This window comes from Anthonomus grandis, chromosome 2 (genome assembly GCF_022605725.1).
Source record: "Anthonomus grandis grandis chromosome 2, icAntGran1.3, whole genome shotgun sequence".
In the NCBI taxonomy this organism is placed as follows: Eukaryota; Metazoa; Arthropoda; class Insecta; order Coleoptera; family Curculionidae; genus Anthonomus; species Anthonomus grandis.
In genome coordinates, this window is record NC_065547.1 from 7,879,129 (window position 1) to 7,982,979 (window position 103,851).

The 103,851-nt window shown below is 30.4% G+C and overlaps 3 protein-coding genes across 7 annotated transcripts; 2 read left to right on the forward strand and 1 right to left on the reverse strand.

Moving 5' to 3' along the window:
- Positions 1–1,372: 1,372 nt before the first annotated feature.
- LOC126748836 (uncharacterized protein CG3556) lies at positions 1,373–30,359 on the forward strand. 4 transcript variants are annotated; one of them, XM_050458357.1, is made up of 11 exons: positions 1,392–1,799; positions 9,558–9,713; positions 19,134–19,257; positions 19,311–19,472; positions 19,578–19,717; positions 19,777–19,884; positions 19,995–20,149; positions 26,876–27,077; positions 27,132–27,295; positions 27,356–27,539; positions 27,599–30,359. In XM_050458357.1, the coding sequence occupies exons 2-11, from the start codon at positions 9,608–9,610 to the stop codon at positions 27,658–27,660; spliced, it is 1,407 nt and encodes a 468-aa protein (XP_050314314.1). In that variant the 5' UTR covers positions 1,392–1,799; positions 9,558–9,607; the 3' UTR covers positions 27,661–30,359. The 4 variants fall into 4 exon arrangements, with proteins under 4 accessions (XP_050314289.1, XP_050314314.1, XP_050314307.1 ...); XM_050458350.1 differs by having other exon boundaries at positions 1,397–1,799; positions 19,989–20,149; XM_050458332.1 differs by having other exon boundaries at positions 1,373–1,799; positions 19,989–20,149; positions 26,876–27,295.
- Positions 30,360–36,242: 5,883 nt separating this feature from the next.
- Positions 36,243–74,695, forward strand: LOC126748829 (nose resistant to fluoxetine protein 6-like). The gene is made up of 13 exons (XM_050458319.1): positions 36,243–36,656; positions 42,543–42,724; positions 42,780–42,952; positions 43,004–43,173; positions 50,121–50,382; positions 50,438–50,617; positions 50,671–50,853; positions 51,927–52,117; positions 52,175–52,320; positions 64,522–64,737; positions 64,792–65,290; positions 65,346–65,535; positions 74,459–74,695. The coding sequence occupies exons 1-11, from the start codon at positions 36,419–36,421 to the stop codon at positions 64,900–64,902; spliced, it is 2,052 nt and encodes a 683-aa protein (XP_050314276.1). The 5' UTR covers positions 36,243–36,418; the 3' UTR covers positions 64,903–65,290; positions 65,346–65,535; positions 74,459–74,695.
- Positions 74,630–95,845, reverse strand: LOC126748857 (WSCD family member CG9164). Of its 2 annotated transcripts, none has more exons than XM_050458370.1 (6): positions 95,583–95,845; positions 95,354–95,522; positions 83,949–84,198; positions 83,641–83,892; positions 75,026–75,239; positions 74,630–74,968 (listed from the first exon to the last, which is right to left on the reverse strand). In XM_050458370.1, exons 2-6 carry the CDS (start codon positions 95,468–95,470, stop codon positions 74,848–74,850), a joined length of 954 nt encoding a protein of 317 aa, XP_050314327.1. In that variant the 5' UTR covers positions 95,471–95,522; positions 95,583–95,845; the 3' UTR covers positions 74,630–74,847. The 2 variants fall into 2 exon arrangements, with proteins under 2 accessions (XP_050314327.1, XP_050314335.1); XM_050458378.1 differs by having other exon boundaries at positions 83,949–84,189; positions 95,583–95,836.
- Between the last annotated feature and the right edge of the window lie 8,006 nt (positions 95,846–103,851).

Genomic DNA, 103,851 nt, shown 5'->3' on the forward strand with positions numbered 1-103,851 from the left:
TGGGAGGTAATCAGCTAAGTATGGTTAAATGTGCAAAAAATCTTGGATTGCTTTTGGATAATGAATTGCGCTTTAAGTTACACGTTTCTAATGTCATTAAGAAGTCATACAATTCTTTAAAGCCATTGTATGCAAACAGAGATATAATTAATTTTAAAGTAAGAAAAAAACTGTGTGAGTCTTTAGTACTACCTATTATGAATTACTGCAATATTGTTTATTTTCCATGTTTAGACAAAATCACTGCGGACCGTTTGCAAAAGCTGCAAAATCAATGCTGCAGATTTGTTTATGGACTGAGAAAGTATGATAGAGTCTCTGCAAGGCTATGTGAACATGGTTGGCTGCGCGTGGAAAATCTATTTTCTTTGGAATTGGCGGTTTTTGTCCATAGACTGTTAGCATCTTCTACTCCTTCCTACCTACGCAAAAAACTTACTTTTCGGAAAAATATACATGAAGCAAATCTTATATACTAGATATCTTAGATAGCAAGATTTATAAACAAGTTGTTAATTTTTAGATATCAAACAGCCTTCTTTCGTCATAGTTTTCTGTATAATGCTGTGGCAATTTACAATCACCTTGTTCCGAATCCTATAAAAGAAATGTCAGTAGCGGGTTTCATGAAAAAACTAAAGCTGCATTTTTTAACAAAACAGAATAGCTAAATTGTCAGTAGGTATTTCTTATTTTATAATTTTTGACTTTTATGGACCAGTATATCTGTTTATTTTTATATTGTGCTATCTAAAATAATTTTGCTTACATTTTTTAAATAGGTTAAGTAGATTAGCCTTTAGCTAGACTTCGCCTATGTACACTATTGAAAAGTACAAATAAAGCCATTATTTATTTATTTATTTATAACATCTAATACTCGATTTCCAACCACTGCAAAAGCACCTTTAAAAATCCGTGCTGAAATACCAGATTCACCGCCACCAACACTTTTCATTCCACTCACAATTCTTCTTAGGTCAACCATTGAAACGTTTTCAAATCTAGTGAACTCTGTAAAGCTGTGATTCTCTGCGCTTTCATTAACATTGAAGTACGTCAAATTAGCAGTTATATTGTTCACAATGCTTTTCACAAAATACTTATTGAATTTTTTGGCTATATCCTTATCAGTGCTCAGTGGTCCCTGTTCAAAGATAATTTCCTTCGGTGTAAATACACTTTTTTTTGGGAGTAATGTCTTTAAGTATTTCTAGAGTTCTCTTGAAAGTTGCTTACTTTCATCTATTGCCTCTCTGAAATATTTGTCCTTTTCATGCTTTATTCTATTAACAGTATCATTTCGCAATCTTTTATATGCATTCCAGTCCTCAACATTTCTGTGATGAACAGCCCTAACATAAATTTTATCTCTTTTTTTAAAGAATATATTATTAATATTCTAGAAAAAATACTTCAAATATTCCTGCTGTTTCCTGTATTATTTTTTCTCAAGAATCCCCCATTCAGACATTAGAAAACGAGAAAAAGGGCCAAATCGAAGAGCTGAATGAACAACACACCAGGAGGCAACGAGGCTGGCTCGGGATCGATTCCTGCTGGCAGGTCAGCAACGGAGAATAGCGACGTCGGCAGCAGGGGCAGCAGCAGGCAGCAGGCGAGCTGGCGTCGTCACTATTTCAGTTTTTAGAAGCCCGCGAGTCAGACCGAGTCGCTCTTTAACTTTAAGGTTCTCCTTCCGGGATAAATCGGGAATAAAGATTTTTTTCCACCCTCTGAGGGGAAGAAGAAATACGTGGTTTTCGTCTTGTTGGTCGTTCGGGTTCAGTGGAAATAGGGTGAGTCTTGATATTGATGTTTTATTAGCGATAAGGGATGGCGTGGAACAAAGGGTTTCTAGGTTTTTAGATTGATTGGAGGGTGAATATGGTTGTTAAGAATTTTTTTTTGTATTGAGTTAATTAAGATAATTAAAATTTTGAAAATATCCGCATAAAGGGGGCTAATTTAAGATGATCTATTATTGGAAAAATGTAAAAAAACTGTTTAGGAAAAAAAGTCCTTTTTTTAACCTGTCCATAACACAAAAACGTGTAAGATGGAACCTTGAAATATTGTCTGAAAATTACTCAACTAAAATGACTAAACAAGTATTCCAAGGTTTTTTGAAAAATTCGCAGAAAATCGAAAAATAAGGTTTTTTTGGAGTGAAATATTAATTTTTTCAAAAAAAAACACATTAAATCCTCATAAGTCAAAAACCAATTAAGTTAGAATATTGAAATTTTGTACAAAAATTACTCAATTAAAATAATCATAATTATTATAGACACGTATTATCGGGTTTTTTCAAATAATTACAAAAAGACAAATAAAACCGGTTTTTCAGTAAAATATATTTTTTCAAAAAATTTCATTATCATCACCAAAACCAGAAACCAAAAATGTTATAGCTTTGCCATTTTTTGTTTACTCAATTAAAATGATAAAACACGTATTTCAGGATTTTTTAAAATATTTACAAAAAGTAAAAAAATAACGGTTTTTGAGTAAAATATATTTTTTCAAAAAGCTTCATTACTATCACCATAACTCAAAAACCAAGAAAGTTGCAGCCGTGAATTTTTTAATAAAAATTACTCCATTAAAATTATTAGACAATATTTCAAGGATTTTTGAAATAATAATAATATCGTTTATTTAGCATAGTAATAGCTACATACAAAAACTGATACTAAAGAAGATTATAAAATATACAAAGTATAAAATATATAGGATTGGAAGGAAAAAATACACGAACTTTGAAAAGCACGTAATACGAAACTTTAAGTAATAAAACAAAATTAGATTAAAAATCGTAAAAAAAAGACACAAAAGGTTAATAATTTAAAATTTTGTTTATAATTAAATGGCCTAACATTCATCAATGATGCGCTGGCATAATTCATTTGATGACTCTCGCTTACTTTTATAACTTTTGCTTTATAAATGAACCCATGAAGAGATGTCTCAGGGGATCATGTCAGGTGATCTTGCGGGCCTTCTTCGTCTTTTACGAACGATCAATAAGGATACATCTGATTTAAATATTCTCGAACAACAAGGTTATAATGAGAAGGTCTTGTTAAATTCTTAACTCTTCGCCAACATAATTTTGTTATTATTTTCTAGCGTTTCAGCCAATGTGCGTTTTCTAATAATTGTAGATACCGATCTCTATCTTTAAAATATGCTATAATAAACAATTGCTATAAATGCCAACCCAGATGTTTAATTTCCCAGGATGTCAAAACAGTATCGACAATTGTGAAGGTTAACACTCCGAACACTCATCAAGATAATTTTAAAGTTAAAATTTAAAAAATTAGACACGTGCTTTAAGATTTTTTGAAATTTTTACAAAAATTAACAAAAATGTTTTTTTTTTTAATGATTCTTTTTTCTGAAAAACCCCATTAGCATCACCATAACTCAAAAACCAAAAAAAGTAAAGCCTTGACATTTTTAGAAACTAATTACTCAATTAAAATGATGAAACACATATTTCAGAGCAATTTTTTTTAAGTATTTAGAAAAGGTGAAAAGAAACGTTTTTTAGAAAAAAATAAACAATTAAACACGTATTTTAGGGATTTTTGAAAAAAATTGAAAAACTAGGAAAGTTAAAACGTTAAAATTTTTCATAAAATTAACTCAATTAAAATGATTAGAAACGTATTGCAGAGTTTTTTGCAATATTTACAAAAACTCAAAAAAAAAAGTATTTTGAATAAACTCATTTTTTTTTCAAAACACTCAGACCATAAATTAAAAAACCAAAAATGTTACAATCTTTAAATTATTTAATTAAAATAATTAGACGCGTATTTCAGGGTTTTTCGAAAAAAATGTTTTTTGAGTCATATATATTTTTTTTCGACGAAAACCCCATTAGCATCGCCATAATTCAAAAAGCATGAAAGTTACAACCTTAAAATTTTTTGTAATAGCTCCTCAATTAAAATTATTAAATACGTATTTCAGGGTTTTTAAAAAAACTTTCTTTAAGTAAAACATTTTTTTTTCAAATAAAACTTATTAGCAATACATAAGTAAAAAACTAAGACATCCTTGAAATCTTTTTTCAATATTACTCAATTAATATTACTCAATTAAAATTATAACCTGTATTTGGTTTTTTTTTTGAAAACATTTACAAAAATTCAAAAAAGAGATTTTTTGAGATAAATATAAAAAAAAATTGGCATCATCATAGTGACAAAACTAAGAAAGTTACAGCCTTAATTCTTTTATAAAAATTAATTAATTAAAATGATTAGACACATTTTTCAGGGTTTTTTAAAATGTTTACAAAAAGTAAGTAAAACTTTTTTTGAGTAAAATATCTTTTTTTCTTTCTTATCTTTTTTTCAAAAAACCCCATAAGCATTAGCATAACTCAAAAACTAAGAACGTTACAACCTTGTAATTTTTTGTGAAAGTTATTTAATTAAAATAAATATACACGATTTTAGAGTTTTTTGAAATATTTACAAATGTTTAAAATAACGTTTTTTATGTAAAATATTTTTTTATTAAAAAAAATTGTTTTTAAGAAATCTTAAAATTTCTTGTAAAAATTACTCCATTAAAATGCAGGGTTTTTTGAAATAGTTAAAAAGAGCAAAATATTTTTTTTCTCAAAAAATCCTGAATTAAAATTGTTAGAAACCTACATATCTGTATTTCAGCATTAATGAAATATAGAAATATAGAATGACACAAAACTCTTATACTTTAAAGAATTACGGTATATTCTAAGGCAACATGTGCCCAGAAAAAGTAATCATTATTTAGAAAAAAAATCGCAGACTGAAATGTCTCATAAATCTAAAAATAAAATAATAAAAACATCACACGTCAATCTCTGGAAAGTACTTAAAGTATTATTCCAGGCAATTAAACTGATTCAAATGCCTGGAATAAAAGCCTAGAACTTCTTTAGCACACCAGAATTTTACTGCTTATTCGACCTTTGTCCCGAATAAATATTTTTTCAATCTTTTGAGCCTCAATGACTAATCCGATGCGTCATATTTTCTTTTTTAATAAATATATAGGGGTTCGTATTTTTCTTCACATTCAAAAGTCGCATAAAATATTTTCAGATATTGCTGCTTATTCGACCGCTATCCCGAATTAATATTTTTCGAAGATTATAGGATTATCAGTTAATTTAGGATAAATTTTTTACAGATTGAGTAATCAAGATCACTCTATATTTCTCGAGGAAAAGTAATAGCCATTTTAATAATTTTCACGAAAAACTTCATCGAGTTGGCAAAAATATGGCAAAAATGACTAAGCAATCAAAACCTCAAGCTTCGTTAAATTACCTTCAATTGTGCAGAAGTGTATTAAGAGAAATAACAGTCACTTAAATGCCTGAAATAAGATTCTAGAACTGCTTTAACGCATTAGAACGTTGCTGCCTATTCGACCGCTGTCCTGAAGCAATATTTTTTGAAACATTTGAATATCAATGACAGATCTATTGCGACAAATTTCCTTTTTTTTAAGAAATATGTAGGGGTTCGTACTTAGAAAACTAGAGGCTCGTACTTTTCAACATTTAAACTCGCATTTTTTTCGTATTTTAATGAATTCCATGAAAACGCAACATATTTTCTTTTTTAATAAATATGCAGGGGTTCGTACTTAGAAAACTAGAGGCTCGTACTTTTTAACATTTAAACTCGCAATTTTTTCGCATTTTAATGAATTCCATGAAACGGGACTCGAACAATCTATGCTGAGGGTTCTGAAAACCTTTAGTCTATGACAACATAAGACTATATCTCGCTATTATCAGTGCTACATGAGGATTTCACCACAAAAGCAATAGATATACAAAACAGTAAATTTGTGCAAACTGCGCAGAAAGTCACCTAACGCAGTATTATGATGGGCAAGCAAAAATTGTCGGAAAAAAATTATTTGAATTATAGAAATATAAAATGACACAAAACTCTTATAGACATACTTTGAAGATTTCCGGTATATTCTAAGGCTACATGTACCCAGAAAAAGTAATCATTATTTAGACAAAAAAACCGCAGACTAAAAGGTCTCATAAATCTAAAAATAAAATAATAAAAACATCATACGTCAATCTCTGGAAAGTACTTAATGTATTATTCCAGGCAAGTAAACTGATTCAAATGCCTGGAATAAAAGCCTAGAACTTCTTTAACGAACTAGAATTATTATTGCTTATTCGACTTTTATCCCGAATAAATATTTTTACCATCTTTTGAGCCTCAATGACTAATCCGATGCGTCATATTTTCTTTTTTATTAAATATATAGGGGTTCGTATTTTTCCACATTTAAAAATCCCATAAAATATTTTCAGATATTGCTGCTTATTCGACCGCTATCCTGAATAAATATTTTTTGAATTATTTAGGCATTAATGACTGATCCGTTGCGTCATATGTTCTTTTTTAATTAATATGTTCGGACTTTTACACAATTAGAACTCGCGTAATATATTTCGAAGATTTCCAGGATTATCAGTTAATTTAGGATATTTTTTTACGGATTGAGTAATCAAGATCACTCTATATTTCTCGAGGAAAAGCAATCGCCATTTTCATAATTTTCACGAAAAACTTAATCGAGTTGGCAAAAATGGCAAAAATGACTAAGCAATCAAAACCTCAAGCTTCGTTAAATTACCTTCAAGTATGCAGAAGTGTATTAAGAGAACTAACAGTCACCCAAATGCCTGGAATAAGATCCTAGAACTGCTTTAACACATTAGCATGTTGCTGCTTATTCGACCGCTGTCCTGAAACAATATTTTTTAAGCATTTGAGCATCAATGACAGATCTGTTTCGACAAATTTCCTTTTTAATAAATATGTAGGGGTTCGTACTTCATTTAAACTTGCATTTATTTCGCATTTTAATGAATTCCATGAAACGGGACTCGAACAATCTATGCTGAGGGTTCTGGAAACCTTTAGATAAAAATGATAAAGCAAGGAAAAGTATGCATGGACTGGAAACGTTTATCAGTCTATAACAAATTTTGTATTGTAGTTTATTAATCATTATTAAAACACTAGGCGTTTTGGTAAAAATATTGATAATCTTATTTCTTTTTAGAAATAAACTCTCTAAATTTTGTGGTTACAAAGTAAGTCTTTTCAATTTGATTTTATAAAAAAAAAATATATTCCTGGATTTCATCTCATCCTAAGACTCATTTTCGATGCATTTAGTAATCAACACCAACTTCACATTTTTTCGAGCAAAAGCAATCGCCATTGCCATAATTTTCACGAAAAATGTCACACAGTTAGACAGAAATACGCAAACGACCCCAAATTATGCAAAATTGTAGTGCCTTCAAGTGCCTAAAAAGGTATTAAGAGTACTTACAGGCACTTAAACTGACTTAAATGCTTAAAGTAAGAACTTGGAACTACTTAAGCGCCTCAGACTTATTCGACCGCTATCCCAAATAAGCATTTTTTTGATTCATTTGAGCATCCTATTTTCTTTTTTAATAAATATCTAGGGGTTCGTACTTAAAAAACTAGAGGCTCGTAATTTTTAACACCTAAACTTGCATTTTTTCGCATTTTAATGAATTCCGTGAAACGGGACTAGAACAATCTATGCTGAAGGTTCTGGAAACCTTTAGATAAAAATTATAAAGCAAGGAAAAGTTAACATGGACTGGAAACGTTTACCAGTCTATGACAACATAAGAATATCTCGCTGTTATCAGTGCCACATGGGAATTTCACCACAAAAGCAATAGATGTACAAAACAACAAATTTGTGCAAACTGCGCAGAAAGTCAACTAACGAAGGATTGTGATAGCCAAGTAAAAAATGCATTAATTGCATTGATGCCAATAAAATTGTAATTCAATACTAAGCAGGCAGCTTTAGATCCAGACTCAATTTTTACTCGGAACAACTCACAAACAAAACAGACTCAGGGCCAAAATGGTTATTAATTCTGAAGATATGTTACTGAAATGACTGTGTGAAAGGAACTGTCTCCAAAACGCAGCAGAAGTCCACATGAAAATAATGCTATTAAAAAATAAAAATAGTAGTTTATTAAGCAACAGTTTTTTGGAAAAAATATTGATAACTGTATTTCTTTTTAGAAATATACTCTTTAAATTTTGTGGATATAATTATACTGAGTAAGACAGTTGTTAACAGATACAGAGTTAGACAGAAATAAGCAAACGACCACAATTATGTAGGATTGTCTTCTAGTACACAAAAAGGTATTAAAAGTACTTCTAGCCTCTCAAACTGACTTAAATGCTTAGAAGTACTTAAGCGCTTCAGTATTGGTGCTTATCTGACCGCTATCCCGAATAAGCATTTTTTTTATTCATTTGAGCATCAATGACTAATCAGTTGCTTGACATTTTCTTTTTAATTAAAAATGTAGAGGCTCGTACTTAGAAAGCTACAGGCTCGTACGTTTGAATATTTAAAACTCGCATATACGAGTATTTTGAAGATATTCAATTCATTCTAAGGCACATTTTCTATGCCACTTCACATTGTTAGACAAAAATAAATTAAGTGCCAAAGTTCCAAACTCTAAAGCTAAATTACCTTCAAATATCCAGAAGTGTATTAAGAGCCCTTACAGGCACTTAAACCGAGTGAAATGCCTGGAATAAGATTCTAGAATTACTTTTACGGATTAGAATGTTGCTGCTTATTCGACCGTGGGGATAAGCATTTTTTTAAATAATTTGTGCCTTATATATTATTTTATAATGAATATACAGGTTGTAAATAAATAGATGCGAAAAAATTCAGGAGTTGATTTTTGGGTAAATTTTAAGAAAAAAACTCTATATGAACCTCTGTCCTAAAAGGTGTAACTTTTGAGATACCGGGTGGTAAAGATTAAAGAAAAATATATGTTTGAGGGCTGATATAGCTCCTAAATTTTTTCGCATCTATTTATTTACACCCTATATAGGGAATCGTCGGTTCAAAATAAGAGTTTCGTACTTCCAGGATATTCAGTTCATTAACTAAGACTCGGGAAAATTCAACAATTAAGCGATGCCCATTAAAACGAAGTTTTTCCACTATTTCCATAAAAAACCAGCATCGCCGAGTCAGACAAAAATAAAACGACCCGTCGAACGGGGGTTGAATCATAATAAAATCAGGTGACGAGCAACCTGATGGTCCCTCCCCCACCCTCGATCCAGATCGATAAGGAAACGGCTGACGCCACTGATGACTCATTTTAAATTGCCAGTGAGGACGAAAGGACGAATTGATGCTCGCGACTTGATTACAACAGTTTTATCTGATGTATGACTAATCCACATAAAACTATATGCCTTCTTCTTCTGAAAGTTTTATCTGAAAAGTTTTTTCGGGAATGAAAACGGGATCATGTGCGGAAGTAGGATAACTATTTGGGTTAACCGGGATTTATGTGGGGAATATTTCGGTTCGTACTTGGATTCTGGATTTGGCAACGATTTATGACGAGGGTATATGGTGCGTTAAAGCAGCATGACATAAATCTTTTTTTTCTTCTGTTTCAGATTGACAAAAGATAGTTGGCACAAGACCCTTAAGATTACTGTACGTTAATATGAGTTATTTACCACTCCTTATTGGGATTTCATTGATAACCTTTGGAAGTTCAGAGTATCAGGATTTGCAAACTTCGTTAGTCCACAATGATTATACCATCAAAGGTAAGTAATATGAACAATTCCCTTTATTACTTGGTAAAACTTTTAAAAAAATCAAAGAGACTTACTAGATTTTCAGAAATTACAGATTGTTGCTACTTATTCGACCACCTTACACTAATTACCACATAATGTCCCTACAACTTCTTCTATTTTAAAAACACTTTGTTAATTTTTTTTTTAGGTTTTCAAATTTTTTTTTTGAAAACTCTAAACTCATTAATAATTCCAGGCATTCAGAAAAAATCGACAGAATATATTACAAAAAAAAAATTAGAAATTAAAAAAAAAAATTCTTCCAGGCGGTTTTTACAAATTTTGGGCAATGTCTTGGCTTTTTCTAGGCAGTTGAGTGTTTCTTTCAAGGAATTTCAGGCAATTACAGATATTTCGTATTTGTTACAGTCATTTGAATTGTCTCTTTAAAGCAGCTGAAAATATTCAAAAATTCACCCAATTTCTTAGAAAATATGAGGAAAGTTCTCCAAAAATTAAGAAATTCTTCCAGGCAGTTAAGTTAACTTCCAGTTCACTAGAGCTACCTGAAAAAAAAACGAAAAAATTTATGTTGTTGATTATTCGACCACCATTCACATTCCAAACAAAATTAGCATTTTGCCTCTAATAAGGTAAAACTAGAAAAACAATCGCCTGCCAAATTATAAACTTAAGGACGCGAATTTTGATTTTCCGCTTACACTGTGAAACCCCGGGGTACGTTTTTTAGTCAATAAAACAAATGGATGATTTTGTCAAAGATAATAATGTGAATTTTCCGGCTAAAGCTACACGATTATTCCAAGGAAAATGCACATTTAAGCACTAACTGAAAGCCTGGAAAATAATTAGGAGTAAGTGATGAAAGAATATTTTTGGCACTTAATCTGATTTAAACGCCTGACATAGGATCTTAAAAAATCCGAAGCCAATCACATTTCGTTTAAATGCCTGGAAGTTCCTTAAGAGAATTTTAGTGTGTTATTACAGGCAGTTAATCTTACTTAAATGCCGAGAATAAGATTCTAAATTAATCAGAGTGTTTAGAATTGATGAGATCTTAAACTTTGTTAAATTTCGTTTAAATGTTCGAAAAGTACTTTTTTATAAAAGATTATTCTAGGCACTTAAAGTAGTTTATTATATTAAAGGCGAATTCTAGTACATTAAGTGACTAAAATACTAAGCCAAGACTACCTTTGAATTGTCACAAAATCTTAATTTAATTTAATTTTTAGATCTCACTGCACAAGTTTAGGAGGATTTTAGCACAGAAAGACACTTTTTTTGGGTTAATTTAGGTCGAATTTAGCTTTGAAACCTTAAATATTTTTGGGCTTATTGATTATAATACTTAGAATACTTAATAAGTCCAGGCACGTAAACTGACTGAAATATATACTTAGGAATACGTGAGGGCTTATTCAGGCACTTAATTTGAGTCAAATATCCAAAATACGATCCTAAAATTTGCTCAACCTTTCCTTCAAATGCCTGGAAGATGCCAAAGAGTACTTAAAGGATTATTTAAGACCCTTAAACTGGCTGTAGTGCCTGGAATAATATATACTTACTTAGATTTCCTTCAAATGCTTCGGAAGGGTTCAAAGTGTCCTTGCGAAATATCCATTATTTCATCAGTTATAAACAATTGAAATTTTAAACAAAAACAACATTAATTTACGAATATGTTGGTTAATACTTAAGGAAAGTGAACAATCTTACATGTTATAAGTTCTTGATATAGACATGTTATAGACTTTGTAAATTCAAATGTATATTTACCACAAAATTTAATTTTAGAATAAACAAATGCAAATTTTTGCATGTTCTCATATACACAGCAGACATAGAATTAAGGTCTTAAATTCATTTAGATTCCATTTAGTTATCTAAATAGTACTTTAGAGTACTTAAAGGATTAATCCAGGCACTTAGGTAGTTTAAGTTCAAGACAAATTCCAGGCACTTAAAGTAGGTACCTTAAGTGTCTAAAATAAGATTACGTTTTGATTGTCTAAATTTTAACACAGTCTTGATTTATTTAAATTTTTAGATTTCTCTGGGTAAGTTCAAAAGGATTTTAGACCAGAAAGACTCATTAGAATTTTTTTTTCAGTTATTTTAGGTCGATTTCAGCCTAAGAAGATTCAGAACCTTCAATCTTTTTGGGTTAGGTCAGGCTTATTGATTATAATACTTAGTTCTTTATTCCTTTATTCCATATTTCTAGGTGCGTAAGCTGATTGAAGTACCTGCAAGGTATTTTCCAGATACTTGATTTGATTAAAATGCCCAAAATAAGAACCTAATCCGAGCCTTTCCTTCAAATGCCTGGAACATATCAAAGAGTAGTTAAAGGATTATTTAAGGCGCTTAAACTGGCTTTAGTGCCTTAAAAAAAATCCAAAAAAACTTTAATTTTAACCAAAGTACTTGAAAGTAAATTTAGGCACTTAAACTACGTCAAACGTCTAGAAAAGACTTAAAGGTACTTAAACAATTATTCTACATATTTTAATGCCTGGAATAAGTCCCTAGAACTATAATGGATAAAAACGTTGCTGCTTATTCGACCACCACGCGTCATGTTGCGTTTTTTTGCATAATTTAATTCGTATCGATTAATTAATGCGTAATTAATCGACCCAGTGCAGGATAATTTAGCAAAAAAATATAAATGTAGGGGTTCGTAACTGGAAAACTAGAGGCTCGTATTTTTTGAAATGTTAAATTGCCGAATAAATGGCGTTTGTTCTGCGTATAAAAATAGATAAAACGTACCGCAATGTTGCTGTTTATTCGATCACTGATTCCTATATGCACTTTTCTTGGACCTTTAGCGTTAAAATCTTTAATTAATTACGAATATTTCGGGTTTAAAAAAAATATAGGGGTTCGTGGTGAGATAACTAGAGGCACGTATTTTTTAACGTATTAAATTAACGCAGAAATGGCGTTTGTTTCGCATAAAAAAACATATGGCCACTATAATGCTGTTGTTTATTCGACCGCTGTGCCCAAAATGCAGTTTTTTTGCACCATTGACGTTTAAATCATTTCGGCCTTAAAAATATGTAGGGTTTTGAAGTACGAAAGCTAGAGGCCCGTATTTTTAAAAAAGGTTAAGTTAACGAAAAAATTACGGCTAAAATAACCTACAACCAAACACATAGCGCACCGCAATGTTGCTACTTATTCGACCGCTCTGCCCAATATGCAGTTTTTTGTACCGTTTAAGCGCCAATAGTTGAACCGGTGTGGAATATTAATAAATATGTAGGGATTTGTAATTAAAAATCTTGGAGCTTCTACTTTTAAAATTAAAACCGAAGAAAATTTAGTTCAGCCCTAGAGGTCTTAATTTTAAAATCTAAAGAGATAAGTGGACTGTATTTGAGAAGGGAGGCTGATTTAAGTAATTTAGCTTTCTTTGTACCCTCACCCAGTTCTCAGTTCTTATATCTAATCACATTCCAAAGAGGATTAGAATTTTCCATGTAATAACCTAAAACCAGAAAAAAAATCAAATCTCTCGCCAAAATACGAACTTAAAAGACTAAAGTTTTTAAGGGAAATGCACAATTTGGGCACTTAAACTGTCTCAAATGATTGGAAGGTACTCAAGAGCACTTAAATGATTATTCTAGATACTTAAGTTGACTTAAATTCCTAAAAGTACCTTAGAGTACATGAATTAATATTTTAGACATGAAGTCTTATTTATATGCCTGGAATAGGATCTTATAAAGTTGTAAGCCTAGTAATATTTTCTTCAAATACCTGGAACTTCCTTATGAGAACTTAAAGGAATATTCCAGACATTTAGTCTCACTCAAATGATACTAAAATTAATTTAGAGTGTATAGAATCAAAGTGAATTAAGTTTTGTTTAGATGTGTGAAAAGTACTTAATAGTTGTGTTCACGCATTTAAGGCAGTTTAGGTTCAAGACAAATTCGAAGCCATTAAACTATCTAGAATAAAATCCCAAGATTACTTCAGATTGTCTAGAGTTTTAACTCAACATATGAAAATCTCTTCAAATCTGAAAGTAGCTTATGTTCAAGGAAAATTCCAAGTAGTTAAGGTACCTTAAGTGTCTAAAATAAGATTTAATGATTACCTTTTTCTCTAGGATTCTCTAGAATTGTGACACAAAGTCTTAACTTATTCAGATTTTAGATCTCTCTGTGTAAATTAAAAATGATTTTAGTCCAGAAAGACTTAGAATTTGTGATCTTTTTTTGAGTTAACTTAAGTCGATTTTAGCCTAAGAAGATTCGGAACCTTAGAGAAAAATTCCAGGCACGTAAGCTAATGAAAGTGCCTCCAAGGTACTTAGAAGTACGTGGTGAATAATTCCTGATACTTAATTTAAAGCATTTAAAAGTAAAATGCCAAAATTGAAAACCTAAAATGTTCTCAGCCCTTCCTTCGAATGCCTGGAAAATACCAAAGAGTACTTAAGCGAGAATAGAATATTTCCTTCAAATGTATCGGAAAGGCTCAAAACTGTACTTGAAAGTAGATTAAGGCACTTAAAGAACCTCAAACATCTAGAAAAGACTTAAAAGTACTTAGACAATTATTCTAGGAATTGAAATGCCTAGAAAAAGTCCCTAGAACAATAATGTCTCAAAACATTGCTGCTTATTCGACCACCTATTGCGTTTTTTTGCTTAATTTAAGTGTAATTAATCGAGCCATGGCAGAATATTTTAGCAAAAAAAAATATGTGTAGGGGTTCGTTAACTGGAAAAGTAGAGGCTCATTTTTTTTGAAAGGTTAAATTAACGAATTATTTTGTTTCGCGTGTAAAAATATACAAAACGTACCGCAATGTTACTGTTTATTCGACCATTGATCACTATATGTATTTTTTTTGTACCATCGACGTTTAAATCATTAATAAACGACTTAAAATATAAGCACTAGAGGCATGTATTTTAAAAAATATTAATTTATTTATATATAAAAAAAAATTAAATTATTGAAGAAATGACGTTTGTTTCGCGTAAAAAAAACATATATAACTTACGTCTCACTGCAGTTATGCTGCATATTCGACCGCTGTGCTCAAAATGCAATTTTTTTGCACCATTGACTTTTAAATCTGTAATATATTACGAATATTTCGGTCTTAAAAAATATATAGGGTTTCATAATACTGAAACCAGAGGATTTTTTTTTAATGTAAAATAAGCGAAGAAACGACTGCTTGAAATAATATGCATTAATACGTAGCGCACCTCAATGTTGCTGCTTATTTGACCGCTCTGGTCAATATGCAGTTTCGTGTACCGTTTAAGCGTCAACAGTTGAACCGACATGGAATATTTATTTTTTTAATAAAGATGCAGGGATTTGTAACCGAAAATCTTGGAACTCTACTTTTAAAGTTAGCTATCCACATTCCAAACCGGATTAGAATTTTCCATGCAATAAGATTAAACCAGAAAAAAATCAAATCTTTTACGCTTAACTTATCAAGCCCCTGGGCACATTTCTTATATTTTTTAAGAGAAATGCACATTCAGGCATTTAACTTTCTCAAATAATTGGAAGATACTTAAGGATACTTAAAGGTTTATTTTTATTATTATTCCAGGTACTTAAGTAAAATTAAATTCCTAAAAAGTACCTAAGAGTACATTAATTAATATTTTAAGCATTAAGTTTCATTCAAATGCCTGGAATAAGATCCTAAGAAATCCTAATCCTAGTCACATTTCCTTCAAATACCTGAAAGCTCCTTATGAGAACTCAAAGAATTATTATCGGCATTTAATATGACTCAAGTGCCTGAAGTAAAAACATAAAATTAATGAAGATTGCATAGAATTATAGTATAGAAGTCATAGGTTTAGTCCAATTTCATTAAGACGTCTGAAAAGTACTTCTCATTGGAATTTTTAAATCTGGGCTAGTTTAGGAAGATTTTAGCCCAAAAGGACTGAGAAGTTTGAAACCTTTAATCCAGTTCGTTTTTAGCCTAGAAAGATTCCAAATATTAAATCTTTTTCGTCTAGGCCTGGCTTATTGACTACATGCCTAGAAGGTGCTAGAGAGTACTTAGAGAACAATTCCAGGCAGGTAAACTGATTGAAATACCTGCAAGCTACTTAAGAGTACTTGAGGGATTATTCCAGACACTTAAACTGAATCAAATGCCTGAAATAAGATCTTCAAAAGTCTTAATAAACCTAAATTAAATTTTCTTCAAATTCCTGGAAGATGTCAAATAATCAAGGATTATTAAAGGCACTTCAACCTAATATTTACTTAGAAAATCTAAAATAGACTTAAACTTACACAGATTTCCTTTAAATGCTTTGCAAAGGCTTGAGAATAGTTAAACAATTATTCTAGCAACTTGAACTGACTTGAATGTCTGGAATCAGTTCCTGAAACACATGATAAACCGAGACGTTGCTGCTTATTCGACTACCACTCTTGAACAAGCCCATTTTTGCATAATTTAAGGGTAATTACCCGAGTTGTTGCTGTTTATTTGACCGCTATTCCCACAGTGCAGTTTTTTAACCATTTCCCAATGACGATTAAATCTCAAACTAATTACGAATATTTTGGGCTTAAAAAATATATAGGGGTTCGTTATCCGAAAAGTAGAGGCTCGTATTGTTTAAAATGTTAAATTAAGAAAAAATAATGTAAAAAATATATGTGTAGGGGTTCGTTAACTGGAAAAGTAGAGGCTCGTTTTTTTTGAAATGTTAAATTAATGAAGAAATGACGTTTGTTTCGCGTAAAAAAACATATATAACTTCGTATATAACTTAAGGCTCACTGCAGTGATGCTGCATATTCGACCGCTTTGCCCAAAATGCACTTTTTTTGCACCATTGACGTTTAAATCTGTAATATATTATGAATATTTCGCTCTTCAAAAATATATAGGGTTTCAAAATATGAAAACCAGAGGATTATATTTTTTAAAATGTAAAATTAGCGAAGAAATGACTGCTTGAAATAACATGCATTAATACATACCGCACCGCAATGTTGCTGTTTATTTGACCGCTCTGGCCAATATACAGTTTCTTTGTAGCCTTTAAGCATCAAAAGTTTAACCGACGTGGAATATTAATTTTTTTAATAAAGATATAATATAAAGAGCTTCTACTTTTTAAAGTTAGCTATTTACATTCCAAACAGGATTAGAATTTTCCATGCAATAGGATTAAACCAGAAAAAATCAAATCTTTCACGCTTAACTATCAAGCCCCTGGGCACATTTCTTATATTTTTTAGGAGAAATGCACATTCAGGCATTTAAATTTCTCAAATAATTGGAAGATACTTAAGGGTACTTAAACGATTATTCCAGGCACTTAAGTTGAATTAAATTCCTAAAAAGTACCTAAGAGTACATTAATTAATATTTTAGGCATTAAGTCTCATTCAAATGCCTGGAATTAAACCCAAAGAAATCCTAATCCTAGTCACATTTCCTTCAAATACCTGGAAGCTCCTTATGAGAACTCAAAGAATTATTATCGGCATTTAATATGACTCAAATGCCTGAAATAAAAACATAAAATTAATGAAGATTGCATAGAATTAAAGTCATAGGTTTAGTCCAATTTCATTAAGATGTCTGAAAAGTACCTCTCATTGGAATTTTTAAATCTGGGCTAGTTTAGGAGGATTTTAGCCCGAAAGGACTCAGAATTTTGGAACCTTTAATCCAGGTCGTTTTTAGCCTAGAAAGACTTCAAATCTTAAATCTTTTTCGTCTAGGCCAGGCTTATTGACTACATACTAGAAGGTGCTAGAGATTACTTAGAGAATAATTCCAGGAAGGTAAAATGACTGAAATACCTGCAAGCTACTTAAGAGTACTTGAGGCATTATTCCAGACACTTAATCTAAATCAAATGCCTGAAATAAGATATTCAAATGTCTTAATAAAACTAAATTAAATTTCATTCAAATTCCTGGAAGATGTCAAATAATCAAGGATTATTAAAGGCACTTTAACCTAAAATTTGCTTAGAAAATCTAAAATAGACTTAAACTTACACAGATTTCCTTTAAATGCTTTGCAAAGGCTTAAGAATAGTTAAACAATTATTGTAGCAACTTAAACTGACTTGAATGCCTGGAATCAGTTCCTGAAACATATGATACACCGGGACGTTGCTGCTAACAGATTTGTTGCTGCTTATTTGACCATTGTTCCCACAGTGCAGTTTTTTTAACCATTTCCCAATGACGTTTAAATCTCAAATAAATTACGAATATTTTGGGCTTAAAAAATATATAGGGGTTCGTTATCCGAAAACTAGAAACTCGTATTGTTTAAAATGTTAAATTAACGAAGAAATGACGTTTGTTTTACGTGAAAAAACCTATATATACCTATATTAACATAAGGCGCACCACAGTGTTGCTGCTTATTCGACCACTGTTCCCAATATGCACTTCTTTGTACCATTGAAAAACTTCTCTGGAGCTCCTACTTTTAAAGTAATAAATTAATAAAATATGGCGTAATTTTTAGTAAAAAATCGGCTGTTCTGCCCATTGCAGTCGAAACGTTGCTGTTTATTCGACCGCAGACGAGACATCGCAGAATATTTTGGCGTTAATAAATATATAGGGTTTCATAATACGAATACTAGAGGTTCGTATTTTTAAAAATGCTTAATTAACGAACAAATAGCATTCGTTCCGCGCTAAATCGTGAAAAAATCAACGTAAATACATGGCACACCGGAATGTTGCTGCTTATTCGACCGTTTTTCCCAATATGCGCTTTTTATCATTTAGAAATCATCGTGGAATATTTTGGTTGTTAATAAATATGTAGGGGTTCATAACAGAAAGACTAGGAGCTCCTAAGTTCTAACAGATAAATATGCTAGAGCTTTTACTTAAAAGTCGTGTGTTCTTCATACGGTCCTTTGAAATATTGCTGCTTATTCGACCGCAGCATCCTAATTTGTATTTTTTGCATCATTTGAGAGGCAATTTAGCATGGGTCATTTAAGCACCTAGATCTTTAACTTGACATCTAATACCTTTGTGTGCTATTTAAATCAAATATTTCCGTGTAATCCCAGTATTTAACCTTTAAAACTTCAAAAAAATAACAAGCCGAAATCCCAAGTGGCCACAGCTACTCTACCTGCTGACATTCTTGCTCAACTTCGCCATTTAACGTTCCAGATCCTTTGGTATTTAAAGGTCCGTTCATAGTTTAAATTCTGTCGCTTGACGCTGACCCAGTTTCATCCCGTTAAAACGGTTTAATGACCTTTGGAATTGCTTAATTTTCTCGAGACGCAGAGATTGGCTATTAGGGTTGGTTTATTGGAAATTGTTTTACGACTGTAGCCTTAATAATGTAGCTGCCCTTAAACAATTAACAACTTTATATTACCATCTCTTATTTTATAGATACAACAGAGAGTCCAAGCGTAACAACCCCCGTGACCACAGAACCAGTTCTAGAAAAGAACAACAAAAAGCACAACATAGAAAAGAGCGTGAAAAGCGCCTTAAGATTTCTGATTTCCCAAAGGTACAGTGCCTCACCTCTCACTCGCACTCCCCTAAATCCCTTTTTATTTCCAGAGAAACCGACTGGGGTTGGAGGAACGACACCCCAAAAGTCCTGACGGCCCTAAAACTACTGCAGGCCTACGAGGATGTCCTGGATGGTCTCCTGCCTAACTCCTATGAGCTTCAGCTTTCCAGTAAACAAATGGAAATTGAGATTGTTATAATGCTTTGGAGGTAATTCGGACAAACATTCTAAGTGCAGGGAGAGCATCAGCAATTAGAACATTTCTTATCAGACTATCAGGGTCATATTACTAATTAAATTACTTCGTTTTGCAGACATCACGAAATCCCTATAGCTCCATCTCAACTGGCCCAATACTGTTTGTCTCTGAGTGCGCTATGTTATGACCCCAGACAGTTCCACGGCCATGACCTAATCGGTACTCTACAGCACCACGAGGCTCCACATGATTTAGGTAAAAAAAAATCTCCTCTACAGCTCGAAATAACATTCTCCCATATCTGTCTATACTAGATTTTGCGTATACAACACTAGCAGCCTGTACAGCCAGAGCCCACGTAAGAAAGAAGCAAATACGTAGACTACTGGACATCGCCAACACCGCCAAGGACCATAATATTGGTAAGGGTTCATCACATTCGGAATCATCCCTCCTCACCTTCGACATCATCTTTCATCCCCTGAGCCTCCTTGTAGCCACAAATATTGTTGTTCACGAATTTCAGATACAGTCGCGATGACCATTTTGGCCTTAAGGTGTATCGTTATGGATCACAGGCATAGAAATATGCAGCACTCGTTGAGGAGGCCCAGCATTAGTCTGGCCAGGCAGCAACAGCCCAACGGTGGATTTGGGAATTTGTATAATACAGCTTTGGTTGTACAGGTAAGTAGGGCATCTTGACTGTGTATGTCTAGGATTATTCCAGGCTTTTTAACCGATTTCAAATCAGTCAGGTTATACTCAAATGCCTGGAAGTAGTTAAAGGATGATTCCAGGCACCTAAACTGACTTGAATCATGATACTTTTAAATGCCTGAAATTTGTCTATCTTTTACAAATTCCGAAATTCCTCTTCGACAACCTATAGAGCAAAAAAAGTGACACGACCGGACTATACGAATATGCCGGACACATCAAACACAATAGATTATTGTTAGCGACAGAGGCATATAATAGTGTTAAGATACTTAAGGGATTATTCCAGGCACTTAAACTGACTCAAAAGTACCAGAATTACTTTAGAGTTCGTCAAATTAAAAGAAAACAAAGTCCTAAACCCAGTCAGAATGTTTTCAGATCCCTGGAAGAGGCTTAAGAGTACTCTAGGAATTATTTAAGGCACTTAACTCGATTTTAACCAACAATTTCGGATCTTCAAAAGCCTGGAATATTAAGGAATTGGTCCAGGTATTTGAACCAACCTAAACATTAAATTTGATGCGTTCAAGTGCCTGGAATTGGTCTATCTCTTAGGATTTATGAAATCGAAATGCGTCAACTTATACAGCAAAAAAAATTTAAAACGACCGGACTATATGCCGGTCACATCAAAGACAAGAGATTATCGTTTGCGGCAGGGGTATATAATAGTGGTAACGATACTTTAGGCTCCTAAACTGACTGAAATGTACTGTAATTACTTTAGAATGTGGGATTAAAAGGAAACAAAGCCTTAAACGCAGTAAGTTTATTTTCAAATGCCTGGAAAAGACTTAAGAAATGTTTAGGGATTATTCCAGGCACTTAAACCCACTTTAATCAGCAATTTGGCCTCACCAAATGCCTGGAAGAGTGTTAAGGGTAGTTAAGAGATTGTTCTAGGTACTTCAGCCGACTTAAAAAAAATTGATACCTTCCAATGCCTGGAATTGGTACTATATGCCGGTCACATCAAAAGCCAGAGATTATCGTTAGCTACAGGGGTATAAAATAGTGTAAAGGTACTTAAGGAATTATTCCAGGCACTTAAACTGAATCAAATGTACCAGAATTAGTAATAAGTCCGATTATGTAAATGACTGGACGTACTTACAGGATTATTCCAGGAATCTAAACCGATTTGATTGACCAAAAGTTAGACGCCATCAAATGCCTAGCATTTGTCTATCTTTAACGATTTATGAAATCCTAATCCGTCAACTGATACAGCAAAAAAAATCTGAAACGACCGGACTATAAGCCGGTTACTTCAAAGACTAGAGATTATCGTTGGTGGCAGGGGTATATAATAGTGTTAAAGGTACTTAAGGCACTTAAACTGACTGAAATGTACCAGAATTACTTTAAAATCCATAGGATTAAAAGAAAATAAAGTTCTTAACCCAGTCAGGTTATTTTCAAATGCCTGGAAGATGCTTAAGAGCACTCTGGGGAAGAGCACTAAGGGTTATTCCACCACTAAACCCACTTAAACCATTAATTTGGGACTTTCAAATGCTTGGAAAGGTGTTAAGAATACTTATGGTATTTGAACCGATTTAAGCATTAAATTTGGTACCTTGAAGTGCCTGAAATATCTAACTTTTACAGTTTCCGAAATCAAAATCCGTGAATATATACAGCAGATAAAAATTCTGAAACTACCGAACTATAAACCGGTCAAATCAAAAAACATAAATTTTTGTTAACAGCAAGTATATGTAACAGTGTTAAAGATTCATAAGGGATTATTCCAAGCTCTGAAGCTGAGTCAAATGCTCGAAATAGGATTAGGCAATTACTTTAGAATCCCTAGAATTAAAAAATAGATAGTCCTAAGCCAGATTATATTCAAATGTCAGGGCGCACTTAAAGAATTATTCCAGGCACTTAAACCGACTTGAATCAGAAACTAGACACCTTCAAATGCCTGGAATTTATCTCTCTTTTACGATTTATGAAATCTCAATTTGTCAACTCATACAGCAAAAAAAAATTAAACGACCGGACTATATGTCGGTCACATTAAAGGCAAGAGATTACCGTTCGTGGTAGAGGTATATATTAGTATTAAAGGTACTCAAAGGATTATTCTAGGCACTTAAACTAATTCAAATGTACCAGAATTACTTTAAAATCCATAGGATTAAGAGTCTGAAACCCAGAAAGATTATTTTCAAATGCCGGGAAGAGACTTTCAAATACTCTAGGAATTATTCCAGGTAATTGAACCGACTTGAATCAGTAATATGGGACCTTCAAATGCCTAGAAGAGTGTTAAGGTTACTTAAGAGATTATTTTAAGCACTTTAACCAATTTAAACATTACATTTCATACCTTCAAGTCCCGAATCGTGAACCCATACACAAGATAACAATTCTAAAACGAGCGAAGTATCTACTGGTAAAATCAAAGAAAATAAAGTATGATTACCAGCAAGTATAATTCTAGGAGGGACTATTCCAGACCCTTAAGCTGACTCAAACGCTTAAAAGAAAATTCGGTAATTACTTTAGAATAACTAAAAAATAGGTTCTAAACTAAGTCAGATTATATTTAAATACCTGGAAGTACTTAAAGGGTTATTCCAGGAACCTAAACCGATTTGAACCAGAATTTTGACACCTACAAATTTTACAATTTTCGAAATCTCTATCCGACAACTTATAGACGGGACTATATGCAAGTCACATCAAAGGCAAGAGATTATCGTTAGCGGCAGAGGTATAAAATAGTGTTAACGGTACTTAAGGGATTATTCCAAACATTTTAATTGACTTAAATGTACCAGAATTACTTTAGAATCTATAGGATAAAAAGAAAACAAAGTCCTAAACTGAGTTATATTATTTTGAAATGACTGGAAGAGGCTTAAGATTCATCGAGGGATTATTCCAGGCATCGAACTTTAACCGACCTTAATCAGCAATTTGGGAGCCTCAAATGCCTGGAAGAATATTAATTATTACTTAAGGGATTCTTGAACCGACTAAGATTTAATATCTTCAAGTGCTTGGAATGGAACTTATACAGTCGATACAAATTCTAAAACGAGCGGACTATATGCCGATCAAATCAAAGAAAATAAATTATTGTTACCAACAAGTATTAATAATTACAAGTAATTAATAATACAATAATTTCAGGAGGGACTATTCCAGGTCCTTAAGATGATTTAAATGCTTGGAATATGATTCGGTAAATACAAAAAATAAACACAGTCCTGAACTAAGTCGTAGAAGTATTTAAAGGTTTATTGAAGGCACCTAAACCGACCTAAACTAGGAATTTGACGCCTTCAAATGCCTGGAATCTGTGTATGTTTTACGATGTTCAAAATGCCTTTCCATCAATTCATACAGTAAAAGAAAATCTGGAATGACCGGACTATATACCGGTCACATCAAAGACAAGAGATTATCGTTGGCGGCAGGGGTATATAATAGCGTGAAGAGTAGTTTAGGAATTTCTAGGCACTTAAAACTGACTGAAATATACCAGAATTATTGTAGAATCCATAGGATTAAAAGAAGACAAAGTCCTAAGCTCAGTTAGATTATTTTTAAATGCCTGGAAGAGGCTTAATAGTGCTCTAGGACCAGGCACTTCAACTGACTTAAAGCAGCAATTTCTGACCTTCAAATACCTGGAATGCCTAACTATTACATTTTCCGAAATCCTAATCTGTGAACCTATAAAGCAAATAAAAAACCTGAAACAACTGAAATATATATCCATAAAATCAAAAAAAAAATGTTACTAACACGTAAATATAACAGGGTCCAGGTTACATAAGGGATTATTCCAGGCACTTAAGCTGACTCAAATGCTGGGAATAGGATTCGGAAATTTAGGATCACTAGAATTAAAAAATAAAATATATTCAAATGCCTGGAAGTAATTAGATGATTCCAGGCACCTAAACCGACTTAAACCATGAATTTGACACCTTCAATTGCCTGGAATTTGTCTATCTTTTACGATTTTCGAAGTACCTCTGCGACAACCTATAGAAAAAAAAAGTGAAACGACCGAACTAGATGCCGGTCACATCAAAGATAAGAAATTATCGTTGGAGGCAGGGGTATATAGTAGTGTTAAGGGTACTTAAGGCACTTAAGCTGATCGATATATACCAAAATTACTTTAGAATCCATAGGATTAAAAGAAAACAAAATTCTAAACCTAGTCAGAATATTTTCAAATGCCTGGAAGAGGCGTGAGAGTACTTGAACCGCGACTTAAACCAGCAATTTGGGAACTTTTAGTGCTTTGAAGGGTTTCAAAGGTAAGCACCTTGGATTGTTCCAAATACTTGAATCGATTTAAACATTAAATTTGATACCTTTAAGTGCCTGGAACGCCTACCTTTTACAGTTTCTGCAATTCCAATTCCTGAACCTATTTAGCAGATAAAAATTCTGAAACGACTGACTAGATGCCGGTGAAATCAAAGAACATAAATAATTATTATAAATAAATATAAGGAATTATTCCAGGCCAGTATCTTGATTCAAATGCTTGGAATAGGATTCGGTAATTACTTTAGAATCCCTAGAATTAAAAAATAAACACAGTCGTTAACAAATTCAGATTATATTCAAATACCTGGAAGTACTTAAAGGATTATTCCAGGCATCTAAGCCGACTTGAACTAGGAATTTGACAATTTCAAATGTCTGGAACTATGCCAATTTCTTACGACTTCCTAAACCCCAATCAGACAACCAACAGAGCCCAAAAAAAAATTGAACGACCGTACTATATGCCGCTAGTCACATCAAAGACAAGAGATTGTATTGCGTGTGTCTTTGTGAATAGTGTTAGGGTACTTAGGAGTACCCAGATACGTACAAATGTATCAGAATGACTTTAGAATCCATAGTATTAAAAGGAAACAAAGTCTTAAGACTAGATGCCAGACACATCAAAGGCAAGAGATTATCGTTGGCAACAGGGGTATATAATAGTGTTAAGGGTACTTAAGAAATTATTCCAAACACTTTATTTGACTCAAATGTACCAGAATTACTTTAGAATCCTTAGGATTAAAATAAAACCTATGGAACAAAAAAAAAGTGAAACGACTGGACTAAATGCGGGTCACATCAAAGATAAGAAATTATCGTTGGAGGCAGGGGTATATAGTAGTGTTAAGGGTACTTAAGGCACTTAAACTGATCGATATATACCAAAATTACTTTAGAATCCATAGGATTAAAAGAAAACAAAGTTCTAAACGTAGTCAGAATATTTTCAAATGCCTGGAAGAGGCGTGAGAGTACTTCAACCGCGACTTAAACCAGCAATTTGGGAACTTTAAGTGCCTTGAAGGGTTTCAAAGGTAAGCACCTTTGGATTGGACCAAAGGATTGTTTCAGATACTTGAATCGATTTAAACATTAAATTTGATACCTTCAAGTGCCTGGAACGCCTACCTTTTACAGTTTCTGCAATCCCAATTCCTGAACCTATATAGCAGATAAAAATTCTAAAACGACTAGACTAGATGCCGGTGAAATCAAAGAACATAAATAATTATTATAAATAAATATAAGGGATTATTCCAGGCCATTAAGTTGATTCAAATGCTTGGAATAGGATTCGGTAATTACTTTAGAATCCCTAGAATTAAAAAATAAACACAGTCGTTAACAAATTCAGATTATATTCAAATTATTGGAAGTACTTAAAGGATTATTCCAGGTATCTAAACCGACTTGAACCAGGAATTTGACAATTTCAAATGTCTGGAACTATGCCAATTTCTTACGACTTCCTAAATCCCTATCCGACAACCTTTATGCCGCCAGTCACATCAAAGACAAGAAATTGTGTTGTGTGTGTGATTGTGAATAGTGTTAGGGTACTTAAGAGTACCAAGATGTGTACAAATGTATCAGAATTACTTAAGAATCCATAGTATTAAAAGGAAACAAAGTCTTAAAACCCAGTAAGATTATTTTCAAATGCCTGGGAGAGGCTTAAAAGTACTCTAGGAATTATTCCAGGCACTTTGTAACGTTCAAATGCCTGGAACAGTGTTAAAGTTACTTAACGGATTTATTTAGCCACCTAAACAGCTGGCGAAATCTCGATTCGTGGACCTATACAGCAGGTAAAAATGTTAAAACGACGGGACTATATGCCGGTGAAATCAAAGAAAATAAACTATTATTGCCAACAAGTATATACCTAAACTTAAACTGTATTTAAGACAGTGTTAAAATTACATAAGGGAAGGCCCTTAAGGTGACTCAAATGCTTGCAATAAGATTCTGTAATTACTTTAGAATCCCTAGAATTAAGAAGTAAACATAGTCCTTAATTCAGTCAGATTATATTTAAATGCCTGGAAGTATTAAAAGAATTTTTCCAGGCACCTAAACTGACTTAAACTAGAAATTTGAAATTCCTAGAATTCAAATGTCTAGAATTTGTATATCTTTTACGATTTCCAGAATCCCTCTCCGTCAATTCATACAGTAAAAAAAATCTGAAATGATCGGACTATATGACGGTTGTGTCAAAGACGAAAGATTACCACCATTGACTGCAAGTATATATACAGACAGAACCTTAATACCTTTTTTGCTTTTTTTAACTTTGGCATATTTCTGAAAGAACTTTATAAAGCCTTATACTTTAGAACTACTGCTATTCTCTTCTATATTGAATTCTTCTTGCAGGCTTTGGATGACTTAACGGAACTGAAGAGCTACTGGAATAAAACAGCTGCCAGAGCTTACCTAGAGTCGCGTCAAGATCCTGATGGTGCCTACACGGATGCAGGATTGACCTCTGACGTTCTCTTGGCTCTGATCGATAAAGGGCTTGGATCGGTACGACTCTTAGAATGCGGAAGACACGACGCTGATTATGAAAATAATGGTAAGTCTTTGATGGTTAGGCATTCAGGTGGTACCGAAGAATTTGGTTTTTCAGTTGAAATTGAAGGCCTAACGAAATCTCTCTCCTCGCATGGAAACGATAGTGAAATTAGGAATGTTACTATCACCTACACTTTGTGGATCGGTTCGAATGTTACGGAGAACTGCACTATTTCCATTACAGCTCCAAGGAATACCTCGTTTTATACCATAATGCAGGTAATGTTTGGATTAATAGAATGTGATTCGATTCGACTTATCTTTCTTATTCTTTTCCAGATGGCTATGGATATGGACTCGCACTTCTCATTTGAGGCTTCTGAATGGCCCAATGGCCATTATGTTCATACATTAGCTGGCTACAAAGAAGAACCAATGGGTTATAACTATTGGTTGTTGTATAGGTTGCCTGAACTCCCCGATCCTACCGCTCCTCCAGCCAATCAGCTTGTAGCACCAGTGGGTAAGAAATATATTTTTTTTTTGGCATAAATAGGGCTTAATGTTTTTTTTTATTTGTAGGGGTGGATGACTTATTGATCGAAGAAGGGGATCACTATTTGTTCTGGTATAAGAAGTTGTAAAGCACAAATACGCTATTGGTTGTTGGTTGTTCTGTCTAGTTTGCTTCGTGAACTACGGTTTTCTTTTTCTTTAACATGCTTTAATTGAAAAAGGGAAAATTCTGTGTTACAGTTTGTGATGTTAAAAACATATTGGAGGCGCTTATTTATTGCGAAATATGCTAAAGAAATGATGATTTTTTATTGGAATATACGGTGAGCATGTAAAAAAAACATAATTTTTAACCTATTTATTTAGGCCTGTAGTGATACCTACTACAGGCAAAAGTGTACTTTCGAAATAGCGGAATTGGGAACAGTGGTGACACTGAAAAGTGTGTATTTTAAAGAACATTATACGGTTTTCCGTTTAAAAATTAAAAAAAAAGGCATCTTTTTCTCTTGGTAATTTTTCAAAATAATTATTATTAAAAGAGTTATTGGACTTAACTTCACTTTTTTGTTCTCCGTGTATCTCGCTTAATATCGTTAATTATGAAAAAAAGAAAAAAAAACAAAAAAGATTATTTTTTTTAGTTTTATGCACGATGAGTTTTTTGTCGATTTTTTATTTAAACTTATAGTGGACAAGATGCTTAGGAATAAATTCAAAATTTTCTAAAAAAAATACCAATTCATCATTTAAGTATACTTAAAGGTTATTAAAGGCACTTAAAGGAGTATTCTAGGCACTACTCAGATTACATTCAAAGGCCTGGACGAATCTTAATAGCCATTAAAAGAGTATTCCTGGAACTTAAAGGATTATTATTCCAGGCACTTAGGCCAGCTCAATTGCCTCGAATAAGATTCTGGAATTAATTTACAATGTGTGAAATTAAAAAATATATTTAAAAGGCTCAATAAGCATAAGTGGTTTCTATTATACTGGATACTTCTTCTCTTCCCCTCCAAAAATTTGTATTTTTCAAAAATAATGCGATTTTCTATTTAAAAATTCAAAAATGGGCACTGGAATTTTTTAAATTGAATAATTTTAAAGAAGTTGTCGTAAAAAATCCGTTCCCCCTGTATCTCGTTTAATATGGATTATTTCTCGAAAAAAGCAAACAGACTTTATTTTTTAATTTTCTATAAGAACAGCTTTTTTTTCTTTAAACCTATATAGAGCAAAATTTTTTGAAATAAATTAATAATTTTTCAAAAAAATCAATAACTACTTATTTAAATATACCTAAAGGTATATTACAGGCAGTTAACATTTTTGTTGCTTAAACTTATAGTGGGCAAGATATATATTCATAATTTTCCTAACCAATATTACTTACACATTTAAATATAATTAAAAGGGACATATTAAGGTATGTATTAAAGGACCTTAAATTTTCCAGGCACTACCTAAATTACCCTCAAATGTCTGGAAGAGCACCTAAACAATTATTCTAGGTACTTATACCAACTTAAATGCCTGGAACAAAATTCTGAAATCACCTGAGGATGTCTAGAATTTAAAACGTAGTTCCAAACGCAATAAGATTTTCTTCAAATGCTTGAAAGATACGTACTTAAATCATTATTCCAGGCACTTAAATTGACCCCAAGTACCTGTAATAAAATTCGAAATAACTTTGGGATATGTAGAATTTAAAAAGAAAAACGTTTAACTCAGCCAGAGTCCCTTAAAATACCTGGAAAATACTGAAATGCGAAATGCCTGGAATAATATACATAAATAACTTTATAATGCCTAGAATTAAGAACGAAATTTTCAACACTTCAAATGTCTGAAAAGTATATAGAAAATCAGTTCATGTTCAAAAAATAACGAGCTTAAGCAATTTTAAACAGTAAATAAGTAAATTAAAAAAGTATTTGTATCTCTTTCAAGCAGTACCAATTTCTGTTGTTTTAGGTAAATTTGAATTAATCATACATACAAAATAAATAAATATATAAATATTCTATGAGAAATTTAAAAAACAAATCGTAAAAATAATAAAATTGCAAAATAAAAATAAATAGTAATATAACATTTAAAAAAATATATAAATATTTAAGGCGTGGTCCATTGTGTTCCTCCGCCATTTTGCACATTTTTAACCTAAAACTATGAGTATTTTTTATGTGCTCTCCTTATATACAAGTGTTTTACTACTTTATAGTGATTTTGTTGTTTAAATTAAATATTTAAAAAAAATTGTAAATAGCTTTATCGACTCTTTGGGTTCCCACGTGCTATCGCTTAATTTGTTACATGCGCATTACATGGTTTTTATTAAATAAATATCCCAATCTTGTGTAAAATTATTATATAATTGATATTGCATTACGTAAGGGTGCCAAATATATATATTAGGTAAAAAAGGTGTTTATTACTTTAAAAAAAAAATCTACCTAATTGATTCTCCTTCTGTATAATAAGCACCTTTTAAGGTAATTTGTGTAACGTATGAATAAATCATAATAATAATAATAATAATATTAAATGTTGTGTTGTATAAATTTTGGCGGACAATATTTATAAAGTATTAATGATTAAATCCAAATTAAGAATAATAATAATATATATTTCGTATATAATAATAATAATAATGTAGCATTGAAAGAGACAATTGTTAAACGTGGGGCAAGAATTAGGGAATTATTTTTTCAAATGTAACAATGATAGCTGCGACTTTATCTTTTGCTTCTGGATGATCTTGATATTGACTATTTATTAGTTATATGTGCGGTATAATAAATATTAAGGCTATTTGTATTATGGGTGCTTTATTTTACTTCTCCTTTAATCCTGTCACAACTTACTTAAAAAATGTGTTTTTTTATGAAATTTCTAAGTTACTGTAGACTTTTAGGAAATTTTTCGTAATTCGTTTTTCGAAAAACATTTATGGTGTCACCTGTTTGAATTTTTATTGAATTAAATTAGTCTTACGAAAAACACCAATACAAAGATAATTACACTATAATACTATACGTAAAGAGTAAAGAAGATACAACAAATAAATTTGGTTATATAGTAACATTCCTATCAATTTACCTATCACAGTTACAATTGCAGACTAATAATTTTAAGTAGACACCGATATTAAAATAATTAATAGCTTAAAATATGTAAGTTTATCTGGCAATTTACAAGTTACACTAAGATATTATTAAAGTTCACTCACGTTCTGTGCACATTCAATATACCCTGAATAATAATGAGACTTAGGTGACCATGTTATTGGTGCATATTTTAGGTGAGGTCTATTTATAACAGTGCTTAGATGTTTGAAATTTTTATAATTACGAATAATAAAACTCGATTTTTTATATGCCTTATTGACTACAAATTCATAATGAGATGAAATTTAAAATTGCTCTTTATGTATATATCTAGATATTTTACTTCTTTTTTCTCTAAAACTAAGTTGCTGATAGAGTAGTCAACGTTTATAGGGTTGAGATATTTGATGTAGGTTACTGTAACACAATTACCAGTATTAAGACGATAAAGAGTAAAGAAACATTGCTTCTCTGAGAAACTCCAGAGGTTCCAATGTATGGTTTTGATAATGGATATACTTGATAATGGATTTACCAATTTTAACTTAATGTGTACGGTCTGTAAGGTATGAGACAAAAACATACATGTCTTTTTGGAAAAACTTATCTTTGCCAGAAGTCATGGTCTACAAGAAACGAATGCTTTGGCACAGTCTGTATAATATACATATTACGTCAAGTTGTGTTTCATTTTTTATGAAATCAAAAGCTTGTGCGGTAAAAATTCAAATTCATTCCTAAATTAGCAGTCGTACGAGACGGTCGTGTTTTTCGTTCGTTGGCTCTGCTAGTATTGAATATTTGTTTTGTTGTGATTATAAATTTTCAGTTACCCGCGTGTTAGTTCTCCGCTTAACGTATGTGTCCGAATATATATTCTAGTCCTGTTTTACTGTTTATATTCCAATCGTACAAACTGTTCCTGTTTAGATAAACCTTGTATAGCTACACCATTGACTTTTTGTTTTTCTCCGCACTCTATTGAACTTTTAGTATTAAACATTATTTGCTGTGCATGTGATTCTCAGTTAATAAACAGTTCCCATATATCAACATCCGTCTACCTTATAATGGCTGAGTTTAGATGCGATTCCTGCCAAAAAACTGTTTTAGAAAAGGACAAATATAAACTTCGTTGCAGTGGGGAATGCCGTCGAAATTTTCGTATGACCTGCACTGGATTGGATAAGGCAACGACAAAGGTGATACAACAACAAAAATACCATAATATTAGATTTTTCTGCAACTCACCAACTTTAAAATATCTTCATGACAAAGTTTCGCAACTCCAAAACTCTAAGATATCCCTAGAAAATGCCAATGCTCTGGGAACCTGTCTAAAGAAGAATAATGACCTTCTTCCAATGATTTCAGAAATTTATAACATGTTAAGTTTCCATGACACAAAATGGAAACATCGCCTCGTATCCACTGTTTCTGAAAATGGACAAGAATCTCTGCTCCATTCAATTAGAGATATGAAAGAGGAAATATTTAATCTGTCATCTATTCTTATGGACAATCATGATGATACTGTTAAGATCCAGGTCCATGACTCATCCAAACTAGAGTTAATACAGGAAATTGAAAGCTTGCGGAAAAATGTAAACCAATTGACGCGCACCTTAGATCATTTGGCTAAAGAAAAATCTAAAGTAAAAATTAGCCAACCTGTTGCTAAAAAAACGATTGCTTGCCAGACTGATCAGACAGAAAACCGAGGCTCAGAGGTTCTCACAACACCTAATATCAACTCGTTGAATAAAGATGAATGGCATTATGTAGTTGTGTCAAATATCCTACCTCAGTTCACCGGAAATCAGCTTGCGCACTTTGTCAAGGAAAAACTGGGAACCACGGACTTTATCAGATGCTTCCCAATGCTAAAAAACAAAGAAAATGCACATTCCGACTTAAAAATTGGTGTGCAAAATATCAATTACTTAAAGCGGTTGAAGGATATTGGCATGTGGCCTCCAGGCACTTTCATCTCCAGTTCATGTTTATCATCCTTAAAAACACCAGCAAAGGTAATTAATACATCTTCAGGCTTACCGCCATTAGTGAGACTGTCAAGAGACTCGGATGCGGCAGATGGTCGTTATTTACTGGCTAGGCTAAGGGATCCCTCAATTTTAAAACCCCTCAGGCTATTTCTTTCATATCTGCATGATCAGCCCTCCAGTGTATGTTTCGAAGAACACACCAATACCAGCATCCGATTGGCACTTGCCTCAGAGGGACTTCCTGGTTACGTGGACGCCTTGCGGAAGCTCTACTTTCGTTACCATGACGCCTATGGTATTGGTCCAGCTGAAGTAGAAGCAGATCTATCAGCCTTTGTATCCTTTTTCTCATCAGAGAAATTGCTACACCTCCAAAGGATTAGAGAAAGCCAGAGCAATTACTATTCTAGTGGGTCTCCCACTTAGAATAAAAAATTTTAGGTAGTTTGACGCAAGAAGAGGATCAAGCACCCTCTAAAGTACTGGACAATGGCAAGCTTAGTATTTTCTCTCTATATATTCAGTCTCTAAGACACAAAACTGACGATCTATTTCTTTTGTTAGAAGAGCTTCATTTTCCTGATATCGTTGCCATATCTGAACATTGGTTAAATATCGATGAGCCGTTTTTATTAACAATTACTCTACAGTGGCCAGATTTAATAGAACAAATATATCTCATGGAGGTACTTTGATAATGTCTAAAAGCAACGACTTTTCAGTAGTAACCAAGTTCGATATATTAATAACTAAAAAGTATAGTAATAAATATGATCTTCATGTAATTTGTATATATAAAACACCTGACGCGGATGTAAATATATTCTTCAAAAATTACTAAGCTTGCTTGAGTCTCTGCCTTTAGACAGCAAAATCTTTTTATGTGGCGACCTAAATATTGATTTTTCCAATGGATGTGCAGCTCAAGAATCTCTCCAGTTCATTTTCGATTCTTTTGGCTTAATCATGCACATTAAATCACCAACCAGAATAACTAAAATCAGCTCGAGTACATTAGACTATGTCGTATCTTCGTTTGATCCGGATTTCGTTGACTGTACAGTCCTAAACTCATGCTTTTCAGATCATGAAGCAGTGTTAACAAAGTTTTCCATAATATCAAAAACTAAAAATGTTCCCCGCAAATTAGGCCGTATTTTCTCAGATCGAAATTTTCTAAATTTTAAGCACCTATGTCTAACAACTGACTGGAATGTCCACTCTTCTGATGTTGATTCAGAATTCTCTAGATTTATAAAAACGCTATCCGAATCTGTCTCACAAATCCTTTCCTTTAAGGCCTCTCAAACTCAAAAACATAAACCTTGGTCTACCCAAGGCTTACGTAGATCTGCTAAGAACATGCGTTCATTATTCAATCTTGGAAAATTCTCGGACAGCGCTTTCTTTCATGATTATGTAAGACTATATAAAAAAGTTTATCAAAGGACTCTAAAAACGGCAAAAGACATTTACTATAACAGGAGACTGGCAAAGTCTGGTAATGTCGCTAAAGAATCATGGTCGATTATTAATAATCTGAGAAATAAACCCTCTAAGTCCAATACTATCTCTACCTCTCCTAAGAACCTCAACAATTATTTTGTAAATGTAGCGAAGAATCTAATGAGTACCATAGCTCCTACCCACGATCCACTTTCTTATCTTTCTAGTGCAGATGAGAATTTACACAGTTTTTTCTTTACGCCAATAGTTTTACCTGAGCTTCGCAGTACGATTAGGGAAATCAAAAATAAGAGCTCTTCTGGAACCGATGGACTCACGTTGAACATGTTTCTAAACCTGCCAAAGTGTAATAGGTAGTAATTTAGAATTATTATTAGGAATATTTTTCCTAATTTCCTAAAAAAAACATTTTTTTATAATAAAGTAAATATAATTAACATAATAAAGTAAATCGAATTAAAATTAAAAAAACACCATTCTTGGAAGCTAAAAAATTAATTTTATTAATTAGAAAAAAATCTTAACACCTTGTACAATTTCTTTCTTATAAACGCCAATTTTACGAAACTATACAGTCTATCTAACAAATTACGTAACAATAGAAAGCGGTTTATAAGAGCCGGTATGGGACACAGTCACTAGTGGGAAAAATGCAGGTTTTCTGCACCACTTTACACTTAAACGTATGAACACGGAGATCAAGGTTTTGCTTACGTAATTAACCCATAAATGGTCGTTATTATGGTCATTATGGTGTAATAGTAAAGATTATAGGAAAGAGGAAGAGAACTTATAAGTAAATTTCATCCGCGTGTTAATTGGTGCACTATGTATAATTATAGGAAATTGATCAAGAAATTGAGCCAATAAGGGTTTAAGTTTTCAGGAATTTCTTTAAATAAACTATACATATATAAACTAAAATATACTATATATAGCTAAAAATTTAAAAAAAACAAATAACATCAAAAACAAATAAAAAACATTATAATATAAATAATATTTGGGCAACAAATACAATTAACCAGTGATGTAGACCATCTATTTATTACTTAAAACAACAGACAAGAATGAAGGTTTTTGGTTGAAGTTTTAAAAAAGCAGTCTTATAGATGACTTCTTAAAAATTTCCGCTAAATTCTATAAATATATTTTCTGCTAATTACCATCAAATCAATATTAACTAAGGATTTCTAAGGAATCACTAACGAAAAATGGGGAATTGATTGTTGTCAAGAGTGTTAATTAGCTGTAAAAACTAATTTTTCTGTAAAGTTGAATTTTCTATTGATTGTCGTTAAACTAATATATTAATTTCCAGGTAAATTGGAATATTTTATTGACTGTTGACTATTTATAGAGTCGAATTTTTCATTGATTATCGTTAAATCAATACATTAATTTCCAGATTAATTGGAATATTTTATTGATTATCATAAAGCCTTTAAAAAAATAATCTTGTAGAGAGTTGATTTTTCAAGGAATTTTAATTTTATATTTATTGATCAGAAATTTGGATCAATATTCCAAAATTAGAATCATATAAAAATATTTTAAAAGGAATTTCTTATTTAAACTACTGATAATTTTTATGATTCTGATGATTTTTAACTTCTGATAACACCCGGTATAAAAAATTACTCAAAAACTTAAGTATATCCATCTTATAGCAAATTTAATTCTCTTTCAGATGGTATATCTAAATTTTATGTGGTGGTAAGAATAACGGAGATATTCTTGTTAATATAAAAAAAAACAAAGAAATTTGATAAAATCAAAAAATGTTAAATACCAGAAGAACTAACAACTTTTCAAAAAAATGTTATACGACTTTTTTGTTGCAAATGACTTGTTTAATCACCTCTTAAAGTTTGACGGTTTTTATAGTAGACACCTTGTATATTTTTTAAAATCTTCATTCGATATTCAAGTTGGCACAAAACAGACAAAAATTATTAAATTTTAATACCCTAAAATACAAATAATACAAGGCACATCTAACAGAAATGTTTCTTAATATTCAATCTTAAATTTACGATTTTAATCATAATTCTCCTGGTCTATCGTTCCAAGTAACATTGCAGTTGTGCATACCGTCTATATACGTAATTTGAAAGTTTCTTCAGTAAAAAGAAATGATAACACCGACGTCTAGGTGCACCACCGCATGCATACCTTCTATAGGTTGCAATGCTAGCATTAATTATTGCTCAAAATAATTGCGATATCTCTTAAACCGACGATGAAATTTGCGAAATTTTCAAATTAATTTGCGGCGAATCGTCGGACGAGGTACCATGTTCGATTTCCTCATATTTTTCTTCGTATTATTTGCAGTAGGCCCTAATGTGTTTAGTGCGAACCTGAATAAGACGTTTCACGAAGTTCCATCTGAGACAAAAGTGTTTTTTGGGCTGTTTGATCAATTTAAATGGTTCAAGTTCTTACCGGTAGTGTCTGATAATGAAAAGTGTAAATCTGATTTGGAAGTTTATCTGGGAAGCTTGGAAAATGGGACTTCTTGGGCTGCAAAGAGTAAGTATCTGCTGGAAAGGAATAGATTAATATAAATCTTTTTTAAGTATATTTAATATACCAATTCAGAAATCCCCACGCTTCTATTCACGCTAATACTAAATATTAATATACTAATAGTTATTGGTCTAAGTTGTTTTGAAAAGATGTGAAATATGGATGATTATTAGAGAAAAGGACTAAAAACACGTCTTTAGGTTGAATGCAAAAAGCAACTGCCCGGGATCAAAAAAGACAATATACTTACGCTATAGTATACAATATTTATTCTTATTTGTACATTGACCGATATTCTGTTAGATGTAAATGAACATTGAATTTTTCTAAAAATTAGGTTTTTATCGTGGTTTTATATACCACACTTTATGATCTAAAATAATTTCAGAATCGCGACGTTATAATGTCTATAAAAACGTTAGCAACATTGTTTTTTTAAATAGAATGCCCTGTGTATCACTTTTTTAATAAGTTTTTTTTTTAATTAAGGCCTTGTATATATAGCCGTTTTCGAGAAAAAATTATTTGTTATTTTTCTCTTAGTAACTTAGGTGAAATATCATCGATCAAATATCATAGATTTAAAAACACTTAACGACGAACAGTATTTAAAAATAGGGCACGTTAGTGTTCTTTGTGTTTTATTTACATTTTTGCTTTTTTACTGATATCCTTCTTAATCCGCTATAATAAATATTAATATGCTTTTTATAAACACGACTAAGATGATCAGCCGTCTATCGTATGTGTTGACTCCGCTACGACACGAGTAATGAAGGGATCATCTTTACCCGGTATTTCAAGCGGTTATTACGTAAAATACTTTTACACTCTATTAAAGAGAAGCTATGAAAGATTTGATCTGTATTTCTGATATGTTCCAAGTTTTTTTTCTTATTTTTAGGGTCACTTAAGTAAAATTTAAAAATTGAATCCTACCAGTAAATTTTGAAATTCTTCCAGGCTTTTAAAATCCTAAAAATTATTTTTATACATTTTTTTTCTAATAACTTTCAAGTATGTATCTATTTTTCACACAAACATTTTTTTTAGTAAAAAATATAGTATTTTTCTTCTTCAACGTTCAAGGGAGTAGAAAGTTTTCTCTGTTATTATACAGTGCTTTCAATTCAAAACAAACCACTAAGAAAAAAAAACACTGAATTTAGATATACAGAAGGACGTCCTTTTGATGTTGTTCACTCTGAACATTTTCAGTGTTGCCAACAAAAAATATATTAAATAACGGTAATGTAGTTGACGACGCTGATATTATTATGAAGTCTGTCTATGTTTATGATAGAATAATATATAGACTTGTTTATTTTTGCTATATAAATTCTTGCTAATTACAAGCCCTCATAAAATCATCTATATTTTGATTTTTATAGACGGTTGAACCTATTAATATGGAAACACTGTACATAGAAGAAAAGTAAAATTCGTAATAGTAAAAATAGAAAAAAAAAGTACTGAACTTTTTAACTGAATTAGTTAAGTAAATACAAGCCAAAATTTCAATAAGATTCAAGTTTAAGTTTAGATTTATAAGATTCAAGATTATCAGAATAATAAAACAAATATTTTAAAGTGCATGCATCTATCCCAAGTTAATTGAAACTTTGTCTCATTTTGGGTTAGTATTACTTTCTTTCATAAATCTTAACGAAATTCTTAAGTAAGAAGTGCAAGAAAAATCACAGATCTAACGCAACAACAATCTTGAATTCTTAACTAAATGTAACTTTCTATTTTGTATTTTTGTGAACATAACCTCTCAAAAAATCGGGCTGGCAATTGCCTTGCAGCAGAGCCATCAAGTCAACAAGACAAGACAAGACATAACCTCTCAAAAACTTTAATTGTTTTGTTTCCCTACAATTGGCACAACTGAAATTTGTCAGAGTGACCAACATCGAAAGGACACAATCACACAAAATGACGGCCCCCTAGTAGTGGTCATTTACTTTTCGTTGAATTGGCAGTCCAGGTATATTTATTAAGTTCGTGATGTGTGGTAACAAAAGACATTTTATCAGCTTAAACTTTGGTCGGCCAAGTGGTTGCCTCATAGCATCACACATTATTTTAAATGGCATTTCCATCTTACTTCCCCAAAAAAATAGATGCAAGTTAATCCAATTTACCGGTAAAAATGCATGGTTATAAACATGAATAAACTTCATAGTGTTCATAAACTTAACAGTTTCCAGGGATGTGGATCTGCAGGCGTGGTGCAATTGGCCTGCATACTCGCCAAACTTAACTCCTCTAGATTTTTTTCCTTTAGAAGTATAAGAAGTAAGATATAACACCTTTTTACACCCTTACTGTATATACGTTTATAAACTTGCTTTTTTTTGGGTGGTAGATTTTATGCTTTTTAAAATCATGTATCACACTATAGGAGTGCCATTTGACAATATATATATATATATATATATATATATATATATATATATATGTATATATATATATATATATATATATATTTATAACTATATAATTACAACATACATGTCAGTAGGGGAGAGGTAGGAACACAGACGCAAAACTTTTAATATTAATAACTTTTTTATTTTATTAAACGCTATTTTAAGCTCATATTTTATCTCTACATTTGGCATATAAATAGGAACTAGAAAACGATATTGTTTTTTGACGAAAACTAAAGGTAACATCTCAAAAAAATTAAAACTAAAAAATATCAGATGTCTCACGGTACCTATCCATGTTGGAACACTAAGACGCAACACTTATTATTATTATTTTAGGTTAAGACTGTCAACGTTTATCTCAAATTTCAAAAGCGACTTCTGGCGCTTGGTTAACCCTTGCGTTAAAGGAGCCGGCAAAATCATTTTAATATCTTTTTTTAATACATGTGAGATATCTGGTACCATTGGAAATAAGAACCTGTTTCCACATTTAATGCTTTTCCTTAAAAACGATATTTCAAAAACATTTTCTTTTATTTGAGATGGGACTTTGCCAACATAGTATGTTTTTTGCTTAGAGTTAAATTCAACAAGCACATATTCCCCGATATTAGAACAGCGATTAAGATATTCGAAACTTGGGATCTTCACTAATATAATCTTCTCCTCCGCTAGAATCCTGTAGTTCCATTTCATTTTCATCTTGTTCGTCAGAATCACTATCTAATACGCGCTTTTTTACTTTTTTTTCTTTTGGTGTTTTTTCTCTAGATTTAATAAGTTCCATTATCTCCGGGGTATCGGTAGCAATCATCGTCTTTCCTTTGCGTTTTTTGTTGCTCTCGCCTGATTTTCTTGGCGAAGCTTTAGGATAAGCTTTGAAAACACTTGGGCTAACAAAAATTTTCGTGGCGGTATCACTGTTATTTGGACCTGCATTTTCTACAACTGGAGGTTCATCTGTATTTTCAGGAGTAGCTTCATCTGCAATAAACGGCCTATCTGTCACAGAACTCGACAAAAAATCTTCTTTCGTAAAAATATGCCGATCGAATGGAAATATTCTGGTTTGCCGAAAAGCACTTGTGATGTTAATGGGCGTCATTGCTCGTGGATATGCCCACACACGCAGCTACGTTATAAATTGTAAATGTCTGACCGGGATGGTTCATCACCCATACATCTACTGCCGCATTATAGATAGTTTGAAATGGTTTTAGTAAGCCTACGTCCAATGGCTGTAACTTATTAGTGCAGTGTGGTAGTATAGTTAGGATCGTGACACCATTGTTTTTACACAAATCGATAAATGACTTTGGTGATTATCCATTAACAACAAAGAAGGGTTTTCCTTGGTGTTACCAGTGTCCTTAATGAAATGTTTAACAACATGTGCAAAGCACTCCCTATTCATCCAACCTGTTTTCGAAGCCAGACCTAAAGTTCCGTTGGGCGCCCCATTTATCATAAAGTCTTTAAAGTGCACTCTCGGGAATACCATAGCAGGAGGAATAGCTGCTCCCGATGCTCGAACAATGCAACAGGTTGTAACGAGCATTCCACGTTCACTTGTGGTCTTACTAACCTGTCGTATACCCCTTTGTGCAAACACTTTTTGGGACTTTTGAACGGTAACGGTTTCTGTCTCATATAAATTATAGATACGACTACCATCTCCAAACACCGAGAAACGCGTTAAAAATGTCAACGTTAAATCTATTGAAACTGGTTGCCCTTGAAAGACTACAACCTTCTGGGGTCCGAAGAGACAAGTCGGAATGATGCTTCTGAAATCCTTTTATCCAGGCAAGTGAAGCACTTTTTGATGCATGCCCTTTTGCTGGAACGACTATATTATTATACACTGCAGCTTCATATGACAATCTTCGGGTATCGTCTCTTGACAGACCATAAAACATTTTGAAACAGTTAGATTATATATTCGCTCAAGGAGTTCTTCTGTTCGACAGTAAAAATTTGTTTCACCTTGTAATTAGGACATAAACAAATGTTTTCGTCTTGGTGAATTTATTTTACATATCTATGGATTGTTTGGAAAGATAGTCCTTTCATTCATGCAGCTTAACGTAAGTGCCGCCTTAAACTAATTCGATAGCCTGCCTCATCTGGTCATCAGAGAATCGGCCTGTTTGTCGATTGGTTTTGTTTTTTCGTGGCATTTTCTATCTGTAAGATAGAAAATGCACACTTTTCTATCGGTAAGATATTTTGCAAAGGACCTGTTTTATAAAATCAGTAAAGGAATAGTGAGACATTAAATTTAAATTTTGAGTAGGTTTTTGTGTTTTTAAATTACAACAATTATACAATAATAAATTAATTATTTTTATTTTAATTTTACTATCATCTATCCATTCTTACGGTTCTGAGACACTGTATGTACAGACTGTATTGGAATAAATTGTTGGTACAGTTAATAATTTTAGTTTACAAAAATATTTTTTGAAAGATTTTTGTAACCTTTTAATATAGATAAAATACTGTGTATTTTTCTATATAGAAGGCTACTGTGTATCCAAAATTAAGTGAAAGTTTACGAGGTTTGTATATACTCAAAATTTAAATTTAATGATTTTATCATTTTGTCAAGCAAATATCTAATATACTTAGTACGAACAGTGAGACAGTAAAGGTACAGTGAGACGTGTCTCACTGTTCCATCTGTTGTGCTGTCTCACTGTTACATAATAATTATTTAATAAAAGACGACTAAAAAACTAATAATACTTTTGCAATAATCAAGTATTTTAATGTAATTGTTTTGTAAAATATTTTTCCTTTTACATAAAATAATTTACCTTGTTTAAAAAAAATTCGTTTCTGGAAAACACCGGCCACGTGGATACAGTAAAATTACTCCGACGCGCTTTCTTCGACTGATCAGCGATAACTGAAAATGTTCTTGTTGAATCTTAACAGTTTCTTGTTTGCTTTATTTTAAGGTGACAATAGGCAAAGTTTACTGAATAATAGTATTTTATTCAATAAACTTTGCAATAGGTATGTTCTTTTAGTTTGACCGGAAAATACCGAACGTACGAAGCTCTACCGAGTTTGTCTCAATGTTCCGACCGTCTCACTGTACCTACCTATCCCCTATATAGATATCTCTGTTTCTGTTTTTTTTTAAATTTTTCCTGGCAGTTGAATTTATATTTTTTCAAGTCTATTTGTTATCCAAGAAAAATGTTTTTCTTTTCATAATTTTAGAGGCAATTAAAATAATTTTCGTTAATTATTCCAAGACTTATATCATTTTTCCAAAATGTTTTCAAAAATCTATAATCTTCAAAAATCATTAGGCTGTTAACAGTTTTTCCTGATATTTAATTTTCTAGCAGCCCAACTATTTTTAATTTTTAGGCTTAGTTTAAATGATTTTTAATAGTTTTTTTATTGACCACACCTTTAGCAAAAATATTTTTTTTAGTGTACGATGCCACTGGTAGGTACAACGGAGAATTCTACTTTGGAAACAACTACTGGACCGGCTCCTGGACCTCGTGCCACGAATTACAAACCAAAGAACCCCACAAGAAAACCCCACCATTTCCAACCTACTTCTACGTGGCAAAAGTTACTGTCTTTGGCCAATCAAAAATAACCTCCACGGCAAGTAACCTCAAAATTCAATTTACTAAATTATTTAATTAAAAAAACATTTTAGGACCGCCAAATACATTTGGGGTTATGTTTGCCATTAAGTTGCGGTACTAAGGACATAAAAAACTTACTTTTCAAGGAAATAGAGGGAGCTAAGGTGCGTTTGGAAGTCACAGACGTCAGGGCAGTGCCAGGCAACTATTCTTTAATAAAAGACGTCAAATTTCAAATTTTAGGGTAAGGATATATGTTATGCACTAACATTTTTGGATAAACGAATAATTTTAGGGCCTTTGCTATATCTTTGGCGTCACTTATATTAATAGCATCCCTAGTGGACCTGTATATCCGTAAAAAGAGAAACTGTATTTATCCAGAGAATAGGAATGAGAACAATAATATCGCAAGTACTTCTAAAGAGAGTGGGGAAGGAGTTAAAAGGTCAAAAAGTATTCTTAGTAAGTTTTCAATGGTATATTTATACAAGGGGTTCCAGTAATGAATTTTGAGGAAGAGTGGGGAGGGTTAAAGTAGCCTCGAAAAGGATTTTTTTGAGGTATGTGATTTATGAGATTGAGTTTTTTTTTGAGGTTTATAAGGACTTCTGACAGATGAGACCTAGTAGTAATAGTTAAGATATGAATTATCTTATTTAATTGAAACTTATAGGAAAAAAATGCTCATATTTGTAATACCAAGAAAGTTAGAGGCTTGAAATTAGAACACAAGAAGATTATTGAATACTTATTTAAGCATTTTTTTAAGAAATTTTAAGACTTAAGAAATAGCGTCAAAAAAAAGTAGGAATTTCTAGGGACAAAATGATCATATCTCTAAAACTAATAGAGTTAGAGGTCTAAAAATTGGAACAAATGCCTTCAAAAAATTTATCCAGCAGTTGTTTCAGCGTTTAAAAAATAAAAATAAAAGAAAACCTTGGAATTAAAAAAGAAAAATATCTTAAAAAAGTTCAAGATTCCAAGGACTAAGTGCTCATATCTCTAAAACCAATAGAATTAGTGATGTAAAAATTAGAGCACAAATTCCTCTAAAAAAGTCATTAAGCACCTATTTCAGTGTTTTAAAAAAAATAAAAATAACAAAATAACCATGGAATTAAAAAAGAAAGAATTCTAAAAAAGTTGAAAATTTTAAGGAGAAAATGCTCATATCTCTAAAACCAAAAGTGTTAAAGATGTGAAAAATAGAACCAAAATGCCTTTAGAAAAATATTTGGCACCTAAATCAGCGTTTTTACAAAAAAATTTAAATATAAAAATTAATTCGGAATTCAAAAAGAATAAATTCTCAAAAAAGTTAAAAACTTCAAAGACAAAATGCTCATGTCTCTAAAACCAATAGAGTTAGGGAGGTAAAAATTGGAACATAAATTCATCTACAAAATTCATTCAGCACCTAAATCAGCGTTTTTAAAAAAATATGGAAATAGAGAAATTTATTTGAAATTAAATAACAATAAATTCTCAAAAAAGTTAAAAACTTTAAGGACAAAATGCTCATATCTCTAAAGTCAATAGAGTTAGAGAGGTGAATATTGGAACATAAATTCCTCTACAAAATTTATTAAGCACCTAAGTCATGATTTTTAAAAAAATATAGAAATGGAGAAATAAATTTGAAATTAAAAAAGAATTAATTTTCAAAAAAGTTAAAAACTTTAAGGACAAAATGCTCATATCTCTAAAAGCAATAGAGTTAGAGAGGTGAAAATTAGAACACCAATTCCTCTATAAAATTCACTGAGCTAAATTTTTAAAAGCGAAATTATTCAGCTTTTTTTTTATTTAAAAATGAAGAAATAACCTTGGAATTAAAAAAGAAATCACTCTCAAAAAAGTTGAAAATTTGAAGGACAAAATGCTCATATCTGTAAAACCAATAGAGTTAGAGATGTGAAAATTGAAACACAAATTCCTCTAAAAAAATCATTGAGCACTTGATTAAGTGGTTTAAAAAAAAGTAGAAATATCCTTGGAATCAAAAAAGAAAAAATTCTCAAAAAAGTTAAAAATTTTAAAGACCAAATGCTCATATCTATAAAACCAATACATTTAGGGATGTAAAAATTGAAACACAAATTCCTTTAAAAAAATCAGTAAGCCTTGACTTACGTTTTTTAAAAAAAATTAAAAAGGAGTAATAAGATTGGAATTTAAATAAGAAAAAGTCTCAAAAAAGTTGAATATTTCAAGTACAAAATTCTCATATCCCTAAGAGGATGTGCAAATTAAAACACAGATTTACCATTTTTTTAAAATTAAAAATGAAGGAATAGCCTTAGAATTAAAAAAGAAAAAATTCTCAAAAAAGTTGAACATTTTAAGGACAAAATGCGCTTACGTCTAAAACCAATAGAGTAATAGTTGTGAAAATTGGAACACAAATTCCTCTAAAAAATTCACTTAGCACCTGACTCACCGGTTTTAAAAAAATAATAATAAAGAAATAACCTTGAAATTAAATAAATAAATAATATCTTTATTTAGCAAGAAACTACATTCAATAAAAACATAAATGAAAAATTAACTAAAAGTGTAAGTTGGCTTTAACTGTATCAGGACACTCCGGTTTGTCCATGGATAGTCTCGGTAATCCAGAAACAGCATCCCGGTTCCAGAAATATCCTGTCAGAGGTAGACCATAAATTAAAACTAGACTTAACCAAAATATTATTTCCTTGCCCCACTTATTAAAAGCACAGTTAATTGTTGTTTGCCTTATAATAATAAAAATAATGTCGACTCAGGTTGATCGAGTCGGTTCGGTTGCAAGCAGCCGATGACACACTTTTGGAACTTGGTTGACCTTGCTGACCAGACACATTGGTCTCCCCGTGTAACACTTAGAAATGCTTCGGTAGTTCCAAGAAGCTGTAACCAGTATCCCGGTTGGCCCAAAAATACCCAGTCAACAGATAAACCCAGAATCAATGATGATTAGAGCGGAAACAATGCATACTATAGTAAAACTTAATAAACTACATAATTAAAATAACATAATAAAATAACAAACACAATTTTACTTATTCATAATAAATTTTCTTAAGAGCCCTCTGAATTGATTTAAAGTAATACAATTTTTAATGTTAGCAGGCAAGTTGTTAAATAGAATTAAACCTTTGTATAGAACTGAATTATGCATTTGGGTTGTGTTACATCTGTCGACTAGTATGAAGTCTATACGATTTCTCGTATTATAGTTATGTATATCTCCAAAAACTCTTAATATATTACAAATATAATCGGGGAGCATCTGATGTTTTAATTAAAAAATAAACAAATAAATGTTATACAAAATTCTTTGATGTACAGACAACATATCTAGGACACCCAACATAGAGACAACAGGCTTGTAACGATTACAATTTAGAATCAGTATCATAGCCCTATTTTGAATTCTTTCTAGTTGGTCAATTCTATACTGTGGCAAGTTAAACAATAATGTTGAACAGAACTGTAAACGAGGAAGAGTAATGGCGTTGTAAAGTTTTAATTTGATGTACATTGACAAATTTTTTCCAATTCTTGTGATAAATCCAACTTTTCTTAAAAAATTTCTCATTACATAATCTGCATGAGCATGGAAATTCAGATTAGCATCGAAAATTGTTCCCAAATATTTAATTTCTTTGGCATACAAAATACTTTCCCCATTCACAGAAATCTGTATATTGCCCATGTCTATAGAACTTAATCTAGATTTCTTGCCAAATATACAAAACTTGGATTTACTTGCATTTAAACTTAGTTTATTTCTACAAAGCCAGATGAATAAGTTATTGAGTTCAACGTTAATGACCTGTTGCAGTTTATGAATGTCTTTACCCACCACATATAACATTGTATCGTCCGCAAGCAACTCCACATTACGCCCCCGCACTACCTCCACCATATCGTTGACATACAATAAAAATAGCAAGGGGCCCAAGACCGTTCCCTGCGACACACCATGCTTTACATTAACACTTTCATATGAACTATTTTTGTACATGATTCGCTGAACTATACCACTTAGATAACATTGAAATCACTTCAATACATTATGTTTAAGGCCTAACCGTTCTAATTTCCTAATTAACATTTCTCTACTCACGGTTTCAAACGCTCTCTTAAAATCCAAAAACACAGCAAGTAGTAGATTATCAGAGTCAAGGGCCCTGAGAAAATTATCAACTTTATTAATAATGACAGACTCACATGAATGATTCTCACGGAACCCCGATTGGTTAGGCACAACTATTTTATTTATATTACAATGTTCGAGTAGCTGTTCCTTAACACATACTTCAAGGAGCTTCTCATAAATAGGTACGGTGTTAATTGGCCGAAATTTATTACACAATTTAGTGTTTTGCACTTTTGGAACAGTAGAAAGTTTCCAGGCTTGCGGAAAAACCCCAGTACTTAAGGATATATTGATAATATCCAAAAGACGATTACCCACAACATAAGCAACATCGCAAAGAACCTGCTTAGAGATGCCACTCTCCCCACCACCAACGTTTTTTAGATTTTTAAGTATTTTTTTCATTTTAGTCATCAAAACTTTATTAAATTGTGTCAAGGTTTTCTGGACTGAAGGTGGTTCAATGAAATATGTTTGACCATTTGCTGCTGGTGGAATATCTGCAAGAATAAGATCAATACTATTCACGAAATAATTATTAAATCTATGTGCAATATCATCCTCCTGTGTAATGATTTCATTTTCAAACTTTATTGCATTAGGCATGTTTTGGTTTTTTCCTGGCAAAAGCGTCTTCAGATTTTTCCAGAGTTCTTTTTGATTATTTTTATTTAGATCTATGGTATTCGCAAAAAATATATCCTTTTCTACTCTTATCTTGCTTACTATGTTATTTCTTATAGCTTTATATTCATTCCAAATGTTGTTGTTATTTTCTATAGCAGCCCTTTTATATAATCGATGCCTTTTCTGCATTTGCTTCCTTGTATTTTGAGTTATTCATTTTTTATCGGCATATTTCTGTTTTTGCACAATTTCAATCCTTGGGCACATACTGTCAAGAATTGTTCTAATATCTGTGACAAAAGTATTAGCTAGTAAGTCAACATCTGAACTATTTCTATTCCAATTGCATGTAAGCAGTTCTTCCTGAAGTTTATGGCATTTGTAGGTTTTAAAAGACCTAGTATAACTTACTATATCCATTGGCTGTTCCTTCGATTGATCCATAGAAATTGATATGATAGAATGGTCACTAATTTTAGGAGTTTGATGGACTTTATGCGAAAGAGATTTGTCATTTGAAATTAAATAATCCATCAGAGTCTGACTTCTTTGGACTATTCTAGTTGGAGTCTTAATTATTTGACTAAACCCATTGGTATAAATGATACTTAATAATTTGTTACTATAAAAACTGTTTTTTAATAAATCAAAATTAAAATCCCCAAGGATAATGTTGGTGCCATTAAATCCACTAACTTGCTCTAAATATCCCCCAAAAAACTCTATAAATTTGGCATCTTGTTTCTGAGGCGAATGGTACAAAACAGAGCACAAATATTTACCTCCACTCATAGATAGCTCAAAAGACAACAACCAGACATAATCACCAATAGATAATACAGACCCCACCAATATCGTTTCTAATAAGGGCCAAGACCCCACCTGTTCTACTGTTGTTACTACTACTGTTGTTTCTACTGCATTGCTCCAAATTGTACTTATCAATAATCAACTCACATGGTTCAATAACCGGGGTTACGTGAAAACAAGAACTCACTCAAAAACAAGATCTTAGGCCTCCAGTCATTTACGAGTAAAATAATGTTATCTTTGTTGTTTAGATAACCTTGGCAATTAAAATAAACAATTAAAAAAACAAAACTCACAAAAAAGTTGAAAATTTTAAGGACAAAATGCTCATATCTCTAAAGCCAATACAGTAAGGAATGTGGAAATTGAAACACAAATTCCTTTAAAAATTTCAGTGAGCCTTGATTTACGTTTAAAAAAAAATTAAAAAAGAGTAATAACCTCGGAATTAAAAAAAAAATCTTCAAAACTTTGAACACTTCAAGTACAAAATGCTCATATCTCTAAAACCAATAGAGTTAGAGATGTGCAAATTAGAACAAACATTCCTCTAAAAAATGCACTTGATTTAGCGTTTTTTTTTTTTAAATTAAAAATTAAGGAATAGCCTTGGAATTAAAAAAGAAAAAACTCTCAAAAAAGTTAAAAATTTTAAGGACAAAATGCTCATATCTTCAAAACTAACAGCATTAGAGACTTGACAATTGGAACATAAATTCCTTTAAAAAAAATCACTGAGCACCCGATTCAGCGTTTTTAAGAAGACAAATTAAAACGAAACAAACTTTAAACAAAAAAAAGGAAAAATTCTCAAAAAATTTGAACATTTTAAAGACAAAATGCTCATGTTTTTAAAACCAATAAAATTAAAAGTTTGAAAATTAGAATACAAATTTCTCTGAAAAATTCATTAACCACCTAATTCAGCACGTTTTCAAAAAAATTAAAAAGGGATGAATAAAAAAAAACCTCGGAATTAAAAAGACAAGATTCTCAAAAAAGTTGAACATTCCAAGGACAACATGCTCATATCTCTAAATTTAATAGAGTCAGAAAATTGGAAATTAAAACACAAGGTCCCCTAAGACAATCATTGTACACAAAAAAAATATTAAAAGTGGAGTAACCTTGGAAATTAAAAAAAAAAATGCTGTAAAAGTTAACCATGGACAAATATCTCTTTAATAGTATTAAACTGGAAAATTGGAACCCAAGTTTCTGTAAAAAAATTGTTGAATACCCATTTCAACGTTTTTTTTTAAGTTTTAAAAATGAAAAATATCCTTGGAATCATAAAGAAAAAATTCCCAAAAAGCTTGAAAACTCCATAGACACCATGCTCATATCTCTGAAACCAATAGAGTTAGAGTCGTAAAAATTGGAATAAAAATTCCTCTAAGAAATTCATTGGATACCTATTTCACGGATTCTTTCAAAAACTAACAAAATATATAACTTTGGCATTTAAAAAATTTTCTTATAGAAAAGTTGGCATTTCCACGGATAATATGCTCTTAACTGTGAAACCAATCGAGTTAGAGCCTTGAAAACTAAAACACAGGTTCTTGAAAAATATATTTATTGGATACCTATTATAGCGTTTTTCTACAAATTTTAAAAGTAAAGAAATAACCTTGTAATGAAAATTCACCTAAAAATGAAAACTCTTAGGGAAAAAATGCTCATATCTTTCAAATGGAGTTAAAAACTTCTAGACTATCATAAAATAACTTGCCTCACTGTCTATACATCTTTAATATCCCCAAGGATCTCAATGGTGGGAAGTCCTGTAATTACTCACCTTTATCCCAATTTTTTCCAGATGTTTTCCTTGAAATACTATTAGCATTCTCCTCTATCAAGAATGCCAGAAAAATCATATCAAGCAACACAAGTTCGACCAACATATGCTGCTTGGACGGTCTCAGGGTGTTTTCCATAGCCTGGATCATTTTAGTCCATACATTTCTTCAAGCCTTTGGTATCGGCCGAAATAAAGACTTGAGGATTATTACTGAAAGAACGTTCTTATATCAGACTATTAGCAACGCTACTTTTTCAGTGGATACGTTCTTTTTTATCAGGTGAATATACTTCATTAATTTACGTTTTAACTCACTTATTAATGGCTTGTTTTAGTGGTTTTTTAGTCAGTTTAGGGGTCTTCAGAAACTCTTTAAAACCAGACAAAAAACACGAAAAAAAGTGGACATCTTTACTCACTTTTGGTTTTACTATATTTTATCGGGTCTTAAGGTTAACTCCCGCCTATTTATTTTTGATAGGGGTGAGTCAAGTGGCCATGAGTTACATTTCCACGTGAGTAAAAGCGAGTAGCATATACAAAAAGTAAATCACAAAAATTATTTTAGTCATTCAGTGTTCACATCCGGATTTATCGATCATATAACATGCGAGAAGTTTTGGTGGAGGAACATCCTGTATATAAACAATTTATACCCTCAAAAGGAGATGTGCATGCTGTGGTCCTGGTACATGGCTAATGATACTCAATTTTTTGTTCTTGGCACTGTTTTATTACTAATTGCCATAAGGTAAGTCATCTGTCATTAATTTTTTAAATGTCACAACTGTCATCTGTCAACAATATTAAAGACCTGAAATATCAGAGCTATCATTTATCATTTATCTGTGGACAATAGCAAACACGTCATTATTATCAGTATTTTTAAACCAACTGCCAAACTGTCGTGTGGCAACAATGTTAAAGAGGTGAAACGTCATGGTTGTCATTTGTCAATAACATCAAACACATGGAACATCATAGCTGTCATCTGTCAACGAAGATTTATCTCAAAAGTTTTCAAAAAATAGATCAAAAAAACCATTGAAAACAAGTATTTTTGTTTGCTGACATTCGATCTGATTGAACCTTAAAAATCACTGGGGAAATAAATATTTGAAGACAAAAATCTCTTAAATCATTATTTAGATAAATACTTTAGATAAGCTAAAGATTTTGTGACTGTGATAAATATTTCATCAGTTCCAAAGAGATAAATAAAAAATCTCTTAAATCACTGCTAAGATAAATATATTATCATTTCAAAGGTCACAAATGATCAAAGCAATATTTTATTACTGATGAGCCTTTGAAATCATTACTGTGATAAAGAATTTATCATTAGCAATCAAATTATAGGATAAGATTTTTTTTTGGTAAGTATCGTTAAATCACTGTGAAGATGAATATCTTGGTATTTCCTAATAGATGATTAAAAAAAAATTATTTACTGGTTGTGATTCGTCGAAGTTTTTGAAATCACTGCTGTGTTAAATATTTCATTATATCCCAACAACTGATATGGAAAAATATATTTTTTACTATTTAAGCCTTGTCAGGTCTTTTGAATCACATCCAAGCAGATAATAAACAAAAATCTATTTATCAATCAAAATTATTAATAAACTGACTTATTTTTTTTTTAATCATTGCTGCGATAAATTTATCATCACAGTGAAATAAATCATAGGTAAAATACAATTTTGTCATGAACTCTTTTGATCACTGCTAAGTCATTTAAGTTATTAAATGTGACAAGGATCTTAATATACTTGATGGATCTTTAGAAACACTGATCAGATAAATATTTTATCACATTTATAGGGGCCCAAAGCACCTGAACTATATAGGAATCGTTACGTTAATTATTTTTCTCTCTTCTTGGATCGTAACCTTTATGCTGGCGATGACGTACAACTATACAGCGAAAATTCAAGCACCTTTTTTCATGTTTGACCTTTTTTATGATAAACCTTGGATGCGAATTACTCCGTACTTAGTAGGAATGATAACAGGTATAATTATCATAATAAAAATAACCTTTTTTTTTAATTTGTTGAATGTCTTTTTAGGTTACGTACACTTTAAACTAAAAGGCAAATTGCTGCTTACACCTGCAGTGGTTACTATAGGATGGATCCTTTCTTTAGCTTGTCTGGCCTCTTTGGTTTATGGATTGGGTGAGGAAGGATTGGTACTACCCGCCTCCGCTTTATATGTAAGTACTTTTATAGGAAAGAAGGTCAAGAAAATGTGTAAAAAATTTTTTAATGGAATGTTGCTACTGTGAATTTAAGGAATTTGATGGGTTGCATGGCATAGTTGGGTCAAATGGTTGTTGAGTTATAAGAGCGTAAATGTCAAAAAATTAGAATTTTTTAACATTATTTTAAGGCTATAGTGGTAGATTCTATGAAAGTTGTGTAAGGGATTCTGAAATTATGTCAAGAAAAATGCTTGAAAATTATAGATTTTCTGAGAAAGAACTAAAATTATTAATTAAATGTTTAGCTGCAAAGCGTCAATTTCAATCATTTGTCAGGAAATTTAAAAGATGAACCAATTTTTAAGCAACGAAATTTTAATTTTGAAAATTTACAAACTTTTAAGATCAGAAGGCGACAATTTCAAAAGCTTGAAATGTTTTGCGAATTTTTAAGCAACTCAGTCTCGAAACTTTGCTCAACTCAAATTTGAAAATCTCTTATTAAATTTAAATATTCAAGAAATTTAATGAATTTGTACGCTTATATTCAAATTTTTTTTCAAAAATAAATAAAAAACGGGGATTTAAAGAATTTTACGATTTTCTTTAGGAAACAAAATCTTAATTTCGAAAACTTCTCAGGAAATTTAAAAAATACTGAATTTAAAGAATTTTAAGAAAACGAAACCTTAATTTCCGAAATTTGCCAGAAAATTAAAAAATTCAAGCGACGAAGCTTGAATTTCAAAAATGATCAAGGGACTTAAAAATTCGACGATTTTTTTAGAAAACAGAACATTCATTTTAATAAATAGGACGTTTATTAAACAAATGTAAAATACAATTTTAATTCAATATTAATCTCGATATTAATACATATTTTACCATAAATTTACCGCAATAAACGTTCATAAGTATTGTCGAAAAAGCAAAAATCATTTTGCTTTTTGTGTGACACTTTCTTACACTTTTTCACTTCAATATAAGTCCTTGGGTATATAATTTAATATTTGTTTTCTTTTTGGTTCACAAAACTGTTTAAATCCTCTCGCGATAGTACCCTCAGTAACCAGTCTGACACTTTTCTTTTAAAACTAATAAAACTTTCACAACATTTAATATCATCAGGGATTTTATTATATAGTCTTGGAGTTAGGTATAGCCAGCTTCTCTGTCCGCACGTTTTTTTGCATTTTGGAATAATAACTTTATTTGAAGACCTTAAATTATAGTTTGTTTCGTTGGAAACTAAACTTTCTTGAGGTTTCTTAAACGATCTTAAGAGCATTCTATAACAGAAAAGCTGTCTAATATCCATGACACCACTTATGCCATATAATGTATCCGATGGAAAAAACCTACTTTTGTTAAATACAATTTTAAGTGCGCATTTTTGAGTTATTTCTAAACCTGTAACATGTGAGTTTAGCACTCCTCCCCAACCAATTATTCCATAGATCAAATGTGACTGCACTAATGAAAAATATAGAGTTTTTAATTGATTTGTTGACAGGAAGTCTTTTAAATAGTTTAATTTTGGCATGACACATCTAATCTTTTGAACAACATATTTGATGTGATGGTCCCATCGGAGGTTGTTGTCCATAATAATTCCCAAATATTTTATAGTCTTTGTCGCAGGTATTGCTTGATTATCCACTACTATGCCTTGACAGTTTATTGTTTTATCATTGGGAGAGAATAATATGCATTTGATTTTTTCAAGATTTACAGTTAATAAGTTAAAATCAAACCATTTTTTAACTAGCGAAAAATCCCTTTCTGCTTGAATTTTTAATTCCTCCCATGTTTCTCCCTTAAACAAAATAGCAGTATCATCAGCAAATGATATAGTTTTACCATTGATGTTCAGTTTAAGTAAGCCATTTATATACAAAACAAACAGTAGTGATCCCAAAACAGTCCCCTAAGGAACGCCACAGGTTATCGACCCAGCCTCACTCATTACTCCACCGATTTTTGTATATTGTATTCTATCACATAAGTAGCTCTTTATGATATCAAATATTTTTCCTCTAAGGCCATATCTTTTGATTTTTTCTAAGAGCAAGGAGTGCGAAACCGTATCGAACGCCTTGGCCAGATCAACAAAGATACACAATGTCGGGCTGCTTTCATCAAGATTTTTATATATTTGTGATGTGAGCCCAGCAATTGCATCCTCCGTCGATCTACCCTCCATGAATCCATACTGATTCTCGGATATCAATTTGTATTTTTTTAAGAATTTCATGATTCTACTTTTTAGCACTTTTTCAAAAATGTTTGCTATGTTTGTTAACAGCGAAATTAGTCTGTAGTTTATAATATCCAGTCTACTTCCAGATTTTAGCAAAGGAGAAATAATACCTATTTTTAATGGTTTTGGAAAATATCCCTTTTTTATACATTTATTTATTAAAAATGCTAATGGGTATGAGATTTGACTGTCTATTAATTTTAAGATTTCAGTACGTATACCATCAAAACCGGAGGATTTTTTTGTCTTTAATTTTTTTATAATCTTTAATATTTCTTGTTCAGTAACAAAATTAACAAACATATTGTTTGCTATTTCAGGTTCGTTGTCAATAAAATTTTTAGGTTTTTTAATTTTTTTGGCATAGTTTTTCCCTACTGAGCAATAGTGTTTATTAAATACGTCGGTTATTTTTTTTTATCAGATATAATTTTATTTTTTGATTTTATTTTTTCAATTTCCTGATTTTTTTGGTTTTTGTTATAAATTTTATTAACTGAATCCCATAGGCATTTGGTGTTTTGTTGGTTACTTAGTAATTTTTCAAAATATTGTTTTTTTGAGGCGGCGATGGATTTTGCAAGACTTCTTTTACACATCTTGTAATTTTGTTTTAGAGTTAAATTATTAGATTTTTTTAATTCTTGATGTAGTACATTTTTACTTAAATAATTTAGTAGGCATTTAATTAATAGCAATTAATAGTACATAAACATGCAATTAATAGCATTTAGTAGGCTTGGACTAATCCAACCCTTCCTTGGAATTTTTTTTTTGTTTATTTTAACGTTTTTTGTATTTTTTTGCATGATTTTTGTTATGTTATTTATAAAAATGTTCGTCATTTCATCTAAGTCCTTACAAGAGTAAAAATAATTCCAGTCTATTAAAAAGGAGTCTTGTATCAATTTTCCATAATTAATGTATTCTTTAATGATTTTATTTACAGAATTTCTATATAAATTGTTCTGATCTCCTATTTCAATGATAGTTGGATAATGATCCGTTATCTTGTAATTTAACAAATAAGCTTTAATATTTTCAGAATTTCCGGATTTAACAAAGTAGTGGTCTAGACAGGATTTCTGTAAATTTCTCTCCCATGTGCAAACATCATTTACGTACGAAACATAGGAGTTTGCATTAAGAAGGTTAAGATATTCTTGAACATGATTTAAATCTTGTTTTTCCTTTAGGATATTAATATTAATATCCCCACAAATAACGTGAACATCCAACCTAGGCAACTCAGATAAATAATAAAGCAAGTCTGCATTAAAAACGTCAGCATCTGTGGACGGTGGTCTGTATATAGCAGTAATTTTAAAAGATTCATTTTTTTGTTGAGTTAGATCAATATCAATAAAATTTATATTTGACAATTTTTTTATTTCATATTTATAACTGAACTTTTGACTAATGTATACAAGAACACCGTCATTTTTATTAATATTGCCATGATTGTAAAGCAAATCATATCCTGAAATATTTAAAATATCTGTGTTCAATATCTGATAAGTTTCTGTCAATACTATGATATCAAAATTTACCTCAATCTGTGACAATAAGAGCAATAAATTATCAAGATTTTTAACAGCACTACAGATATTTAGTTGAAATATTTTTATGGAATTATGATTAAAACATTTTGAGTTAATACTGTTTAAATCACTGCACAATATGGTTTTATACTCATTAGCTTCAAAGTTTAATATATATGGATCCATTTTCCTTTTGTAATTAATTTAAACTAAAAACTATATTTAATATTTACTAAATTACCTACTAAAATTTTACACTTTTTTTTTTTTGTTTTTTTTGTTTGTTATTGTGCGCTTACCCAATTAGTTTTTAGACCTTGTTTTAATTCTATTTGCATCAGATAACGACGAAGTTTTGGTTTTAGTTAAAGGCTTTTTACTTGATATGTTCTTCGGTGTTTCTTGGTTGACAGTAGAATTATTTGTGGATTCTTTGTGATTTGTGATTATTTTGTTTCCTTCATTTTTCCTGACTCGATTCTCCTGTTGCTGCTGGTGGATCTCTATATCTTCCTCCGCCTTGTCTTTATTATTGTGTTGTACTGTGTCTTCAAATGCTTCATCCAAATCTCTACTTACTGTTGGGGTAGCTGGAGCACTATTAGGACGTCGATCTAAAACGACATATTCGCCTTCATCCAGTTGTTTTGCAGTATATCCTACGTATTTAATGTAAAGTTTAAATCTTCTTATGTAACTGCTTTCATCTGGTTGTTGATTCCTTATAATTTTTAAATAGTTTCTTAATTTTCTCAAGTCCTCCTGTTGATTTTTGGTCAGATCATCCGAAATCCCAATTTTTGTTCCTTTTAGTTTCTTGAGATTAACCAGTACATGCTTTTTTCTTAAAAAACTTACAAACTCGATTTTGATAGGACTATTTTCGGATTTTCCTAACAAATATACATCGCTTATATCTCGTTCGGATATGTCTGTTCCTAGTACCTGATTCAGATCTTGACAAAGTTTAGAGACATTGTAAACTACTTCCTTATTAATGCCAAAAACAATAATATTTTTCTTTTTGTTTTTTATTTCATAGTTTTCAATTTCTTCTTTAAAAGAAGTATTTTCCACTTCAAGTTTTTTTATTTTTGTCTCTAACTCCTCCAATATACGGGATTCACTGTCCCTTATAGATTTTTTTAGTTCCTCTCTAGTGTTCTGTAGCTCAAGTAATAATTTGTTGACCGCTACTTCATCCATTCTCATGTACGGGCCGCTTTAACGATTCAGTACCGTCTTATCAGTGCAAGACAGTATCTAGTACCCGTGACCTTGCTGTTTTTACGAGGTAAATCCACGAATACGAACAACTGCACGAGGTATATACAGGCATTTATAATTGCAATTTGTTGCTTGCTTTGTTTCCAAATTCAAAATATAAACGAAGAATTTAATTCAGTAGCTCTAATTTATATATTTGTTACTAAATTTAAACATTTATTTTACTTTTAGAATTAATAAATACGGTTTTACTTCGGAACGAATTTAAGCGCGACTGGTCGGCGTAAAGGTCGCCATACCATAATATAAAAAGAAATTTAAAAATTCACTAAATTTAGGTATTTAAAAAAAAATTTTAGTTTCAATTTCAAAAATTTGTCAGGAAATTTAAATTTAAAAATGCAGGAAATTTTTATGCAACGAATTATTAATTTCGAAAAATTGTCAAAGAATTTAAAAATTTTACTAGAAACTTCAAGAAATTTTTACGAAACGAATCTTCAATTTCAATCATTTGTCAAATTTGTAAGTTTAGACATTTAATGAATTTTCATGCAGCGAATTATAAAATTAGAAAAATTATCAAGGCATTTAAAAGTTTCTAAATCTTGAACATTTCCATGAAATTTAAATATTTACTGAATCAAAGAAATTTAAATAATTTTTAGACAACAAGGCATCAGTTTTTAAAATTTTCCAGGAAATTAAAAAGTTCGAAGCGGCGAAGACTCGATTTCGAAAACTCATTAGAAATTCACCGATATTTTAGGAAACGAAGCATTAATTTTAATAATTTAACAGGAAATTTATAAATTCACTGAATTCAAGAACTTCATAAAAATTTTAGGAAAAGGAGCTTTAACTTCAAGAATTTATTAGAGAATTTAAACATTTAACGAATTTTTATGCAATGAATTTAAAAAACTTATCAAGAGATTTAAAAATTTCACCATTTTTTTAGGATATAAAATCTCAATTTCAAAAATTTGTCAAAAAATTAAAAAATTTAAGAAATTCAAATAATTTTTGAACAATAAAGTCTAGACGTCAGAAACTGAAGAACTGTTTTTTAGTAAGTAAAACATCAATGTCAAAAAATTGCAGAAAATCGAAAAACTCACTGAATTTAATAAATTTTAATACATTTTACTCTGTATCTTATAAACTAGACGCGTTTCGTATGAGCTCTTATATTTTTATTATTTAAAATCGGAAAAAAGTTTTAAAGATATATGTGTCTGGTATCAGTTTGTGCCCAAAAGTGTCTAGTATTTGATTCTTTTACTAAAAAATCCGTTTGAAAATTATTAGTAGTGAAAAGTTACAAAATTGATAAATAAAGTAGTGAACTAAAATCGGTCTATTGTTATCCAAGTGAATAGAATCAAATTGTTAATGTGCGATAAAGCAGCGCATATTTGGAATTTAATGAAACCCGAATAAAATTTAGTTCGGTGAACGAGTAAACTGCCAGGACTGGAGTAGGATAATTTTAATTTTCAAAACTCTGATGTGTTTTTGTGTGTATAATGGCAAGTAATAGTACAAATGTGTTTGATGGAGATCCTGATAGTTGTTTTAAATGTAAAGTCGTGTTTGACGATTTTAAAGCAATAATTCAGTGCACAGCATGCAAACAGTATCTTCATGGAAAGTGTGGAAATGTAGATATGCGGGGCTTCCACATGAGGAAGTCAACCTGGAAGTGCGATGGGTGCGACGAATCAATAGTTGATGTACCGAGAACCAGAAAGCGTAGCAGGGTCGATGATTTCATTGACCAGGACTGTGTTGCTGAAATCAGCAACAGCTTACAGTTTCTGGTGGCGAAGAGGAAGGAACTGGGAGATAAGGTCGATATGTTACTACACGAAAATCGAAGTTTAAAAGAAGAAGTCGCTAGCCTTAAGGAGATCAAAGTTACACCAGCTGCAGCAGCTGCTATATGTCCAAATGTACATTCAATTTCCTATGCGAGAGCAGTACAAAATGACAATAACATTTTGGTGGTGAAACAAAAAGATGCGGAGAAAAATATTAAGCAGATTAATGAGGTCATAAGAAGAAAAGTAGACCCAACTGATATCGGCGCTAGCTTATCATTGAATGGGCCTACAAAAAGGGGAGGAATTCTTTTGAGGTGTGGTAACGAGAAGGATCTGAAGGTTATACAAACTCAAATTTGAACAAAAATGGGGGATAAGTACGTAGTAGATCTTCCTAAATCATTGGAAAGATTAAAGGTAGTCGGAATCAATGAGTGTGAACATTCCCTGACTGATGGGGAAATTGTGGGCAAAATTGAGAGGCAAAACAACATACAGAGGAATTCAAAAACCAAAATTAATGTAATCAGGAAAACAAAGATTATTAACAAAAGATTTAATTTGATTATTGAAGTTGATTCAAACACCTATAGTTACTTTATTGAAAAAGAAAAAATAAACAGTGGTTGGAACAGATGCTGGGTATTTAATGATTACAATATTCGTCGTTGCTTTAAATGTTGCCGTTATGGACATATTGCCAATGATTGTGAAGGAAGTAAGGTGTGCGGTAAATGTACTGGCGAACATGATGACAAAGAATGTAATGTGGATGTACCTAAATGTGTAAATTGTGCAGCGTGAAATCAAAAGTACGGTCTTAACTTAGATGTTCGTCATACTGTGTGGGAGATCAATAAATGTGATTCGTACAAAAGAATTGAGGGCCTCCAGCGAAATAAGTATACCAAATAGCAATTAGATTCAAATATTGTCTACAACTCAAGCATTGTCTATGTAAACTCTCAAGGCTTTTTGAACAATCAGGATGAAATAATTGTTTTATTAAAGGACTGGCAACCTAAGATCTTGTTTCTCAGTGAAACTCATGTATCAGAGGATATTGAACCCTGTGAACTTAATGTTGAGGGGTACAAACTAGAAAAGTGTGCGACAGACAATAATAGAACTGGAGGAGTAATTGCTTCAGTAATAAATGATCTTCGATAAATGTGTTGAAAATTTTGTTTGGTTGTTGTCCTTGGAACTGTCCTCGTCTGGTGTAAAGTATTTGTGTTCTGTATTGTACCATGCTCCACAAAGACAGGATGCTGCCTTTATTGAGTTTTTTGAAAACTACCTAGACGAGGTAAGCGATTTTAATGGCACTATTATTATTTTGGGAGATTTTAATCTGGATTTACTTAAAAACTCATTTTATGCTGACAAAATAAAGGATGTAATATTTTCCAGTAAATTTACACAAATTGTAAAATCGCCTACAAGAAGAGTACCTACGAACCAGGCGCTTATTGATTATGCAGTAACTAACGATAAAAATTTACCTCTTGAAGTTCATTTAACACCGAAAATCAGTGACCATTCCATTATCTCGATTAATGTTGATCATCAAAATATAGTGACTTCGAATATAACTACTTTGAAAAGATCTACTAAACATTATGACTCAGATCAATTGCAACATGATATTATTAGTACACCTTGGAACACCAGCATTTCAGATGTTAATTTACAAGCAGAAGCCTTCATCTTCTCTATCTACATCAAGCCTCAACGAAATGTGTCCCATGATCCCAGCTGTCACAGAACAAAAATATCAAGATAAGAAGTGGATTAACTCCGAAATTAAAAATCTAATGCGTGAGAGGGATAGTCTGTATAAAAGAGCCACTTTACATAGAAGTGAAGACATATGGGCAGAGTATAAGTCAAGACGAAATGCTATAGTGAGTAAAATTAGGAATGAGAAAGACAATTATTTTGCTGCAGCCATAGATGAAAATCGAAAAAATCCAAGGGAGCTATGGAAAAATCTGAAGACCCTTCTGCCGGGTAAAACTGAAGCAATACAGAGCGAAATTCTCTTTGGAACAAAGATTGAGACTGACGTGGCAGCAATAGCACATGAATTTAATAATTTTTTTATAGATAGTATTAGTGAGATTATTCAAAATATACCGCAACAAAATATAGTTAGCAATGCCCCAAGAAATCCAACTTTAACTAATATTCTCCAGAATTTTGAACCAATATCAATGGCTAAATTGAGACAAGTCGTTAATAATCTAAAAAATGTAGGCGGGGGTGAAGATGGCATCTCCAAACAGATTCTTTGTGATGTCTTTCATGTTGCTGGAAATAGGCTGTTGGTCGTCGTAAGCACCTCACTTTCAAATGGCGTCTTCCCGGAGTCCTGGAAGATATCAGCAGTTATTCCTGCCCCAAAGGTGCCAAATACCAAGTTGTCTAATGAGTTATCGTCCTATCAATACTGTTCCTATATATGAAAAGGTCTTAGAAGTATGTGTAAAAGAGCAATTACTGCAGTTCTGTGATAACAACCAACCTGGTTCCTAACCAATCTGGCTTTCGTGAACGTCATTCATGTGAATCTGTACTTCTGAATGTCTGTGATAATTTTTTAAAGGCAATTGACTCAGGTAATTATGTGTTGGCTGTGTATTTGGATTTTAAAAGGGCGTTTGAAACTGTTGATAGAGATATATTGTTGGGTAAGTTAGAGCACATAGGAATTAAGCTGAGCGTTTTAAAGTGGTTAAAGTCTTATTTGTGTAATAGGTTACAACGTGTGAAGTTTAAAAATGCTATGTCTGAAACTGTAACTGTCGATGTCGGTGTGCCCCAAGGTACTGTTCTGGGTCCATTATTGTTTTTATTTTACATTAATGATATGGTTAGGGTGGCTCAAAAATTAAATATTATTTTATTTGCTGATGATACTATGCTCTATAAAGTTGGTCAAAATCTACAGCAAATGGTTTGCGACATGAACATAGAACTTGGCAATTTGTTTGACTGGCTTTGTAACAATAAGTTAAGCTTAAATACCACAAAATCAAAATTTTGTATATTTGGTAGACGGTCGAAGACATCTTCTATTGACATTGAAAGTGTAAGTGTTTGTGTGGATGGACAGAAATTAGTTTACGAGGATCAAATTAAATATCTCGGAGTAATTTTAGACTCGAACTTAACTTTTCAGGCTCATGCGGATTATATCATGAGAAAGTTTGCTAAAAAGGTAGGGTTCATTAATAGGGTGGGACAAAACTTATCAATGAATACAAAAATAACGTTTTTTAATGCTATAGCTCTTCCTCATTTACAATTTTGTTTAACTCTTATATAATTTACCGCAATATAAAATCTCTCAATTGGAAAAAATTCAAAATAGGGCAATGAGAACAATATTGAGATGTAACCGCTATACTCCTATTAAAATAATGTTAAATATCTTAATGTTGCTTAATCTGATTTTGACCGTCCATCAACGAATTATGTTTAATGTTAATGTATTTATATTTAAGTTGAAGAAAGGCCTTTTACCTAATTATATATGTGATAAGTTAGTGCTATTTCGTGATGTCCATAATTATAATACTAGGAATTGTACTGATTTTATTTTAGCTCATAAGTGTAACACCGTTCAAATGCTTAATTCCGTGCTCTATAAAGGTTTGCTCGAATTTAATAAATTGCCTAATGACTTAAAAATCTGTAATAATATAAATAGTTTTAAACGATTATTAAGAGTACATATTTTAAAATTGTATTATTAGGCCCATGTTTTTTTTTATATTTAATTTTTGTCGTTTTAACCTCTTTGTATTTTATATGTAGCAATTTGCTAAATAAAGATTATTATTATTATTTTTATTATTTATATTATTATTATTATTATTATTATTATTATTATTATTATTATTCAAGCAACAAATTCTGAATTCCAAAAAATTGCCAAAAAATTTGAAAATTCACCGAATTTTTAGGAAATAAAACTTCAATATCGAAAAATTGCCAGGCAATCTAAAAAATTCACTAAATTTAAGAAATCCACAGAGTTTTTAAGCAACAAAGCCTGAACTTTGAACATTTGTCAGACATTTTAAAAATTTATTAAATTCGAGAAATTTTACGATTTTTTGAACAATAAAACCTCAATTTAAAAAGGTTGTCTGGAAATTTAAAAATTCAACGAATTTAAGAAATTTAAAGAGTTTTTAAGCAAGAAATCTTTAATTTCGAAAACTTGTCATAAAATTTAAAGAAAAATTAAAAAAACAAACAGGGATTTTTAAGCGACAAAGGCTCAATTTCTAAAATTTGTCAGAAAATTTCAAAATTCCCGAGTTTTTAAGCACCAATTTTTATAATTTAAAAAATTTAAAGAAAACTAAAAATTTCAAGAAATATTAATTTTGGGAATTTATCACAAAATTTAAACATTACTAACTGGTTTTAAGAAATTTAAAGAATTTTTAGGAAACGAATTCCTAATTTTACGTAAAGAAATTTAAATATTTAAGAAAATCAACGAACTTATGTATGAGTGATAAAAGGTTAAATTTGAAAATAAATCAAAAAATTTAAATATTAAAGAAATTCAATAAATTTACAGGGACAGAATCTCAAATTTAAAAATTTGTTAGGGAATTTAAAAATTAAATAAACAATGAAGCAACAAAGCTTCAATTTCGAAAATTTGTCGAAGAATTGAAAAAAAATCTAATAATTCATGAAATTTAAGTTATACTTAAAAAACAGAGGATCAATTTCGAAAATTCGTTTGTCCTCAAAATTTTAAGAATTACATTTTTTTTTTAATTTATCGGGAAATATAAGAATTCATAAAGCAACAAAGCATCGAAATTTGTAAAAAAAATCAAAATTAAATAAATTCGGTCTATCATTTTTGAATTAACAAAAAACCCAAATTTTGAATCAACAGTCTCATAAGTTCAAAAATCTTAGAAAAAAATTAAAAATTCAGGATTTGTCAATGAAAAATTTATATGCGGCAATTTCGAAAACTTGTCAGGAAATTTACAATATTTAAGAATTTCTAGGTCAATTTCGAGAATTTATCAAAAAATTTAAAACATCAAAGAATTTATAAACAACAACATCTCAATGGTGAAAATTTAAAAATGGTCCCCAAATTTTAAATATTGTCAAGAAATTTCGAATATTATCATTAAAAAAATTAAATTTCTACTGACCAAATGCTCATACCTCTCAAACCTTACAGACCTAAAAATTGGAAAACAACATCCTTTACTAAAACCATTAAATGCATCTTTTAGCATGTTTATCACACACTAATAAAACTCAAAAAATAAGCACTTTCTTAGAAAAAAAAACAATTTTTTTCTTTAAGGTTTCTCTTGGACACACAGCATGGGCAATATCCTTATCCTGGATAACCATAGCCTGCAGCTTTGGCTATGGAGGACCCATTAATACCCTACTCAGCTGCAAACTATTCTTACCATTAAGCAGACTTACTTACTGCGCTTACCTCGTACATCCCATCTTGATGTACCTTACCAGCCTTATATTGGACGAACCTTTACCCTTGCATGCGGTTTTAATTGTAAGATTGATTTGTATTTTTTTATATGTATTTTATTAATTTCTTTTTTTTTAGATCGTAGTTTTTCTTGGAAACTTTTTATCATCGTTTATTGTCGCTTTTGTGTTATCTTTAGCCCTGGAGTCGCCGGTTATAAACTTGATAAAGATGGTTTTATCCTGGTAGATTTGTGCCAAATTATTGTTTATTGTATTTTATAAGTGTTATATTTTTGTTATAAGTTAATAAATATATAAAATTACCAGTATAAAGGTATTTCCCCTTCTACTCATGATTTAATCTTTAAGATAAGATAACCCCTATAAGCTATAAAGAAATTATATTTGTATGTTCATTCAACAACAAAATGTTTCCACTAAATGGGTTAACAATTTTCATAACTTATTTTGTAATCTTCTCGACGACAGAACCATTAAAGGAAGATATAGAACGTCGATATCTTGTGCCCATATCCTATACCCTCTGGATTAGTTCAAACTATTCAAATCTTCCAGAAATTCACTCCATAAACGGAAATGTTCCAGGAAACTCAACATTTTATCAAGTTATGCAGGTAACGAAAAGTTGAAGGTTTCAAGCGGTTTTTTTTTGAATGAAGTTCCTTTAAGATTGCCTCAGGCTTATACCCAAAAAACTTCGAGTTTGAAGCCATAGAATATCCAAATCTTGGACATTTTATTACGAGTATTAATGGCTACACTCAAGATCCAGGAAATTGTGTTTACTGGATGCTTTATAATTTAACGTCGTTTCCTAATCCGGAATTGCCTCCAGGGGTTAGTCAACTTTCGCCATGGGGTAAGTACAATTATTAAGTATAATTGCGTTGGAATTGTTTCTAGAAGAAATTTAAAATATTCTGGAAACCTCAGATATTTTGAAAAAAAACCTTACATATCGTTTTCATAAGGTCATTCATTTTTTTTTCAAAAATCAGAGTTTACAAAATTTAGCATCCTTTGGAATTAAGTTTTTCAACAAGCATAAAACTCTCACCTTTCTTTAGATTTAAAAGTTCACTTTTAAAAAAATTGACATTTTGAAAAATGTATTTAATGATTGATTGATTTTTATTTACTTTTTTTAAATTTTAGTTTTTTAGTGTTAGTGATTTTTAGTTTTCAAAATAGTGTCTAAGGTCAGACCGAAATGCCCTGTAAAAAAAAATAAAAATATTAACGCATGTTGCTAAATAAATATATTATTATTATTATTATTATTATTATTATTATTATTATTATTATTATTATTATTATTAATGATATTAATTTTTCAAAATTTATTAATTTTCTTGAGTTTGTCCCATAATCTTTCCAATAAAAATTCTATAAATTATCTTTTTGAAATCTTTGGATGCAAATTTTTTAAATCAATTTAAATTTTCCCGCTTTTTTGGATTTAGAAATTGAGTTTTTTTATCCAGAGTCCTAAAATTGGTATTTTAGTTTAAATCGAAAGTAGAAAATTGTATATCTTTGCATTTTAATTTTTCGATAAGCTTTAAAATTAATTTTTTTTTTAAATTCAAAAACTTTTTTTTTTTTGAAAAGTGAACTTAAAAATTCATTAATTTTTATTTTTTGAGGACATTAGGAATTTTTTTAAAATCTGGAAATTTAAAATATCTATCAAAAAAAAAGATTATAAATCTATGGAAACAAAAATAATTAAGGTAAATAATGAAAAAAATCATTTGAAGCCATTTTTGAAATCTGTTCCCTTTGAAATTTAAGAGAATTAAAAGAAAATTTAAAGCAATTTCTTTCTTATTCCAAGAATTTAAAGGAATTTTCATAGGAATTTCAACTATTTGAAGACACTTTTCATTCCCGTGTCCTTCTTATTTTAAAGTAATTTTTTCCACATTCAAAATTTTTTTAAAAAATTTCAAATTTATTCCAAGCCTTTGAAGCTATATTAATGATTCCTGTATTATTTGCCTTTTATAGTGATTTCTTCCATATTCAAAATTTTTAAAGAATTTTTTATATTAATTCCAAGGATTTGAAGCAATTTTGTATTTCTTTCTCCTTTGACATTTAGTCTGATTTCTTTCATATTTCAAGTATTTAAACTCATTGTCATATTAATTCCAAGCATTTGAGCAATTTTTAATTTCTGTGCCTTCTAACATTTAGAGTGACTTATTTAAAATTGTGTTCATTTTCATTTCAAGCATCTAAAGCAGTTTTAATAATTCCTGCTTTCCTTAGGATTTAAAATAATTTCTTCCAAAGATTTAAGCTAGTTTTTATATTTATTCCAATCATTTGAAGTCTCTTTTGAATCCTTTGAATTTTGGACTCATTTATTTAATAATCTATTATTATACAATTTAAACTCGAAATAAAAAAGATAGACATAAGTAAAACTGGAATTTCGTTAACAAAACAATCTAACCTTAAGAATCTGTTAAAGAAATGAATTTCAGAAATTTCGAAAAATTTTAATCAATAATTTTGGAGACTTTGATTTTTATTAATTCTATCAAGTTTCCTAGATTTCAATAGCAAATGCGTTCAGCTTTCCAGATTTTATAAAAAAAAGAGTTTTTCAGGAAATCATATACTCTTTAACATTTAGGTTATTGCGCCCTTGTTAAGACCCAAATTTTGAAAATTTTAAAATTAATATTAAAACTCTTAGTCTTACATAACATTTTCCATAATTCGATTTGAAGCCTTTTTCTTAAAAATATTTAAAAAAGTGATAATAAAAACATGATTTTTAAACATCCCCACAATTTTGTCTCGAAATAAAAAAGTAACAAAAATAAAGAGACTTTTCAAATTCAAAAATTATTGCACAAATTAAAAAGAACTGATAAGTTTTGGAAAATTTGTTAATTGTCTAGTTGAGGTTTTACAAATTTTTAAAAAGAGAACAGATTTTTTTTGTTTTTGTCGATATTTGAATACTTATGTAAGAAAAATCTATGTGGAAATGTTGGGGGTTTTCAAAAAACTTAAAAATCTAAGAGAACCATGATTTTACAATCATAATTTATATAATTGTTGTTGAAAAAAATATTAGACAAGCTTTCAAAAAAAAATTTATAATTTTGGAATATATATGATTTAAAAAAAAATACAGATTTTTAATATTAATTTTAAAACTTTTAGAATTTTAACATTTTCCATATTTCAAAGTGAAGCTTTTCTCTTAAAAAAAATTATAGATAAATTATTTTTTAATATCCCGACAACAGTTTCGTCTCGAAATAAGTCTATTAAGTCTATCTAAGTTTATTATTATTATTATTACTATTATTATTATTACTATTATTATTGTTATTAATATTAAATTCAAAATTTCAACATTTTTAAAAATTTCCTCATAAGAAAATAAAAATCATCCAATCTTACGTTTTTCAATTTAAAAAAAAAAGAAAATTCCTGAATCTTATTAAAAAGCTGAAAATGTTGGGATTTCTCAAAAAATTAGAATCTAAAGACTCGGAAAATTGAACTTTGATTTTAAATAAGTTTCCCGAATTTCGATAGCAAGACAAAATTTAAATTAACAATCTGAAAAAACACTCAACTTCTTAATAAAACAAGGGCTGCAAACTTTGGAGTATTTCGGAAAATGTAAATTCGAAAATTGCAGAATTTTGAACAAATTATATACAATTATTATAGAATTGTATAGAATTATTTTTTTTGAATTTATTGGACAAGCTTGCAAAAAAAATTCACGAACTTTGGAAAATCAATTATTTTTGCTTACATACAGGGTGTCCGGAAAAAGGAGGCCAATCCGCCGGCCACATGTAGGGAGGACCAAAATAATGCGACTTTCGTAATGCCATTTTTTAATTGAGCGCTCGGTATTCAATTTACAGGGCGTCAAAATGAGAAATATAAAATCGTTTTTTTGAAGTAAGTCGAGTGTTTCATAAGATATTAAATTAAAATTTGGTGTGAGGAGGTTTTTTAGAACGAGAAATTGAAATCCGTTCACGGATTCGCTATATCTTGTAGAGGGCGCCACCTGCGGTATATTCCATGTGTTAAAACTACCAAAACTTTTTTGTACTACTGTATAATAAAGTTTTAGTAAAAAAATCAAATTATTCAATATTTCCTTGTAAAAAAAGTATTTTTAGTAAATGTCGGCCTGAAAATCCGTTAATGAGATATCTTAATTTTAAAATCTAGATACTTCTTTCTAAACAAACTGGCTGACCTCGGGCACCACCAACTTTTTACGTACTGTCAGTGATAAATTTAAACGCTTCTGACGGTCTTAACAAGCTTCTCAATTACTCATTAAATAAATCTACATTTTTTAATTACATATTTGTATTTGGTGTGTTTTCTTACAACTTATAAAACCATAATGGCCCATAAACCAAGAAACGTACACTTTTTCGAATTGGCAGATATTTGTTTGGTAAGTTTTAAATATTGTAAATAGTAAATATCTGTCAATTCTCAACTAGGAAAATGTTACTCCAATGCTATTTTAGCCGCTAGACGCTATGCCCAGACATTCCCAAATCGATTTCATTCCAAAAGAAAATATTTTTTTAAATTTGATTACCCGCCTAAGGGAGAAGTTTCAGCGAAAGACGGAAGGGTAATTGCGGCCCACCTCGTGCGGTTCAACCAGGGCAAGACGAAGACATTTTAAGAATTGTCCAAGAATCACCATACATTAGTACTAGGGTTTTGGCTGAATGGATGAGAAATATTGGGAAAACCGAGACACAATATTTTACGGAGTCAACAACTTTACCCATTTTATCTTCAAAAAGTACAAGGTCTTTTACCCGACGATCCCGAGGCAAGACTTGCTTTACACTTTGGTGTTTTTTCCACAACAACTGACCATCAAGTGTGGGCAGTTGTTGTGGATAACTTTCTTTTAGGACCTGTCATTTTACCAGGTAATTTGACTGGTGATTCATTTCTGTTGTTTCTACAAGAAATACTGCCCGATTTGCTTGATGATTTACCTCTTCATTTAAGACAAAATCTTTGATTTCAACTCGACGGTGCCCCGGCTCATTTTGCTATATATGTTAGAAACTATTTCCATCAAGTATTTCCTAATCGCTGGATTGATCGGGGTCGAGTTGCTCCTGTTCCGTGGCCACCCCGTTCGCCCGACTTTACACTATTTGATTTTTCAGTCTGGGGATGTGTGAAAGACTTTGTGTATATGGTTTCGATTTTAAACGAGGATCATTTAAGGGAAAGAATAATTGCAACTTGCATTTCAGGTTGAAACCAAATATTTTATACAAAGCCTTAGATTGTCTTTAATAAAGAGGGCTCGTATGTGTATACAAATGAATGGAGGTCACGTAGAACAAATAATCTAGGATCATTATTGTATAATTTTTATTATAATAAGTAATTTAGCATTAATTTAGAAAAATAATTTACGTTTATTTTGTTAACTTGTTAAAATGTATTTAGATTTTAAAATTAGGATATCTCATAAACAGATTCTCAGTCCGACATTTACCAAAAATACTTTTTTTACAAGAAAAGATTGAATAATTTGAATTTTTTACTAAAACTTTATTATACAGGGGTACAAAAAAGTTTTGATATTTTTAACATATGCAACCTACCACAGGTGGCGCCCTCTGCAAGGTATAGCGAATCCGTGAACGGATTTCAATTTCTCGTTCTAAAAAACTCCCTCACACCAAATTTTAATTTAATATCTTATGAAACACTCGACTTACTTCAAAAAAACGATTTTATATTTCTCATTTTGACGCCCTGTATATTGAATACCGAGCGCTCAATTAAAAAATGGCATTACGAAAGTCACATTATTTTGGTCCACCCTATATGTGGGCGGCGGATTGACCTCCTTTTTTCGGACACCCTGTATAGATTTAAAAAAATAAATTCTTTTTATTTTTGGCAAAGTTTCAATATTTATCGTCCTATAATTTATCCAAACTTTCCAAAATTCCCAAATTTTCCTCATAGAAAAATAAAAGACAATTAATCTTAAAACAATCTCTAAAAAGTTAAAATTTTTAAAAAAGTGAATGTCTGAATTAAAAAAAAAAATTGTAAATTTTGGAGTTTTTCGATAAATTAAAAATTTAAAAATTTGAAAACTTTATCAACTTTCACCAACTTTATTTAATTTTAACAACAAAACTTTGGTTTAAATTAAGACTTTGCAAATGCCAAAAAAAATTTAAAAAAAAAACAATTTCTAAATTTAAAGGGTGCTGGAAATTTTGGATTTTTCGGAAAATTTTAACCTAAGAAATCCAGAATATAAACTTATTATTGGGAACAATTTTACATGAATTTCCAAAAAAAACATGAACAAATTTTAGATATTCAATAATTTTTGTCTAATTAAATTTTTATTAGTTTTGATGAAGAATTAAAACTCCCAGATTTTTAATATTACCTAAAATTTGCTCATAATACATTAAAGATCATAGTAATTTTCAAGCACATTTTTCAAAATCTCAAAAACTTCAAATGGTAACTATACCAAATTAAAATTTTACGGATTCAAAAATTTTAAATCTTTAATTTTTATTTGTTTTGAAAAACTTTCTTAAGAAGAAAGTATTTCCATTTAAATTAAAATGTTTAAAAATTGCAATATTAAAAAAGACTCAGTTTTTAAATAAGAAGAAACTGATAAATTTTACTCAAATCAAAATATGGAAAATTATTTTTAGTAGGGGAGAGAGGGGTAAAATGATCCCCCTAAGAAAAAAATACTTTAAAATGGGAAAATATTTTCTTTAAACTTCAGTTTGATAGAATAGGCCTATAAAAGAGTAATTTCTCTTAATAAAACCACACTTTTAACAAAAAAAAATTATTTATTTTTTAAAAATTTAACAAAATCATAAAAGTCGCAAAGGGATCATTTTACCCGCGTATTGGGGGTAAAACGATCCCTTCTACAAAAAACTTTAAAAAAATACTCTGACAGTATAATACCGAGATAAACTGTATTTAAAACCTAAGCTTTCTCTGAACTTTTGCTAGTGCTAAAGGAACATCGGGGCAATGTTCGCAAATAAATTCATCCTCATCTTCTTCAACCCCCGCACACAATTCGTGAGCCCATTCTAAACACTTTTTGCATTGAATCCAACCATCAACTGATGTAAAATATTCTTCACAGCAGTAAAGACAAGTTGGATTTGTCTCGTCTTCCGAATCCGAAGAGTTGGAAAGGCTTTCTTTTATTTTATTTCCATTTTTCGGCGTCTTCTGCTTTAGTGTCTTCTTGTAATTTCTCTTTTTTGTTTTAATTAAGTTTTCTTTTACTACCTTTTTCTTGATACTTTCTTCAAGCGCAGTTTTGTATGGCGTGCTGGTCAAGACTGCACTTCCACAAGACTTTCTCTTTCTTGTGTTTCTCTTGCCTTGAATTTTTGGAAATGGTTGACATTCTTGTGGTGTCACTGAAAAAGATGAATTTATTTGTTCATCTCGTTTTGAGCTGGGCCCAGGCTCAGGATTCAAGTACGGATCGTTTGAATCACTAGCATCATTATCAGAAGCTATATTGGATATATCTGTCAATAGGTTACATGGATTGGAACCTGGTGCCACATCTTCTACAGTTTCATCAGTCTCACTAGGTATTTGATCAGTTACTTCAGCGGCCAAAAAGTCAACATCTGAAAAAACCTCTGAGTCAAATGGAAATATGCCAGTTTTACGAAACCCGTTTATCCCATTTGATGGTATGCAAGCCTTTAAGTAGCCTTCGCAAAATATTTGACTTATTTGAAACACCGTCACGGTTCTACCAGGATGATGGTTTAACCATTTTTCCAATGCTTGGTCTAAATAAACACTAAGGGGACTCATAACAGTAATGTCCAACGGCTGCAGCTTGTGAGTACAGTGTGGAGGTGAACACAAGATGGTTACAAAGTTTTCTCTGCCACTTAAAATAACATCGAGATTTCTTGAGTGCGATAAATGTCCATCTAATATAAGTAACACTGGCGCATCCTTACTCGGCTTGACGAAAGATACGAAGTGAGTAAACCACTGCTTAAAAACTTCCAACCACTTTCATTACACGCAAAAATGGTACCCGGAGGAGCTCCATCTGTTAGTTCCGCCTTCATTCGCTTTCTACTAAAAATAAGCATCGGTGGGACAAAACTTCCAGCAGCTGATACACAAACCACCGCTGTTGTCGAAACCCCACGCTCCGCTGATGTTACCCTTGCTTGGCACTTGTTTGGAACCTTTTCGTGCCAATATTCTTGAGTTTCGCCCAGGAACAGTAGAAATCGAAGTCTCGTCTACGTTAAAAATTCGGTGAGGCGCATCATTATTTTTAGAGTAAATCTCTTTCAACAAATTGAAGAATTTTATCACAACTGGTTTATTAAAGGCTCTTGCCCTAGCAGCTGACGTCGCTTCAGGACACCTCAAGGAAATCTCTGGATGTCTTCTTCTAAAACCGCTTAACCAATCTTTACCAGCAGCTTTTTCTACATGAGAAAACTTGTGGGGAATTTTGTTCTTTTCAGCAAGTTGATAAGCTAGTTGTCGTAAATCACGAGTTGTGAGTCCATACATCCTGCTTTCAAAATCTAGGATATGAGTTACTAATTCTTGCTCTTGTTCCGGCAAAAATACAGGGTGGCAGCTCCCAAGTGACTTTATCTCTAGCTTTGCTACCTTATTTTTGTCCATTACACGCCGTTTAAGCGACATTCTTGGTACGTTAAAGATTCGAGCAGCGATTTTCACAGGCATTCCTTGCTTAACTTCTGCTATGGCATTTTTCATGTGCTTAGCATCCCAATTTTGCCTATTTGTTATTCGCTTATATGTTCGTGGCATCCACAATACGAGTAACAAGCAGTAACAATACGACGTAAAATGAGTTTGTAAATAAAAATTAGGATCTACAACAATTTGGTAAGAACTAGGGGGTAAAATGATCCCTTTTTTAAAACGGGATCGTTTTGCCCCAAAGTGACATGCAGCACCATTTGTTAAATGAAAATTAATTGACATATATTAATTGAAAACAAAAACCACAAATCAACTCAGCATCCCTTCCTCGACAAAACAACGTAAGAAGAAGATGGATCAGTTGCACTGTTAAAAAAATAAATAAAACAAAACAAATACCTTACCTTATATTATAAACGTAAAAAACACAAGTTCACGTAGAAATTATTGGATTCGAACTGAATCGCAATTCCGATTGTGGTCTATTTATAACCTCTTCGCCTAGAACATTGTTGCCAATATTACGCTTATTTTGCATAAAATGGGAACTTTTAAATTGCGGGATCATTTCAACCCGCAGGGATCATTTTACCCCCCTCTCCCCTAAGGCTAAGATTTTGGATTTCAAATTTCAAAACAGAGTTTTTTTCAAAAATCTGGAAAGCTGGGCGCATTTGCTAACTAAATTCTAAAAATTTGGCCAAAATGTCCATTTTTTTTTTCAATTCAAAAACTTTTTTCTACCGGTTTTTTATGATCAGTCTATTGAAAGTTGGTTTAAGATTTGAATGACAAATTTTGAATCTACTCCAAACTAAAAAGAACATTTTCGAAATTTATGTAAGGTTTATCACAAAAATAATCAATTTTTCGGAAATTTATGACTTTTTTTAAGAATTTTTAAAGCGTAATTTTTTTTTTTATTTTATCATAAGACAGAAACAAGATGATTATTTAAAAAATATATGTTTAATAATAATTTTACTTAATTAATTATTTATTTTTTTTAGGTGTTGATAGCCTGATAATAGAAGCTGACAAGCACTACTTATTTTGGCTTCAAGAATATAGCTACCCATGAACTCCATAAATTAGGAATAGGATTTAAGGATCTTGGTTAATGACGAAATTGTATTTTCTCAAGTCCAAAAATCTAAAATTGAACAAATAAAACTTCGCTGTAAAATTATTTTTTATATATTTTCTCTAATATTCAAAATTGCTTAATAAACCTCTTTACAAATACACCTAATCCAGTTTTACTTATTAAACTAATAAAATTACCCTAAATCCCATATTTAAATTAGTGATATTGGCCCTAAACGACTAAAACCACTGTAATACTGCTTAGTTATCCATACTGCAACAATTTACTAAGAAAAAACAACATTCCAGGGGATCACCGTGTTTCTCTAATGGCTAATTTACTTATAGCCCCATAAACCTTATCTTTAGCCTCATTTATTTTCAACATCATTTCGTTAGAAAAGGGATTGAAATTTAGGAATCTTTTACGTCTCCTACAATTAGATTATCATTAAAAAATATAGCAATGGACATGATATTATACTACTTGCCTGTAAATCCCTTCCTTTTGTTCCATGGCACAATCCATGCTTTTCTTAGGAACGTTCACCCCCAAAAAATGTATCACAGACGCGAGGGTGTTTTCCGTGTTGTTCACCAATTGTTCGTAAAAAATCACTTTTATCGGCCCGGTGAAGTTGTGAAGCCAGTCCATGTGGAGCTGTTGCCAGTTTTTTAAGTTGTCGTTCACAAATTGATGCCAGTCTGGAAGAGTATATCAATTAATAAAAAAAAACAATTTTTTGGACTATTTATGAGACATACGACCTAATTTTTCATATTTTCCACAAGTTTAAAGCAACTTATCAGATAAGTCATGTTTTCAGAATAGCCTCGAATTTTATTCCGAATATTTGAAGCCATTTTTATAATAATAATAATAATAATAAGCCTTTATTTCCAACAGGCAACTTGATTAACAATCTCAAAAGTTATGCAAAAAATTAGAACAAATAACTATTAATATGATATAAAAACCCAATTATAAAAGTTTAACAAGATAATCACATATTCAACAAAATTAAATTAAATTAACTGCAATATACCTACTAATTATAACTTAAACACATGGGTCTTAATCCCAAGAGTAATGATCCACCAAGATATCGACAAACACATGAACCGGAGAGAAATTTATATCGCATATGTGACAGATCCAATTAAATATAGCGCTTATTGTATATAGTGGCGATTTCAATAGGATGTTAGTATGAGGCCTTGGCAGAAAGAATGTTAGGGGATGTCTAGCATTAAGCCTAGGCACCATGAAACGTACACCAGAAAGAAGTACAGGACTATCAATGAATCCATTCAGTAACCCATGCAGGAATTTTACAGAGAAGATCATTCTTCTGAGATGTAATGGATGTAGATTGAAGCGTTCCAATAGTTGCCGATGATCAGACCCTCTTACCGGATATATGCCATCCTGCCTGAAGGCCAAAAACTTAGCAAATCTACGCTGAACAGATTCAAGGAGACCAACATGATTCTGATACAGCGAGTTCCATATAATGCAGCCAAACTCCAGTTTTGATCTCACAAAGCAACAGAAAAGCAGTCTTAATGTAGATTCTAAAGTAAAACTCTGAGAACTTCTAATTATGAACCCAAGCCTTCTCAGGGCTGACTTGACTATGTTGTTGAAGTGTGGAACGAATGTAAATTCAGAGTCAAAGGTGATACCAAGATCAGTAATTTGCTCTAATCTACTCAAAATAGTATCATTAATAAAGTAATTAAAATTTAAGGGTGTTTTTGATCTAGAGTAACTGACCACACTACATTTAGCCGCATTGAAGCCTAACCTGTTAACAGCGCACCATACCTCCGATGTATTTAGACAGTTCTGAAGAAAAACACAATCCTCCAAACCATATACATTTAAATATAGCTTTAAATCATCGGCAAAAGCCAGCCTATGACAAGTGAGTGACTCAATCAAGTCATTTATAAAAAAACTAAACAGGAGCGGATCCGACATTACGTTAAAAAGTTTCGATTTAAAGCCCTCATATTCAACATATTGAGATCTACCAATCAAGTAGGAATGAAATAAATTAAATAATCTCCCTGAAAAACCATACTGAGTTAATTTATGCAGCAAAATATAGTGATCTATCCGATCAAATGCTTTTTGGAAGTCGGTATAAATAACATCGACTTGAGTATTAACATCAAGTGATTCACAGATGTGGCTAGACAGACAGGATAAAGTAACACAAGATCGCCCGCTAAAAAATCCATGCTGGTCTACAGAGATGAGTTCTTTTGCGTGACTAAATAGCGACCGGTTCAGGATAATTTCGAAAATTTTTGAGAAGTTACAGAGTAATGAGATTGGCCTATAGTTCACGATTTGATCAGAGTCTTCAGCTTTTAAAATAGGTATTATTTTAGCAGTCTTCCAAATTTCAGGAATTTGTTCTGTTGACAGTATTAAGTAAGTTAAAAATGTAGGTCAGCGGATCAGCCAGGACACCAATGCAATCTTTAACCAAGAGGCTAGGTACACCTTCTACACCCGATGTTAACTTATTTTTGAGTTTTTTACTAGCCAAAATAATCTGGGAAGCATCAACGTTAGAAATTTCAAAGTAGGGCACATTATCAGACGTCGACGAATGGTTAATGAAATTTGATTGTATAAATGCCTCACCAAAGAACAGTGCAAAAGCATCAATTATGTCTTGTAGGTCTTTAATTACCAGCCTAGCCTCATCATACCAGAAATCCTGGTGCCAGCCTTCTTAGAACCAATAAAATTCCAAAAGCTAGATGGGTCCAAAGAAATATTCCTTTCGGTATTTGATATATACAACTTATATTCATTGCGTATTTGTAGTTTGATAAGGCGTCTAAGAGAATGGAATTTATTTTAAAAGAATGGAGAATTGTACATTTTAAAGTCCTTGAAAGCCTTTTCTTTCCTATAAATGTTCTTCATCAATTCTCGAGAATAATAATTTGGAAATCTTCTTTTACGTTGCTGCTTAAGAGGAATGTGTGCGCCATTCAAATATATGCTATTCAAATATGCGCTATTCAAATATGCCATTCAATATATCATATAGGGCTCCACATGCATCATTAACGTTAGAGGATAATACACAGTAGACCAGTCAGCTTCAAGGATCGAGTCATAAAGGAGATGGAAGTTGGCCTTTTTAAAGTTAAAAGAATGAGATAAGTTTTTATTAAGCTGAAAATTATGGACACGTTGGCCTGAGACAGTAAAATCAATTTCCAGTGCAGGGTGATGCAAATCCTCCAAGACAAAAGGCACGTCACTACGGGAAACAGTACAGGTGAAGTAAGATAAAACAAGATCCAATAGTCTGTTATTATAGATTAGGATGTGATTGCACTGAACAAGATTAAAAGTGTTAACAAAATTATTCACAGCAATAGACTTTTGACTAACATGATTACCTGTAGGTGAGTTAATAGAGAAATCAGGCACGTTAAAATCGTCCACTATTATTACATTATGGTTTAGCTTTGATATTAAAAGTATAAACTGATCCAGAAATTGCTCGAACATTACAGATGTGATAGATGGTGGGATATACAAAACAATCATGTAAAATATCTGTAACCTAATAGTAAATTTACAGCCAACAACATCGATAGAGGGCGCAATACTGTTGCAAAAATCAGACAAACTAATTTTTTCAGACACATTGTTTTTAGAAACTCCACAGAGAACTCCGCCACCACCTGTGGCAATAACGGATTCAAATTTTCGGTCCGACTGGTAAACATTATAAGTCTTTGGAAATATTTCACCACTAGATATCTCTGGCCTCAACCATGTCTCGGTGATGCATATGGTGTTAAAAATCCTGAGCAATGGCGGCAAGAAAAAAAGTTAAGTTAAGACCACATTAAAAGTTAGTGTTAAGACCACGAACATTTTGATAAAAACAAGTTAAGTGGGCATCACTAGCATGTGAAAATAAAGGCGAATCTAGTTTTTTGCTACAATTCTGGGGGAACCATTGATGTATCTTATATAAAGATTATTTTCTCCTTCCTCTTTGCATCGCTTTGGCTGCCTTAAGCTCATTGCGCTGCCGAGGCGTTATGTCCGTCTCGATGAAGAATTTACCGACAGTCTTCAATTTGTTCTTCAAAACAAGCCTAACATCGTCTGTACTACCAAGGATTACCCTAACAGCCTGACGCCCGTTACGATTCGGCTTCCCAAATTTACTAACAGCCAGCACATTGACGGTAGTTTTGCACAAGTCAATCAGCAGCTTCTTGGTCTGGACAACATCAGCTCTGCCTTCTTTCGAATCAAAGTTAAAAAGTATAATGTTGTTGGCCCTTTTCTGGCGCTCATGCAGTTCACTTAGGATGGGTTCGTCGATTGGCGCGGGCGTGACACACGTGCTAGGAGCGGAAATAGGAGGAGCAGACGCCCGACAGCTGTAATTTGCTGAGAGAGCAGCATTTTGAGTGTCTTCCTGGTATTTAAACTTATAAAAGATGATTGATAAGCAATATTAAATCATGTCCCTTTTGGAAAGTTTAACAGGAAGAAATAAAAATTCTAAGTACTTTTACTTTTAGAGTAATTTCTTTCATATTCCAGTCATTTATTATCAATTTCACATTTATTCATTTAGATATAATTCAGTAATTATATTTTTATTTCAGGTATTTGCTGGCATTTCATCGTGATATACTAATTAAACCTATGGAAAAATGTTCATAATGATAATAAATAATAGAAAGTTTTTTTCTTTTTGACAATTTAACAAGAAAAGTTAATATTCCTTGCTCATATGACTTTTAGAGTAATTTCCTTGCATATTCTAAGAAAAGTTATCATGCTATACCAGAAGATGAACTCAATACTTCTTGTAGAATTTCCATCCACCACACTTTTTATACAAAGTCGATTTCTACCTCATTATAAAATTTCAGCTTTAAACACTAACTCTCCATTCTTTTAAATAAATCCTGTCTAAGCTTGATAGTAAAGCTAGTTGCAATTGCTCAAAATTATTTTTTACACATTCCTTTTTTTCATTTAAATACATTTATAATTATAATTTTATTCCAGGAATTTGAAGTCACTTCATTCTGATATTTAAACGTATGAAAAAAAGTTGAAAATAAATATTGAGAAATCCCTTTTTTCTTGGACTCTTAGATAGACTGATTTCGTCCATATTCCAAATATTTAAAGTCATTTTCATATTTATTCTAAGCATTTGAAGTCATTTTGCATTCCCTTGTCTTTTAAAACAAAGTGATTTCTTCCACATCCCATGTAGATAAATTAATATTGATGTTTATGCCAAATACCTAAAGACCAGCTAGATGTATGAAGTTTACAGCATCTAAAAGACTCGCTGAAAAATCTTGTCCATTATCAATTGCCTGTAACATTTTTATTATCATTATTTTTCTGTAATGAGTCTTCAATGAATGAATTACTCCTTGATCTATAGGCTGCAGCTTTGAACTAGTATTAGGAGGCATAAAGACCAATTTAATTTGGTTTAGAGGAACTTCGGGATGTGCTGGACAATTATCGCCTAAAAGTAATATTTTCCTCTTGTTCTTCTGTATCCCACTGGAGCAACTCTTCAGTAAACAAATTAGATGTCATCCATGCCTTACTGTTTGCTCTGTATTTAACTGGCAACATTTTGTTTTTAAAACATCTAGGATTTTTACGGTTTGAACATAACCAGAATTAAGAAAATACGATAACTAATAGCTAACGCTATTGTTCCGATTTAATTTTAATTTAATTTTTAGATATAATTTGTTGAACCTTAAATGATTTTTAAGAATATTTTGATGTATTGTGTTTTAAATTTAAAAAAATAGTCATATCTCACTCTATTATGGTTATCTTTTATTGAAATATAATTTAAAATTGGTATTTAGATTATACAGGATGACCCAAATGATCCTTTTTAAGTTTGAACATAACCAGGGTTAAGAAAAGTTCATTGAAGTAAATTTTTTTTTCAATAGTTATATTTCACTCTATTACTGTTATCTCTTATTCGAATATACATAATTTCAATTATAACTCTATTACTGTTATCTATTACTTCTATGCTTGTTTCTTTTGACATTTAGAGTGATTTAATTCATATTCCAAGTTTTTAAATTAATTTTCATATTTATTCCAAAAATTTAAATATCTGTGTCCATTAACATTTAGTTTGTCTTTTTATTTTAGGCCTAATTGTAGATATTCGACAAATTCGACGATCTTGTTCGTTCCAGCTATGATGTTGTTCTGGTTGCGAAGGTACCACCTACCTGTTATAAGATATAAGTGAACAGGTAAGTGGTACCTTCTAAGGAAAAACAGGATATTTTGAGGATTTTAAAGACATTATTAGTCGCCTGATAATGGCAGATACTTTTTCAACCGTAAACAATTCGTGCTTCATTTGGTTATCGATTTGAAATTTTTTCCTTTTGACACATTTTCAGATTTATTCCAAGCATAAAATAAAACAATGCCTGGAAGACATTTCTAATTACTCCAGACTCAGGAAAAATAGATGAATAGAAAAGATGTATAACGCTGATCTTGACCAAAACAAGATCAAATTATAGAAATTGCAATATTTCCGGATAATTTAAAACCCACAGGTATGATATACCGACTATTTAAAAAAGAAAATAGAAAAAACGTTTTAAATTACCGACATTGATTTCTTAACATCAAATATTTAAATTAGCCAAAGCCTGTTTTGTTTCTTCTTCCAGAGATATCTTTGACTCCGTCTTATCATATATAAAAGAAAAATCACGAAATTCCAAGTGTCCTTTGTCATTTATAGTCATTATTCCATAAAGCCACTTATTCCACATTCCAAATATTAAGTAGTTTTTATATTTATTTCAAGCATTTGAAACCATGTTTTATTCCTGTTCCTTTTGACATTCAGAGTGATTTCGTCCATATATTCATAACTTTGAAGCAATTTTTAAATTGTTTATTAAAAGACTCCTTATACTTGAGTGAACTTTCATTAAAATCTTACCACTGTATTAGTTTTAAAGAATCTATTGCCCATAGAAGTTGATTTTTATAATTTTAACCCAAGACGTTCCTTGTATCAAATCGATCCTGAGGAATTTTCCTAACTACTCCTGAAACAATTGTCAGAATACCTCAAAAGACATTGGCATACAAAATTTCCTCTACTTTGTAGCGGTTAAATCATAGTTGATCTTGCCTCACTAACCTCACTCTAACTTAATAAGTTACTAAGCTATTAAACGATTAAATATTTTAAAATGTTTATTAGGGAATGATCCGTATTTGAGTGCAACTTTCATTGAAATCCTCTTAATATTAAGGGAATTATTAGTAATAAAATTTACCTTCTATAATGTTAGAAAAACTGATAATTATTGTGCTATACCAAGACGTTTCTTGTGCCAAATCCATCTTTAGGAATACCCTAGTTCTAAAACTTGTGCTCTTTGACATTTAAAGTGATTTCTTCCATGTTCCAAGTAATTAACGTAATTTTTATAATAGTTTTAAAGCCACAATTCATTCCCTTGTCCTTGAACTTTTAGAGTGATTTTTTCCATATTCCATTTCCATATTTCAAGAAAAATTCCAATATTAAAAATGTTCATTCCAATTATTTGAGGCATTTTTCTTTCTTTTTATTTCCTTTTATATTTAGACTAATTTATTCTATATTTCTAGTATTTGAAGCCACATATATATTTTTTATTTTCATGTTCTTTGACTCTTAAAGTATTTTTTTCCATATTCCAAATATTTCAAGTAATCTTAAGTTTTATTCCATGCATTTGAAGTCACTTTTCATTGCATCCTCATTTGATTTTCAGAGTGACTTCTTTTATTTTGCAAGCCATTTTATTTAAAGCCAAATTTCATCCCATTGTCATTTGACTTTTAGAGTGATTTCTTTCATTTTCCAAGCATTTAAAGTAACTTTTATCGGTTATTGTCATTTAATCTTTGTACAGATTTCTTTCATATTCCGTGTATTTAAAGTTATTTTTACTTTAAATCCAAGTATCTTAAGCCATTTAAAATTTTTCCTATTGATTCCTGTCTCCTTTTACAATAAGAGTAATTTAATCCATATTTCAAGTTTTTTAGTTACTGTCATACTTATTCTAAGTATCTAAGGCAATTTATTATTTCTATGCTTTTTGATATTTTGAGTGATTGCGTATATATTTCATGTATTTAGAGTAATTTTTATCTAATTCTAAGCATTTGAAGCCATTTTATATTTTTTATTTCCGTGTCCTTTGACTCCTAAAGTATTTTTTTCCATATTTCAAGTAATTTTAAGTTTTATTCCATGTATTTAAAGCCACTTTTCATTCCATTGTCATTTGACTTTTAAAGTGATTTCTTTCATTTTCCAAGCATTTAAAGCAATTTTTATCGATTCTTGTGCCATTTAACCTTTGTACAGATATCTTTTATATTCTAAGTATTTAACGTTATTTTAAATTTTTTGATTTTTGTATTCTTTAACTTTTATAATAATTTAATCCATATTTTAAATATTTTAGTTATTATCATATTTATTCTAAGCACTTTAAGTCATTTTTTATTCCTGTAAAATTTGACATTAGGAGTGATTTATTCCCTATTCCAAGAATTTGAAGTCATTTTCATATTTTTTCGAAGCATTTGAAGATATTCAAAATTTCTTGTTGCTTCGTCCTTTGAAATATTTCTTTGATATTTCAAGTATTTATAGTTACAATTTTATGCCAGGCATTTGCAGTCATATTTCGTACTTTCTCATATCCTGAAAAAGTACATGTAATAAATGGAGTTTTACTAAAAAAAGAATGCTGTATTAATGTTGTCCAGAGTGTAAAATAATCCAGGTAAAAATGTTCAACTTATCTAGATTCTACTCCAATTAAGAGCTCAATAAACGACTGTCTTTAGGGCATCATACTCCAATTAAAACTTAAGTATTTCAAAATTACTGAAGAGAAAAATAGGGATTTTTTGAGAATAGAATGCTCTATTTAAACAGGTTTAATGAATAACACTTGAATGAAAAATACATGTTCTTAAATGGTTTCCAAACCTTCAATGGTTACTTACATTTTCCCTTATTTCTCCTGTACCTATCAAAAGAGGCAAACCCAATATGTCCTCCACTTTGCCGATTAAACTCCGCATGTATGGACTTATCCGGGGCCCTCACTAGTAAAATTGCTTTAGAAAACATATCTCTGGATTTCTGGCCCCATTCGTGCGTTTTTACCACTAGAACCGCACTGGTGGTAACACTTTCAGCAGGAAATCCATTCTTCAACAATCCATAATCTTTATATACAGATCCAGTATAAAAACCTTAAAGGACAAGACCATGTTTAAACAACAGTAAATAGGAGATGAAATAGTGGTACCTGTAGCTTGCTGTAGGAGGTACCTGAGCCAAGTATTTCCGCTGCCAGGGAAACTAACCAAAGCAACCGGTTTCCGCTTTCTGGCCTCCTCAGTTTTAATGAATTGCAACTCGCTGCACCAGTTTATTTTGGATCGTTGCAGGACCGGTCTGAAGGCAGCCGCTTTGTAATCTACGCTGCCCTTGAGCCTTTTGGGGACCTGCAGGAGTTCAGGGGTGGCACCGGGTTCGAACCCTTCAAGCTGACCAGACTTTTAAGTTTTTTATTGTAAAATGAGTATAAAGATGTGAAAAAAATTATAAAAAAAACTGAAGGTTTTAATCAGGTTGAAAGAACATCGAGAACAACTATTTAGACCAACTTCTGAAAATTATTAAAGTAAACAAATAAAATCCAAATTGAATTATTTTAAAATAATAAATCTGATAAAATTGGATACTCAGTTAAAGTATAAAAAAATTGTTTTAAAATTTTGCTTACACTTATTTAAGGTCAGCTTAAACCTTTTATAAATTTAGTTCATATTCGAAGTATATAAAGTATTTTTCAATTTCAGTTCAGAGAATTAAAGTTATTTTCCAATTTATTTTAGGCATTTAAACGCAATTTATATTTTATTCCAGGCATGTAAACTAATTTCTTCTGAATTTTTGGAATACTTTTTTTCCGTGTATTTTAATTTTAAGAGTAAATTTTTCCGTATTCCAAATATTTTAAATGCTAGTTAAATAAATTGCAATTGTTTTTAAATTTAGTCCAGGCATTTAAAAAAATTAACTGTCTTATAAATTTTTAGTAGTAATACCTATATCCTTTGAATGTTTAAGTAATTTCTATCATATTTTAAGTATTTAAAGTCATTTTCAATTTTATTGGAGGCATTTAAAGTAATTTTAAATTTTATGCCAGGTTTGTAAGTTCTTTTCCTCTGTATTTTTGGAATACTTATTTTCGTTTATTTTAAATTTTAAAGTAATTTCGTTCATGTTGCAAATACTTAAAGTCATTTTTAATTTTACTTCAGGCATTTGACGATAATTTCAATTTTATTCCAGGCGTTTAAAATAATTTTAAATGTCTTAGAGATTTTTGAGTAATTGTATATTATTGTATATGTATTCTTTGACTTTTAGGGTAATTTCTTTTATATTCCAATAATTTAAAGTAATTTCAGGATCAGTTCAAAAGTTATTTTTAAATTTATTTCAGGCATTTTAAGTCTTTTTCAAATTTATTCCAGGTATTTAAAGTCATTTCAAGTTTTATATAAATTTTTGGTACAAATTCATATATCCTTTAATTTTTAGGGTAATTTTTTCAATATTCCAAAAATTTAAAGTAATATTATTTCATTCCAGGGATTCATTTTTAATTTTATTTAAAGTATTTGAAACCATTTTTAATTAATTCCAACGATTTAAAGTCAATTTAAGTGTCATGGATTTTTGGTTGTAATTCCTGCGTATTTACTTTTGTGGTAATTTAGTCAGTATTTCAAGTTTTGAAAATCATTTTATATTTTAGTCTAGGAAATTATTTTTAATTTTCTTCAAAGCATTTGTAAAATGAGTATAAAGATGTAAAAAAAATTAAAAGAAAACTGAAGGTTTTAATCGGGTTGAAAGAACATGGAAAACAACCATTTAGACCAACTTCTGAAAATTAATAAAGTAAACGAAAAAAATCCAAATTGAATGATTTTGAGATAATAAATCTTCTGATAAAATTGGATACTCAGATAAAGTCTAAAAAAATTGTTTTAAAATTTTGCTTACAGTTAGTTAAAGTCAGCTTAAGCCTTTTATAAATTTAGTTCATATTCCAAGTACATATATAAAGTAATTTTCAATTTTAGTTCAGAGAATTAAAGTTTTATTTTTAAATTTATTCTAGGCATTTAAAAGCAATGTAAATTTTATTTCAGGCGTGTAAACTAATTTCTTTTGAATTTTTGGAACACTTATTCCCGTGTATTTTAAATTTTTCCATATTTTAAATGTTAGTTCAATGAATTTAAGTTATTTTCAAATTTAGTCTAGGCATTTGAAAAAAAATTAATTGTAGGTAGTAATACCTATATTCATTAAATTTTAAAGTAACTTCTCTTATATTTTAAGTATTTAAAGTCATGTTCAATTTTATTGGAGGCATTTAAAGTAATTTTAAATTTTATGCCATTGTAAGTTCATTTCCTCTATGTTTTTATAATACTTATTCTCGTTTATTTTAAATTTTAAAGTAATTTCGTCTATGTTCCAAGTACTTAAAGTCATTTTTAATTTTACTTCAGGCATTTGCAGAGAATTTCAGTTTTATTCCAAGCGTTCAAATTGTTTCAACAATTTGAAATGTCTTATAGATTTTTGAGTAATTCATGTATTCTTTGACTTTTAGGGTAATTTCTTCTATATTTGAAGAATTTAAAGTAATTTTAGGATCAGTTCAAATAATTAAAGTTATTTTTAAATTTATTTCAGGCATTTGAAGTCTTTTTCAATTTTTATTCCAAGCTTCTAAGCCGATTTATTTGATCTGAGATTCTGTATATTTTGAATTTCAGATTTTAGATTTTTTTATATTTAAACTATTTAAAGTCATCTTTAATTTTAATTTAAAAAATTGAAGTAATTTTCAAATTTATTCCAGGTATTTAAAGTCATTTCAAACTATATATAAATTTTTGAGACAAATTCATATGTCCTTTAATTTTTAGGGCTACTTTTTCAATATTCCAAGTATTTAAAGTAATTTTATTTCATTCCAGGGACTAATTTTTTAATTTTATTGGAGACATTTAAAGTAATTTTAAATTTTATGCCAGGTTTGTAAGTTCTTTTCCTCTGTGTTTTTGAAATACTTATTCCCGTTTATTTTAAATAAGCAATTTCACAGCTTTTAAAGCAATTTCGTCCATGTTTCAAATACTTAAAGTCATTTTTCATTTTACTCCAGGCATTTAAAGATAATTTCAGTTTTATTCCAGGCGTTTAAAACAATTTTAAATATCTTATAGGGTTTTGAGTAATTCAGGTAAAGAGTAAGTAATGCTTACAGTTATTTAAGATCAGTTTAAGCCTTTTATAAATTTAGTTCATATTCCAAGTATTTAAAGTAATTTTCATTTTTAGTTCAGAGAATTAAAGTTTTATTTTCAAATTTAGTCCAGGCATTTAAAAAAATTAATTGTCTTTAAATTGTTAGTAGTAATACCTATATCCTTTGAATTTTAAAGTAATTTCTATGATTTTTTAATTATTTAAAGTCATTTTCAATTTAATTGGAGGCATTTAGTAATTTTATATTTTATGCCAGGTTTGTAAGTTAATGTCTTATAGATTTTTGAGTAATTCATGTATTCTTTGACTTTTAGGGTAAATTCTTCTATATTCAAAGAATTTAAAGTAATTTCAGGATCAGTTCGAATAATTAAAAGTATTTTTAAATTTATTGCAGACATATTTAAAATAATTTTCAATTTTGTTGCAAGCATTTGAAGTAATTTTAAATTTTATGCCAGGTTTGCATGTTCATTTTCTCTATGTTCTTGGAATTCTTGTTCTCGTTTATTTTAATTTTACTTCAGGCATTTGAAGATAATTTCAGCTTTATTCCAGGCGTTTATTATTTAAGAAATTTTCAATTTCAGTTCAGAGAATTAAAGTTTTATTTTCAAATTTATTCTAGGCACTTAAAAGCAATTTAAATTTTATTGTAAACTAATTTTTTCTAAATTTTTGGAATACTTTTATTAATTATTTTTCGTGTATTTTAAATTTTAGAGTAATTTTTTCCGAATTTGCCAGTTCAATAAATTACAATCGTTTTTAAATTTAGTCCAGGCATTTAAAAAAAATAATTGTCTTATAAATTGTTAGTAGTTATACCTATATCCTTTGAATTTTAAAGTTATTTCTATCATATTTTAAGTATTTAAAGTCATTTTCAATTTTATTGGGGGCATTAAGTAATTTTATATTTTATGCCAGGTTTGTAAGTTCTTTCCCTCTATGTTCTTGGAATCCTTATTCTCGTTTATTTTAAATTTTAAAGTAATTTCGTCCATGTTCCAAATACTTAAAGTCATTTTTAATTTAACTTCACGCATTTGAAAAGAATTTCAGTTTTATTACAGATGTTTAAAGTCATTTCAATCTTTATAAAACTTTTTGGTACAAATTCATATGTCCTTTAATTTTTAGGGTTACTTTTTCAATATTCCAAATATTAAAAGTAATTTTATTTCATTCCAGGGACTAATTTAGGACCAATTTAGGTGTCATGCATTTTTTATTGTAATTCCTTAGTATTTACTTTTGTGGTAATTACTTCAGTGTTTCAAGTATTTAAAGTCATTTTATATTTTGGTCTAGGAATATATTTTTGATTTTATTCAAAGTATTTGAAACCAGTTTTAATTGGAAATAATAAATGATTTAAAGTTAATTTAACTGTCATGGATTTTTAATTGTAATTCCTGCGTATTTACTTTTGGGATAATTACTTCAGTATTTCAAGTATTTAAAGTCATGTTATATTTTAGTCTAGGAAATTATTTATAATTTTATTTAAAGCATTTAAAGCCATTTTTAATTAATTCCAACGAATTGAAGTCAATTTAAGTGTCATGGATATTTTATTGTAATTCCTGCGTATTTACTTTTGTGGTAACTTCTTCAGTATTTCAAGTATTTAAAGTCATTTTATATTTTAATCTATGAAATTATTTTTAATTTTAATTAAGGCATTTAAAACCATTTTTAATTAATTCCAACCATTCGAAATTTAACTGTCAAAGATTTTTGATTCCTGCGTATTTACTTTTATGGTAATTTCTTCAGTATTTTAAAAATTTAAAGTCATTTTATATTTAAGTCTAGGAAACTGTTATATTTTTTTAATTTTATTCAAGGCAATTAAAGCTACTTCCAAAGGTAGTTCAGGTATTTGAAGTCATCTTATCTTTGACATTTGGAGTAATTTGTTCCATATTTTAATTGATTAAAGTAATTTTCAGGTTCCGTCCAGATAACTGAAGATATTTTCAAACTTATTCGAGGCATTTGAAGCTATTCTTAATTTTACTTCAGGTATTTTAAATTAATTGAAGTGTTATAGATTTTTGGTTGTTACTTCTGTGTTTTTATTTTACGTTAATTTCTTTAGTATTTCAAGTATTTAAAATCATTTTATATTTTAGTCTAGGAAATTGTAGTTATTTTTTAATCTATTTAAGATAATTAAAGCTACATTTAACATTATTTCAGGTATTTGAAGGAGTTCTTCAAATTTATGTCAAGCATTTTAAGCTGTGTTTAATTTTAAACCGATTTATTTTACCTAGATTTTTGGGATAACTATTCCAAAATGAGTATAAAGATGTGAAAAAAATTATAAAAAAAACTGAAGGTTTTAATCAGGTTGAAAGAACATCGAGAACAACTATTTAGACCAACTTCTGAAAATTATTAAAGTAAACAAATAAAATCCAAATTGAATTATTTTAAAATAATAAATCTGATAAAATTGGATACTCAGTTAAAGTATAAAAAAATTGTTTTAAAATTTTGCTTACACTTATTTAAGGTCAGCTTAAACCTTTTATAAATTTAGTTCATATTCGAAGTATATAAAGTATTTTTCAATTTCAGTTCAGAGAATTAAAGTTATTTTCCAATTTATTTTAGGCATTTAAACGCAATTTATATTTTATTCCAGGCATGTAAACTAATTTCTTCTGAATTTTTGGAATACTTTTTTTCCGTGTATTTTAATTTTAAGAGTAAATTTTTCCGTATTCCAAATATTTTAAATGCTAGTTAAATAAATTGCAATTGTTTTTAAATTTAGTCCAGGCATTTAAAAAAATTAACTGTCTTATAAATTTTTAGTAGTAATACCTATATCCTTTGAATGTTTAAGTAATTTCTATCATATTTTAAGTATTTAAAGTCATTTTCAATTTTATTGGAGGCATTTAAAGTAATTTTAAATTTTATGCCAGGTTTGTAAGTTCTTTTCCTCTGTATTTTTGGAATACTTATTTTCGTTTATTTTAAATTTTAAAGTAATTTCGTTCATGTTGCAAATACTTAAAGTCATTTTTAATTTTACTTCAGGCATTTGACGATAATTTCAATTTTATTCCAGGCGTTTAAAATAATTTTAAATGTCTTAGAGATTTTTGAGTAATTGTATATTATTGTATATGTATTCTTTGACTTTTAGGGTAATTTCTTTTATATTCCAATAATTTAAAGTAATTTCAGGATCAGTTCAAAAGTTATTTTTAAATTTATTTCAGGCATTTTAAGTCTTTTTCAAATTTATTCCAGGTATTTAAAGTCATTTCAAGTTTTATATAAATTTTTGGTACAAATTCATATATCCTTTAATTTTTAGGGTAATTTTTTCAATATTCCAAAAATTTAAAGTAATATTATTTCATTCCAGGGATTCATTTTTAATTTTATTTAAAGTATTTGAAACCATTTTTAATTAATTCCAACGATTTAAAGTCAATTTAAGTGTCATGGATTTTTGGTTGTAATTCCTGCGTATTTACTTTTGTGGTAATTTAGTCAGTATTTCAAGTTTTGAAAATCATTTTATATTTTAGTCTAGGAAATTATTTTTAATTTTCTTCAAAGCATTTGTAAAATGAGTATAAAGATGTAAAAAAAATTAAAAGAAAACTGAAGGTTTTAATCGGGTTGAAAGAACATGGAAAACAACCATTTAGACCAACTTCTGAAAATTAATAAAGTAAACGAAAAAAATCCAAATTGAATGATTTTGAGATAATAAATCTTCTGATAAAATTGGATACTCAGATAAAGTCTAAAAAAATTGTTTTAAAATTTTGCTTACAGTTAGTTAAAGTCAGCTTAAGCCTTTTATAAATTTAGTTCATATTCCAAGTACATATATAAAGTAATTTTCAATTTTAGTTCAGAGAATTAAAGTTTTATTTTTAAATTTATTCTAGGCATTTAAAAGCAATGTAAATTTTATTTCAGGCGTGTAAACTAATTTCTTTTGAATTTTTGGAACACTTATTCCCGTGTATTTTAAATTTTTCCATATTTTAAATGTTAGTTCAATGAATTTAAGTTATTTTCAAATTTAGTCTAGGCATTTGAAAAAAAATTAATTGTAGGTAGTAATACCTATATTCATTAAATTTTAAAGTAACTTCTCTTATATTTTAAGTATTTAAAGTCATGTTCAATTTTATTGGAGGCATTTAAAGTAATTTTAAATTTTATGCCATTGTAAGTTCATTTCCTCTATGTTTTTATAATACTTATTCTCGTTTATTTTAAATTTTAAAGTAATTTCGTCTATGTTCCAAGTACTTAAAGTCATTTTTAATTTTACTTCAGGCATTTGCAGAGAATTTCAGTTTTATTCCAAGCGTTCAAATTGTTTCAACAATTTGAAATGTCTTATAGATTTTTGAGTAATTCATGTATTCTTTGACTTTTAGGGTAATTTCTTCTATATTTGAAGAATTTAAAGTAATTTTAGGATCAGTTCAAATAATTAAAGTTATTTTTAAATTTATTTCAGGCATTTGAAGTCTTTTTCAATTTTTATTCCAAGCTTCTAAGCCGATTTATTTGATCTGAGATTCTGTATATTTTGAATTTCAGATTTTAGATTTTTTTATATTTAAACTATTTAAAGTCATCTTTAATTTTAATTTAAAAAATTGAAGTAATTTTCAAATTTATTCCAGGTATTTAAAGTCATTTCAAACTATATATAAATTTTTGAGACAAATTCATATGTCCTTTAATTTTTAGGGCTACTTTTTCAATATTCCAAGTATTTAAAGTAATTTTATTTCATTCCAGGGACTAATTTTTTAATTTTATTGGAGACATTTAAAGTAATTTTAAATTTTATGCCAGGTTTGTAAGTTCTTTTCCTCTGTGTTTTTGAAATACTTATTCCCGTTTATTTTAAATAAGCAATTTCACAGCTTTTAAAGCAATTTCGTCCATGTTTCAAATACTTAAAGTCATTTTTCATTTTACTCCAGGCATTTAAAGATAATTTCAGTTTTATTCCAGGCGTTTAAAACAATTTTAAATATCTTATAGGGTTTTGAGTAATTCAGGTAAAGAGTAAGTAATGCTTACAGTTATTTAAGATCAGTTTAAGCCTTTTATAAATTTAGTTCATATTCCAAGTATTTAAAGTAATTTTCATTTTTAGTTCAGAGAATTAAAGTTTTATTTTCAAATTTAGTCCAGGCATTTAAAAAAATTAATTGTCTTTAAATTGTTAGTAGTAATACCTATATCCTTTGAATTTTAAAGTAATTTCTATGATTTTTTAATTATTTAAAGTCATTTTCAATTTAATTGGAGGCATTTAGTAATTTTATATTTTATGCCAGGTTTGTAAGTTAATGTCTTATAGATTTTTGAGTAATTCATGTATTCTTTGACTTTTAGGGTAAATTCTTCTATATTCAAAGAATTTAAAGTAATTTCAGGATCAGTTCGAATAATTAAAAGTATTTTTAAATTTATTGCAGACATATTTAAAATAATTTTCAATTTTGTTGCAAGCATTTGAAGTAATTTTAAATTTTATGCCAGGTTTGCATGTTCATTTTCTCTATGTTCTTGGAATTCTTGTTCTCGTTTATTTTAATTTTACTTCAGGCATTTGAAGATAATTTCAGCTTTATTCCAGGCGTTTATTATTTAAGAAATTTTCAATTTCAGTTCAGAGAATTAAAGTTTTATTTTCAAATTTATTCTAGGCACTTAAAAGCAATTTAAATTTTATTGTAAACTAATTTTTTCTAAATTTTTGGAATACTTTTATTAATTATTTTTCGTGTATTTTAAATTTTAGAGTAATTTTTTCCGAATTTGCCAGTTCAATAAATTACAATCGTTTTTAAATTTAGTCCAGGCATTTAAAAAAAATAATTGTCTTATAAATTGTTAGTAGTTATACCTATATCCTTTGAATTTTAAAGTTATTTCTATCATATTTTAAGTATTTAAAGTCATTTTCAATTTTATTGGGGGCATTAAGTAATTTTATATTTTATGCCAGGTTTGTAAGTTCTTTCCCTCTATGTTCTTGGAATCCTTATTCTCGTTTATTTTAAATTTTAAAGTAATTTCGTCCATGTTCCAAATACTTAAAGTCATTTTTAATTTAACTTCACGCATTTGAAAAGAATTTCAGTTTTATTACAGATGTTTAAAGTCATTTCAATCTTTATAAAACTTTTTGGTACAAATTCATATGTCCTTTAATTTTTAGGGTTACTTTTTCAATATTCCAAATATTAAAAGTAATTTTATTTCATTCCAGGGACTAATTTAGGACCAATTTAGGTGTCATGCATTTTTTATTGTAATTCCTTAGTATTTACTTTTGTGGTAATTACTTCAGTGTTTCAAGTATTTAAAGTCATTTTATATTTTGGTCTAGGAATATATTTTTGATTTTATTCAAAGTATTTGAAACCAGTTTTAATTGGAAATAATAAATGATTTAAAGTTAATTTAACTGTCATGGATTTTTAATTGTAATTCCTGCGTATTTACTTTTGGGATAATTACTTCAGTATTTCAAGTATTTAAAGTCATGTTATATTTTAGTCTAGGAAATTATTTATAATTTTATTTAAAGCATTTAAAGCCATTTTTAATTAATTCCAACGAATTGAAGTCAATTTAAGTGTCATGGATATTTTATTGTAATTCCTGCGTATTTACTTTTGTGGTAACTTCTTCAGTATTTCAAGTATTTAAAGTCATTTTATATTTTAATCTATGAAATTATTTTTAATTTTAATTAAGGCATTTAAAACCATTTTTAATTAATTCCAACCATTCGAAATTTAACTGTCAAAGATTTTTGATTCCTGCGTATTTACTTTTATGGTAATTTCTTCAGTATTTTAAAAATTTAAAGTCATTTTATATTTAAGTCTAGGAAACTGTTATATTTTTTTAATTTTATTCAAGGCAATTAAAGCTACTTCCAAAGGTAGTTCAGGTATTTGAAGTCATCTTATCTTTGACATTTGGAGTAATTTGTTCCATATTTTAATTGATTAAAGTAATTTTCAGGTTCCGTCCAGATAACTGAAGATATTTTCAAACTTATTCGAGGCATTTGAAGCTATTCTTAATTTTACTTCAGGTATTTTAAATTAATTGAAGTGTTATAGATTTTTGGTTGTTACTTCTGTGTTTTTATTTTACGTTAATTTCTTTAGTATTTCAAGTATTTAAAATCATTTTATATTTTAGTCTAGGAAATTGTAGTTATTTTTTAATCTATTTAAGATAATTAAAGCTACATTTAACATTATTTCAGGTATTTGAAGGAGTTCTTCAAATTTATGTCAAGCATTTTAAGCTGTGTTTAATTTTAAACCGATTTATTTTACCTAGATTTTTGGGATAACTATTCCAAAAGCTGAAGTCGATTTCAATTTTATTCCAGGTCTTTTAAGTCATTTTATGTGTCTTATCAATTTTTAGTAGAAATTCGGCTGTACTTTAACCTTTAGAGTAATTTAATCAATATTCCAAGTAATTGAAGCCATTTTTAAATTCATTTCAAGCTATTTAAAATTTTATGCCAAGTATTTGAAGCCAATCTCAATTTTACCACTGGAATTTAAAGTCATTTTAAGTATTTTAAGTATCTTTACTTTTTGTAATGTAATTCTGGTGTACGTTGACTTTTAAGGTATTTTATTTCACTAAGTATTTAAAGTCAATTTAAATTTTATTTGAGATATCTTATTACTTAAAAAAAATTGAGTGACTGTAATAAACTGAAAATGATTAAAACGTTATGTAGCTTCAAATGCCAGGAAGATATTTTAAATTATTTGAAATTCCCGGAATTAAATGAAAAATTACTTAAACATTCAAGAAGAAATTTAAAATTACTTCAACACCTGGAATAGAATTAAAAATGGCTTCAAATGTTATTGAGATCAAAATGACTTCAGTTGACTAAAATGAGAAGTGGCTTGAAATGACAGGCAAAAATTCAAAATTACTTTAACCGATTATTTAAATTAAAAATGCCTTCACAAACCAGTAAGAGACTTAAAATATCTTCAAATCAAATCATTCTAAAAATTGAAATAAGCGTACTAACATCCTAGAAGACATTAAATCATCATATAAGTTTAACGAATAATTCTTTGTTAATAAAAAAAAACATATTCAAATATTTAAAACAATCAACCTTTGAAAAAATGCAACAGATCTATGGCATTATATTTAAAAAAAAAGCGCACTTCCTCGGCACGTCATTTTAATCGAATATGATACGTATATGTTCAGTCATTTGGTAATAAATAGAAGATAAATGTAGCAATTTAACGAAAAAAAAATATATATACGTACAGCGACATTTCCATTTTTGATTCCGTGAAGGGAGATGGCCGATAAAATGACGACCCCTATAATGTAGCAAATAAGGATGACGGCGAATAGCCAGAATCTACATCGCGAGACTGGCATTTGCCCATTTTCTGGAAAAGTGTCTCACTCCACCCTCGAAACTCTCTGACACCTGAAAAAACACATCCACGCGAATTTATTTTTATTTTAAATATTTATTTAAAGCACTTACACACACTTACACACGCGTATTATCGTAGCCAAAAATCATGAACCGACCACATTATTATTACACTAAAATAAAAAACAATTTGTAGAAATAGACGGTGATAACTAGTAAGAGAGAGAAGGAAGAAGTGTTTTTATATTTTTGGCATATTTTTGATAAAAGAAATATTGTCACTTATATTAATACATAGGAGTTGTCGCACTGATTTCGTCCGATCTGGGTTACATTGGGAAATCGAGTAAGGAGACGACGGCGTCGGCGTCCCGACGTCCTCCAGTGCCGTCGCCGTCACCGTCGATTGATTATTTATTTAAGATCAGTGGTGGGGAGGTGAGTTTTTATTTTTTAATTCTTAAGACAAGAAAGTTTATTTCAGAGCTAACTGTCTATAAATATAGCGAGTGGTTTGTTTATGTTATGTATAAATTAAAGTTTAGACACTCTGTAGATACGAAATAAATTCGGAATGCAAAGAATTTTGTGATAAATAAGAGTGTAATTTTTTTAAATATTCTTATTTTGTTGGGCGCCAAAAATGTGCATTTTTAAAGTCGATTCTTGAGACTACTTGTAGTATTATTCCAGGCACTTAAATTGACTCAATTTTTTAATTGTTTCTATTATAACAGCATGTATGAACCTATCCAAAGTCCAGAAAATTTCTCTCTGGACTTTTAACTCTGTTCGTGAGTTTTTACAACTAGGACTGCACCGGTAGTACCTATTTTTAGCAGGAAATCCATTCTTTAGTAGTTAAGTAGTAACTTTAGTAGTTAAGATCCTGAAAAACTAATAAGAACAAAAACAACAAAACAAAACAACAACAAACTGAAAAAAAACTTAATAGGCCAAAGAAGGATATAATAAATTAAGTTTTACTCTATTACAGGACACCAACTCTTTAAGAAATAAAGAAATTTTACTATCAAGTAGAAGAAAGTGCTGTTAGTTAGGATTGTATAAATTTAACATTTTTAGTCTAGTGACCACCTATTATATTACAAACCGTAATAATGTCATCGTAATTGATGCAATATTATACAGATGTTAAACACTATTGTGAATAAAAGTTTTGTTAGAGTTTAATCATTTAAAAGATTAATTAAAAATTTTATTCTGATTGCTTTATAATTTTTCATACTTATACCATACTATGCCTTTAAATGTTATTTTATTGAATCTTAACAAGAAAGTAGTAAAAAGGATACTAAGCTCTTGACAAAGACTGAATCATCCAGAAGCTGTTCCTCATCTGTGGCTTTTCTTTCATCTTCTTCATCCGTTATCCTAGACAAGGGACCCTAAACAGGTACCAGCTTTCCGGGTCAGAAAGCACCTCCGGAACCTGCAGTATGCAGGAAAAAAAATACTCAAAAATTGGCTTTAACTCAAAAAATTATTTTTATGTTATACTTTAATTATAAGAAAATCCTTTAGGAGAGGAAAATTTGTTAAATTTGCTGGAAAATTTTTCATCAAAATCAAATGAATCAGACCATAGTTCAGTGCGGGATGGCCCTTCTGGTTCAGGTGTTTGCGTGTATTATGCTATACAGGTGGTATGAGAACTAAAATAAAAGATTTTCAGCAGGCACTTAGTTGCTGCTGCTATGATATTGTTATGATTGCAGAGACTTGGTTAACATCTGAATATTCAGATGCTGAAATTGGTGTATCAAACTATGATTTATATAGATATGATCGTCAAATGGGTACGAATACTACCAAGGCTCGTGGAGGTGGTGTATTGATTGCGGCTAAAAAGAGTGTATGTACACATAGAATTGGTATCCCACTTGTTGATGTAAATATTTATCAGATCTATTTGACTTTTACAATAGACAATCTAAGCTTTGTTGTTGGTTGCATTTATATACCATCTCCATCTCCACTTCAAGCCTATTTAAGCCATTGTGAATCCGTTGAATATGTATATAGTAGATATTCAAGTAGTTTGTCTTGGCAGGTGACTACAATTTACCACATGCTAGATGGGAGAATGATGATCTTGGTTTGGTGGTTGGTGGTTGTCTGGAGAGTGACAGAGAGTCTGTGCTTTCTCTGGCCAACTGCTTTAGCTTCTATATCTTTTTTCAGGTAAATGGGGTTCTAAATACCAACGGGGTTGCCTTGGATCTCGTATCTAGTAGCTCAGATTTAATTAGTGTTGAACGTGCAATAGACAAATTTTTTGAGAATAGCTTACACCATACAGCAATTAGTTTCGACCTTTGTTGTGCAGAAAATTCTGATGATATGATATATGAGGAATATTTTTATGATTTTGGTAAGGGAGATTACATAGCAATTAACGATTGTCTTGTTGGGATAGACTGGAATCAATTGTTTTTGGGAGAGACATCTATTGATGTCATAGTTTCAATTTTCTATAATGTGATCTACTCCTCAATGGAAAGGTTTATTCCTCTAAAGAGGTACAAAAGTTCTTCTTTTCTATCTTGGTTTTCTTCAGAGCTTCGCAGTTTGATCATAAGGAAGAAACAAATTCACAAAAAGTTTAAAATTAGTGGTCAACAGCAGGATTATGATAAATTTGTATTGTTGAGACAACAATGTGAGTACTTAAGAGAGTTGTGCTATCAACAATACATTAATAAGGTGGAAATGAATCTCGCTGGCAATCCAAGGTACTTCTGGTCATATATTCAAAATAAAAGAACTGGTTTTAGTCTTCCCTCCAGAATGACATACAATAACAGGATTAGTATGAATATCTCAGATACTGCGGATATGTTTGCAGAATACTTTTCATCCGTCTATTCGGATGAGCAAGTCAATACCATCTTTTGATTTTGATAAATCAATTTGTCTGAGCACTTTAACTCTGTCAACACAGGATGTTTATGAGGTTATTACTTCCTCTAAGAATAAGCTCTGCTCTGGACCAGATGGGATTCCGGCATTCTTCCTAAAGAAATGTGTTTGTGTTCTTACGAAACCAATACTGTTCATTTTTAACAAATCTCTAGGTACTGGTTCTTATCCCACTCTCTGGAAGAGAAGTTTTCGAAAACCCATTTTTAAATCTGGTAGTAGAAATGAAATTTCCAATTATTGGGCTGTGTGTAACCAATCTGGGTTGCCAAAGCTGCTTGACTGCCTGGTCAGTCATAGGATTGCCTGGAGTTTTAAATCTTTATTTAATCCTGAGCAATTTGGATTTATAAAAGGCAGATCTACTGATGCTAATTTGGTGCTGTATGTCAACTACCTCTACCGCTGTTTGGAGAGGGGACTTCAGGTTGACTCAATATATAAAGATTTTTCCAAGGCTTTTGATCGAGTTAACCATGGGGTACTCTTGCAGAAGCTTAGGGCTTTAGGTATTGTGGGGCCTCTTCTTCAGTGGATCTCGGGATTCATCAGAGGTAGAACCCAGATTGTTAATCTTGGAGGTACATGTTCCTCTGAAATTTTGGTACCATCTGGGGTGCCACAGGGCTCTCACTCGGGCCCTGTTTTGTTTTGCCTCTTTTTGATTGATTTAGTTTGGAAACTTGAAAATTGTCGTGTGCTAATGTTTGCTGATGATGTGAAGCTATTTAGGCTTATCACATCCCTTTCTGATGCTGTGCTCCTGCAAAAAGACCTCAATTTATTCTTTGATTGGTGCCACTTGAATAGAATGTCCCTTAATATCAATAAGTGCCATAAGATTACTTTTTCTAAGCAAAGAAACTCTATTGCTTTTCTTTATAAAATAAATAATGTAGCAATTGGTGTCAAAACAGAGGTTTCTGACTTAGGAATATTTATTTACTCCAGGTTGTCTTTTAAAAGTCACATCAATCAGGTGACTGGTAGGGCAATGAAAATGCTGGGTTTTATCCAACGGTCTACAACTGATTTGTCTTTGTTTACTTTTAGATTACTTTATTGATCTCTTGTTAGGCCCATCTTGGAGTATGGCTCAATTGTGTGGTCCCCGTCATACAACTGCTACATTGAGCAGATTGAAAAAACTCAAAATAAATTTTTAAGGGTGGCGGCTTTTAGATGTGGTTACAGGAGACAGGCGTATTACTATCAGTGGGTCAGGGATAACCTGAACTTACCCACATTGGAGTCACGAAGAACATTACTCGACTTATGTTTTATGCATAAGGTTTTAAATGCTACTATAGATTGTCCCGAGTTATTGTCTCTTTTTAAACTTAGGGTGCCTTCCAGATTGAATAGACAATCAGAAATATTTTCAGTCCCATTCCACCATACCAATTATGGCATTAATGAGACAATTACACGAATGGCTCGAAGTGCTAATGGTCTGTCAGGACAGATAAACTTTTTTGACTCTAGGATAACATCTTTTAAGTGGCAGTTAAAGAATATTATTTCATAGGGGCTTTAATTAATTAACTCATCTACACCTTACACTGATTTATAGATAGTTTTGTATATAATGTTTCTGAATATATATGTTTGTATGGGTATGCTATGTAATACTTTTGTAAATGGATTCCGTTAATAAATAAATAAATAAATAAATAAAATTGTTTTCAGAAGTAAAAATGCAAAATCGAAAAAATCAATTTTTGGCCCAAAATTTATAGGGGATAACGCAGAGAAATTCTCTAAAAAATTGTTTTAATTTTTTTTGAAAATTGCATATTAAAGAAGCTATAGGCGATTCTTTGAAAACGGCCCAAGTTTGGAGCTCAAAAATTTCGAAAAATCTAAATTTTCAAAAAATGAGAAAACAAAATTAACACGAGGTAGAGTATTAAATTATTATCAAAAAAAAATCCTTATGAAGTTTTTTCTAAGATTCATAATAGTGGCATACAAACTTTTTGAAAATTAAAATTACTCAGAAATGTCTCAAAAAATGGCTGTAACTCAAAAATTTCCCAAATCGTCTGAAGGGAAAAAATGAGCTTATGAAATTATGAACTTAGCTTAAAATTGCTATAAGTAAGTTTCCTGAATCAAAAAATCAAATTTGAAAAAAAAAGCTATTTTTGGGTCGAAATTTCCAGGATATACGCCCAGGAAAACTCTTTAAAAAATGGTTTTAATTTTTTTTTGGAAAATCTATGAGGCTGAGAAAAAAATATTTTTATAAAAGTTATAATGCCTGAAAAGATCTACAATTTTCAAAATATTTCACAATTTTATCTATTACCATTTTCGAGAAGATTCACGAAAACCAATTTTCATTATTTCCTTTTTTTTTCTGGAAATATGAGGAAAGTTGGTGTTTTTACTAATGCGTTAGATTCTGTGTAAGGATGCCTAAAGAAAAGCTAGAATCCCTTTTTGCCCTAAATTGCATATTAAAGGAGCTATGAGCCATTCTTTGAAACGGCCCAAATTTAGAGCTCAAAAATTTCAAAAAATTAAAATTTTTAAAAAATAAGAAAACAAAATTACCACCAGGTAGAGTACTAAATTATCATCAAAAAACCCATATAAGATTTTTTTCTAAGATTTATAATAATGGCACAAAAAAATGTTTAAAATTAAAATTACTCAAAAATGTCTCAAAAATGGCTGTAACTCAAAAAATTTGCTTCGACCAAACGGTCTTAGGGAGAAAAATGAGTTAAAATTGCTATAAATAAGTTTCCTGAACCAAAAGACTAAATTTAAAAAAAAAAACAATTTTTGGGTCGAAATTTCCAGGGTATACCCCCAGGGAAATTATATAAAAAATGGTTTTAATTTTTGTTTGGAAAATCTATGAGGCTGAGAGAAAAATCATTTTTATAAAAGTTGCTGTGCTTGAAAAGCACTACAATTTGCAAAATATTCCACAATTTTGTCTATGACCATTTTCGATAAAATTGACAAAAACCAATTTTCATTATTCCTTTTTTTTCTCTGGAACTATGAGGAAAGTTGGTGTTTTTACTATTGCGTTGGATTCTATGTAAGGATGCCTAAAGAAAAGCTAGAATTCTTTTTTGCTCTATATTGCATATTAAAGGAGCTATAAACGATTCTTTGAAAACGGCCCAAATTTGGAGCTCAAAAATTTCAAAAAATTAAATGTTTCAAAAAATGAGAAAAACAAAATTACTACTGTAACTCAAAAAATGTGCTTCAACCAAATGGTCTGAGGGGCAAAAATAAGTTAAAATTGCTATAAATAAGCTTCCTGAATCAAAAAACCAACTTAAAAAAAAAACAATTTTTGGGTCGAAATTTCCAGGGTGGGGTACCCAGGGAAATTATTTAAAAAATGGTTTTCATTTTTGTTTGGAAAAGCTATGAGGCGGAGATAAAAATCATTATAATAAAACCTGTTGTGCCTAAGAAGAACTTCAATTTGCAAAATATTTCACAATTTTATCTATGACCTTTTCGGGAAAATTCACGAAAACCAATTTTCATTATTTCCTTTTTTTCTCTGGAAATATGAGGAAAGTTGGTGTTCTTACTAATGCGTTAGATTCTGTGTAAGGATGCCTAAAGAAAAGCTAGAATCTCTTTTTGCTCTAAATTGCTTATTAAAGGAGCTATGGACGATTCTTTGAAAACCGCCCAAATTTGGAGCTCAAAAATTTGAAAAAATTAAACATTTCAAAAAATGAGAAAAAAATTACCACGAGGTAGAATAGTAAATTATCATTAAAAAACCCCTATAACACTTTTTTCTAAGATTCATAATATTGGCACAACAAATTTTTGAAAAGTAAAATTACTCAAAAATGTCTCAAAAAATGGCTGTAACTCAAAAAAAATTTGCTTCGACCAAATGACCTGAGGAGGAAAAATGGGTTAAAATTGCTATAAATAGGTTTCCTAAATCAAAAAGGGGAACTTTCTAGGGGAACCTCCCAGTGAAATTCTTTCTTTAAAAAATAGTTTTATTTTTTTTTTGCAAAATCTATGAGTCTGAGAAAAAAATTATTTTAATAAAAGTTGTTGTGCCTAAAAAGAACTACAATTTACAAAATATTTGACAATTTTATCTATTACTATTTTCTATAAAATCCACGACAACCCATTTTCAATATTTCCTTTTTTCTCTGGAACTATGAGGAAAGTTGATGTTCTTACTATTGCGTTGGATTCTATGTAAAGATAAGCTAAAGAAAACCTGGAATCCCTTTTTGCCCTAAATTGCATATTAAAGGAGCGATGGACGATTCCCGAAAAAACTCAAAAAAAAATTGCTTCGACCAAATGATCTGAGGAGGAAAAATGGGTTAAAGTTGCTATAAATAGGTTTCCTAAACCAAAAAATCAATTTTTAGGCCAAAAATTCTAGGGGAACCTCCCAGTGAAATTCTTTCTTTAAAGAATAGTTTTATTTTTTTTTTGAAAAATTTATGAGGCTGAGAAAAAAATTATTTTAATAAAAGCTGTTGTGCCTAAGAAGAACTACAATTTGCAGACTATTTCACAATTTTATCTATGACCATTTTCGAGAAAATTCACGAAACCAATTTTCATTATTTTCTTTTCTTCTCTGGAACTATGAGGAAAGTTGGTGTTTCTACTATTGCGTTGGATTCTATGCAAGGATGCATAAAGAAAAGCTAGAATTCCTTTTTGCCCTAAATTGCATATTAAAGGAGGTATGGACGATTCTTTAAAAACGGCCCAAATTTAAAGCTCAAAATTTTCAAAAAATAAGGAAACAAAATTACCACGAGGTAGAGCATTAAATTATCATAAAAAATACCCTTATGAAGTTTTTTCTAAGATTCATAATAATGGGACAAAAAATTTTTGAAAATTAAAATTACTTAAAAAATTTGCTTCGACGAAATGGTCCTCGGGGGAAAAATGAGTTAAAATTGCTATAATTTAGTTTTCTGAACCAAGAAACCAAGTATAAAAACATCAATTTTTGAGCCGAAATTTCCAGGGTATTATACCCAAGGGAAATTACTTAAAAAATGGTTATATTAATTTTTCTTTCAGAAAAGCTAATGAGGCTGAGAGAAAAATCATTAAAAAAAAAATTGTGCCTGAAGAACTAGAATTTGCAAAATATTTCACAATTTTATCTATGACCATTTTCGAGAAAATTTACGAAAACCAATTTTTATCATTTCCTTGTTTTCTCTGGAACTATGAGAAAAGTTGGTGTTTTTACTACTGCGTTGGATTCTATGTAAAGATGCCTAAAGAAAAGCTATAATCCCCTATTATCCTAAATTGCATATTAAAGGAGTTAAAGGCGATTGTTTGGAAACGGCCTAAATTTTTTATTAAGCGGGCTTTACACGTGTAAAGTAGCTAAAGCAGGTTACTAAATCAAGCAGCTAAATTTAGCTACTTGCAGCATGTAAACCAC

Excerpts from the sequence above, each read along its gene's own strand:
- LOC126748829 (XM_050458319.1), top strand. The coding sequence starts at position 36,419 with ATGTTCGATTTCCTCATATTTTTCTTCGTATTATTTGCAGTAGGCCCT. Across the intron at positions 50,618-50,670 it reads GCCATGAGTTACATTTCCAC|TCATTCAGTGTTCACATCCG; the intron begins GTGAGTAAAAGC and ends AAATTATTTTAG. Across the intron at positions 50,854-51,926 it reads TTATTACTAATTGCCATAAG|GGGCCCAAAGCACCTGAACT; the intron begins GTAAGTCATCTG and ends TCACATTTATAG.
- LOC126748857 (XM_050458370.1), bottom strand. The coding sequence starts at position 95,470 with ATGCCAGTCTCGCGATGTAGATTCTGGCTATTCGCCGTCATCCTTATT. Across the intron at positions 84,199-95,353 it reads TCAAAAATGGAAATGTCGCT|TCTGGTCAGCTTGAAGGGTT; the intron begins GTACGTATATAT and ends AAAACTTAAAAG. Across the intron at positions 75,240-83,640 it reads CAGGAGAAATAAGGGAAAAT|ACTGGCATCAATTTGTGAAC; the intron begins GTAAGTAACCAT and ends ATACTCTTCCAG.
- LOC126748836 (XM_050458332.1), top strand. The coding sequence starts at position 9,608 with ATGAGTTATTTACCACTCCTTATTGGGATTTCATTGATAACCTTTGGA. Across the intron at positions 19,718-19,776 it reads CGAGGCTCCACATGATTTAG|ATTTTGCGTATACAACACTA; the intron begins GTAAAAAAAAAT and ends TGTCTATACTAG. Across the intron at positions 20,150-26,875 it reads ATACAGCTTTGGTTGTACAG|GCTTTGGATGACTTAACGGA; the intron begins GTAAGTAGGGCA and ends TTCTTCTTGCAG.